Source organism: Carassius auratus, chromosome 5 (assembly GCF_003368295.1).
Source record: "Carassius auratus strain Wakin chromosome 5, ASM336829v1, whole genome shotgun sequence".
NCBI classification, from domain to species: domain Eukaryota; kingdom Metazoa; phylum Chordata; class Actinopteri; order Cypriniformes; family Cyprinidae; genus Carassius; species Carassius auratus.
Window position 1 is genome coordinate 24,840,333 of NC_039247.1, and position 144,179 is coordinate 24,984,511.

The window sequence follows — 144,179 nt, forward strand, 5'->3', positions numbered from 1 at the left end:
GTAGCAAGACATATCCTGTAATGATTTTTTTTTAAAGATAATTATAACCATTTTATTGTTGGATATTGCTAGAAATATACCCGTTCTATGAGATGCTAAGAACTTCACCTGGACAACTTTAAAGGCGATTTCCTCAATATTAAGATTTTTGTTGCACCCTCAGATTCCAGATTTTCAAATATCTCGGTCAAATATTGTCCTGTCCTAACAAACATAAATGGAAAACTTATTTATTTTTAATAAAAAAGGACCCTTATGACTGGCTTTGTGGTTCAGGCAGGGTCACAAATGTTCCTTACTGTGTTCCCTTTAATTATGCTTCTCAGTAAAAGAGGGAAAACTTGCCTCGAAACCTTAACACGTGAACATTAATTACGCAATGCTGACGTTGCTTTGTAACCTCGCAAGAGGTCCTCTCAACCTAATTCATATTCACAGTCCAAGCCTCGGCCATAGTAGGATATGTAAACTCGCCAGTGGGATTCACACACACCTCCCGTCTCCCATGTTTACGTCAAATCCTTCCCAGCAGCGGATGTTATTGGAAAAGTGGGGCTACAAACGTGAACATATGAGCTGGAAAGCACTGAAAAGTTGTCAGGCCTAATCTTTTCATAAACACGGTGGACCCAGAAGGTAACGGTGTGTTGTCTGAGTGACTGTTAGTCTGTGTTTTATTGGCTGGGAGCGTGGCGGCAGCCGCCAGGCCTGTGCTCGCATCATTCACTAGTAACGTTCTGCATCGATGAGTGATTTTAATCGCTAACGATGTTTATCGGTCTGGGAAAGTTGTTACGTTTCGTTTGTATATAATGCTTGGCTTTTTAACCGTTAGTCTTCGTTACTAAATGACAGTGAGACATGTTAGCTAGCCAGGTTGGTTGCTGAGGCTACTGCGATGAATGAGGATCGCATGTATGCAACAAAGAGTCATTTTACACTTGTGTGCTATATTTGGGGATAGTATAACGTCAGATACTGTGGCTTATTTTAGCTAGAATAACGGTAGCCTTTTCTTGTTAATGATGAGAGCCTAGTAACTAATGACACAATCAGCAATTTGCTGTTATTTGTCATGGAGAATCACAGTAATAGTGTATTGATGTGAATTTTAGGGCAGTGTTATGTCATCGGTGCTAGAGGCGATGAAACAGGTTGGATGGATAATCGCTGATCTCTGTTTGAGCGCATCGTCTACTCCAGAAAGCACCAGAACAATCTAGTGAGGCCAAAAAAGGTCTTAAATCAAAGCAGAAAGTATTAAATTCAAGCCATTAAACTATGCATGCATGCATTATAAAATTGTATATCTTACAAGGTATGTTTGGTTTGTTTTCTAAAACAAATCTCTTAACATCCTTAAATCAAGGTTCATTGAGATGCAAATTGAAAAAAGTCAAGTGAGTTTATGCTTAAACCAGTGTTGGGTTGTAGAAAAACCCAACTTGTTTTCTGTTTGAATTAAGCAGATTTTTCTGACACAATTAGCAGATACATTTCTAACAAGACGAGACTTATTTTAGCATATGTCTTATTGCTTCACAAATAGCCTAAATGCATCTTGATTTAACAATCAAGAACATCACTCTTTTTTGCAGTTTGATCAGAGAGTAGAGTAAAAAAAAAGTAAAGTGAACTACAGTTAAATGAAGATCTGTTGAAAGTTTTATTCTCAAAGTGTAAAGTGTTGCTAATACAAAATGCAAATGCATTAAGCAACCATATTGACGAATTGAGTCGCATTTCTTAAAAAGTGATTTACCTTTTAGAAACCCTGCCAAACACACCAACTTTTGTGCTGGTTGGTTGGTCATTTGGACATGTTAAAACTAGCCAAACACCAACCTTAATCATATAGTTGGATTCCCTGCAGCTAACATTGAACAAATTTATACATAAAACCATGCCAAGCATGTTCAACCATCCAGAAGTTGTAAAAAATGTAATTAATGTTGGTTAATTAGAATGGTTTTGTTAAAATATATTATATACCTGCTGTAGAAGAACAGTACCACCACTGACCTATAGCAGGCGCTGTTATTTTATGCTGGTATAAGCTGGTGTACAGTCAGCGTGGATAATATATTCAGATACATTCAATGTTATCAATGTCTTGTATATCAGATTTGTATTATATTTAAATGCCCTAATGACACAGGAGAAATGTGTGAGATTTGTGGTTATGGAGAAGCATTCTGTGTAATCATTTTCCATTATCTCAAATAAAATACAGGATGTGAACTGGGCAACAAACTACTCTCATAAATCAACAGCCGTTTGGTTCACAAAACATTGATATGCTCCACATATAGCCTAGTAGTAGACACATGTTTTTGTTTTCATATTTCCTGCTTCATCCCCATCATTCATTGACTGGTGGTGGTAACCATTCCATAAAATGCAAATTAGATGTGTTTATATCACCTGCCAGATCATGAAAGGGGATACTGCTATGATGATACAATATTGGCATATTGTTATGCCTATACTTCGATTTGGCTTCCAAATGAGGTGCTGTTTACATAAAGATCTTGTTTCTAATTTGCATTTGGTTTTTCTAAAAATGAAATAATTTTCTTTTTCCCCCTACAAAATGACACACATTTCACTTGAAGGACACAGTGTTTGACCTCTAGTTAGTCTTGACCTACATGGTTCCAAGAATACTGTGCTATTGTTTCTACTGTAAATGTTATTACTTTAACTTCTCAAAGGCCCAAACTGTCTACTTAAACCCAGGTGCTGAAGATTACACTTACATAACACTGCATGGTATACTAGTTATTATTTAATTTGTCTGTTTTTATTCTAGCTGTAGATTTATATAATGATTGGTACAATCTTGAACAGTTGTACTGACTAGCTTACTAACTAACCTAACTATCTTTAACCATCAGGTAGGACGATGCACTTCACCATTCAGGCACATATATCATGAGGATTATGCATTATACACTACCATTCAAAACATTGAGGTTGGTAAGATTTTAAAAATATATATATATTTATGAAGGAAATAATTAATATTTGTCTCTTTTGACAGCCTTTATTTGTTAAAACATACAGTATTGTGAATGTTATACAATTAAAAATAGCAGTTTTATATTTAGAAAATATTCCAAAATGTAATTTATTTCCGTGATACAAAGCTAAAACTCCAGACTACAGTGTCTCCTGCTCAAGAAACATTTCTTATCATCATCATTATAGTTCAACAGAACAGCATTTATTTGAAAATAAATCACTTTCACCTTTGATCAGTTTAATGCAGCCTTGCTTAATTAAAATATTAATTGTTTTTTGTTTTCATATAAATATATAAATCTTTTGTAGTTTCTGTTTTAATCAATTTAATGTGTCCTTCCTGAGTAAAAGCTTAAATTACTTAAAAAAATCTTATTAACCCAAAACCTTTAAAAAAAAATCGTAACTTTTGAAGGGTTTATCATGAAGTATATTGATGCAGCGTGTACCTCAGACTCAAAGATGATCACACACAGAACAGTGTTTTATCTCATAACTTGTAGTATTGGGATACAGGTGGCTTGACGGACCGACCCTTATTAATCGGTGTTCATAAGAGCAGATAATTCATGCTTATGGACATATTGTTTTTATTTGTGGGCTCAGGGGGAATGTAGAGGCAATGAGCCGCTGCAAATCGATGATAATTGGATGTGCTTGAAATGCCTCGGCAACAGTAGTCAGGGATGGCACTATCACATTACACTGTGTGGTTACTGAACCGTGTGGCCTGTTTGTGTTCCCCTCAGAAACGCTGCTTGAACGTCAGCGCAGTGTGAGGAGAGCTTCCTTCTCTGGCCTCCTTCCAGGGAACCAACATGTCCAGTGACCCTCCTCCTCCTTACCCAGGGGGCCCCAGTGCCCCGCTTCTCATGGAGAAAAATGGGCAGCCTCCAGTTCCTGGTAAATTCCTAGATATTTTTCTCATCTTTATAGACATTATAGACAGTCTCTTTGATATATATCTCTTTTAAAATAAGTTTTATATACCTTAATTGTTTTACAACCACTAGCAAATCTAGCAGGAGGCATATGAGTTGTCGTTTCTTGTATCTAAGTGTGTGTTTCCTCAGCAGCCAGTGCTCCAGTAACAACAGGACCTCCACAAGGGCAGCCACTGCCTCCAGAATATGGACCTCCGCCTTATGAAGCTACACAATCAGGCTTTATTCCTCCACACGTCCCAGGAGAAGGTCCCATGCCTAAGCCTGTGCACATGCCGATGCCCATGCCTCATCCTCACGGTGAGAGTGCCTTCCTAACTGAAACCGTTAGCAGTTCAGAAAGAAGAATTCGTAGTCAATGGAAATCAAAATCTGCTGTGATGCAACATGTTTCTAGGAACAGGTCATTTTTTCCGTTCACAGTGAAACTAAAAGTGATGTGTCAGGGCTAGGAGCAGTATTGCACAAAATGAATCCTTTTCTCTTTTTTTAATACACATTATGATTGATTGGTGTGTATATTATTTGATAGAAAAAAGCTTGTGTTTTAATCTTGAATTAAAATGTAATAACTCACTCCGACCGAATTTACACTTTTAAAATCTTATAAAGGAAAAGATCATGAAAAAATTAATATTCTCTCATCATTCATGTCATTCTAAACCTGTATGACTTTCTTTCTTGTGTGTAACACAAAAGAAGATATTTTGAAGAACCAAACAGTTTTGGTTCCCATTGACTTCATTTTTTTTTTAAGGGAAAGTTCACCCAAAACTGAAATTTCTGTCATTATTTATTCACTTTCACATCATTCCAAACCCGCAAGACCTTCCTGCATTGTGTTACTCTCGTGAACGCGCGTCAAAGACTGACATAGAAGAGAATAAATTGTTGAATAAAGTCATTTTGTTTTCTTTGTGCGCAAAAATTATTCTGGTAGCTTCATAAAATAAAGGTTGAACAATGTCCTTACTACCTTTCTGGGCCTTGAATGTGGTAGTTCCCTTGCTTAATTTGTGTCTTACAGGTTTGGAACGACACGAGGCTGAGAAATTAATGACAGAATTTTCATTTTTGGGTGAACTGTCCCTTTAAGAAAACATTTAATATGAACTAATACTAGATTTCCCTTACCTTTTCTCATTATAAACTAAATTCAAGCTTCATTGTCTACGAGATTTGTTGTGTGCGGATAACTGTAAAAAATAATGATGTGCTGCAGGTGGTTACTATGCTCCGCCTGGACACTTTCCTCATCCGATAGCCGAGCACTATGGTCCGGGGCCCAGTCACTTTGCTCCAGGTCACACAGCCACAGTCCTCGCCCCTCCTGGTGCCACCACTACCACAGTGACGGTTCTACAGGGGGAGATGTTCCAGACGGATCCAGTGCAGACGGTTTGTCCACACTGCCAACAGCCCATCAGCACCCACATCAGCCACGACATCGGCCTCATGAACACTCTCTTCTGTATGTTCTGCTTCTTTGTCGGGTAAGTGAGCTGTGGAACCGGACAGCTCCGTGTGATCTGATTATATGACCTCTGCAGGGTTATTATAGTCGAGGTAAACTAAAACTAATACCACAACCATAAAAAGACCTTGTTATTTGAAATGGAGTATTAAAAAATCTATAATTTCTGCATTAATTTCAGCATTTACTGTAACTTGATTTACTAAATGACTCAAACTGAAATAAAAATGAATAAAATCGACATAGATATATAAAAAAACGAATATGACAAACACAACAAGATTTCTAAAACTAAACAATGGAAACGGCAATTTATATACATATATTAATAAAAACAATAATAAAAACAATAACAGTCTCACAGTGATACTAGAATAACACTGGACATCTCTGTGAAATCGACTTTCTGTTAAGTTTTTTTCTTGACAGTTCTTTTTCTTAAACACTTCTTATTATTATTATTATTATTATCAATTGAAAACCATTATTATTTTTCTGGAAAACCATGATAAAAAGAAATGTAAAAGAACAGGCGTTATTTGAAGATTTTTTTTTGTGTGTGTGTGTAATATTATAAAAGTCTTTACTTTGACTTTTGATCAATTTAAACCATCTCTAGTGAATAAAAGTGTTCATTTTATTTCAAAACCTTACTGATTCAAACCTTTGAATGGTGTTGTACATGAATTTAAGTACAGAAATTAAAGCCGTTTTCAAAGCAGAAATGGTGTGTTCAGATCATCGTGCGTCTGAATTGTATTTTTAATTTAGTTTTGAATAAATGAATACATAATGAGCCTACAGTAATACCTTTTTGAGATTCCTTCTGACTTTTGTCTTTGTTTTGCAGGTGTGATCTAGGTTGCTGCTTGATCCCCTGTTTTATTGACGAACTCAAGGATGTGACACACACTTGCCCGAACTGCAAGGGCTATATTTACACATACAAGCGCATATGCTAACACTTTATCCCATCAACGATCTTGCTGTGACCTCGTTCTGGTGGGTGTTGATGACTCGCTTTTTCGTGTTCATTTTGCCCAAGCTGACAGCTCATCTTTCCAGCCACTTCTCACTTCATCTAACTATTGATTCTCACTCATTTTGACATAGTTACTGATGCCTGTAAAATTAAGCAGCGGTCATTGAAGGATCGGTAGATTTTATATGCATAATGGTCAGGGTTACATTGTGTCATCCAAGTACTGTTTTATTTTTATTTTAGCAGTAGAGCAAAGTATACATTTAGAAAATATGTGAAAATATTAACCTCGCAAAGCTCATTTGTGAATATTATAGAGTAGCGAAACTAAACGAAGTTCACTTCAGGGTCAGTGTTGTTGGATTGCAGGATTATTATTGTATGCATTATTGTTTTATTTTAACCTATTAAAATGAAAGTCTTTGATGGCTGGGACTTTTGAGGTCCTTGAGTAACATTGTTGCTTTTACATGTGAAAATGTCACAGTATTTGGCATTTTATGCAAATGTCATGGGATTTTTTTTTTCTCTTTCACTTTTGTTTTGGATTTGTCGATAAGGCTCATTTCAAGTCGATTTGATAAATGTGTATCAATGTAACAGGCACTGTGTCGTCGTAGAGGAATTATTTCTATTGGAAAAGGGATCTGTATGTCCATCTCAATCTACTTTTAGTACTTTAGAGATGTCATGCTAGGAACAATTCAACCAAAACACACTTAATTATTTTGAACTGTGAATGAAAATTATAGCCATGGTGCTTTTCAAACCACTTTACTAGCAGTTCTGTGTTGTCAGTAGGCTGTTTGAGACTTCTGTAAACTATCATCTGCTATTCAGGTCAGTTTATTAATCATTATTACGGTAGATAGATCTGTGTTTGCTGATACTAAGGTTGGGGTAGAAACATCTAGAATAACAGACAAGCATCGATGGACAGTTATTCTGCTGCAGAACATATTTAGAAGTGGTTGTTGCATATTTTGTCATTTCTACTTGCCATTGTGAAGTCGTAGTCCTCCACATTTCTGGTTAAAGCTGTTCAAAGCTGCTTTGCTGTTTGAGTTCACCGGCATGATGAAGGACGCTGCATGAAATCACTGTAATATTGCATAGCTCTCTATTGGGCCATATGTTCCCTCACTGTGTCACCCTGTGCTGGTTGCTGCACTGGGCTGCATAATTCAAAGCAGATTAACCCTTTGCTTATTAATACTTTGGGCAACATGGGATGGTTGTCCTGCATTTCCTTTGTTTTTTTTTTTTTTTTTTTTTTTTTTTGTTTGTGGTCAGATTGTGATTTATATATATAAATAATTAGTTGTCTGTCCTGGCTTCGAAACTGTAAATTTTCTGTTCGTCTTGTTCTGTCCATAAATGTGATTTACTGCTGAAATGGTACGAAATTTAAAAGTTACAACATCAGCAGTGCTCAGACTATATATGTATATAACCTCAGTTTTTTTTTTTTTCATCTTTTTCTTAAAACTACACTAAGTAACATTTGGGTCTGTAGCGGTTTAAAAAAAAAAAATTAATAAAAAAAACCCTGCATGTGTCTTGCGGAAGAACATTGTTTTGGTTGTGCTGATGTGCTTCGGCTCCGGTCCTCTAAAGCGGATGAATGTAGTTCGACGGACCGCTGTATCGTTGTGCGTGGTTTCTTTGATTTTACAATCGCGATATACTATTTTGAATGATCTATGGTAAATTTTTATCATTAGTTGTGACAGCAAACTTTAAGCTTCGCTCTTTTCCCACAACAAGAGATTTCTCGGCTTATGGATATATGCTGATAAATAATGTAATGCACGGAAGAATGTCGTAGTAGCCTATGCAATTTCCCGCGAAATCCATCCTAACTGAATATTATAGGATAACTAAATTTGGGCGAATTAAGTAAGTATTTACACAAAAAGTTCCATAGTGTAGTTTTAAATGAGGATTTAGATAATAAATATGTTTCTCTGGTAGACAATCTGCCAACATTATAGCTGATTAACAATCAGACTTTCCATCTTTCCATTGTACTATTTAACACAAAACATAACAGTCGCTCTGTGAATTCACAAAAGCCTTATTGTATGATCTTTTTAATCAGAAACAAACACTGAATTATATGCAGGTATTACAAACTGCCACATTAAATTATGAATATGATTTCAAAGTATTCAGCAGTTAAAATTACAATGTACTATTGTCTGACTGAAAAAAAAAGAATGACCTCATCCCATCCAGCTTAATTCCATCCTATCAACCATGACCTGTAATAACATCAAGACACCTCGCCGTCATCTGCAAAAACGACATGTCTGTTTGATTATTGGAAGATAATCTCCAGTAAATATGTATGCATGACCATGGGGTTTACTTGCACAGCCCAGTCTGGCTCCCTTTAATATGCTCTTGACTATGTAGGTCTACTTGCTTTGTGAAGTGACTTGATGCTGTTGCAGACAATAGATGTGTCAAGCTTGTGTTGCCGGAATGCTGCTGTAGATAGATGCCTTGAGAATAGTATATGGCACTACAGCAGATGCCATGCTCAACTCAAGTCTCAAATGTGTATGTAAAACAAAACTTATGGACTGACTGAACAAATAAAAAGACAAACCGTATCATATATGAAGAGTAATTTTATTACTTGCATGCGCACACACACCCACACAAAAATCAGTCATCAGGCCAACAAAGCTCATGTAGTTACTGTCATAATGATATATTACATACACATTCTGTAAAAGTGAAAATAAAGTAGTTTATGAAGCATAAAGGGGTGTCTGTCGTTTTGAATCCAAATACACAATGACAAAGTTTTGGCTCCAACAAATAAATATAAATCTTCTATATGAAAACTGAATATTCTGTTATGAGCACATATTCTGAGCCACATAATAAAGTTTAAATCTGAGATCTCTGATTTAGTCTCTCCAGCGATGCCCACATTGTATATTGCAGCACTTGTAGAAGGTTGTCATCGGTTCATCAGCAGACCTAGTCTGAATCTGCATAAAGTAGGCCCTTGGGTGCTCACATTTTGGACAAGGTTCTGCAAAGAAATATTATGAAGTGTTATACCTCAAAACGAATCGAGAATGATTGAAAACATTCATTTAAAGCAACCAGAACTTGTAGTTAAATATTTACTGTGCATACAGGTACTGTATAATAATACACTACAAAATACACGGTTTTACCTGGAGTGGAATCCACATTTTCCCAAGCAGCAGAGCCCCCGAGAACATCATCAACCTCCTTCAGTTTGGGGTACTTTCTGTTATTTACCTGTCAAAACAACCAACAGTTATTTCCACACACTCCTCCTACTACAAAGGTATCATTGGCTGATACTATGTAGAAAACATGTCTTTCATATTCAGATGCAGTAAAATCATGTATTTTATTCAAATAAACGTATTACATGCGTTCTAAAAGTAAGGTTCACGTTCTGTTCCAGCATTACATGCATTTGAATGGAACGTTCACATTGTTTATTGCGAATTTAGAATGTTTATCGTTATAATGGAAAAAACATTAATCTTAAGTTTCAGAATCACATGTTTGCACGTCACGTGTTGGAATTGAACAATACTTTTATTTCACGAGTAATCTAATCGAAGGTTAAAAACGAACTACAGATAACCACGTATTTAAACAGAACGTTCCAAACAAGTTTCTGTGTTGTAATGGTGACTCGTTACCTTCCTCGTGATGTTGTGCACATATGGACATGTGTTACACGCGAATCTGAAGCATCTCTGTCCCTCCTCCACGATCAACACATTCCCACAAGTTGGACAAAACAGGAGCATTTTCAACCTGTTATAAATAATATTGTATACTAAATACTGTTATTTTTTTTCTTTTTCTGATGCAACTGAAGTTGGTGTTTACATATTCTCATGCCTGGTCGCTACAGGAAGCACATAATGTGAACGTGCCTCACTATATTATGCTCGACATGAAACGAAATATAAACGCAAATAAACATTAACTATATAATAATGTTATATATACATATAACTGTCAGGAACTATATACATATATATGTTATATTAAATTATTTAAATGTAAAGAATGATATAGTCAATTTCGGAAATATAACATAGAAACGTATGCGGAACTAAACTTTAGTGTATCACAGAAAAATTCCGACAGCGTGTTTGTTTAAAAAAAAAATGGATAAGGAATGTTGGATCGCAACAGAACTGTAACGTTAGATGTTACAGTTTTATCCGAGATAATTTACCAGCGGTGCCATAATTCCGTTTAAATTCACTAATCGGTTTAATAAACATGGAAAGAACTTGACGCCTTAATGTCTCGTATTTCTGGATGCTAGACTTGCATCAAGGAGTTTTCGCTCGTCATCAGTTGAACATGGATGAATTAAAGGAAGAAAGCCTAAAGAATGTGGACGAGGCCGAGATTGAAGAGAAAACTGTTGTAGGTGAAATTAAAGAAGAGCAAGAAGATGATGAAGAAGAAGATGATGAGGAGGCATTGCCACACTCTGAATTTCTTGACATCTTTGAGGAAGGACTGGCTCTGATGGTCCAGGACCCTTTACTGTGCGACCTGCCAATTCAGGTCGACCATCCAACTTGTTTTAATAGAATAAAATTGAAACAAGCTTCATATTTGAATGCAATAATTCATAAGGTCTTGAATTCTAAATCTTTTCTGTTCTTTTAAATGTTCAGGTCACTCTGGAGGAGGTGAACTCTCAGGTGGCTCTGGAATATGGTCAAGCCATGACTGTTCGTGTTTGTAAGGCTGATGAAGAAGTCATGCGTGAGTTTTCTTGGAATTATTTGGAACTGCTATACATTTATTGATTCTAACTGGAACAAATCTCTTCACAGCTATTGTGGTCGTGCAGTCTGCTACGGTTCTGGATCTGAAGAAAGCCATTTGCAGATATATGGAGCTAAAACAACAACGAGAGGGAGGTGTGAAGCACATCAGCTGGTGAGATGTGAAAAAAAGTATAGGATGTACTTTTGTATTTGTTTTTCCCTAATCTACTTTCCCTGTCAAGGAAATACGTGTGGAGGTCATTTCATCTGGTTTTCAATGGAGAAAAGTTAGAAGATGACAAAAGAAAGCTGAAGGAGTGAGTCCAAATAATCAGTTGCTGTTGTAGAAATTTGTTAACTTGTGTTCGTTTTGTTTCTCAGTATTTATGGTGCTTTGAATTATAATATGTTTTGATTGTGTTTCCTCTTTCCTCAGCTACGGGATCAAGAATAGAGATGAAGTGACATTTTTGAAGAACCTGAGAAGGAAATGAACAAATTAAGTTCTCTTTAATGGGTGAAATATATAAATAATGAATAGACATTTAAATGAAATGTTCACCCCAAAATTAAAAAGTCATCCTCATGATGTTCCCTCCCAAATACTGTTCCCTGTTATCCTGTTATTTTTCTGTGAAAAAAAAAAAAATATATATATATATATATATATATATATATATATATATATATATATATATATACATTTTTTTTGTTGTTGTTTAGAAAATGATGTGAATTATGACTTAATTTTTTAAGGTAAACATTTTCCTGTGAAGGCGACACTTGTTAAAGCAATTATTCTAGCAAGTAACTTAAAGGGATAGTTCACCCAAAAATCTAAATTATGTGTGTATGGTATACTGTCCATGTCCAGAAAGGTAATGAAAACATCATCAAAGTAGTCCATAGCCTCTTTCACACTGCACGTCGGACCCGGCAAATTACCGGAACATTGCCAGGTCCATTGCCAGGTCGCCTTCTGTGTGAAAGCAAACATGTCCCAGTATTGATTCCGGCATTGAACCCGGGTCAGGTACCTAGTAACAAAAGCCAGATCTAATGCCGTCTCGTAGTGATGACGCACGTTATCGCGCGACTCTTTTACCGGCTGTTTTGAAGGAAGAAAAAAAAAAATTGTGCAAACTGTAATGAAGCAGAGATCAGTTATTTCCTCACTTTCCGCGCTGACGCCGGGATCGTTTGCTTGCTTCACTGAAAGTATATCGTGCCTAACGTTTTCGACTCGTACATTACATGTCACCCCGTGATGTCATGTGTCGTTACGGGACCTTTACGGGTTGTGTGTGAAAGCATGCACATATCCCGGGTAATCACTAGCAGTGTGAAAGTGCAAAATCGAGTGACCCGGGAACAATTGCCAGAACACTTTACCTGTGTATTTGCTGGAATTGCAGTGTGAACGGGGCTTATGAGACATCAGAGGATCAGTTCGAATTTTTTGAAGCATCGAAAATACATTTTGGTCAAAAAATAGCAAAAACTACGACTTTAATTCATCATTGTCTTCTCTTCCTTGTCTGTTGTGAGAGAGTTCAAAACAAAGCAGTTTGTGATATCCGGTTCGCGAACTAATCATTCGATGTAACCGGATCTTTTTGAACCAGTTCACCAAATAAAACTGATTCGTTTTAAACGGTTCGCATCTCCAATACACATTAATCCACAAATGACTTAAGCTGTTCACTTTTTTAATGTGGCTGACACTCCCTCTGAGTTCAAACAAACCAATATCCCGGAGTAATTCATGCACTCAAACAGAACACCGACTGAACTGCTGTGAAGAGAGAACTGAAGATGAACACTGAGCCGAGCCAGATAACAAACAATATTCTTTCAATAAACCAGTTGAAAAAAAATGGTTCACTGCTTGACGTAATGGCGCTATTGGCGAGCATTGCCCTTGATCCAAGCCTTCGGTTTACCCGCACTCATTACATTAGCACAGAATCAGTTCAGAATCAATCACCAAAAGAATCAGTTCAGACGCTCTGTGTGTCGGTTTGCGTCACACTGAATCAAGAACTCAAGAACGAGTCAGTGTTTTGTTAGTTTTAATTTGTGGATTACTGCGTATTAGAGATGCAAACCATTTCAAACGATTCAGTTCGATTTGGTGAACTGGTTCAAAAAGATCCGATTACATCGAATGATTCGTTTGCCAACCGGATATCACAAACTGCTTTGTGTTGAACTCTCTCACAACAGACATGGAAGAGAAGACAATGATGAATAAAATCATAGTTTTTGCTATTTTTGGACCAAAATTTATTTTCGATGCTTCCAAAAATTTTAACTGACCCTCTGATGTCACATGGACTACTTTGATGATGTTTTTCTTACCTTTCTGGACATGGATAGTAGACCGTACACACAGCTTCAATGGAGGGACTGAGAGCTCTCGGACTAAATCTAAAATCTCCCTCTCACGGGTCTCACGGGTTTGGAATGACATGAGGGTAAGTTATTAATGACATAATTTAGATTTTTGGGTGAACTATCCCTTTAAATAGCTATTCTTAGATTACATTTCATAAAAGCTCTTTATTCTTTTTAGTTAGACCGAAACCAAAACTGTCACATTTGCAAAGATGCAAATGTGTGATAGTCCTCCTTTTCTAAGATGCCTAGTTATTAACATGTTTTCATGGTACATCTTCAAAACCGCTGATTCACTGGTAGTAAATGTCTCACAAAGTGCTTACAAAAATCATATTTTATGTTGCTTTTATATTGATCAAAATAATGAAATCTGAACATGGTGAAAATGAGTCGCTTTCAAAGGTGCAATTTAAGTCCCGCTAATGTTGCTTGCTAAAGTGCCTAATATTAAAGTCCCACCAGATTCACTTCAAAACTGTAGATATTTGTAGTTTAAGTCTGGCTGTGAGTTAGTAGTAAAATACAGGTAAACCACATGCTTTAAATATTACGGACGTGTTCCTCATACTGTTCAGCTACAATATGACCAGCCTCTTATTTCCTTATTACTGCAATGTGAAGAGCGACTGAAGAGACACTGCATCAATGCATGGGTAATTGTTAAAATATATTAATTATTTTTGAATTTGAATTATGTAATTGCACTAGGGTTAAACAATATTTTTCTTATCAGGAATACACTTTCTATTCCTTTTAAACAGACATAGCTTCTGTTATGAAACTATCGTATCTATTTCAGAGTCGATGCTGTATGAAGGTCTGAGGCTTTTGGAGGTTTAAGTGAAGCATCATCTCGACCCTCAACATGTCTGATGCACAGCTGATGAACATTTTTGAGGAGCTGAACCGACTGACCTTTAAGAGACAGCAGCTGACTGACAAACGCAACATCCTGGCTTTGCTCATCCAGTTCAAGAAAAACAATGGCCAGAATGAGCAACGTGAGTCAAATTAACTTGAACTACTTGATGACAAGAAGCCATATAAACAGTGAAAGACATTTACAGATTCTTCTTAAATAAAGAATTTGTTTATATATGCAAATATCGCGAGTTCTCATCATATAGTGTTACAGTATGTAAGGAAAAAGCCAATGTTGCTCACACGAGATCTTGTAACCGACAGAGTATTCCAGTGAGACTGAAGAACTCAAAGAGATTGATGAAGAGCTTAAAGTTCTCACTGAAAAGAAGATTGAACTGGAGAATTTGCAAGAAAGGCTGGGAGGCAGTCATTTAATAAGTAGGACAATATGATATCTTGAACAGATATTTTCTTTTTTACAGGAAATATTCTTAAACATTAGGAATTTGACATCTGTATTTGTATTTGAAGGTGCAGTTCTTTTTTCATATGTCCTTATCTTCTGAATGTTTCAGACACAACTCTTTCAACTACAGACAGTCCGCCATCTTATCCAGGTTAGTAGGTTTTGACACTAGTTTCTGTGATTGTAAGGTGGGATGTTTTACACATTTACAAAATCCAACAGGACCAGAGTTTCCTGAAAGTGGCTCATGTTTGTTTTTCCTCAGCTCCGCGGGTGATTTTGGAAACTGGTGAACTTCCTCGACACTCGGCTCCGACGCAGTGTCCATTCTGTCGCCAGTACGTAACCACAGAGGTCACAACCAAAGCTGGCAGTGCGGCCTATATTGTGTGTTTTATTTCCATTCTTTTTTGGTGAGTTGAACTGTCGTCTGATATTTGACTTATTTATTCTGCTTTACGTCCACTATGCCACTGTGTGATTACCATTCTATCTTTCTGTTAAGGGTTAAACATGACAGTTTTGTGTTCTTGACTGTTTCTTGTGTAGTTGTATAGCTGGATGCTGTCTCCTCCCATTCTGCTTGGACAGATGCAAAGATGTCATTCACAGGTGTCCAAAATGTCGGAGTCACATACAAACATGCAAAAAGCTGTGAGGAGGGAAACGTTTGAATCCCGTAATGTGAACTGAAATGAAATGGTTCCTGGAATTGTTTCAGCTGGTGTCATCCCCATGGAATTACCTCAAGTGGCTTTTTTTAAAGGATGTAATGGCGCTATCTCGCGGTTCGCTCTCTGTGAGGATTAAGGCGACTTTTCGGTTTGGCTTTAAACTTTTATCCAGGACTATCAATACCGAAAGGAACATGTAAGATGTCTGACTTGTCTGTGAGATTTCAGTCTTCTGGTTTGAACTTAAAGAACATCCAATGCCATATTTTAATTTTGGGTTGAATATTTGCTAAATGCACCGAACATTTTTAGGTTGTACAGGACTATAAAAAAAGAAAAGAAAAGAAAAGAAAAAAAGAATGCAGGGTTTCTGTGTTTTAAAAGTTTTAAATCGGCCTTTTACAAATTACATTTAGCTACTTGAAATGCAAATGTCAACTGGAAACTGAATATATTAAGTGAGTTTATGCTTATAGCAATAATAAATATCTGCAACTGCGCTGTCAAACAATAAATCACGATTAATTGCATCCAAAATAAACATTTTTGTTTACATAATATATGTGTGTGTAATGTGTATATTTATAATGTATATGTAAATACATACACGCGCATGTATATATTTAAGAAAATACGTAATATTTTATATATTAAATATATTTATATATAATACGAATATACAAAATAAATATACATAGTAAACTCATATATTGTGTAAACAAAAACTTGTTTTGGATGCAATTAATCGTTTGACAGCACTAATCTGCAACAATGTGGTTTAAGCAGATTTTTCTGAGGGGCTATGGGCAGATATTTAGCGGCCAAACACTGAAGGTCTGTAGATAACTATTGTATCCTTTAATGTTCTTCTTCTTGCTCTTGAATCTATAGCCGCCCATAAAATGTATATGGTAAAAAGTTATTAATTTTGGCACACATATTATTTATTTCTTCAGATTCCTTGGCTGAAGGTAATTCGATTGCACCCTGTGGTGTCATTTTCCATCATACAAATTCTCCCGATATTTTGAGTTTTTAGTAAAATGTACTTTTTCAAATTCTCCTATACCATTAGCCTGATTTACATAAAAAAAAAAAAAAAGTCGAATCAGGTGATGTTCAGACAATGCTGACAAAAAAAATAATAACGTGGAATTCAAGGTGATTAGCCTTGAATAACAAGTAAATTAATAAAACAAAAAGCACATCAAAATGGTCAAGAGGATACATTTTTGTACATTCAGACCACCATGACCTGAGGGTACCTGCACAGTTTCAGCACAGTGCCACCTAGTTCATATTTTTGCTTATAACCTCTGAACAGTTTGGTCAAAAATCAAGACCACAGCTGTCTCTTTAAAGTCGGTGCAGCATACCAACTGGATTGATACCCAATGTTCCCATGTTGACCATTTTGATCTTAGCTTTGCTGTATTTTACAAAAGCATTAGCTTATGGTTACGAAATGTGTCTTTGGCACCTTGCCCTGATGGTACTCAAAACGTTTCAGGGAAACACCACCTTGTGGTCAAAAAATGCTAATAGCATTTTGTTACTTTTTTCATGAGACTGGTCTTGATGGATTTTCTTGGATCATGCCGAGAACATTGATACCATCGATACTAATTACACCACAAATGTCCTGTCTGGCATTTCGATTTTCTTTGAAAACATGCTTCCCCTCCAAAACCACTGGCCCATTTTCACCAAATGTGACAATCTTCAAATGTAAATAATCATCTTCAGATTTACTCGTCAAATAAATGTATCTTGATTTAAGGAAGTTCAGACATCTTAGGCAAAAGAATATCCCTTTTTTTTTTTTTTTTTTTTTTTGTGACCAAAAGGTACAGTAAAGTAATTCCCATATTCTAGTGGATGGGAGCAGAGCTATTCAAACCTTAAACTGTATTCATTTATTTTGTGAAATAAATTGAAAAGTAATAGAAGTCAGTTGAAAGCTGCACTTTTACTAATACAAGCCATTCTTTGATACTTAGACGTTTAGATTTGTAAAACATTGTGTTCTCTTCAATTTATTTCTTAAAAGTTCCTTTACTTGGTCTTAGAAAGTGTAAAATGTACCTTTATAAAATCTGCAGAAACCCTGGCAAGTACTTTTACAAATGCCTGATTCTGTTTGCATGTAGTAGAGCACAAGTTCTTCAGCTGGTTAAAAGCAATTCTAAATTATTTTAGCTTGTTTTGTAGGTTATGCTAGGTTAAAAATATTATCTTTGGTAAATTGTAAAATGTTAAGTATATTCATTGTGTTCTTAGAATTGCTGAATAAGGACCAAAACATGGTTCTGTCCTTAGGAAGGCCAAACAAGTAATTTCAATGAAACAATTAAATGGAACATTTTAATGATAAAAGGCTGTATATACAATAAAGATATGTACAAAGATAACCTCAAAAACATTATTTACAGTTGCACAAATACATTTGTATAAAATGTAAATTGTAAAAATATATACACTGTGCAAAATGAGGCATACAATCTACATCGCACTCAAAAGGTCAGTAAGATTTGATATATTTTTTCCTCTTCATAACAGAGCAACTACTCTTGATGGACATTGAAAAAAGGGTACACAAACCCTTATAGTCTTTACAGGTTCATTTAAAGTCTTACAGGATTTGACTCCACCATGGGCCATTTTTTTACACAGAAAAATACATGTAGAGTCATAAAATATGTTAAAAATATATATGAAAACTGCATAAATGCAGTAAAATGGTGCGTTTACAAAATTAAAAGCTTTGGGTCTCTGATAGAGACAGAACTATGGTATCCCTTTAGAAATCGCGAATTTACATTTCTAAACATAGAAATCCATTCTTTCATTTTGACAACATGCTTGGATAAGGAACTGATTGTCAATGAGTTCAGTCCAAGGTCAAGTAAGTGCACTATTTGGCATGTTTGGCATATTTCCACAGAGTGTCTAAAGAGAAACCTGCGATTACATCTGCCAAACACTGAAGAAAAAACATTTCATAGTGATCCATCTGAAGGGAGCGGTGATGAGAAATCATTCAGCCGTCTGTTTCAAACTGTTCCAGCAGATGACGCTACATTGTCACATTTTATAGAAAAAAAATTACAATCTAAAACCAAAATCTCATTTATTCTTACAAATAACTGAGAAGATGAGGTTTAGGTACATTAACAAATGCTGCCAGCTACCTATATTTCAGTGGTTATGAAGAAAGAAGCAGTGAAATTTCACTGAATTTCAGTTAATCTACATCCAAAAAACACATCTGTGCTGTACTAAAGAGCCCGGCCAATCAAAATGCAGCCGCTCTCTGATGTCATTCTGATCTGAATAGGAAAATTTCACTGGTCATGTTTAGCCTTGTTTCCCTGGTCAAGACACACAGTGTCAGTTCAGACTGTAAGAGCTGAACCCTGTCCACTCTATCTACTCTTTTGATAGGGATAAGTATGGCCCCTGGTCAGGCGTTTGTGTGCCTCTCTCCCTCCCTCTCTTTGGCCCCATGCTGAGTTTGGTAAACAACCTCTGTCTGACCTTTCCCAGTCATATACTGGATGATTTTGAATGTTTAGGAATTGAATGTTATTATTTAGCTGCCACAATTTTGAGTACCCTAATGCAACAGTTAACAGCTCATTGACCATGGCAGTTGAATGAGCCACTAAACATCACATTCGTAACAATTACCATGGCACAATGTTTCCATCACAAAAGTCTGACATTTGCAAACTCTGTAGTTAAAAGGATAGTTCACCCCAAATTTACAAGTCTGTCATTAAGCGGTTCCAAACTCAAATGGCTTTTTTTTTTCTTCAGCAACACACAAAAAGGATATTTCGTAGAACATTTCAGCTGGTTAATGGGGTCCAAAACTTTCGATCTTCAATACGGACATATAAGTAGCATGAAATAAATCCATATAAATAATTTTTTATGATGTGCAGTTTTTAAGCCTTAATTTTGGTTGGGCACATGACATGCAACATTCAGTGAGATGTGACATTTAAAGTTAATTAAATGCAAGTGACATATTTGAGTGAAGCATGTTACTAAAAAAGTTCTTGAAGGCAAATTTAACTTCGTCTCTTGTTTGCACTGATTGATGTTCTGGTGTGGTTTGAGAGTTAAAGACTGAGTAAATAAAGTTTGATCTGTTTATCATAAAATGCAATTGTGCTGCTTCAGAAAGCTTTGAATATACCAGTCAAGTGATGTGGATTCATTTTATGCTACCTTATGGCCTTTTTGGAGTTTGAAAGTTTTGGATCCCAATGGAAAAAAATAACCCAGCTGAACAAAATTTAAAACATTTTCTTTTGAGTTCAGAAAGAAAGAAAGACACGAGCTTGGAATGAGGGCAATACTTTTTGAACTTACTATCCCTTTAACTCTAAAAGAGTTTCTGGACAAGGCACTATGATTGTACTTCTAATCCTTGCTTTCCCCAAAATATATGATACATTTAAAATATGTTCTGTAAGAAATTATACTTATCAGAATCTAACAAAAAACAACATTCTAATATTCTCTATGATATAAGCCAGCAGTTTCAAAGACTGCTTCAAAATATGAAAAGCAGAAGCTCACTGCCTAAATATACAGGTGGAAAAAGTGTCTCTACATTCTTCTGCTTTGAAAGAGGTGTTGGTGACAATAACAGCACACAAACCTGCTCGTATAGGTGCAACTGAGAAAAGCTGATGCTACGCTATCAGTGGTCTGCACACGGATCCTTGGAACCATCCGCAAATCTTTTCAGAACGTCTCCAATCTCCATCCCTTGGAGAGCTCAGTCCCAGTGTAACTGTAAATCAGTGGAGTCCAAGAAATCAGAGGAAAAGACTGCAGTAGAGGAGATACCAGCAGGACCTGGAATAGTAAGGTCCAACCACTCCATGTTGTCGAGGCCTGTGTCTTGCAGAGGGAGGGCAGAAGGCGGCGTGTCAGTGAAGGTCAGATCCGAAGTGTCCATTGGGGAGTGAGACCGCTCCAGCAGCTGGTTTTTAAACTCCTCCATCAGTCTCAGGGTCCGTGGCTCAGCGTCCTCCAGCAGAGCCTCCAACTGGTTATCAGAGGCCAGGGCTACCATGTTGGGTGGAGGCGCTTGGGTTTGGTTGGGCGTGCGGGCAACGTGTATCTGCGGTGGAGGACGAGACAGCACTGTGTTGATTGGCAGGGTGGTGATGTTTGCCGTCACTGGAAGAAATTTGTCCAGAGAAGGATCCTGCCTGGATAGAGGGGATATTTCTGGGAAAGCACAGAAAGTGGTTTAGATTTAGAAACCTATTGTAGCTGAAATCAAAGAGCTGTTTTGACTTTTCTCACCGCCACTCTCGATCAAAACGTCAAACAAATCGTCCATGTGCTGACTGGTAGCAGTAGGAACCTTTATAGAAGAATACAAGGTATTAAGACAACAGAAAGTATTCAAAATCGATTACCAAGTGTGCAATGTTAGTACTGTGCCCTTCAACTGGAGGTGGAAATATTCAAATTCTGAGCACATGAATGACAGACGAAATCATATTTTTTGAGTGGAAATGTCTGTTAACCTAAATCCCAGAGCATTCTTTAGTTTTAATGCATATGCCAGGGTATGCGTACAGTCATCATCAGCATAATTTGTAATTGTGTATTCTTGCACTAATTAATCTGCCTACAAGGTGGCACCACTTTGGTTTCAGATTTGAAAAAGAAACGGAAGAGACAGAACAAACTACTAGAGATGGTAACAACAACAACAACAAAAACGGCTTTAATAAATACCTGCAACTCTTAAGTTATACGAGTTTGAAGATATTTTTATCGGATATAACGTCTGGAAAGAAATGTCGCAGACATTGTACAAAAATTTAACTTTTACTTTTCTGTGTTGCTACACACGATCAAGTGGTGTATACTTTGAAAGGTTATGTGTTTGGCTGTCAAAACTGAAGTATACTTTGGGCCTAACTTTAAATTACCTCCATTGTGGCTTGTAGACCTCTGGTCTGTTTGACAGCCTCCTCGTAGCGGGGTGGGTCTTTGCTCTTTGGACTGCGGTGATTCGATTGATGAAGGATATAGTTGAGCTGACAGGGTGAGGGAGGCTGAACAAAACATATAATTTTCAAACTCTGTAATGGGGTTACTAGGCAGAGTTCTAGACAAATAAAGAGTATACAAGAGCATACAAGGATCTTATATAAAAAAAATAAATAAATATATGCATTAGACTGATACAAATGCTTGTGCAAACTCGCCACAATGTTAAAGTGTTCTGTTCTGATTTTATGATAGTTAGCTAGCAAGTTGAGTTGAAGAAGCTGAAGAAGACTGTTTATTCTCCCACTGTTAAGGGGTCATATGATGCTATTTTTAAAGATCATTATTTCGTGTATTTGGTGTAACAATATGTTGACAAATACTGTACGTTACTGTAGGTCCTCTATGCCCCACCTCTCTCAAATGAGTTTTTTCTACAATGTCCCTCTTTCAGACAAGCGCTGTATGCTCTGATTGGCCGAGTGACCCAGTGCATTGTGATTGGCCAAACACTGCAATGCAAAGTCAGAATTACCTTCTCTCCTAGGTTCACGAAACGGTCCTCCATAAAATGCGCTGCTGTTCTGTTGTAAGTAATCTTAAATATTTCTAAATGCATCTACTTTCTGAAGAACAAATAAAGTGCTTTTGCTTTCTCCTAGATACACACAGCATCTCACTGACATGGCTGCTTCAACACTAACTGTGGTTACTGAAACCACACCTCCTTTCTTTGCGTGAACATTTGAGGGGCATTACGCAAATATTTCCACATCATGACGTAGGCAGGTTTAAACAAGCCTTTTTAGGAGGGCGTGGACGAGTCTTGACTTTGATGAAGAATATCTCTTTGAATTTGAGACTTTAGACTTTGCAACTTTACAGACCTTCTTCATGCACCTAGAGCTTGTAACACTCCAAAGAGAACGGAAAAATTGTAATCGCATCATATGACCCCTTTAATAGCCGATATAGTGCCCTTTATTGCAAAACTGAGAAAGCATTGTGTGTTTGTTTTGCATTATGAGTTCGAAACCATTTTTTAAGAGCATCTTGAACACCTGAAACGTAGCTTGTGCTAGCTAGGAGAATTTTTGTTTGTGTACTTGCGTATGCGGAGTATGTTTCAGGATGTAACAGAATGGTTGCTTTTGTCTTACTTTGTTACTAGGTCCATTTGTGTGTCTGGGGGAGTTGTTGAGGAAGCACTGGGGCATTTCTGATATGGGCTGGCTCTGGTTCTGTCTGTACTCAAACCCAGAAGATGAGCTTCCACACAGGGATAAAGCCTGTACACACATGTAGCAGGAGGCAGTTTTAGGCCCAGTGCACGGTTTAAGAAAATATGCATATATCAGTGTATAAACAGACCCTTTTGTTCTTGAACCAACTCTCCGTCTTAGTGATAAATGCTCTTTCTGATTTTCTCTGTACTCTTCTACTTCTGTCACCTATTTAGTCAGGTCTGCGTTTGATGTAGTTGAGAGGGTAATGCATCACCTGAACTCAACAGCTATTTCCAGGGCAACGTCAGAGATAAGCACTGAACATGTTGCAGGCCTCAGAAATGCTTTCCATTTCAACCTATGTGCCAAATCAGAGAGCAATGCGTCTGGGCCTTGTCATCACAAAGGTGAGCTGAACTGAATTTATGAAGTGCAGGATCATTAAAAGCAAGAGGAAAGATCTACAAGCACCCTAAAGTTTACATGCATAACAAAACAATTCGGATCATATGCTGTATTCCTTTCTAATTGTTGTTTTAATGTTTCTATTTTACTGCAAAGTAAAATATCTTTATTTGTGGTGGCTTTTCAGTTAGAATTGTGTGTAATGTATATCGTAATTACGTTGCAGCTCATATAGTTAATATGTTGCCCTGTGTCCGAGCTGAAAAGATGCGCTTGAACACGCCACAAAGATTATAGCCAATGGTCAACCAGCATATATGTTCTTAGCCAGCTTCAGAGGAAATTGCTCTCCATACCAGTAGATGGCAGCAATCTGTATTAGTCATTCCAAAAGGGAAACCGCAAAAGCTAGGGTTGTGCATATAAAAACCGTTTACAAAGCCTCCCGTTTGCTTGTTTTCATCACTTCTGTTTTCTGTTTTTAAATGAAGTCGGGGCGCTGTTCTTCCCACACTGCACGCTGTTGTGTGCACACTACATGATGGATTAGACAATACTAATTTTCAATTTTAGTGTTTGTTAATGTGCTGCCATTCAGTTGGCAGGGCAGTGTTCTCAAACTCAATTCCCATTTGATAATTTGATGTAATGATGTAAATCATTTTGCTTACTTGAGGTGGAGATGCCGTCTGATTTGAATGCTGTTGTAACATTGTGTTGTTGGACGTCTGTGTTTGCAGAAGTGGTGTTTGTATCATGCTTTGAGCCAAATTGGGCATTGTATGTTGGAGAACGGTCTGTGCCTGCAAAAAGTATAGAGAAAAACTCAAAATAAGAATGTTATTTTTCTTACTGTACATAGAACTGGCATTTCATGAATGTTAAGAGACCTGTGTGCTGATGGGATTGTTGGGCATGCTGATGGGCAGCAGGATTTGTGCGGCAGGCTGAGTGTTGATCAGTGTCTGCTGATGCAGCACTTGAGGGACTTGCTGGGTGTTGATATAGAACTGCTGGACTTGGGTGTGGTGCCGCTGGGCATGTGGCTCTTCCTGTTTCACACCAGTAGTTTGCAGAAGGGGACTCTGCTTGGAGTTGCAGCTCGGGGAGGCTCCGTTCTCTTCTTTGACCTGGACTGATGGATTGAGTTCAGGCTGCTGCCCTCCGCCCTGCTGACTTCTCTTCTCCACCTCCAGCTGCATCTTCAGCTCCTCCACCAGCCGCTGCTCCTGCTCCAGCTTACGCATGAGTTCCTCAATCTGACGCTCCTTCTCATGAAGGCGCTGGTCTTTTTTGGAGGCCTTGATGTCCATGGTCATGTCTTCAGGTGTGGGTTTGTGGGGTGAGGTGCCTGTTGGTGGACGGGCTGGAGACAATGTAAATAAAGCTTTGGTGGGACTGTCTCTGCTGTCCTCCATACTGATGTTGGAGGCCTCAGGAGAAACGGGTGGAGTTGTGCTCATGCTGTCAGGCTGCAGAGAAGCTTTGGAGATGTTCGTATCCATGGTTGTAGAAGATAGAGAGCTCCCCTGGTGGGCCTTAAGCCTTTCTATGAGATCGGTTTTGGTGCCGGATACAGGAAGTCCTCGCAATTTCAACTCCATCTTAAGCTCAGCCACCTAGAGGTTCAAAGAACAGTGGTACTTCTGCATACTTATATATTGTAGGAGCGGGAAATAAATCAGCATGTTACCTACCTTCATCTCATCTAGGTTGGTAGGCAGAGCACCGGTTTTACGACCGGTCATGGTGTTATTGGGACGTGAAGGAGCCGCATTGGGCAGAGATATCACAATGGGAGCGGGAAGACTCGGGCTGGTGCTCAGTGTGATGTTGGGGCAGCTGTTTTGACTCTCAGCTACTGGTCTGTAGAGGATGAAGGATTTTAAATGCAATGGGAACTTCCTGTTCTCTCATCATTCACAATAAACGGTTTCTCTACACAATAGAAGCGGAGGTATATCTTACAGCAACAGAAGCCAAAATGGAAAATAATTTGAGGAACTGCCGTACTACAGCTGGGGTGATGACAGGTCTTTTAGACATGATTAGTAGGTTAAACGATTATTTAAAGGCTATTGCTCATAGCACACAACGCTCACATTCTTTTCTGAGTTACATACTTCTGCAGCAAAGCAATCAGGCTCACAGTAAATCCTTTTAGTGTCAGAGCTGAAACTGATATATCAGAATCATATGGAATTGCGCTGGTCCGTAACCAATTATTCAACTGAACTGACATTATGCAAGTGAACTAGCATTATGTTTTTATCTCATATGCACAAAGTGACAGTGTTCCTCAAGGCATTGAACTCTATGAAGTGAACTGCCAAACTACAGTGCTACTGTAGCAAGTTGATGCACAGCACTTTTTATGGACAATCTGCACAATGTACATATAAAGAGGGCAAATGTAATTATTGTATATACTGGAAAAGTACAGCGTTCCATCCCCTGCTCAATATTCTCCTTCAAAATAATGTGCAAACTGAAGGCTGTACAAAACAAATATAAAAGTATAATTGCAGGCTATGCTATACATTAATCTACACAAAAACTATCCTGATCCTTAATAATAATAACAACAAAAACAAAAATAATTATAATACAAGAGGTATAATGTTTGGAAAATATTACTATACTATGAAAATAATAGACTTTTGTCTCAACATAACAATTGTTTTGTGTGTTAAATGTCTGATTTCAATTAAGAATGTTCTAATTAAAATCAATTTAGAGCCGAATTATTTCCAAAAACTAAATATTTTAGCAAAATTAATATAGTAGTCAAAGTTATATTATCAGTCAATGTGCATGCAAGTCTTTTTGCAAAATGCAAATACTCATATTTTACAACTGCAAGTGTTACAAATTGAGTTATGTACTGGACGAAAACAAACATTAAACAGAACACACATCTAACTTTAAATAAAGCTGTGCTTTGGATAGCTTGAGCGGTCCACTTTTCTTGTAGCAAAGCATCCCCCCCCCCCAAAAAAAAATGTGTTTTTCATTAATGTAAAATTACATCACTGACAGAGTTTACCAAATAATCAGTAATTCAATTTGTTCTTGTTTATCCAGATTCAAACAACATGTTATGACATTGAAAGAATAGTTAGCATAGTATACTCATGTTGTATCATTCTATTATATAATATGTGAATTATTAAACAAACTGGTTGTGAAAAATGCTTTTAAAAGGTGTTTATGCTAAGGGTTGCATGTTATGTTGGAAACGATATTGGAAGTGTGGCATACTTGAGAGGTGCTGGTAATATGGCCTGGTAACTGTAATGCTGTTGCTGCTGATTGAGGATCTGGAGTTGCAGGAACTGCTGTTGTTGCTGAAGCAGCTTGGCATATGTCGAGTCCATCGGGGCTTCACTGGGTTCCTGCTTCTGGTCGGGTGGGATGTACTGGTGATACTTGAGCTTCTTAATTCGTGGTTTAGGTTCTTTACTCCTCTTGCTTCGGCTCTTGTCACTGGACTGTTTGGGCTGGCTTTGCTGCATGGAAACAAGGACAGAAGAACTGAACAAAAGGTGTCACCTGAAATCCCACAGTCAACCCCCTAGCGCTTTGGCATGATATCACAACACAAGTCTATTTGCTTTGTGATTTTTAGGAGATTCCCTTAATGTTTCAACAAGCCCAGTTCTCTTGCTAACAGATATGTCAGCACTCTGAGATCAGCAGAAGCTGAGAGATTTGTGGGCAAAACCGCAAGTATTGCAGCTGCTGTGACTAGGTGGGTCTTGTTTGAACATCTACCTAAAATCACAGGAAGAGGAAACAGGATGCTTGGAGGGGACATGACCCTCATTGTTCCTAAATATTGAGTCACAGGATACACATGAAAATGGTTTGGCTTCTGAGGAAGGGAGTTGGAAGTCATCAGGATGTAATAACACAATTTCAAGCTGGCTTATGTGTGAGCAGGTTCCCGAAGCTCTACTGGGTCAGCAGTGACTCTCTGTCATGGAGTAAATATGCAGAGTATGCTTTGAAGGCATGGATTATGATAAGTGCACAAGTTATTGCCTGACTCCTGTTTCTATGTCCCCAGCTTCAGTTTGTTCTTCTCCGCATTATGAGTGTGAATATTTAATTTAATCTCCAATTGAAGACAGAAGACGGCTGCAAGAACTTCTACTGATTTAAGGTACCTTTGACAAGTTGTTGTAAACAAACATTTTAGAGTGACAAACAACAGCTCTTCTGCTCTCCTGTTTTACACTGTGGTACCCAACGCAGTCTTTTTTTTTTTTTTTTTTTACTAAAGATTTAAACTACTGTTCAAATCTTAAGGGTCAGTATGATTTGTTTTTCAGGATATTAATCCAAATTAATTCATTTTTCAGCAGGGATGCATTACATTTATCAAAAGTAACAGTAAAGATGTTTATAATAAATGCTGTTAATTTCAAAGTTTCCTCAAAAATATTAAGCGGCACAACAGATTTCAATACTGATACTAACAATTACTGTTTCTTGAGCAGCAAAGCATCATATCAAAATGATTTCTGAAGGCTCATGTGACACTGATGACTGGAGTCATGATGCTGAAAACTCAGCTTAGCATCACAGACATAGATTACATTAAAAATACATTTTCAAATGGAAAAACAAGTTATTTAAAACTAATAATATTTCACTATATTACCATTTTTACTTTATTTGGATCAAATACATGCAGTCTTGTTGAGCATAAGAGACATAAGGTTAAGATTAAATCTTTGACTCATTTTTTATTTTAGTTAATGTCTGACTATCATGATTGCATTATCAATTTTTTACCTCTTACTCTTTCAGTTTCACAGTCGACGTGGTCTTTTTCATTATTTAGCTGGAGCTGCTGTTGTGAAATTAGCCAGTAATGCTATGAGTCACTGACCCTTATCTCAAAAATAAACATAGGCAGGAAATGACATCATGGTGTTTAGGACATATGGTTTACCTTCACAAGGGTGGGTCCAGGCTTTGTGGGAGCAGCAGCAGTGACTGTCTGAGTTGAAATCATTACTCGGCCATCTTCTACTGATGTTCTGTTCAGGAAGTCTGGACTCTGGGTTGTAGGTGGACACAGTTGATAAAAAGAGATTAAAAGCCATATGGCCATAAGAAGGGACAGAGACGTATAAATCTAACCAGCACCACAAGGCTGATGTCTGGATAATTTGTAGAGAAAACCGACACGACTTAGCTCTTTGGGAGAGCTTCATACTTCATATGCTTTAATTGAATCACTCTCTATCAGACCTATTCATCATAAGCTAACTGTAAACTTTAAAACTGAATATTTCTGAACTGGTTATCAGCCTGGATGTGAATTTAGGGACTGTTAAGAGACTGACCTGGAGTTTGGAGCCAGTTGGAGGTGAAACAGAGGATGGTTCAGGCAGTCTGGCTTCTATAGGAGAAGATACAGAGCCTTGAGACTCATGACTAGCTGGCTGCTCTGGAGACAGGGCTTCACTGCTGTCCTCATTGAAGTTATAAACATCCAGTCCTCCAACTTCAGTGTCAAACAAAAACGAACATAAAAAAAAACACACAAAACAACAAAGAAAACCAAATCAAATAATAGCAATAAACACAAAAAAAAAACAAAATAAAGAAAACCAAACCAAATAAAAGCAACAAACACAAAAAAACAAAAAGAACACCAAACCAAACAAAAGCAACAAACACAAAAAAACAAAATAAAGAAAACCAAACCAAACAAAAGCAATAAACAAAAAACAAAACAAAGAAAACCAAGCCAAACACAAAACAAAAAAACACAAAACAACATAAACAAAACAATTTAGTAACTGACTTTTACTTTCCTTGGCAATTCTAGTGAATTTTAGTAAGCATGGAAAAATAAATATTTTTCATTTTTACCAACGTCAACAGGCAGAATGTTCTTCTCCACCAGTTCCATTGGTCCAGGCCTCTGTGCAATCTTCTCATTGAGGTCATCTGCTAGACGCGCCCTCTTTAGTTTCATCTGAGTGGCTTGCAAAGAAGCCTCTGCGTGGGTTTCTGCAATACATAACATCAGACCAGACCGTAATAAAGCTGCGAGATAAATTAAGTATCCAGGAAGTTAGGCAAAATGCTAAAAATCACATCCGTTTGATAAGGTGCGTACCTTGTAAAATGTGCATACGAACAAGTTCAGCGCGGTCAGGTCTCCTGTGGATTTTATGCTTCAGGAAGTTCTCGGTCTGTATGATGAAAATGCAGTATGAGTAAATGAATTTAAGATTTTCCATGAAATGGAATTTTGAAATGGAATTTTAATATTGTTCTCACAGCACTAGCTGTCAAATGTTGATTTCTAGAAAACAGGGTGGCTGATGGCCAACAAAGTGTGATATATTATGTAATTAACTCATTATGAAAAAATTATGTAAACAAATCTGTTGAATTTCTTTTACTCAGACACTCAGAATTTACACATGACTTTAGCAAATGAAATGACGATAAACAACACATATAATGGAACTGTTGTGATTTTTCTAGAACATTATTTTACTAAACCTGTGTAAAGTCCAGTTCACTAATAAATAATGCAAAGTGTAGGAATGTTTCTCAATGTTTGAGTCTTACTCTTGCCCTCTCCAGACTTCTGACCTGCCCGTGAAAAGCTGCAGGTGTCTTCAGCGCTGGAAAGAAAAATATATTCAATGCCTTCATTTCAAAACAAGTCACATGACATTATTTAATATCCTGTTATATAATACATAATGTTTTCATGGCACAAAGCTTCATATATATGCATAAAACAAAAGTCAATCTGCCAATGGGTAAAGAAAAATACAATTCATTCAACATATTCTCTGAAAACAAGTTAAATTATTAATGTCATTTCCTTTGCATAAATCATGTTTTAACCATTTTTAGAATATTTTTTACATATTTAAAAAAAATTTTTTTTCAAACAACATTTCAAGAAAAATTTCTGCTACAAGTATTTCAGTGGGCGTTGAACTGTCATCTGCATGCACTGCCAACAGGAAACGAGTGCTATGTCACAGTCACTATAGTTGCTCCTCCTGATTAGTCGTAGATCACTAACCAAGAGTGGCCTCTTAAATGGTCTACTGCGCTTACAACAACACTTTCAGGAAAGGTATATAAGCCTGACGTTAATGTGATTAAAGAATGCAAGAAATGGTCTTTGTGGGAGAATCCGAGCCATTAAGCATTGACTAAAGCCCGGGAGGTGACCACAGATCTTGCTCAGCAAAAGTGCAGGACCAGTCGCTGACTCACTCTTGTTACTCTTGGAGCTTGGACCATGACGTTAGGGGCCCTATACAGACGGCTCCTGCGGTTTCACACATAAATCAGTCACTACTGTTCTATTTCTCCTTCCTTATCAGTTTGTATCCTCAACAGACACTTTCTTTTATTAGAACTGCACTCCTTACTGACATGCATAACTTACTCCATCCCCGTGCCGTCAAAAGGGTAATCTACAAAAAATTGTGTCTGGAGGAAATTGTGTTTCACTTAATGAAGAATAAGTATAGTGTGTGTACAGAGCTTAGGCGATAATATAAGTGGCACTTTGTTATTGATGCTGGTTTAAGAGTTAAAACAACAAGGAAGCAGATAATTTGATTAACATATTTTTTCGGTCGCAACCGATTTTTTTTCCATGAAAGTAAACTGCATGCAGGCTGAATTTGTCTAAACATTAATAGTTGACATTTGAGCGTTAGGTTTCCATGAAGCATGCATACTCACGTGGCATGATGCCCTGGTCTGCGAGCTGCTCGCGTGTGCGCCTCTGCTGTAGTCTTAACTGAAGCACTGTGGAGGAAGCAAAAACAGAAAAATGTAACTTGATGAGTTTCTACTTTTAAAAGGGATAGTTCAGCCTAAAAAAGAAAATTCTATCACTAATTACTCACCCTCATGTCATTCCAAACTCAAAGACCTTCTTCAGAACACAAGTTAAGATATTTTAAAGTAGTTAAGAAATTACCAAAATGAAGGCCCATAAAGGTAGTAAGGACATCATTTAAATAGCCCATGTGACATAACTGGTTCAGCCGTAATTTTTTGAAGATAATTTCTTCTCTTCCATGTCAGTCATTGACGTGCAACGACATGCAATTCTACAACAAAAATTATTGTAGCTTCATAAAATTATGGTTGAATCACTGATGTCACATGGACTATTTTAACGTTGTTGTTACTACCTTGCTGTGTCTTGAATGTGTCAGTTGCATTGCTGTCTATGGAGAGTCAGAAAGCTCTCGGATTTCATCAAAAATATCTTAATTTGTATTCTGAAGATGAACAAAGATCTCATGGGTTTTGAAGGACATGAGGGTGAGTAAATAATGACAGAATTTTCAATTTTGGGTGAACTATCCCTTTAACTAAAATTGAAATAGAATATAAAAACTAAAAATTATTTAATTTCAGCTAGTTGCTAAGATTTCTCATTTTCATTCAGTTTAAATTGATGTATTGTACTGGAATAACTCAAACATTTTAAAATGACAACAATAACAAAAAAAAATTATATAAAAAAATGAATATGACAAAAACAACAAAATAATAAAAAATAAAATAAAATGAAAACAAAAACATACAAATAAAAACTAATTCAAAACAATAATAAATACTATAATACTATGTCAATGATACTAAAATGATTGACAGGTTTATAGCACCATATACAATGGGGTATTACAACAATAATAATAACAACAATAAAAGAATAAATGAATAAAGAAAGAAAGAAAGGCCAAAATCGTGATGTGTGGTATTAAGTTATTTATTCTATGCATAATTTTAATAGCAAAAAGTAAATAGTGGTAGTATTGCTTGGTTTTGGTGCTTCTGGTTATAAATCAAATTAGAACTTAACACATCACAAATAATCCACAACATTTAATCTTTCATCCAAAATGTTTTGGGGATGAAGGTCAACCCAAGATTTGTACTTGAAATGAAATGTATTAAGTAACAAGTATTAAGCCTTAAAAAAAAAACCTCAACAGTTTTGACCTCAAAAGCAAACATACAACAGATTGCTGTTTATTAAAGTGATAAACAACAGGCCAGCGTCCAAAGCACAAAATAATAAACACTGCAATGGTCCTATCAACCTCTCGAGGTGATGTCATATGAACTCTTGGCTTGGATTTGCGGTCCATAAAAAGCAAAATGCAGGGTATTATGCTTTGGAAGAGGAGGCACTGGTGCATTAACGACAAAGAACATCAAAAAGACAAGCGAAAAGGTGAAATGCAGGCCGTTATGCACAGCCTACTACTTACACCGTCAATGTTATTTCACCAGCCTAACAAGACGGCTCGGTTTATACATTTCAAAACACACAAGCGTAGGCATGCTGGTTCAAGAGAATAACACCACTCCTCTGCAAAACATTTTTAAGAGGAGGTTGGCAGTTGATCGTGACAAATGGGACAGTGGAGTGTGGAATATGCCCAGAAGACCTGCGCTTCCACCCGTCATCAGCACTGGGAGCACAGAGCCCATCGGATTGGCTGCAGAATGAGGCCTAGCACACCCAGTTCTGCCGAAGTCCCGGGAGAGCGACCACTCTGTCTGACTCACCCCTGCTAAAATAAACCCAGCCGTTGTGAGAACAAGGCCTGGGAAACAGAAGAGTTTGGAAATGGCATTGGAGGAGGGGGTTGGGGGGGTATGGTGAACACATACATACGGTCTCACAGCTGAATAAAGAGTGGACGGACCGAAGGAGGGGACCGAGTGCCTCTACTAAACCCCCCCAAGAGCTTGGAACACTCTGTCCCAGATCGTGTTTTCCATTATTATCTGTGCCAGAAGGATCTTTGGTGGGTTTCAATATTAAAGTGGTTATCCATTACAAATCAAGATCCATGCCACCACCAAGCATTTTTTTTTTTTTTTTTTCAGAGCAATGGGCCCAATGAAGCTTGATGGAAGAGTAATACCATAATCATCTTCACATCAGTACGCTGGTACATGACATGCCTGCAGTCATCCCAGTGTTTGTTGAGCTGATGTCATTCCTGATGTTCTCTTCTGAACCCTGACTGACCTTTATCTGGCTGCAGGCCTCTCTCTCCAACTGTACAATCAACAAAAGGCAGCAGCTTAGATCCTTGTATGTCTCACTTCTTGAAAATCCTCTCAAGATTTGGTTTAAATCCAAAACCAAGCCTAAAGTTGTCACATTGTTTTTTTGGTGGTGGTTGAAATCAAATAGTTTCAATAGGAATAGGGTTTAAGTAAAATTTTGTCACTTACAGAACGTCGCTTGGTTTAAAAGTGACTTCCGTGTGAGCTTCATTGATGACAATAAACAATGGAACTTTTTTTTACCTCAAAATTTCGCTAATATGACCGTACCTTAACGCAACCAGACGCTATCGTAAATTAAATGAATGGGCTGTGTTATGGCTCCCGAGCCTATTAATGTTGACTTAACTGAAGAGGTTTAAGAAACACTCTGACATTGACCTGGACTGTGTTGACATTTTTGTAGCAAAAATATTTCAGCTGTATCTTCATGGGTGCTCGCAGAGCTCCAGAGGACTGTAGAGACTGTATGATAAACGAATACACCATTTGGTTTATGGTTCACCCATGGGAATCATCCCAATGACCAATAACTCACTTGAAACTATCACAAGTGAAACAGTATATTAGTAACAGTGCAGAAATATTTTCATGCAGTTGAAAGTCGTATTGTTAAGAAACCTGTGAAGAGGTGTTACTCCCTTAAGGCATTAAAAGCAGACAAACTTCCTGAACAGGCATGGTTAGCCAGCTAAATTAACTGAACGTTGAGGTAATGTTTGGGTGTGAGATTGAATGAAAACCTAGATATCAATACAAAACACACACACACACACACACACACACACACACGTATATAAAAAATGAAACCAACATTAGACAGCTGAAATAAATCCCTGTACCCTCACCATAACCAAACCTTTAGTCACTTTCTCATGACTTTTGATCACACATCTTCTCAACATCTGCTGCAGTAATAATTACCAGATGCCTCATTCGGTGTCCTTCACTCATGTTCGGCATCAACTTCCCCATTTTAATTCATGCTGACATGGAATTTTAAAAAGATTTCAAACTATTTGCATTTACCCCTGCAGACACTCAAGGTCTCCACTTCAAGGCAGGCCATGGAGCTGAGAGACGGACCGGAGAGCTGCTGTGTCTGGAGTCCCATGGATTGCTGTGGGAAATGAGGCCCGGGGCAAAACGGCGATATCTGGCAGGAAAATCCTCAGCGTGTTGTTTGATTCCAGACCGTTCTGACTGAAGTCTCTTCACCGGTTCTGTCTCTAGACTGCTTGTGTGAGTGTTTGTGGGTATGTAGCTCTCAGCGAGAGTCAGTGCTCTCTGCAGCACTTGAGCTCTGGCTCCGTCACTGACTGACAGGAGAGGTGGGACTACAGAGCTGCAGCTGTTAACCCTTAACAGCACTGAACACTAGGAAAAAACAGTAGTCCAAAAGCTAACTTAAACTTAGACAATAAAGAGGAAGCCAACACAAAACTATACGCATACAACCACAACTTCCCATAATTCTATTATACACTACTTCAGCTTTAGCAGAGAGTAAATTAATTTTGTACCTTGTTTTCCCTCTTGTAAACATGTTGTCATGGAACAAAAATGACAAAAACAACCAAGCAGCACCCCAGGAATATCTCTGTTTCACTCTGTCACTTAGTGTGGAAATAAACTACTCATATTCAGGGTTTACAGATGAGAGTAAACATTTCACTCTTCTCATTTGTATTTCAGCAATCCGCCTTTCTAATAAAGCACTATGTGTCTCATGGGGATTCGAGCTAAAAATGCCATTACATTTCTTATCTACATCCAGGGATGTTTCTTTCATAGTCGCTGGAGATTAATATTGCAGAGAGGGAAAGAAAATATTTAAACAAAGCCTATCTGAATCAGCTAAAGTGATTAAACACAATGGAACAGGAACGTCCCGGGGGAAGGGGAATAGGGAACGTAGTCCCAGGCCCACTGAGGTCCTGTAAGGTTTAGTCTATTAGGGTCATGCAAAACTACATATTTAGTGAGTGCGCTGTGTGGACAAATAATAGTTCCTAAACCATGTTGGAAGGTTACTTTGGAAATGTAATGGTTACAGATTAAAAGTTACCCTATTCAAAATATAATAAGTGATGTAACTATTTCAATTACTTTATTAAATCAATGCAACTGGTTATAATTTGATTACTTTTCTAAATTTCTAGTGGATGTTTTCAATTAATCATTTTCAAACATCTAAATCAGGCAGGGTTAACCTTGTATAAATTAACCTTGGTACAGTGCACTTATTGTGTACATGCATGCTTTTACTTATTTATTTAAAAATACCTATATTTATTTACACTGTTGACCCATCCCTTACAACTTAGCTCACCCTTTAACCTCCCCATACCCCCAAACCTGTGCCTAACCTTTCCACCAGCAGCAGCAGAAGTGAAGTGTTTTGCAAAATGAGGAAGTCATGGCCTAGTGGTTATAGAGTTTTACTCCTAACCCTAAGGTTGTGGGTTTGAGTCTCGGGTCGGCAATGCCACGACTGAGGTGCCCTTGAGCAAGGCACTGAATCCATTTACGCCGCAGCATAAATGATGATTCACGGTGTGTGTGTGTGTGTGTGTGTGTGTGTGTGCGTGCGTGCACTTTGGATGGGTTAAATGCAGAGCACAAATTTGATGTAAGTACATATTAGTTAAGGCCATCTTATATAAAGTGTGACCTAAATAATTTATCAAGTTTCAGGTCACCAGACTTTCAAAGTGTTTACATACTATGCATTCCTATTTTTAAATACATCTAAACAGAGTGGATCAGAACGCAAGGGTCCTGAGACACTTTTAACCCCATTAAAAATGTTTCTTTACTTTATCACTTATGATATTTGATATGTTTGAAATGCATGATCCTAAAGTGAGTTATATCATTATTAACTTGGCATGCTATCTGAAAAACAGAACCCTTAAGGGGACGCTCAAAAATTTAAACGTTCGATAAATTATATAAAAAAATGCAATGCGAAAGCCAAAAGCATCCATCTAAATGTGTACGGTTGCAGTGTTTGTGTTCTACAGGCAATTAGTTTAAAAGCTCAACTTTTATTCACTTTATCACAGTGTAAATCTAATCATAAAGTGTAAATCTAATAAATCTAATATATATATATATATATATATATATATATATAAAACCCACTAAATTTAGATTTGTTTGTCTTGGCCGATATTGTGACACATTGTGTCCAACCATAACAATATATTTTAGCAATAACCCATCCAATAGAGTCTCATGTGAACTCACTGGACAAACAGATACAACCAAAGATAACATTTACATTTATCAGACACTTTTATCCAGAGCGACTTACAGTGCATTCAAACTAACCATTTTTTTTTTTTTTTTTTACCTAACGTGTTCTTTGGGAATCGAACCCACAACCTTTTTGCGCTGCTAACACAATGCTCTACCACTGAGCCACAGGAACACTTAGTATGAACACAATCCATTTTCACTAAGTTGTAATGAGAGTATGCTAAGACTCATATCTCAATATAATATAGCGTTTATGTCTCCAGATAAGTTGTGGGAACATAGTCATAAATGTTTCAGTAGGGGAATTTGTGAGGATGGTGACGCTGAGTTTCACTAGGCGGGTGGGTTGAAAAGAGGAAGGATGGGTACGGTCTGTCCTTCAGTCGGAGCAGGAACAGATCATGTTGATTCAGACCAGTACAACAAACCCTCTATGAGTTCATAATATCTTTAGGCAGCAGCGAGCAGGAATCAATTACAAGAAAATACAAGAAAAGAGTGTTCCTTTAAAGGTATTTAATAGGGCGGTAATTCTGATAAATGGCATTTACTCAAACTCATAACTTAGTATCTCGAAGCTGATAAAAAGCAGAAATGATGCCTTGTATTAGGATTTACTGCGAGTCTCTTTCAAGTTTATCAGCAAATGCTGAATGTTATAAGGTGGTCTGTTGCACATTATGTTCTCATGAAATATACCTTGTACCAGGGCTGTAACCACATGACACTGAGACATGACACAAATGTTGTAGCATACAGTACAAGCAAGCACTTGATTAAAACAACTCAAGACATTTGCAAAAGTCAGGAAATAAACAGGGTAATTCTGAGGTCGTGTTAAATATTGAAGTGTCTAAATGAGTCACAGTTTCATGTCTATTTCAATGCAACAGCCCTGAGAAACTGCCTATTGACATGAAGAATGAGATGAAGATAGTTATGTAGTGGGGTCAGAAATGCACACATGCCCTGGTGGGGTCTCTGTTTACTTCCCTTCTGCACTAAATTACCCAGCAGCCCGAGGACACACTGACATTTTCAAGGGCAATGATGTCCATAGGGAGTGTGATATGAACATTTCTTGCGGTCGGAGAGATGTAGCTCGGAAAAGTTCAGTGCCACTCCACCCACAGGACCATCCCTTTAGTGCCGTCTCATTAGGGTCCATGTACCACTAAAATATTTCCAGGATTAAACTTTGGACAGGATTGTGAAAGCCAACATCAGAGTGACTCAAAGAATTCAACATCACTTTTTAAAATGGCCAAAAGTAAACAGAACCAACTACGCACCCTCATGTCATTACAAACTATTTGGACTGACTTTCTTCCTTGGAGCGCAAAAAGAGGAATTTTGAACAATGCCTGGTTGCTGTTTTCTATAAAACAATTAATGGGGACTTGATTGAACCAAATCATTTGGTTTTTTGAAATGATAGATGGAGTCACAGAAAAGAACAAAAGGACTCAATAGAACGATTTGTTCATGAATCAAACTATTGCTATTTCTCTCATGAAGGCACTAGGAGAATGTTGCATGGAGCGCTTTTTATTTTACATAATGTGAACCCGAAAGACCCGGTCCTCATTCACATAGATTGCCATCAAACTGGTTAAATAATAGGGACTTTTCTAATTAATAATTGTATGTCATAATTGGAAATTCATAAATTTCGTTTTCATTGTAATTGGGGTAACTGGGTAACCGTTTACCGTAAACGCTGCAAGTATCATGTTTTCAGGCAATAAATTAAACCTGTCATAGTAAAATTCTTTGACAATAAGCGGACTCTTGATATTTTTATATAGTTTGTCCACTTCATGTGCAGGAAATAGACACTGACACATTCAAACGTGTCATCTGAGAACTAATTACTGTAAATATCCATTTTTCAGCCTTACAAAACTGAAGATGAATTATTATTATTTTTCTTTTTTGGATGAATATTTGACTGGTGAAATTATGGTCAAACACTACACAAAATAGTAAAGAATTCAAACATTCACCATTTATCTGTTACCAGCCATAGCATGAAAACAATGATCAGCTTATCGCTATGGTCCATAATGTTATGTTACTGTATTTTTTATTTCTTTGCATTACTTTAAGATATCCTACAAAAAAAAAAAAAAAACACCTTTTGTGTTCCACAAAGAAACAGAAAGTCATAGAGCTCTGGAACATAATGAGGTTGTATAAAGAATAAAATAATGCTTATTTCTGAATGATGAACTGTTCCTTTAAATTACAGCCAAACGAAAACCATAACACGACTGCAAGCCTAAGAATCCTCTATATCTGAGGTTTTAGGCAACCATATTTGACGCAAAATCTATCACATTATCTTAGCAGTCGTGCTCCCCAACATGAGCCAAGAACACTTTGGAAAAGAATTAAAGGGAACACTTAAGACATGATTACATGTTGGCATTCACAAGCAATTCCTGTGTAATTCCCCACGACTTACCGCAAACAAATTTCTCAATCTTCTGGCAGGCCTTATTTTCTCAGTGTCAAACAGGGCGGTAGTTTAACGGATGAGGAGGAAATAGGAGCTCAGGAGCAGAGTTATGGCCTACAGCCCTGACCAAATGGGCTCACTCACCGTTCTTGCGCTCTTTAATGGGTGGAAGACTCTGAGTGGGCTGCAGAGACAATTCCTCCAAGTCATGGGTCACTGCTTCGCTCCGTGGGCTTGGCACCAGCCCGCCCAGTGCGCCCGAGTCACCCTCCACTCCCAAACTCTCCTGGGGCTCCATATTTTCTCAGGGGGAGAGGCAAGGGTCTCTCCGAGGGAACCTACCACAGCGGTACAGATGACTACACTCTGCCAGAAAAACAAAAAGAAAAAACAAAAGGGATTCAAGTGTTTTGCAGCCCTTGTAAACATTAGAAAGCCCTAATGGAGCTTAAAGTTGTTGTTGTTGGGGTGTGGTGGCAAAACTAATTTACTAGTATGTGGTTGATTGCTAATAAACTTTAAATGGGCCAGACATGTGTCTCAGAGGTTAATGTATCCATTTGTATCACATTGCTGAGATCCAAGATACATTGTGTTATAAACTGGTGATGGTAAACTTAAAAATAAGCTCTTGATTGGAATCTGACCAGCCAATCTCCCAACCTTGAACTATCCACTCCCATGCATTTAATCAAGTAAGTTTGATGGTCCCCCCAGTTAACCTATAAAAGAAAGCTCTTAAATCCTTATGGCTGATGTTTAAAAGTGCAAGTTGTATAAGTCTTGTTGTGGCTCCAATCCAAGACAAGTTATATGGGAGTATATCCAGGCAGCACGTTTGGCCCAGCTGTTTAATGTGTTATTCTGATGGATGCTTTACATCTCGGTACACAGAAAGGCCACTTAGGACAGCTTTGTCTGTAATATCTGCTCAATCTAATTTTGCAGTGTACTGCGCTTGGGAATATATGTAACCACATTTCATGGTTCAGACATGGAGATTTATAAAGCAAATATTTAAATGACCACAGGGCTCCATAAAGTTCAAGACATGTACAAGTCAATGTCACACTGTAAATTTATGATCAACATATCAGGAATGCCTGTATGTCTATGCTAAAAGTCATGCAGACTAGTGATGCATAGCATTCACTTACCCTATAGTTAGGCTTAATACCTAAAAACTAAAATGTATTTTGACCTACCTTGTGTTTATAATTTCAAAGTCTATTAAAACTAAGAAAAAGTTCATGAAAGAAAAAGCTGCTTCAAAGAAACTTTATTTGTATCAGAACTAGAGGTGGGCATAGATACATTTTTTTATCTTGATTAATCTCACTGTGATCTTGAAATTAATCTAGATTAATAAAGATTAAAATGGCTCATTCGAATTGTGCCGACGGCATTCAGGATATGAGTGTTACCCAAATAAAATTGACAAACAGTAAGTCTTTGAGAAGGGGGTTATATGGTGCATTAGAAATGTACATCTCCTGCTTCCAAAATGCATCACAAACTGCTTGAAAAAGCTGTAAACTAATTCCACATTGCACAAGCGGGGACCCGGTGAAGGTTGTACCAGTGGGCCCTGTTTGAAAATGTCTAATTTGTATGTTCGTTTATTTTTATTTATTTGTGCTATTTACACAATGTTTAAGGTTTTTTCAAGTTTGTAGGTGTCAAGGTACAGAAACTAAATAATTAAATGTAAAAAAGCACTGGATAGTCTTCAATGTAAAAATGAAATATACAATGAAACCTACATTTATTCAGACACCTTCAACATTTCTCACATTATTACAGTTTTGCTATATATATATATATATATATATATATATATATATATATATATATATATATATATATATATATATATATATATATATATATATATATATATATATATATATATCAAAAAATATATCTGGTGTCTGAATAATTTTTGGTTTGACTGTTAAAACTACAAAGTAGTCAAGAGCAGTGAGTGATTTTCATTTTCATTTTCTTGGATTAACATTACAGCAGCCAGTCGCTAAATTAGGCGCTGTCACTTTAAGAGACGATGAACGCATCCAATATAATACACATCCCATTTTTCCTCAACTGTTTACTTTCACTTAAGAAATAACTGACAGTTTTTTCGAGCATAATTTCCAAGGTGGATATTTTGACATATTTTGTATATATTTGTCGGCACTAGAGCAAAAATAATCAAATTCGATGTTCAAGTGTTTTGATCAAAACACTTGAAAACGCTTATTTTTAGCGTCTCGAGACGCCTTTCTCTGCGTGAGTCCTGAACACCAGAACACCGCGAGTACTGAATCGGGCTTTTTCACATCTTGTTGTTTGTTTCACACTGCGATTTGTATTTGTTCGTTCCGGTGCAGGAGTGACTTTGAGGAGAACTTCGCAGAAGAGAGCTCGGTTCAGTGTCGCTGTCCATTAGGCTGGCCTCAACCAGTCGGTTTTATAAAATATATCAAGGTGAAAGTCATCATAGCTCGCTTAGTATAGACCCAGCTCCCAACCCAACTTTGAGAATAGATTAACGGCGATATTTTTTTTATCGCCCGATAAGAGTCTCGCGTTAACGCAGCACGTTAAAGGCGATAACGGCCCACCGCTAATAAGAACTGATACGTCTTAATTACATTATTTTTAGCATTTCAAAAAATACAAAGTTATAAAAAAATAACTAGCAAACACTTGAATGTAAATTTTCACAATTCAGTGGCTCCAAAAATGATTTGGACTCTGAAACAACACTTAAATACACAAACAGACAAAATAAATGATGTAAGTGTTATATATTTGTACATGATGTATGCGCCATATTACCTGAAAATATGTAACAAAGACAGAATTCTGTCCATATGAAGTTCAATTAATAGATAAGAATGGTTCCAAAAATGTAAAGCTAATTTGTAATGAAGCGCTATCATTATTTGTCTCCATATGCCATTTCTTAGTTAGAAATTTTTAATGCAATGAAAAAAAAAAAAAAAAAAAACTTATTGTAGGGGTTTACAAATATTACAAGTAGAAATACAGAAATTCAAACCTTTTGGCTATTTTATCAAATATATCTTAACAATGAATTTAAAAATCTTACATTTAAATTCATAGGCTCTTCTACTGAAAGGGAGAAGACAAAGATGCTTCTCTTTGGAATGCTATAAAATAAATTCGATATGCATGATGTCTGCTCAGAGTGCACAGTCTGCTCTCTTTCCAGAAGGATGAGAACTAAAGAGGCAGCGTAAGACTGATGGGATGTGGAGCTATAGGTGTGCTTCTGTCTAAGACTAATCCTGCACTTGGCTGTTCTATCCATCCATGTCAAGCTGAAGACAAACTGGAGTTTGGCAAAACCACAGCATCTGCTTATTCTACCCTGACTGAGTCTGTTAGGGTTGCTTCACAGAGTTTTTAGTCTCAGTGGAAGGATGGAGATTTGCCTATGAGCAATGTGATGGACTGAAAAAATAAAATAAATAAAAGTATGACCGAGAGATTGTTTTGTTGTGAGAGAAGACTCTTGCTTCACATATGTTTCTGAAAACACCCACCACCTTCTCATGGTGGTGCTCTTCTCTCTGGAGGCTTCAGTTCAGCAATGCTGAGAACAAGCACAGGCGCATCCCTACGGGTGCGTGCTTTTGTTCTGAAGCCATGAGTCTCACGACAGCCAGTGAGCGATTACGGGTTGGCGTGGCTTTCACACAAGTGTTCAAAACATCCTCCACCCACTGTTCGGTTATCTAGAAAAGTCTAGTTTCTATAACAGTCACCATAAATAAAAAGCTCTTGTGACGCTATTACAATGTGATGTGGAGCACTTGAGTGGTGCGGTGTATAAAACAAAACCAGGGTAAAATAACATTTGGCACAGTTATTATTACTTTTTTGCCTGCCATAAAAACTTGTTATATAGTTTCTATACTACAGTTTTACATATACACATATAAACCAAAAATTATTCTGACACCAGATATAAAATATATAATTTTTTTATATATTTTATTTTATTTTTTACTAGTGAATGCAGGACACTATAATTAACTTTTAAGTGAGGATAGCAAAATAAAAGTAAACTGTGACAGATTATACCCCAAAATTCTTCATACAGTGGATTACCAGTAAAACTGACAAAAATCTGGGACACTTTGACCTGACTATGCTTTGCTTAAGTGTTTTATTTTTTTCTTTAATTGCTAATTTGATCTTTTAACACCACAAAATGAACAAAATTGTGCATTGCTTGGTAATTTGTTGACCTACAGTAAATTGGTATTATCTAATTGTGTACTTTCATTTAACAGCTGACAGCTATTCTGCCTTATTCATTACAGACCTTTCTATCAAAGTTATCTGACATTAAGATTAATTTGTTCTAACACAGTTTAACTTGTCATAGTTTATTACCATTTACTAAACTATAGTGTATAATCTGATAATGTGAGAAATGTTAAAGGTGTCTGAATAAATTTTCGTTTGACTGTATAAACACACGTACTGTATGTGTATTATTTTGCCAATGTAAGCTATATATATATATATATATATATATATATATATATATATATATATATATATATATATATATATATATATATATATACACACACACACACACACACACACACACACACACACACACACACACACACACACTTCTAAAAATATTTGTAAATAAACAATATACACATTCATGAAAATAGTTGAATTTATAAATTTTTAATATAAACAGAAAAATTAAATAAATGAATAAAAAAAAAGTGTTTTTTGTATAATACAAAGCCTCATGCAACAATCATGCAATAATCATAAAAATCGATCCCCATTAAATTTACAACTCTAATTTTAATCCTAACTGCCCATTCAAATGATTAAATACTTTCTGGATGAAATCTACAAAATCATTTGTAGACCAAAGAAAACCGGTTTATGTTATTAAAAAGATCTACAAGTAGCTCATATAAAAAAAAAAACAACTCTGGAACAATACCTTTAATTCTAATCTGTCCTAGCAGACGATTTACCTGTCAAAAGAGAGGATGCTTTGAGCCACAGCGCTCCTTACAAAGATCACTAGGTCATGGTGCCTGTGAAACAGAAAAGCAATATTCTGTCATTAGATGAAACAGAACAACAGCAGGTTGAAGCTACATAAATCTTCCTACCAGCAGTTTTCTACAGGTGAAAGCAAAACACTGTACCTCATCCAGCTGCACAGCAGCATGTGAAGAAGAGGGCAAGGAAAGGGAAGGGTGGTTTGCATCTAATCAATGCAGTTGCTGTGGAAACGCTAGTGTTCCTGTGTGCTGATTAATAGCTAAACAATAGGAGGACAGATATTTATGGATGTGTGCCACTCCACAGAAGAAGAGACCATCAAGAGATATGGAAAACAAGCTTATGAGAGTCCGCACTCAAGCCTCAAACACAGCCTCCGCAAACAAGGACATTAATATTCATTAAAGCACAAGACAAACATTCAGCTGCTGCTGCTTTCCATGGCACATCTGAAATTCTGTGATTACTTTTTATCATTGCTCCAGTCTTCAGTGTCACATGAACCTTCACAAATCATTCTAATATGATGATTTGCTGCTCAGAAAACATTTATTATCATCAATGTGGAAAACCGTTTTACTTCTTAATAGTCTGTGGGAACGGTTATAACATTTTTCCAGTATTCTTTGATGAACAGAAAGTTCAAAGATTGGAAATAGAAATCTTCTATAACAATTGTAATTTTTTAACATATTTACTAAAGGTTTTGATCAATTTAATGCATCTTTGCTATTTTTGATTTCTTTGATGAATCCATTGAAAAAATATCCTAAATATGTGGACTTAAGGACTTCATTCTTGTTGAGTTCACAACCACATTCAATGGAAAGCAGAGAAAGCGGATTAAGTGACTCGGTGAACACTGTGATCCTGCTATCTTGTGCAAATTAAAAACAACAGGTTGATGAATGTCTTAACTCTTCCAGACACACAAGATCCGATGACTTGACTAAGCCTTGGCTGGCTTTCTTGTCTACTCGGATTCCCTGCTCTCAATCTTATTCATCTGAGTTTAAAGACTTTCGGCTGTTTTCTCGCTAAGGATCAGCGGTAAGCCCCTCTCAGTGACACCATGACAATTCATCTTTATCCAGCACAATTTCAAAACCTCAAACAGAATTACATGTATTATTTTGAAGTGGAAATTTGGGCCAAATGGGGACATCACTGTACCGCTGTCTGCCAGTAAACTCAATGGTCGGTTCATTGGATTATTTGAGCTGGGATGGATTTTCACTCCACCTAGAATAGGAAGTGAAGATGTGCATGACAGAACTCAGTGTAAACAACTTCTCTCTCCATACAGGGGGAGATTGTGGCTAAACTTTAACTAATATAAATCACACATCATAATAGACTTAACAAAACATTAATTTTGCAATGAAAGCTGGAAAAAATGGGATTGCCAATGGGAGTGAAGAGTTGTTGGAGATCTACTGAAAATGTGCAAATTATAGGACACAAATGCAACTAATTTCCATAATGACCAATGCAATCTACCAAAAAGAGCACAAATTAAGGCCCTATGAAATCCATTTAATCTTTTTTCCAAATTCCTTTTTTTTTCTAGAATCTCTTTTTAACCTGTTAACTGTCACTCACGTTTTTGAAGATAGACATGAACCAAAATTTTTATAATTCATGACTGAAAAATTTTGTAACATGATTTTGATGTACCATTTACATGGTAATGCAATGTCTGATTTTAAAATTGGTTTTGAAGGATGAATTTTGAGATTTTATGTTTTCAAGTGATATATAGCTTCTGATGATTTCTAAAATGTGATAGAGAAAAAGGCAACGAGGAAGTCTTTTTTTTAAACAAAGGTCATAGCTCCTTTTGTAATGTAGATTTCTGAGGGTGTACTCTTGTCATAAATTAATCTATTACTTTTCCTACATAATTTTTAACAAAAAAATTTGGTAAAATATATATTTGGGAGTCTTAGACCTTTCCAACGATATATAGTTTGTCAAGATTAGATTAGATTTGATTGTAATATAGTATAGTCAACGTAGGCGTCCCGTATACGGGACGGGGTGACAATTAACAGGTTAAAGGTTAAATACATTTTAAACATCAAAAAGCATGTTTAATTAATTGAAATCATGAATCTTACCATATTAAACAGCTGTTTATTCATTTTTGGCCCTATGAAATGTTTTCTTTCCTCTCTCAAATTCAACCTTAGTTTAACCAAATTTAGTTTTCCATGAATTTTCTGGATTTCATTAAATATCAATACCAAAAGCATCTCTAATTAATTGATTGTATATATATATATATATATATATATATATATATATATATAGTGTAATTTATTATTATTATTTATTTTTTTCTGAAAAGATTCAAACTACATTTTTTACATTTTTCTGTGAAATAAATTCTGGTAAATATACATTTCTGGTGAATATTCCTTTAAAAGTAATATTTTACTAAATATAATAATTGTATTATAAGTAGTAGCACTATCATTACATTAAGTAATATTTCTGTCACAGTTTCTTCAAGTTAAACCAATTCTTTTGTTTGACGGGTTGCTGTGAAGACCTTGTATGACTTTGCATGAGATTTGTTGATTGTTTTATTCTAAAGAAAATGGTAAAATGCTCATAAAGAGACAAGTCTATATCGCATTTTGATTTAAGTGCACCGACCTACCATTGATGAATCAACCCAAAATTTGCAAATTCCATGACATTCTGCATTATACGGTAAATAAGGTTTTTATGACTGGATTCCACGATTCCGTCCGTGTTTTCCGCATCGCAGAAATCATAAGGCCCTAAATAATTATGCAAATACCAGAAAATTACGAACCAAGTGCATAATTAGAGTGCACAATTTATTTTAATCAAAATTGCTAATTACACATCGAGAAGCTACGGAGGCAGACACAGGAAAAAGATATTGGATTCTTTACATGGGTAAATTAAGGAATTATACTTATAATATATATATATATTGTTACTTGTTCATTATGGTTTCAGTATTTTATTCGCAAGAACAAAATACTGACGAAATGCGCTCTGTAGAGCAGTATGTCCATTTAGGGCTACTGTAGAAACATGGCGATGGGAAATAGCAACTTCTATGTAAGGGGACCTGCAGTGTATGTAGACAGAAATTGCTCATTCTAAGTCAATAAAACATAATGGTCCATTATGAAAGATCTTCATACACCTCTGAAAATGTGTGTATATTATACTGCATTTCTGTCAATAGATCCTCCTAATTATTACACACTGCACCTTTAAATATTCTTTTACCATAAATTTAGCGTCTGAAAGGGAAACTCCAACAAATGCATATGCAGCCACAAAAATAACTATGTCCGTGCTTTTTTATTGCCAATTGTTCACTTGATGTTTTTCGTAAATCCTGTCACAAGTTTTTAATGCCAAAAGAAGGTTTGCGCTGGTGCAAGTTGTTGATAAATCTAGCCCTAGGCATCATAGACTCAACAACATATGTAAATGTTTTTAGAGAAAAACATAACACACTAAACAGCGGAGTATCACAAACTAGATATTCAAGTTGTTCAGAACATAACAACGCCCCACAGAACCCTGCGCCTTGTTGCAAATGAAAACAATGCATGTCCTCAAACAGGCTCAAAATATTCTCTAATAGATTATCTCTGGATAAAATCAAAGCCTATATATATATATATATATATATATATATATATATATATATATATATATATATATATATATATATATATATATATATATATATATATATATATATATATAAAAGTCCATCATAAACTACATAATTTCTTGTGTAATCCGTCAGTGCCGACCGGCCAAAATCCTTACACTGCTTCTGGCTTTTGGGAACTAGAGTCTACTCAAATCAGGGCAAAAATTGTGTAGTGTATTCCAGCCTGAAGTCTCTTAACAGAGATTGCTATGTTGAATGGAAAAAATCCTAGGTGTGTTTCTCAATTTTGTTTATTAAAAAAAAGTTAACAGTTGGTCTGTAAAGTCCAAACACCAATCAAAGTGGCGTTTGGCGGGACACATTATGGCCGTATTACCGCATTACTACTAAACAATGAGAAGTTCTCTTCACACAAACACTGAATGACTCACCCACAGTAAACTGTAGGGGGTCAGCTGTGCTGCTAAATATAGCTGTGAGACCAGCCAGAATAAGCAACAGAAATAAAAAAGAAACCCCTCCAACGCTTTTCCATGTGTGCAGGGAGAACGCAGGCATCAGGATTCAGCACAAAGAAAACACTGCGAGAGCCACTCAAGTGAGGAAAGGAAAAAGAAGGGGGAAAATTCCTTTACCATTCCCAAAAATTATCCCACATTTTTAACTTTCCCAGAAAGCCAGATAATTCCCAAGGGGTTGTTTCTGAGCACAGCGCACATGGCCTTTCCCCTCCTACTTCCCCTCACGCCATTGGCCCATAAACCAGAAATCAAAATGGCTTGCTGTCAACCACTCTGCATTTGATGGGGTTAATTTGATACAATTTAAAGTCAAATCACCAAAAGATGAAGATTTACTTAACAGCGATGCTTATCAAGGATTTAATGCAATTTAAAAGCTGACTCTCTGGTTCCTACATCCCCATACGGTTACTTTTCAGAATCTACTTGCTATTTTTTATAATATGATTCAACCCAATTAGTAAGACATGCAGTTACTGTATGTTTTTATTAGATTTCCCTGAAACTACATTAGCACAATATGCATCTTTTCCAGAACAGCAGATGTTTGGCAGTCTGATTCATGGTAGCTTAGCATTTTCATCAAGCAACAATGTGGCAAACAATGACATAAACTTGTTGATCATTTCGAACAATGGCCAGAGTGATGAAATAAGTGGTTTCATGGTGTTCTTTTTGGGTAAACAAACATATCAACACCAGACATCAGCACTCAGCACATCAGCACAGTTACTCCAAAAAAAAAAAAAAAAAACCCTGGAACAATAACAGCTGGGTCAACGACAAAATAGAGTTTTCAAGATATATAATGAGAAAAATATTGTGCCTATCTCTATTCATGTGGTTTTGAAAACCTTTTTATATTTAATTTTCATATTGTTCACATAAATACATTTTACATTTTCAACAAATGTTTAACAAGACAGTTACATGACTGTAATGCGGTATAACTATAAAGTAACCAGATATGTATAATATTCTCTTAATGAGTAATGGGCGTAACATTCAGTAAACCAATCAGAGTGTCCTCTCCTATTCCCTTTAAAGGGTTAGTTCACCGAAAAATGAAAATTATGTCATTAATGACTCACCCTCATGTCGTTCCAAACCCATAAGACCTCCATTTATCTTTGGAACACAGTTTAAGATATTTTAGATTTAGTCCGAGAGCTTTCTGTCCCACCACTGAAAGTGTGTGTACGGTATACTGTCCATGTCCAGAAAGGTAAGAAAAACATCATCAAAGTAGTCCATGTGACATCAGAGGGTCAGTTAGAATTTTTTGAAGCATCGAAAATAAATTTTGGTCCAAAAATAGCAAAAACTACAACTTTATTCAGCATTGTCTTCTCTTCAGTGTCTGTTGTGAGAGAGAGTTCAAAACACTGTAGTTTTGTGATTTCTGGTTTGCGAACGAATCCCTCGATGTAATCAGACCTTCTTGAACCAGTTCACCAAATCGAACGGAATCATTTAAAATGGTTCGCAACTCCAATAAGCATTAATCCACAAATGACTTAAGCCATTAACTTTTTTAATGTGGCTGATACTCCCTCTGAGTTCACACAAACCTATATCCCGGAGTAATTCATTTACTCAAACAGTACACTGACTGAACTGCTGTGAAGAGAGACCTCAAGATGAAAACCGAGCCGAGCCAGATAATGAACAAACAATTGACTAGTTTTTGGGTGAATATTCCTTTAAGAGCGAGATGCGCTAGCGCCATGGCGGATCACTATTTACATGGCGGAATTTGTGGACAGAAAAGCTGAATGCTTCTCAAGCTGAGAAACCAATCTGCTCATGTGCAAAGTTAAAGCACGTGAGCAGATCATCTACGGGACAAGCAGGAATCCACCCAAGCTTCCCGAGGTGAAGAAGTCAGTAAATATATATATGTGTGTATTGGCATGATTGTTCAATGAATTAGCCGATTTCATTCATCATTATAAGTAGTAATAGGCTGAATTGCAAATAATTCTAATACACGCAATGACTATCCATCATTACATTTTTTTATTTATGTAGCCTACACAATAATATTCTTTTACACTGTAATCCTTTTGTTTTTAATATTTGGCATGTTTGTGTGATGCACATCCCTGTATCCCTGTGTAATAAGTCAAGCACTGGACCCACCCAGAGGCGCATTTTTTACCAACACGCTCTTTAAATAACTAAAAAATATTGCGCCATTGACTTTAGACCAGGATTGAGTTGGTCTATGGCACAATTTGTTTTCAGCTCCTTAAAATAGCAATGCGCCTGAACACACACGTTTTTAGACCAGCACTCCCATGGGCGCACAAATGGGTGCAAATGCATTTGCTAATTAAACGACGTGGCGCTGGACGGGAAAATGCTAAAGGTGCCGGACTGAAACTAGCAAACACACTTGTGCTGTGCCTTGTGTCGCATTGCACACTGGGTGTATGATAGGGCCCTTTATTTTCAAAAAAATATTTTTTAAAGGAATAGTTCACCCAAAAATTAAAATCTGCCTAAAATTGACTCACCCTCAGACCATCCAAGATGTGGATGAGTTTGTTTCTTCATTAGAACTGATTTGGAGAAATTAACATTACTTCATTAACAGTGGCTTGAAATTAAAAACGCCTCAATGGCAGATTTGTTTCCTACAAACATGCATCTTTTCATTTCACGCCGTATTAATTGATGGACTCTAGTCATGTGGATTACATGTGGATTATTGTGTTTTTCTCAGCTGTTTGGACTCAAGAGGATCCATTGGTGAGCAAGTGACGTAATGCCAAATGTTTCCAAAGTCATCTACATCTTGGATGGCCTGAGGGCAAGCACATTTTCATTTCATTTTCGGATTACCTAGTGCTCTAAATAAGAGAAAATAAAATAATAATCATATATCATTATTTGTTGGGGAGTCACACCACATAACATTTTCTAACCTGAACCTTGTAATGCAATAAAATCATCAGATAATTTAAGAGACTTCTTGTCTTAGACATTGAATCTAGAGGGAACTATTATGATGCCATTTCCTGTTTAACGTCACCCCCACCCCTGCCATGTTTGTGCATTGAGTTGCACCAAATGACTTTGATTTGGCAGACAAAATATGATATTTCTTAACAATACATGCCGACTACTAAATGTTCCCATTCAGTATTATATTAAAGGAGATGGTTCAGAGAGAACAGATATACGAGGAAAACAGGCGCAACCCAACAAGTCATTTTGCGCAATCTTATCAGAACGCATCCCACACAAGTTCGGTGACCATATGAGAAGCTTAAATTTTGGTTGGCAGTGCACACGTACTAATTACGTCGACGGCGTTTGATCTAAGGACACCTGAGCTTGGATATGAATCTGGTTCATCAGCATCAAAGCCTGTGAGGTCGCATCACATGACATCGCAGTGGAATGTTATTGTGTCATGTGATCGGGGGGGCATCCATTTGAAATACGAACTAAAAAAAGCCAGTAACATGTTTAGTTAAACAGAACAGTGATATCTACTTCTGCAATGATCTCATTCTTATTTGTGAACTTTAACTTTCCAAACTACAGTTCTAATGCACAAAATAACATTTACCCGATGATAACCGGTAATGATAACAAGCTTGAGGCCGCAAACTTTAAGTCAAACAGGCGACGCAGCAGACCAAGAAAACAATATCCAGACCACCAGGGACACATCATGCTTACATGCTTTCAAGTCCAGCTGTAGTCTAAAGGTCCTGTCTGAACTGTAGACATGTGGACATTGACCAGATGATGGAAGGTAGTATCAAAACACTGCCTGCTGTTTTACACAAAGTAAAATAATACCTTTAAATTGATTCACAGGCAGAGAACAGTCCTCACCATTCATCTATTCTGCACACGCTGTTTGACGAAGGACACATGTATGTGAAGTATGCGGTGGCGAACTGACACCTGCGGTGGGTAAGATCCAGCCTGTCATCAATAAAGAATGCTTTATTTTTCAAGTCAATGTCCACAGCATGAGCTATATTTAGGCGAGGAAAGACTATGTAGCTCAGAGAATAATATTTGATCACTAGAGATTAAAAACAAGAATGTGAGCCGAGAAGCCGTGAAAATAAGTTTGATGCATTTGATGCTATGCAGGCTAACTGGCATGGATAAACAATTAAAAACACATGGCTGTGCCATTTAAGAGCTGCTTGCAAATATTATTCTTAAAACATAACACACATTCACTATTTCGACAACTCCGTCTGGTTTGCCTGACATATTTCCATTAATATGACAAGCTTAAATAAATATCAATAAAAACAATCTGGTTCGTCCAGTCCTGGGTGGCTGTCATGCCCTTCTTGACTACAATGACGGCAACTAGACAGAAACACAATAACAGTATTACTGTAAGTGTACAATGATACCGTAGCTCAAAATGGCAATCTATTAAACTGAATTTAGTGAATATTAATGTATTCAATATTGCAAGAAAAGGTGGTCTGCTGTCCATACCATATTTAGGCATAAAGCTGTGCTAATTAATGATTTTCAACCAGCAGTCGGGAGTAATTGGTCAGGCCTGTGGCAGTAAACACTGGGAGTGTTTTAGGCACCACACCTGAAGCTAAAGGTCGATGCCTCGCATACGCACCCATAATGCCAATAGTGTGTGCATGGCATACTTAACAACATTTTAATGAACTCTCAAGACTGTTTCACTTGTTTATGTAACAAATACTCGACTCAAAACGCACTCTGTGACCTCACACCTGTTGAATTGGAGTGATGCACACAATTTATTAATTCTGCGAATGCATTTATCTTAAATGAGCTATTTCAATTTACTGTCCTTACAAATTATTTGTGTTTTATTCTTGAATTAAACCAGTGTATGATACATGCATGTAAGCAATCAAAATGTAATTTAAGTACACACAAACATACACACACACACACACACACAGAGAACATATATTTTAGACAAACAAATACTTTTTTGTTTGCGATTAATATATAAAGTTTTTGTTTGTATAAAATATGCATGTTCTGTGTGTATGTATGTATGCATGTATGTATGTGTGTGTTTACACACACACACACACACACACACACACACACACACACATACATACACAGACACACATACAGTATATATTTAGAAAATATTTACATTTACATGTCTATGTTTAGATTCATAAAATGTATATTATAAATGTATACATTTTATATATAAACATAACATATACATGTCTGATATACATGCATGTGTGTGTGTGGATTTATATGTACATAATAATTATGCACAGCACACATACGTAATTAAAAAAAAACATATTTTGGATATATATATATATATATATATATATATATATATATATATATATAAATATATATATATACATACACACACATACATACATACATACATACATATACACACACACACACACACACACAAACAAACAGTAATAAGACGGGATGACGTCATCTGAACTTTCTATAACCGTGAACTGACGCCACTATTATGAATGTAATAGTGCTTTATAAATATTCCCTAAAATGACTATAAAAAGGTCTGAAAGTTAGACACTGTTCTGAGAATATCAGGGAAATAATCCGTCCTTCAGTTAGATAAGAGAGTTCAGTTTGTAACTCATTGTTCTGAATTATCGCGCAGGTATTTTATATCTAAAGTGTCACTTGCAGCGTATCATAATGACTGGAGTGTCATTCACTCCATCATGCGTGCGACATTACATCTTATAGATACACAAATAAAACTTTATAAATACCTTACCGCTTGTTTGGCTCCCAATTTAAACGTGTTTCCTTTGATGACACATGTAGAATACAACAGAATTGCGACAGGGCATTTATTTTCTTTCTTTACTGGAGTAGCAGTTGTTGCTGCTGGTAAAGATGGCCGCTCTTATTGTGCTTAGCCGGTGATGTAATGAAGTTGTGTTAACCCTTCACAACACAACACTTCCGAAGTCATCTGACACCACAGCAACGTTCAACGCACGCAATCACGAAGTTGAAAGGAAACAAAGTAATATAGTTATTAACATAAAATCTTATTCTGAAAGATAAACGTAAACAACAGTCTGCGCAGCAATGCACATAATGCCCAGCGACGTAAATACTAAGTAAATACTTTACTAAGGATATATGTTCTCTCTCTCTCTCTCTCTCTGATGCTCACGCTTATGCAATTTAGTCAAATCATGTTAAATCTATGTGCTGAACATATCTTAATGCTGATTTTTATAGAAGTAGGCTATTATATTAAAATATATTTATAGAAAGATGTTCTGGAGTGAAGTAGTTTTATAATGTCATTGGTGTGCTGCTGAGAGATTCTTAAATATCAGTCACAGACCCTGATGTGAACCCTTGTCCAACTTCTGAATGTCTGTCACCAGTCCAATTGGGCTCTTATAATAAACAGTCAAAATTACATAACGAAAACTAAAATAATGAACTAAGATAAGTATGAATAATAACAATAATACATTTTTGTGTAACACTGCCATCTGGTGTGCTTTCAAAGTCAGTTCATGCCCAACTTGCAGTGATCATAACATGAACATATCTTAATATAATAACAGGAACATCTCTGGAGGAACTGATACAGCTGGAAGCAAAACATTCACAAAACTACATTCAAGCTGTTTGTTGAAACCGAATTCTTAAAAAAAAAAAAAAAAACATAACTCTGTGTGCTTCCACAAGGTTGTTGCAGTTCAGAATCATAATAAAATAACAACATGAAACTGCACAGTATAGAAGAGTGCACACATGAATAGTCAAAATAGGCTTATTTTAGCAAAATGCTATTACTGTAGGCTACATACTGTATTTGGGTAGTCAATGCGTGTTCATGGACTTTTATATTATAAGGTCAACATATTATTCATAAAAATCATTCTGAAGTAATTAGCAAATTGCTGTTAAAAAATAATTTTCGATCATGTCAATGATACAAAAGGTACTGCTGTGGAACCTTTTCAAATCTTAATAACATGAAACATTTATGAACTTTGTACACATTAGGTACAAATACATACTTTTAGGTATATTTCACTTCAGGGGTAAATAAAAGATATACCTTTCAAAAGGGTACTGTCCCAGAGATTGATTTTGTCATTTGATAATTTATCCGTCTGAGAGTTAGGATAGTGCACCCAAAAGTGAAAATTCTGTCGTAATTTACTCACTCTTGTCTTTCCAAACCTGTATGTCCACCTTTCTTCTGTGGAACACAGAAACTAATATTTTGAAGAAGCCTAACAGTGTTCCAACTGACTTCTGTAGTAATTTATTTTCTTTTTCCCTTTTGGCCATTTCATGGAAGTCAATTTGAATTGAAACGGTTTAATTACCAACATTCTTCAAAATATCTTCATACAGGTTTGGAATTAAGAGTGAGAAAATTATAAAAGAATCTTATTTTTTTGGGTGGTCTGTCCTTAAGATCCTTAATAGAAACAGGTAAAGGCAAAGAGGCACACCAAGGTATTTTATCTTAAGAATAATTCACACGATTTATGATTACATCAGGAAGAGAGTAAATGCATGTGATCTGTGATTGCTTATTGTGTTCCGGTGTTTATGGTGTTGAACTGTCTGTGGCCTCAAACATGAGGCAAGTTATGAACCCAGCAGTTCATTTCTTGAAAGTTTACAATATAATACTCAAGTTAAAGTACAGCTCTTGATTTACCCCAAAACTTCAGGATCACACCACCTTATGAAACTTTGGGAGGGTCCTTATGTTTCAACAGCCATTTAGAAAGTAGTAGAGATCATATGCAAACCAAACCAGAGCCAACATGACAACAAACTTGAGTAACATGGTGTGATTCATAAGGTTGCTCTTTTCCCCTCTCTTTCTGTTTCTCCTGCTTCCGTTTCTCATGTCTATGCCCACATAGTAGGTTCAGGATGATCATGTCCCACATTGCCCACACTTCCCCCGTGGATGGAGGTGTGAGGCTTAATCACGGCCCAGAATAGTGTGTGGTTTGGGGAAGGGGGGAGGCAGGCTGGATGCCAGCCGTATCTCTGAAAGTGCTGGCGTGAGATGTGACTCATTGCAGTGCCGTGTGTCTTTTTACGTTGTGCTTCACACGCAGTGAGATGATGGGCAGGATGGAGCCCCAGCTGCCTGAGAGACTTTGGAGCACTGTCCACTGATTATTCATTTAGTTTACAATCTAATAATCTAACGGTCAGTTAGTGTATCAGTGATCATGTGTGATTATAGCCAATTATATTATAGCCCAACTCTATAAAAATGAGCTTTCGAAGTTGTGCATAAAACATGATTAATAGATGATAAAGTAGAAATAGACTGAAGCATGACGCGTGAGTGCTGTTCTTTAAAATGATACTTGCTTACTTAGGCACCATTTGGTGTTGAAGTATGGTGGTGTGAAGACTGAGCCTGTCATTTCAAACACCTGCTCTAAGGCTTTCTTTTCTGGGAGACAGTTTGTGTCCAGTCAGAGACTAAAGAAAGAAAAATCGAGAAACACTTGAGATGGCCTTTCTTCGGATGGTCAGAATGGTTGAATCTGGTTGTATTTGTTTGTTTTTTTAAAGAAAGAATGCTTTTAAATCAATACTTTTGTTCATCAAGTATGTATGAAATTGATTAAAATAAGGTTAAAAAAGATTCTTTTGAACGTTTCATTTATGCCCAAAAAGCATCATGGTTTCAAACAAAAGAGATCGAAGACTGGAGCAATGATGGTGAAAATTTCCAGGAATAGATTACATTCAAATAGACAACTTATAATATTTCACAATATGAAAGCATTTGTTTGAAATTACAGTCCATGTTAAACTGACAGACATGCCTGGATAATAAAGAAATAATAAGCCTACTATTCAACATTGATATCAGTTATAAATTACTCTTACTATTTAGGAAATCATGTTTAATAATAATTTGAACTACCATTGCTTCCAGATATTATAACTTGCAAAAGTCTTTCCCATAAGAATGACCGCGCACTTAATGTAGCTCTTGTGCAGCAGCAGAGGGCAGTATAGTATTTTTGTTTGGTCTCACGAGCTACTTTTTTTTTTTGGACGTTATTCAAATTGTATATTCTGTTTTGATCCCATAAACCAGAGCGAAATGATTTCTCAAGGAAAACTGCGCCTCGCTGTTGAAGAGCCTGGGGGAAATCAAAAGGAGAGCGTCGAGGCCAAATTTCAGCAAATACCGAGAGAATTACAAACTTTAGATTTCACTTGTTGGTCACGTCTTGCTCAAAACAAAGCATAAGTGGCAAATTATTCAAATTAATCTGTCAAATTAATGTTTTTGACTGAATAAAGAGAGTCACAGATTATCTTCATTATAATGCATGTCACCGTGATGACATTCACACATTTATTCTACTTTATACATTAATCTGAGATCAAATGATCCGTTAAGTGAATTTCTAGACAGTGTTCTCCTTAAAATACTGACAATGGCCCTCGTTTCTAATGGTAAAATAAATCTAACTGAGCAGTAAGCACACACACACACACACACACACACACACAAAGACTCAGGTTAATTATGAAATGTTTATTGATGGGAAAGCATATGCTGTCTGACCGCATCAGAAAGTGAGTATGTGGGAGGTTTGGGGAGCTTTATTTGGTGTGTAATGAAACCCTTCTCAATGGATGGATGCTGAAAGCTGAACATCTGCATCTAATTAGCGCCCCTCCAATGATGACGCGGGAACCTCGCCGTTTATAGCTGAAGGTTCACGGTCCTTATACATTGCAGTATAAGAAGTCCTGCCAGGCCTCAGAATTCACGCCACATCCTGCAAACGGCCATAAGGACATCTCATGTTGGAGAGAAAATGTCGCAATGTTAATTGGCATGCAGAATGATACATGTGTATCCATCATGTCAACCAGACCAGAGGGTCTGACCTTGAACATTCGTCAAGCGAGAGCAGAAATATGACCCAACCTCTGGGCTGAAAAGTTGGGTTAATGGTGATTTATTAAAGCTCAGAACATAGAACATGAAGTGACTTCACAAGCGTTAGTTAGGTTAGTCGTCACTACCCAAGAAGAAGAATTCACTTAAAAATTAAACTTATTTTATTTATATTTGTATGTACTATATTCCCATCTATTTCACATTTAGGTACAAATAGTAATGAAAGGGATGGATTCATGGGTGGATTGACAGTAGATTGAAATTTTAGTTAGTTCCATATTAATTCAGAAAACTATAAAGCACATCAGTCATTCAGTAAGTTAAAGTTTCAACTTTTATTTGTTATATACAAGAATGTACAGTGAAATGCTTTTTGTAAGGCTTAGGCAGTCTACAGCAGTAGAAGAATAACAACAGAAATAAATAATAAAGGGGCAAGCAAGAAAGAAGTTTAAGTAACAGAAATGTAGAATCATTTATTTACAACACATTCACCAAACAATACAATACAATACAATATAAAACAATAACAATTAAAAAAAGGGGAAAAAAAGACTGAATATAAAATTTACTACTTTCATAATTTTTCATATACATTTCAGTTATTTTTTTATTTTTTATTTTGTAGACTATTTATATAAGTGTAAATAAAGAGCTTTGTGGGAAAAAAATCATGGAAAAATAACTGCAGGGAATAATGTAGTTAAAGATAGCTAATTAATATGTAATAACTTTTTTAAAAATTTTGAATATACATTTATATAAATTTTAATTCATTAATTATTTCTTTAATTTTTTTTTACAGTATGAAAATTGAGTCAGCCCCACACATTACCATTCAAAAGTTTGGGGTTGGTAAGATTATTTAATGTTTTTGAAAAAAGTCTGTTAAGCTTACCAAGGCAACATTTATTTAATTAAAAAATATATATATATATATTTAAATAAGTACAGTAAAACATTAAAAATGTCAGTACAATTTAAATGAACTGTTTTCTCTTAAAAAAAAAAAGAAAATAAAAATAAAAAACAAATGTAATTTATTCCTGTGGTGGTATAGCTGAATTTTCAGCATCATTATTCCCGTCTTCAGAGTCACATTATCCTTCAGAAAGCATTCTAAATATATGTTTTTTCACTTTTGTTCAGGTGTACACATCCTTGCTGGATATAAGCATTCAATTATTTGTAAAAAAAATATATATATATTGACCCAAACCTTTTCAACAGTGTACTGCAAGTTCATTTTTGGCACCCATCAAGTCACATTTCTGACTCAAAACTCACTAAATGTTTTAAGAGTTACTGGTTAGAGTATCACAGTTTCTTTTAGACAACACAAGTTGATAATATGAAATGCAGGGATCTCTGTGATCTGAGGCTTTGCATGTCATTTACTGCAGTAGCGTACAGCTGTGAAACTGCACACAGAATCAAAAAGTCTCTTCTTTTTTCAAGAATTGGATTTTTAAACTCTACAACTAGTTTTTTACGCACTAACTGAAGCTGTCACACTGATGTCAGTCATAAAATGCATAAACAAAAAAACATGCTGCTTCAAACAATTGTAAATCAGTTTGACCTAGAGATAATATCTAGTTTTCAGAGCGGGAGTGTTTGAAGTCATGCGTTCTTATCATAATATGTTCAAAATGTTTTAATCTGATATGCAGTGTAAATGTCACCAGGGAATGTGTTGACAAAAACACGCTAAACTTTCCTCATGCCTGACAAGCACATTTCCCGATCAACCTTGAAGAGATGAAAAACATAATTTACCTGCAGTCTCCATAACTGAAGCAGGCTATAAAGCCGAGGAAAGTTCTTGGTTTTATATGAAACCAAAGTCACCTCAGTACTTTTTTGAATATTTCTTTCTTTCTTTTTTAAATTTTTGTTAATATAATAATGTGAATATGATAAAATGCTGAACTGAAAGACGTGAAGTAGTTTATAATACCACTTTGACTGGATGTGTTCTCAGTAAACAAAATCATATCACAGATTATTATTATTATTATTTTAGTGATACAGTAAGGGGACTGATGATGGAAAAAATAAATGATTTATCTTGCAAAATTACCGAATTTCCCTGAGAAACTTTGCATTCACTTGCAAAACTTTTGAGATGGAAAACATACAGGATGGGAAGAAAAACTATATTTCTGTGATTTTGAGCAAATGGAAACACAATACATCTGCAAGAGAATGAATAAACTTTATTCCTCCCATCTCATATTACTGTATTTTCTCATCACAATGTCCTCTTAGTAGGCTCAGTATGAAACAGATATCTTTATACCCTAGAGAAAAAAAAAGTATACTACAAATACAATGACATATTTATGTGCTTAATAAAAATACTTTGCAATTGTACTATTGGTATATGAAATGAGTAATGTCTGCTAAAATGGAACAACTCATTTTGTGCTTAATACACTTTGTGTGGAAGTAGTGCTGAAGTCCAACTAAGTTATACTGAAGTATTTCTGATTGTTCTAAAGTGGAACTATTGCAAGTTTACTTCATTCAATATCTTGAATTTAAAGACTGATATTGAACAGAGAACATGCAATTCTTACTTATAGTGATATTAAAGCACATTTCAGTCATAAATGTGCATTGTGCAATAAAGAAAAGTTCCAAATAAAGTTTAATTGAAATTTTATACCAGTAAGTCTTAAAGGGATACTCCACCCCAACATGATTTTTTTTTTGTCATCATAGACTGCCAAGTAACTTACACTGTCAAAGTCCAGAAAAGTATGAAAGACATCATCAGAATACTACATCTGACATCTTTCATACTTTTCCGGACCTAGACATTAGGGCTGGGCGATATGGCCTAAAAATAAAATCTCCGATTTTATTTTGTTTTATTCGATTTCCGATTTTTTTCTGGATTTTCTAATCAAAAGCAAGACAAATGTAACCTCCATTTTCATATTCGGCTGGATGTCTCTGTTTCAGGTGAAAGAATAGATTTGTGGTGCTTCTGCCTTTGACTGCGATGGGCTTTAGGCAAATGTTGCAGCGTGGGGTCTCTTGCTCCACGTCTGTCGCAGCAAACCCATACGTTCCAAACAACAGATAATTTTATTCATTTCTTTGTGAACAAACTTCCAACTCTCACCGGTAGCCATGTTGTCGCTTGCTGTTACGTGTGTGCTATGATGTTGTTGTTGTCGCTTGCCATACTGCCATGTGAAACTAACGCTACGGAAGCTCCGGGGAGCCAAAAATGCGCCATTATACAAAACTCGATTTACTTATTTTTTAAATCGCCTGTTACAAAAAAATTCACATTAATTCATTCAATCGATTTTTCGCCCAGGCCTACTAGACAGTGTAAGTTACTTACTTGGCAGTCTATGGGACAGAAAAATCCTCTTGGTTTTCATCCAAAATATCTTAAATTGTGTTCTGAAGACGAACAAAGGTTTTACGGGTTTGGAATGACATGGAAGTAAACTAATAATGACAAAATTTTAATCTTGGGGTGGAGTATCCCTTTAAGTATTTTAAATAAATACTATTTAATAAGAATCAAATAAGGACAAAACTAACAAAAGTCCTTATATATGTCATCTATAGACAGAGATTTATGGGCCAAACACTACCATTTAAAGTTAGTGGTCAGGAAGATTTTTCTTTTTAAAGAAATCGATACTTTTATTCAGCATCGAATTATTAAACTGATCAAACGTCACAGTAAAGACGTACAGACTTCTCCTATTTCTAATAAATGCTCTTCTTTAGAAGTTTCTATTCCAAGAATCCTGAAAAAAACAAAAATATGTTTAACGGCTTCCACAAAAATATTGATATTGACATTGATATCAGTAAGAAATGTTTCCAGAGTAGTAAATCAGCATATTACAATGCTTTCTGAAGGAAGGCACTGAAGACTGGAGTAATGATGCTGAAAATTCAGATTTACAATCAGTGAAATCTTTTAAACTGTAATAATATTTCACAATATTACAGTATGTTTAATAAAATCAATTCAGCCTTGGTGAGCAGAAGAGACCAATGAAGCCAGAACCACTGTCTATGGGCAATGACCAGCCGGGTGTCCTAGGACCTGTGACTGTGATGGGCTGAATTTTGACTTTTGACTCTTACCTTGTGAATTTGAGCAACAGATCTGCACGGATCCACACGAGAGCCAGCGACTGATCATGTGAAACAGCAGCTATAAAACAGCCCAGGTGAAAAGGGCTTGTTCTGCTTATTGAAGTGAAACAAGTCTAATAGAATTCCTTTAGTTTGAGGTAAGGTGTGTTAACTTTGAATTGATCTTATTTTCTTACCATCAGTAGTTTTTTATCCTTTTTTAGTGTTGTTTTCAGGTACACTAATCACAGTGACAATTGTCGAGGTGTTAAATGGGGTTAAGCACCTTTGCTCAAAGGCCCAGCGGTGATAAAGCAGAGTCATGATTTTAAGACGGTTTCTGGGTCACCTTAAAACTAAAAGTGCAATTTTGTTTTTCAGAGCCCTTGATGATTAACCATTAGGCTGCTGTCGGTGAAGTGTGACAGAAGAACAGCCGTGAAGAATTACTCCAAGGCTTGCTTACGCCTGTTGTCCCCAGATTAGTGTTTTTTTTTCCCTTCTTCCTCCTGAAAATGCATGTTTTAATAATTCATCTTCAGATAAACAAACCTAGCACCTGCAATACTTCATCTAGCTGTCAAAACCAAGAAGAGGAAGAAAAAACACACACACAGCGAGAAACTTCTTTGAGATGATAGTTTATCTCTATGGTAGATACTGTTGATGCTGCAAGTGTAACAAACTTGTCAGGTTTGATTCTGCCGAAAAGACTGGGGCGATAAAACCTGAGAAATATTGTTTGCAGGCAGGATCAGGGAGATATACGACTCGAGAAAGTAAATTTACTCAGAGGAGAAAATGGGAGCAAAACAAATAGACATCCTAACTCAGATGAAATAGGGGAGCAGAGAGTGAAAGGGAAAAAAAAAGGGCTGGAAAAATAAATTGTAAGGTCTGCCAGCATTGAGACAGATGGGGAATGTTCGAGGACGCTGACAAACGGTGACAGTATCAGTGCTTTGAAATGTAGCGCTGGTGTCACTGTCTCATTAAAACAATCCCAAGACATCCAGCATGATGAAATGCATGCATGTTTTATGGGATGTGAAATTCAAAAGAAGAGTGAACTTATGACTGATGAACACTAGGTGCAGATGAAGTTAACTAGCTCTTATTTGATAAAGGGATTTGTTCTGCATGTAAGGCGGTGTGTGCTCAGCTGTTGAGTCCTCTGGCCTTGACTATCATTAATTGTGTTTTACAGAATGTTCTTGTCTTTGTGAATGAAATATGACCAAAGTGTTCGAGGCCAACTTTTATGAAACTTGGCAATGAGTGTCATTTGTTAGAACAAGGAGCAATTTTTAATGCAGTTCCTCTGAGGGGCTGTCCTCATCTAGCCTGGCTTTTTCAAATACTACAACACTACAGGGTTTTAAGAGAATGTCAATAACAACAACAACAACAGCAGCAATAATAATAATATCAAATACAGACAAGAACAATATTAATATATGATAAACACAATATAAGCAGCAGTAGTAGTACAGGTAGTAGACACTGTGAAAGAAGATATAGACATATATATATATATACATATATATATATATATATATATATATATATATATATATATATATATATATATATATATATATATATATATATACATACATACATACATACTTACATAGATACATTTAACTATTTTAAATTTAATTCCATTTAAAAATTGAATAATAAATACAACATTAATTAAAACTGTTATTATTGCAAACATTATTACTCATATTATTGTAGCTATTAGTTGTAGTAGTAATATGAATTCTATGTATTTTATATGTATATTTGCACCATTTAATACTATAATACTGATTATAAATGACAGTATTCTACTAATTCAATACAAAGTAATGGAGTACTATTACAGTAATTATACTTTACATATACAGTTCCATTATTGTTATTTTGTTAATAATCATAACAATAATAATTATTACTACTAGTATTACTATTAGTATTGCACTGTATAAGTATGTTTACAGTACAGTAATATGGTGCATATAAAATCATACAATATAATAATGAATGTGTGTGTTTTTGTTACAACAACTAATAATAATAATAATAATAATAATAATAAATAATAATAATAATATAAAGAATATTAATAAGTAAAGAATCTGTATACTTATATTAATATTATTACTATAATAATACACTAATACATTTTAGGCTGTGTATACTATTTTAAAGAAGAATATTAATATTTGATAATAAATACAATCAACTATTATTATTATTATTTGTTGAATTTCTAGCATAAACACACAATGTGCATCTCATTACTGAACTGTGATTACACTTCTACAATTCAATAATAATAGAAATACAGTAAAATAATAATAATAAACACAATAAAATACAGAATTGGTGTACGTATAGTAATAAAATGTTATTACTATAATAATAGAATGATAAATATTAGGCAACGTGAAATATATATATAAAAAATCTATATTTGATAATAAATTCAGTTATTTAATATATAATTATTATCATTTGTTGTTGTTGTTATATAAGTAGCATCAACTTTTAACTATCAAATAATAATAATAATAATAATGATTATTATGATTATGATTATGATTATGATTATGATTAGGATTATGATTAGGATTATGATTAGGATTATGATTATTATGATTATTATTGTTACTATGATCATTATTATTATTATTATTATTATTATTATTATTATTATTATTGACTTCCTTTCTTAAGACTTTAAGGTAGTCCCTTATTAATGGTGTGTGATGTTGTGCCAGTGATTCAGTGAGTCATGGCTGTCTGGATAAGTGCCATCATCCTGTCTGCGTGTCACCACTATCCCCGATCCTCTCTCTGTTCAGCTCTGCTGTCAAACTACACCTGAGGACACTCTTCTCACCTCTACTCAGCTCTGTCATAGTATTTTGAGAATACGCTGGCATCAGAGAGCTTTTTTTTCCGACTCGGGTTAAAGTTGTGATGGACATTTACTCTTTGATGGAGCAAAACCTCAGAGGTGTCAGTTTCTTTGTTTGCTTGAGACCAAACATGCTGAATTTGTTTGTGAGTGCACTGTCTGAAAGGTTCATTTTGAAGATACGAACAACCTCATTAAAGACTTGACAAATTAGGAAAATAAAAAATCAAAAACTAATGGAACTAAAACTGATAAAACCAAACGCAGCATGACATTTTCAGAGACAGTACAAAGCAGATGAATATTTAATGAAGTAAGCACTGTTTAGTTTATAAACGGTTGCTAAACTGTCTCAACTCCAGCAATGCTTTGCGATTTAGGATAAAAACAAAATAAACATGAAAAAAGATGTTCACCTAGGGTAATTGGTGTATGATGGGCATATAAAGCATAACTTCAAGCCCATGCCTGAATAATTAAACTTATCACACTGCAAAGATGACCTTATTGCAAAGGTTATTTGAGGCTTAATCAATGTCTCATTGGTGACCTTATCTTTTTTCTCATCTGTAATTTCCTTGGTGTTGCCAACAATGAAATACTTAATAAACTCCATGAATTTATCTATTAAATTAACAGTGAGGTGATCAGTGAATTTATTGGTGAGACTGTCAAAATGTGTCACATTGATCAAGCTTATGAGCTCATAAGTTATGTCAAACAAACTGCAGACATTGTTAAACAAGTAATTCTAGTGCCACAGAAATGACACACTTCACTTTTAAAATGAAAGCATTTGATAATACAGAAAGATAGATAAAAGAAAGGTAAAAAAGTAAATACTCCAATAAAAAGCCATCTATCATGCCGAAACAGATGCAACTACTTATGAAAAGAAAGCAATCATCAGAAAGTGACACGTTTCTGAGTTCTTACATCTGAGCAGATCCTTGAACAGCAGAAGCTGTCTATATTCCAGCATGGCTCTGTGTCTGTCAATCAATTGACTGTGTCTCTGTCCCTGGGGTGAGACCGAGTGGAGAGCTCCAGCTGAGACCAGAACTTACAGCACAGCCATCACTACTTGGCTCTGTTAGACAAGTTTCTTTCAAACTCTGGTTTCGCAGGCTCCTCATTAAAACAGTACAGTCCAGCCACCTTTTTAAAAAGCAGTAAAGCACACAACAAGCTACTAACATGTTTACAAAGTACACTGAAGTTAAAAGGTCAGTATCAATACCAAATACTGAAGTGCCCTTGTGCAAGGCACTGAACCCCCCCCCCCCCCCCCAAGTGCTGGATATAGCTGCCCACTGCTCTAGGTGCGTATTCACTACTCACTTTTGTGTGTGCACTTGGATGGGTTAAATGCAGAGCTCCAGTTCCGAGTATGGGTTACCTTATTTGGCAAAAGTCATGACTTTCATAATTATTTTTACATGGTTTAAAGAAGTAATCTTAATTTGAGGTGCCTATATTAGCATACTAAAGTTACTGGGGAAGTCGTGGTCTAGTGGTTAGAGAGTTTGACTCCTAGCCCTAGGGTTGTGGGTTCGAGTCTCGGGCAGGCAGTACCATGACTGAGGTGTCCTTGAGCAAGGCACTGAACCCCCAACTGCTCCCTGGGTACTGCAGCGTAAATGGCTGCCCACTGCTCCGGGTGTGTGTTCATGGTGTGTGTGTGTGTGTTCACTGCTGTGTGTGTGCACTTTGAATGGGTTAAAAGCAGAGCACGAATTCTGAGTATGGGTCACCATACTTGGCTGTATGTCACTCACTTTAACTTTTTAAAAAGTATGTGTTTATTATACTAGGTGCAGTTGTGGCCTAATGGTTAGAGTGTTGGATTTGTAACCCAAAGGTCACGGGTTTGAGTCTCAGGGCCAGCAGGGATTGTTGGTGGGGGAGTGAATAACCAGCGCTCTCAATACCCTCCATGACTGAGGTGAGACCTTGAGCAAGAAACCGAACTTCCAACTGCTCCCTGGGTGCCGCTGCTTACTGCTCCGGGTGTGTGTGTTCTTTTGTTACTCACTGTTGTGTGTGTGCACTTTGATGGGTTAAATGCAGAGCACAAATTTCAAGTATGGGATGCCACACGATTATTCCTTTCCATCCTTCCTATATTATCAGCAGATATTACATTTTAAGTTTCAATATAAATTACATTTAAGTAGATTATAGTTTCATAAAGCTTCATAAAAACTTTTTAGTACATTCTGCAGTATATTTTTATCATATTAATCAAAGTCAGTTTTTAGAAATTGCATATACAAAAGTTTGTATCAAAAGACTTTAAATATCCACTAGGCTTTAGTTATATCAAATTAGTCGCGGTATTGAATACATAATTTGCTGGTAGTTACTCCTAACAATGATCCTTTAGAATGTTTACTTGAAAAATTTTAGTATCAGTATATTCCCACGGCAACTGTAATAGTTTAAGTAAAAAAAAAAATAAGAATAAAATAAAATAAAAATTTCATTCAGCTAATAATTTTTAAGCTATGCTCTGAATTTGGTTTATTTTAAAAAGATGGAATAATTCGAACATTCTGGCATTTTTCCGGTTGCTTTAATGTCTTGATTATTCTTATTTCACCTTCTGCTGTGTGAAAATGAGTGCAAATATAAGCCTGAAGCCCTGAAGTGATGATGTCGTGATAGGTAAAAGCATCAGGGATACAGCATTTGCAAGCCAATTTTGTGTTTCAATCTCACTTCTCATTTCTTGTTCTAAAAACAGACATTTCTAAGTGGATTTCTCATCATTGCATTCAATATAATAATCATAGGTAAACAAATAAGTAAAATATTACACCATAAATACACAGGTGATGTAAATTCAAAGACTTTTTGAACAAGGAATAAGTCATGTTTTGCGTTCTCAAATAAGGATTACCCCTCAGAGTCACACTTGTGGGTCTCTTTTTCAATTCACAAAAGTATTATCAGTCAGAGTTATACTACAGCGTGAGCTTTTAAACCAAAGAACATCTCTGAGACTGTCAGAAAACCCCACCGGGTGCCACATTCCTACCCAACTTTGCAGATTGGAAATCACTTCAAATTCAGTCGTCATTATGAGTGCTGTTAGAATGCATGAATGCAGGCTCTGGCATGAGAAAGCATAATGGTTTACATCTTTATTGTAATGAGATGGGATGAATCATCCATTCCCTAAAGCACAATTAAGCAGCTGTAACTGTGTCAGAATCAACAGTGTTAGATTAGCTCCACAACAACTAAACATCACAAGCCTTTTGGCTCTTGCTGCTTGAAGGCAATACCTTGTTTATTCTTCTAATAGCATCTTTGTGGAGAAGAACTCAAGGGGAATGTGGGTACTTGTGACTGAACAAATCTCTGCCTTGATTTACATTAGTTCGACAAACTGGCTACATATGCTGTCGATCACACACTTTCATGACTTTCTAAACAACCACTTTAAAGCAATTTGTGCACATATATGTTAGAAGATATATTTGCATAGCTGTTTCATAATAATGACAAAAATGACATATAGGTCCAGTCCTAGAATTTGCTTGGCTGAATGGCATTCTAGAAGCTCTAATAAATATATTCCAACTGCCTGGGACTTTGTATCACATTGTTTGCACAAATTTGTCCACAGGTCACACAGTTATGTGCATTGTTACACTGTTATTAGGTAAATTACATTCTTTAGAAATTAGTTATTGATTTATTCATCAGCATGATTTGCTTGAAAATACTAATTCATTTTGGAACTAAACAAGTGATAGTCTTTATGAGTGAGTCACTGAATCATTCATTTAAGTGATTAGTTGAAAAAGGTGATTCATTCAGGAACAAAAATATATGACGGACATTATGTGTCACTGAATCAATCTTTTAACTGATTTGTTGAAAAAAAGATTTATTCAGGAACAAATCATATGGAAGGCTTTATGAGTGAGTCACTGAATCATTCACTCCACTGATTTGTTCAAAATCACATTGATTAACTCAGAAATAAAAGATGACTTTCTTGATGAGCGAGGCATTAAATCCCTCACTCCACCGATTTGTTCAAATTCTGATTCATTCAGGAATGAAACACCCTGCATGTTTCTTTTAGATGCACAACAGTTTTGCTTTAACTTGATTTGGAACTATTTTCATTGTCAGTGCAAATATTTTGACAAAATCGACAGCGATACTGTGAGTAAAATATAAGTAACTCAGTATTAACTTGTTAATTGAGCTGTTGTATAAAAGAAATATAAGGCTCGCCATTTTTCTTTTGCCCTCAACATTCAAAACAACACTTGCTAATTTCAGATTGTTTATATATTTATTATTTGGCTAAATTAGCTGTAGGTACTTGCATGTTTCATTTGGATAAGCTGTCTCATGAAAGTGGCTTTTAGGGGGGGTAATATGATGCAATTACATTTTCTCCTTTCTCTTTAGAGAGTTACAAGCGCTTGGTGCATGAAGAAGATCTGTAACGTTGCAAAGACTAAAGTCTCAAAGTTAAGAATTTCCCACACCCCCCTAAAATGGCTCATTCAAACAAGGCCCCACATGTCTACGTCACTATGTGGAAATATTTGCGTAATGCTTCCCAAATGTTCACGTAAAGAAAGAAGATGTGGTTTCAGTAACCACTGTTAGTGTTGAATCAGCAAAAAGCAAAAAAGCCTAAAGCACTTTATTGGGCCTTTCCTTGAGTAAATTAATTTAGGAATCTTTAAGATTACTTACAACAGAACAGCAACACATTTTATGGACAATTATTTCGTGAACCTAGGAGAGGAGGTCATTCTGATTCTGGCACTTCTGAATCAGAAATGATTACTATATTTTTTTATTAGTTTAAGTATTTGCCAATGACTGCTCAAATGTGGAGTTTTGCATGTTTTGTGTGTGTGTGTGTGTGTGTGTGTGTGAGAGAGAGAGTGTAACACAGTGGAGTCAACTGTCTTAACCATCTGTGGTTTGTGGCTTGTGCCCTTTTTTGGGCTTGAACTGATGGTAAAACTAAGGACATTATTAACTGTCTTTACATTTATTTTGAAAGATGAAGCTCACAATTATGGAAATGGGCGTTACATTTCTGACGAGTGCTAGCAGTATTCAACCAATCACAATGCAATGAGTCAGTTGGCCAATCAGGGCAGACTGCGCTTGTTGGAAGGAGAGACTTTGAAGAAAATGATGCATTTGAGAGAGGCACAGATGACTTACAATTATGTACATTATTTAAAAAAAATTTTTTTTTTACATTAAAGCATGTCAACATATTTTGTTACACCAAATACACCAATTAATGATCTTTAAAAAAGCATAATATGATCCTTTTAAGGATATCGTCATAATACAGCGTGTCATTATGTCAGGTCAAAGGGGGCATCTCACAATGCACTACCTAATAGGGACCTTTTACTAATGGTCATCTCCACTGTTTTTCAGCTGTTGTCATGACAACCACCTTTTTCTGCTCCTGCATTCTGAGTTTGCCAAATAGTGATACAAAAGAAATAAAGTGGCTTGTCGGCCCATCTGCAGACACCCCACATCCAATTCCTCTCATCGCAAGCAACTCCAATTTGGCAATTTTATGGAAAAAGCATTAGAAACCCAAGAACAGCTTGCAGCCCTTCTATTTGGAGGTTTAAGATTTGAATTTCAATAGATTTTTGGAGGCACACTGAAAGAGCGGTGGTGCTCTATAAAGTCAACTATAATTGGTCAAATATTACATGTACAATACAGAAAGTCTAAGTTTGACTTGAAACAACCACAAATTGGTGGATAGATTCTGAGCCCAACACCAAGCAATGGCTTGGAGTATAGCCTGCAACTACACCTATGACATTAACAAACAACAATCTGAGCCTTTGAAAACAATGTGAACATGATGTTGTTCTCAAAGAGCTTGGTACTCAGAATAACAAAAGCCTGTTTCAGAGGCTCTCCACTCATTTTGCCATGTGGGCTGAACACCCACTCCTGTCCAAAATGTGTCATGCGTGCTGAACTCGCATCCCTCACCAGCAAACACAACAGTCATCAACGCAACACATTTGCCAGTGCTCCACACAACACCGTCATGCGCTTAAATATATCGTTTCATACATGTCAAATCCATAAGAGAAAGAAATTAAAGGATAACCTTGCTGAAGTTTAATCAGCTTTTAATGAAAATAAACAATGTGTACTTTTTTCAGTATGACATATTTCCATTTATTTGACAACAAAAGCCTGCTGAATGGTATAAAACTACACATAGTACTTCAGCAGTTTTGTGTTTCCTGCTCATGGACAGTCAGATTGAGCCTAGTGCATTATGGATGTTGAAGTTTCCTCATCTCTTTTTGGCAAAAGGGGACACCACAGCCCCCTGACAAAAAATGTTCCTACTGCAGACAGCCAAGTTTTAAAAGCCTGATTTATTATATAAATTATAACATAGAACACCCTAATGCACATAATATGCAATACAACAAAGATTATATGACACATCAATATTTGAATAAAATATCCTTTTATTGTTTTCACAGTAATTCATAACATGGCTTGCATTTTTTACATAGTACACTTTGTATACTTGGTTTTGCTTTTCTCAGTAATTTACAGAAAAAAAAAAATCTAACAAGAATTATGTTAAATATAATACCCTTTTTCACTGTATAGTTTAAGGAAAAATTACAGTTAACCAACTACAGCATTTTTACACGTATATATTTTTTAGATAAAAAAATGTCATTAAAACTTTTTTTTTACAGTATTAAATGTTTCAAATTTTCGCAGTTTATGGCAATATTAACCCTTTTCAGTGTTTGATTTTAAATACATTTCTGTTTACCTGTGCTTTGAACAATAAAAAATATATACACTTGATATCCTGTCCTCGAGCAAAATATGTGACGAGGATGAATTTCTTAGAACCTGAGGATTACCAAATATTTTTTTTTTTTAATTGAATTGAAAGGGCAGCAGTCCAAGCGTTTTTTATATTAAGACAGTGGCAAATCTAACAAAGCTTTATCAGCTGGCATTATGTCAAAGATGCTGAAGGGTGCTTTAAAACGGGTGCGTGTTAGGAGAACAATGGAGACTTGACACCTTCAATCACCCAAAGGCTCTAGAAAGGTTGAATTAGCATGAAATCTAAAGGAATACTAGTATTCAATCCCCCAGTGCATTAACAGATCTTATGTGATCTTAATGTGGAGGAAGCTGCTCCATAATGCTGTGGATTCACATATGACTCACCGGGCTTATAGGGAGAATCAACCATTGTAATTAAAGTGCAACACACATTCTATATGTTTCACAGTGGGTGCACTAGGCTCAGAGAACGGCGGTTTTAAAAACCTGTTAATTTGCTATGTGATCCAGAGTGCCTCATTGCTTAATAGACTGTAATTAGAGGGCCACTGCAGAACTTGAAGATATACTCCAGCACATCAATCTAGTTGACTCTGTTATCTACACAAGAAAGGAAGTATAAGGTAAAATGAAACATTTTCCTCAAGCAGAATAATTTTAGTGAGAGCTGTACCTATCAGTCATGCAGTACAGTCAGTAACATATGACCACGTTGTGTTATTAATGCTAATGATGAAATGTAAATGACACATAATCAGGCTATCATTGTCGCAGATGCTGGAACTATGTCAAGCCGTATCACTGAACTGAACGTGCCTCTCCAAATAAGCAGCCAAAAAATATTCCTGCGACATTCTTTCTGTATAATTATCATTAAATTCTGAACAATCTTGCTTGATATGTCTTTGTCCATTTATAGCTGTTTTTTTTTTCTTTTCTGTGACTTTAAATATTATTTTGAGCTTGAAATAACCACTCGGTGCACATGAATGGCACTGGCTGTCATTTTTGTCAAGAGCCCTTTGGCTATTAATCTAACCACTACCAGGTCTCTGGGAACAAAAACCTTTCTGCCCACTAACCTTGAAATTACAAAAAGTGCTTTAAAAAATTCTCTAGAGAGAACAAAAAATATTTTAGTTTCTCAAGCATAATGTCTGGAAATACTGTATATAAAAAACTCAAGGAGTTTTGGATTGACCAGGGCAGTATCAAAGTGGAAATAACTGCACCGCCAACACATCACTGACACAATCTGACTTTACTGCAGCCTGGAATTGAACTACTGGTTTCGTCTGGTCAGAGGAGAACTGGCCCACCAACTGAGTCTGGTTTCTCCCAAGGGTTTTCCTCCATTCTGTCACTGATGGGGTTTTGGTTCCTTGCCACCATTGCCGTGGCTTGCTTAGTTGGGGTCACTTCATCTACAGCAATATCATTGACTTGATTGCAAATGAATGCACAGACACTATTTAAACTGGACTGAGCTGCATGTTGACATCACTGAATTCAATGATGAACTGCCTTTAACTGTCATTTTGCATTATTGACACACTGTTTTCCTAATGTTGTTCAGTTATTCTTATTTCGATGTCACATCAGTCACCCGGATCCAGTCCGTGGGGTTTGTGATAACGGAGATGGAATATAAGCACTCAATTTAAGCAATTGAATGAGCATGAAAATCTGACAAAATCTCCAATGACAACTTGCATTGTTACATATCATCGAGGCTGAGAAAAGAACATAGCCCTACAGAAACTGATAATTAAAACGTAAAGTAGCTTGAAATCTTGAAATATTATAACGGATGTTTATATAAAAGTTATCCTTTATAAAAACGAGAAAAAAGTTTACAGCAGAAATACACGTGAACCACAATCTGAAGACCTTTTGCTTGGTAAAAGAGTATAAACTCATCATCAGTCAGGTGATCTAATGCATCTAGATAGTACAGCAGGTTTTTCAAGTTTTGATCATGTTGATAATTTAGGGGACTTTGTGGTATTGGGGTTTTGAGGTTGTAAATAGGATGAATGAGACAGCAGATAAATGTTTTTCATTTTCCTAGGATTCTTCAAACTAGCTGTTTGTTATTACTCCTGTTTATCACTACCTCCTACATTAGGATGGATATGAATGCATAAACTTACTCTCAATGTTTCCTGGTTTAGCTAGGGACAATCTCATTTACAGAATCAGAATCCTCTACAGAAACAATCCTTTAAAAGGCATCCTGAGTAAAATAGCTGTCTGATATATTGTTTTGTAGAGTGGTTTCAGATTCAATGTTTTAAGTGTATTAATTACACTTGGGTACAGAGAAGTAGTTTTGGTCCAGTTTTGCTTGGAGTTAGCGATAAATACAAAAGCCAGGAGGAAAGTCTGAGACAAAGTTATGATAAAATGATAGGGTGACGGAGACAGCTTTGAATGCTCTGTCGTAAAAAAACGGGCCATTAACGTTCTGAAAAGGCAGAGTGTGGCTCCAAAAACAATCACAAATGTAATAAAAAAAAAACTTCTGGATGGTGAAATGCGAGCCAAATGTGCCTCATTTGATATCAAGCCAGAGATAAGAGCATCCAATGAGGCTGATAAAAAAAGAGAGAGATTTTGTGAGAGAGAAATGGATTGTGAATAGGTGACTATGCGTGAGAGCAATTCCAATACCCCATATGATAAGAGACGCCAGCAAATGACCGAAATGGCCACCTTCAGGGCACAAAGCAGGTAGAGGATGCACCTCCTACATCAGGGCTAATAAAAATATCACTTCTGTCAGAGGATCGGATCTCACACTGCAAAATTAAATTGAGGCTTTCATTACAGTGAGAAAATGAGCTCAGTGGGGCTAATTCGAATTTCACATCCCAATATCCCCACTCGACATCAGCAATCTGGTATTCCTAGAGCAGCAATATTTGGAGGAACGTCCAAAAGGAACAGGTTTCTGATTGAAGTGTGTGGTTTGGGTGTGAAAAGGCAGAAACTGTTCCCTGCCAGAAAGCGAATCCATCAATGTCTCCTGCCGTTAATACAATCTGTCACAACGCAAAAGTCCCATGATGGGCTTGGGAAGCTCTGTGCTGAATAGAAGGTGTCCCTTTTCTTTGAGTCGTGCACATTGGCAGACAAGACGAGTCCATTGTCACAGTCTGAGAAGCCTGAAAGGTCAGCTAATGCGAGAGAGGGAGTAATAGAGGCTGAGCGCGACAGAAGAAGAAGTCATTTCTCGAAGCACACAAACCATTTGCCATATGAAAAGACCTATTAAGACGACTAGTTTTGGGTGAACTTCGCTGAGAATGAGGGGAGGTGACAGCATGTGGCACTGCTAAAGTTACACAACAGCTTTGTTATAAAACCTGGTGAGCTGCCTAAAGAGACGTTGTAGTGAATAAAGAGCAACTTTGATTGAATCATAAAATATGGTGATTTTACTATCTGGTGATTCTGAATCTCTAAATGAATTTCTCTGGTCCAAATAGGTATAATGCATGTTTCTAAAAGTGCATGTTGACATAAAAAAAATAAAAACGAATAACTTAGCAACAATAAAAACTGATATTAATTAATCACTGCATTAACATACTAGAATAATTCCTGAAGGACCTTACTGGCTTCTGGAAAATCAGCCCAGCCAAAGCAGGAATAAATTATTAACATTATTAAAATGATTAAATTAATATATTCCATCAGAAGAGATATTTTAAATTGTAATAATATTTCACAATATTACTGCTTTACAGCATTTTAGATCAAATAAATGCAGCTTTCGTTATCACAAAACACTTTTAATAACTTATTTAATAAAACACTTGACTGGTTGTATATACACACACACTCTAAAAATATATTTTAAAGATATTTTTAGATATGATTACTGGAAAACATACCTCAATTTCTTTCCTTTTTTTTTTGGCAAAAAAGCCGTATTGGTCCTTCTTGATAATGATAATGTCAGAATGCACAGAGGCAAGCTCAATAATAAAATCCACGCAGCAGGATACAACTGCAATAGGGATGGAAGAGGGATGCAACGTGATAGCAAAAGTGTGAGTGTCCATCTATAATGTTCAGGGATGTACAAATCCGACATGTGGGAAGCAGCTTGAGTATGCACAGGAGATGAAAAAAGGGCGAGAGGCCAAATCCTTGATTGATGTGCCTATCCGTCCTGGGACTGGGGTGTGTTTTGCTTGGGATAAGGCAGGATTAGCATCCAAGCCTTTCAGCGGGAATGCATGAAGTTCTGGAACTGAAAACTCAGAAACTAAAGGTGTTGACTGACTTCATCGCGGGCGTCATCCAATTCCCTGTGGGTTCGCTGATACTGCTCAATGCAGCCACCAAAACTCAAAATGCAAAGTTAAGGTGAAGAAACACAGGAATTGTAGGTATTATAGATTATTGGCTGCATGTCAACAGCTAGGGATTTATAATGTGGAAGTCAAGCAATATAAAAATGAAAGCTTGGGCATCAGTGAGTTTACTGCATTGGGAATAAAAGTGTAATAATGCAAAAATCTGTTTACTAAAACCGACCTTTTATGTTACTACATTGGTGTCTGCTGAAGTAGGAAAGAGGACAAATAACGTAACACATTGCAAAATATAATTAAAATGCGCCATGGTGGCATAATAATCACTTGACAATGCTCCAGTGCCTCTTAAAGAGCACACAACACGTTTGTGAAACAGCAAAGCTGTTATCAAGGTTTCCAGTCCAGCAATCAAGAAAAGAGCAGAATTCCTGGAACAGCTGTTGATGTTGTGAAAACAGGAACATTTACAGTGACTAATAGGTTGGCTTCATTTCAGTCCCAAGATTAGAGAAAAAAAGCAAAAATGATTCTAGACATTTAAGCCGATCTGATTTGAGACAGGAAGGACATGCTGCCGATTGACTGTGTTTATGAAAGAATAACAGACTACGCTGATTAGTAATTGTGTGCTGGATTTTGAAGACGAGGTCGAACTTGAATGGTGGGATGTGCTCATAGTGTGTGACATTGGTTGATTTAAGTCTGTTGTCTCAGATTGTGACACACACACAGGCTACACTGTCTTCCATGTTTTATGGGGACATTCCATAGATGCAAAATTTTCGTATTGTACAAATTGTATTTCCTATCCCCTCACATTACCTTTCCCCTAAACCACTGTCTCTCTCTCTCTCTCTCTCTTTCACACACACAAACACACACACACACGCACGCACGCACGCACGCACACACACACACACACACACACACACACACACACACACACACACGTTTGTTTTTGTGAAAAGTGGGTTCATCCCATAGGCGTAATGGTTTTTATACTGTACAAACTGTATATTCTTTGGAAACTTTGTGCTTTTTTAGTTTCTCAAAAAAATAAAAAATAAAAATAAATAAATTCTGTATGATTTATAAGCGTTTTGAAAAATGTGGACATGGTTTATGTCCTCATAAGTCACCCTCTTCTTGTAAAATACCTGTCATACCCATGTCATTATACAAAGTTGTATCCTGAAATGTCACAAACACACACACACACACACACACAAACACTCTTTCTGCCATCTTTGTATTCCACATGTCTGAAAAAAAAAGAATACTTGAGAAACCTGTTGTTTGCAAAAACACCTACCAAATTACTGACACATGGGATGGATGGGCAGGAATTACAAAAAAAGTGAATAGAATGATTTGAATAGATATTTGCTCTGTAAACATTTTTGTTATGAACTCTACATTTACTAGAACCTCTCAGATAAATGTTACACATAACATTACACTGCAATTATTCCAAAATGAACCATAAATTTTTGTATTATGGATAACCTCACATGTAACTTTAAAATTTCATGATTGCTTGTAATTATTTGTGAAATTTACTAGCAATTTCTGCATGATGTGCATGCTTGCTCACCATTTTTTTCCCCAGTGTACTGAAACTAGGAAAATTGTAGGAGAGGTAACACTACTATAGGTTCCAATTCTCACTAATAACAAGTTGCTTATTAGCATGCCTGTTATTAACACATTGGCAGTTTATTAGTACTTATAAAGCACATATTCTACATTCCTTATCCTACCCAACACCTGAACTTAACAACTACTGTACTTTACTATTAACTATTAACAAGCAGCAAATTAAGAGTTTATTGAGGAAAAGTTGTAGCAAGAATGATGATGATTTACATATATATATATATAGAGAGAGAGAGCACTACACAAAATCATTCACCTTTACACACAATTCACAATCCAGTGGAATCGTTCTGAATGGACTGGATCTTGTTTGTGAAAATTCACAGAACAAAAGCCAATGTGAGCACAGCTTCAGTCAATATATTTATCTTTCTGTCCAGGAAAAATAATTCTGGAGTTGAGTGGGACAGACAACCCATTTTTCTGTGCAGTGCTGCACCTGTCTAGACAGACAACATGAGATGTTGCCACAGATCAGTGGTCCTTTCTGAATGTTTCCATCTGTCAGTGTCTTGCCAGGTAATAGCATTATTCAGAGTCAAGTGACTGATCTTCATTCAACAGAAAACTATTTATTTTCATTCCGAAAGAGAGTTTTGCAATTTAGAACACAATTCCATGATGGCAGCCCGTGAGAATCCAAATCATCATAAGTTTGAAAATCCTCAATGTCATTAAAGACACGCTCCTTCGTTTAGAATGCCATGGGAAACATCTTCCAAAAGTGGCGGATACACTATCAATCATTCATTTTTACAGCTTATTTTTTTCCAATTAATCTTTTTTTTTTTTTGGTGTGTAAAATGAATATAGAAATGTATTAAGCACGATCACAATTACTTCTCATTTGAATGCTATTTTTAGTTTAATCTTGCTGTATTCGTTGAAAAGCTATTTCTGAGGCCTATATTTGTTCACATTAGATTTGAAAAAGAAACATTACCACAGAAATATGTCAAGATGCTTTTGAGGGTGAACTTGACTTTGACCTTTTGGAAAATTAAATCCACTTGCTCCTTCATGTTGACTTAAAACTTTGGTGACCTGAATCAAAAAGCATGTGCGCATTCTGTGAAGCACTTTAATTGCACTTTAATTTCTGTACTCACTCTGGGACTGGTTCACACTGTGTACATGTTCAAAGGGCTTGTCATCACAAGGGCGAACATGTCATACACTGAGTTTCTGAGATTGAGTTAGACTTGGACTTCGCCCAGATCCTTGAAGCATATGACAGTTCATGTTGAAATAGAAGAAAGACTAAGAGGTTGGATCAGTCTGTAGTGTCTGCTCACAGAAGGCATCTGCTCCCAAGATCACCTCTACAATCAAACATAATTTACATCTGCTGAGGTGCATCTCCGTAGTGACTCTGTGTCATCGATCAAAATTTAATGAACAAAAGTGCTGTCAAGAAATACACAATGCTTCACAGGCCAGTTCTTGACATCCTTATGGAAAACACGCACACATGGATAAGATTTGAGAGCTGTGGAGAAAGTTTTAAGTGAAGTCTTACATTTCAGCCTGTTCACATATACTGTACAGTGGTTATTGAATGGCTTCGAAGGTCTAGAAATCAGAGTTGTGAAATTGAAATAAAATCAATATTGCATTACGGCTTAGTGTGATGATCAAATCGCAAATCCGATTCAGTTAAATAAATAATCTCAGCTGCCCAATGCTGTATTATGAGCTGAACACATGTAAACGAACACAGTGTCATGCTTCACTCTTAAACACACAGTACTTATCTAGTGGAAAAATTAAAGAAATAAAACATTTTAATAAAGACAAATTATGATGAGAAATTATTGTTTAACATTTTTAAATTAACCTTAATATTAATTTGTGCTAAATTTGTGCAGATGCACTCCACAACAAATGCATAATTACATGCAGCTATGTCTAAATCAAACCCTAACCCTAATGTATAATTGTATAATTACACTATAAGAAGGTCTCCATAAACATAGTGTAACATCAGATCTATTCAAGTCTTCGAGGTGAAAATTGTATTTATTTAGTTATTTTTTTTCATGATGTAAAATGTAATTGCAGAAAAACAACATCTATCACAATATCAATAATTGTTAATAATTCCACAATTGACCCTTTGCAGAAACCCACTCTCCTTAGTTACTGTCGCTATGTGCGACAAGCCATGCCACTCTCACACTACACATCATATTCTCATGCAGGAAAAACATACATTACAGAGCAAAGCGGAAACTGACGATATTTTTTTTTTTTTTAAGAAATTTAAGAAAAGTTTTGAGGCTCTTTAATTTGTCGTGACAGATCGCTGTCCTAAACAGGAATAAATATCAGAACGTATTTTATTTCAATCATGGAAAGACATCAATACAAACCATTTTTTTAAGTTTAAGTCCAAGTTAATTAACACCCATGTCTGATTTGTTCTTTGGGCAAGATGCGCATTCGGCATTATGATTGGTCAGATCGCCTGTCAAAACAAGCTCTTTGCAAAAGGTTAATTACAAAAAATTGCAAGTAACACATTGAATTGATCATTAATTTTGAAGTAGTAAACCTAAAATAATATCTTCTTCTAAATGCTCTCCAATAATAATACTTATTTACAATACAGTGCAAATATTGTATATCATATGGCAGCATTGGCTAAAAAAGTGGTTATAAATGAAGGCATATCCATGGTACCATTATTCCACTGACAGACACCATTCTGCTTGAACAGCATGCTAAAGGATCATTAGTAAGCCCTTTATTCTCCATCATTATCCAGAGGCTGACTGCAGAGGTTCAAAACCCTCTTTCATCTCATGATTTAGGACTTGGTCCCAGCTTTGAGGAGCAGGAAGGGGCGAAACCTGGTTCCTCAGGGATCAGATTGCAGTCTCTTACATGTGAATGGGAAGGTGGGATAATACTGGCATAAGAGTATGTTTCTCACAGGAATATACTTCAGAATCATGCCATCCGGATCAAATGGAGTGTGAAATTTGATGCTTGAAAGGGCTTTTTATTCCTTGTTTGCTGATTAAATAATAGACATTATCTATTAGACAAGATATTTGAAGACCTTTGTGTAAACTGTTTCTCAAAGTGAATGAGTCGGTAAAATGAAAATGATTTCCTCATTCCCATATGGATTTTTTTTTCATTGTTGGTTCAATTTTATGGATTGATCTTCCAGACATGGTCAACAAACTAAAGATGATGAAAGAAGACCCACTCTCTGGTGTAAATATGTTCCGGTTTACTTTACCCTAAAGACATGACGATCGTCCAGCTGAGGTTCTACCAACAGAAGAGCTTTAATCCTCACCAGCCACCTCCACTATGAGTAATGTGTGACTGAATCCTGGGATATGAATACCTGCTTATCAGCTCTGGACCATGCCTGTGTCCATAAAGTCATGCTCTGTGGTTCACCACCATGACAAAATCATCATGAACGGATTTTATTCCCAAATTCTTACCTTGGCAGAACGAGATATGCTATTTTGGTTTCTAATCTGGGCCACCTAAACAATCATAAAATGAAGAAGACACTGTAGCAGGAGGACCATGCACCTTATTTCTGAGGAAGCATCTGTGCCACTCTTTGGTCACTTGGTATCCTACACTGAAAAAAATAAATAAAAAAAATAATAATAATAAATAAATCACACACACACACACACACACACACACACACACACACACACACACACAAAGGGAATAAAAACAATTTTCATTCATGAATTGCTATTGAAGTATTGATTTGGAGTAGAGTGAAATTGTATTTTTTTTTTCAGTGTAGGCAAAAATTTGAATTTTTTATGTATATTGTTGTTAATGAAAATTATGTTCTTGTACTAAAACAAACAAACAAACTGAAAATTAATTAAAATAAGTTTTCATGACACTATAATTAAAAAAGCCCACAGACTGATTTTTAATGTAAAAAATAGAGTCTTAAAACTTTCAATATTCTCATGCCTAAACTACACACAAATGCTGTTACTGTAAACATGTTTAATTTATAACATACAATTTAATAATGTAAAATCTAACAGAATAGAATAGAATAAAATAGAATAGAATGGTAACACTTTACAATATGATGTTTAGTTGGTTTTATGGCTTCATATTAACCACCTTACTGATGCTACAGCCTGGAGACTTCTTTGGGTCGCCTCGAGTGGTGCTCCAGCACAGGAACCATGGTAGGTGAGTATGATCTATTCTATATATATATATATATATATATATATATATATATATATATATATATATATATATATATATATATATATATATATATATATATATATGTGGATGTGTCTATTAATTTGCTTAATGGTTATGTGTATAATGCTTCTGTGAGATTTCTTTGCAGTATTTTTCTGGACCTGTGGGTTTTTCTTTAAGTTGATTGGACCTTGGTTCCTTGGGCTCCACTCAGCCGGTGTGTCTTTATTAATACACTTCAAGCATCACTTCCCTCAACATGAAGGGGGTGGTTCTCATAGTAGTTTAGCAGCGGTCCCCTTTACCAAAAAGGGTTGCCTACGAGTTGTTTTGGGATGCACCATTCCATCTATGACTTGAACAGTATTTAAATTCCATGTTATGGTAAGTGTACACGTGAAGTCTTTGCAAACTTTCTGAAATCCACACTGTGGTAAGTTCGCATGATAGTGCTCTGCGTTCTTTCTAAAATCTTATATGGTGAGGGCTTTGTGCGGTTGCTTCGTACCCTTTCTTATGTTGGTAAAAGCCCCGTTCATCTTGGGCACCATTCCACCTATGTATTCTCGGATACCTATCTAAACAGGGTGTTGCTAGAGGGGATCGGTTGAGACAGTTCCTTCTGCAAGCTTATGCAAGAGCAAGCAGTAGACCCTGTGTGACAGGCAAGACTTAGTATAAAATGCTAGGTTCTTTCCCGTATCCCTTTACAGAAATCTTTCTTGATTCCAAGCCTTGAGCTCTACCCCGGGCCGAGGCCTTAACAGGTAAGTTGGGTATGTAGCCTAGGCCTTTGGCCGTAAGGGATAATGTCATGGACAGCCGTCTAAATTACCAGGGGTAACTCCCATGGATATGGTAGAGTTGGTACTTAGTACTCACCATGGTTCTGGCCTGCACTCCCCTCAGCATGGCGGCGTGGATAAAGTGTCCCCCATAGTGACCCCTAGAGGACACAGTTCGAAGTTCCCTTGAAAGGGAACGTCTCAGGTTACTTATGTAACCATGGTTCCCTGAGTAGGGAACAAGACACTGCATCCTCTAGGTTTCTTGCCATGCTTCAGACGCAATCTTCAGACGAAGAAGTGAATGATATGTTCTTCCGGTGCCTATTTATAATATAGTCGCACTTGTAGTGATGTCCTAGGGCCCTATCATACACCCGGCGCAATGTGATGCAAGAGGCAAGTGTGTTTGCTAGTTTCATAACTGCACTGTTCGCTTTTTTCTGTCCAGCACCCCATCGTTTAATTAGCAAATGCATTTGCGCCAATTTGTGCGCCCAAGGGCATGCTGGTCCAAAAAAGAGGTGTGTTCAGGCGTATTGCTGGCGCATTGCCATTTTAAGGAGCTGAAAATAGACTGTGCCATGGACCAACTCAAACCTGTTCTAAAGTCTAAAATCAATGGTGCACATTTTTTTTTGTTATTTAAAGGGTGCAATGGTAGAAAATGCGCCTCTGGGCAGGTCCACAGTGCGTGCTGACTTTGCTGAGCGCATCTCACTCTTAAAGGGAATGGGAGATGACACTCTGATTGGTATATTGAACGTAACGCCCATTACTCATTGAGAGAATAGGGTCAACTCATTCCAAAAATGCGCCCTGACGCACGGACCGTTTTTCCGTCGTTAAAATAGCAAAAGTGGATTTGAACATGCCCTGAGTGCACCTGCGCTGTGCACTTTACACTTTGCATTTAGGTCTTTAAAATAGGTCCCATAGGCTGTCGCCGGCCAACATGTTGTTGGTGTTCTTCAATGTATGCTTCAGACACGGGTCACGGCGAGGCATTCCCCATAGCGACCACTAGAGGATAAAGTGTCTCGTTCCCTATTCAGGGAACCATGGTTACATAAGTAACCTGAGACGTTTTTGTGTAAAAGTGATTTTTAGATTGTTGAAATAGCCTCAGGGTGGAAGAATTATAGCAATTGTGAATCAAGTTACCTGAAGCAAAAGTAAATCCCAAAGAAAATCCACACTCCCTGACTTCCTGACATTGAAAAAATTTGACTTGTGGCTTTTTTACTCATCACTGACACTTTACTTTACTTTACTTTACTTTATACTTTATTGTCAGACTGTGTCTGAAATTTTTCTTGCATAACAGTATTTATGTTTACAACATTTAACATACATTCTACATTGACATTCACTCTAGCACGTACAATTATACATTTCATACAACATTTATACATCCGCAACACCGTCCCAATACTCTTGATCTCTGATTAGGTGTTTTTGTTCAGTGCAAGGATTGCCTGGTGCACAAAAGAATTTTTCAGCTTCACTTTCTTAAATTTGGGAACTCTATACCTCCGTTGTGACGGTAATAATTCAAAGTCTTTATGCAGTATATGCGTAGGATTAGAGACTATATTGTTAGCAAGCCTAAGCATCTTCTTATAATAGGATGAATCGTAAAGCTTCTCAAGCGGCTGACCTACTATCTTTTAACAGATTTTTAATTGATTAAAAACCTTGTTTTTTAGCGCAACAGATAAACTTTTATACCAATTAGACACACAAAACTTAAGCTGATTGACAGTAATTGTGAAATATTCCATCCTCACGACACCTAATGAAACCACCACTGTATCCTATGGCTCCCACCAATCAGCAGTCATAAGGGAAAAAGTGCAGAGTGTAATAAGAAAACACAAGTGAGATATTACACCAATAATATTACTCCAAAGACAAGAGAGGTTATGTGAGAGGAGTGCATCTGACCCCTGGCACAGCTGCTTGCTGATGTAAACAGATGAGTCAGGAGATGATGGTGACCCCAGACAGCATCAAGAAACCACTGGCCATGCTGCCCAAATCTCCACGCACACAACTGACTGCAGTCTGGGAAGATCTTGCAGATTTAAGCAAAAAATATTTATACACCATTGAACTTTGCATTATACATATCAAAATTATTTTCGATAGCAGAGATGGGGTAAAACAGTGACTTACTGCATTGACACACTGGCAAAAGTTGAGCAGCGAGACATATTAATGTGAAATACTTTTTCATAAACCCTCTAGGAAACATATATCTAGCTTTGTGAATTCCCATTAATATTTTTAATAAACCTCTTTTCATTGTTGGTCTCTTAGCCTGTAATTCTAATTATATCCCTTCAACTCTGTATCCTTGCAAAATTCCTGTCAACTTCCTTAATGCCTGAAAACAAAAAAAAAATGTGTTCTAGCTGATCAAAAAAGCTTTTCTTAGGGGGGATTTACACAACACCATTTTAACCAAAAAAGGAAAATGCTGAAAATTCAGCTTTACCATAAGAGAAATAAATTACACCAAAAAGTATTCAAATATAAAAATACTATATTAAATTACAAAAATATTTCACAATATCACTATTTTTATTTATTTTTTTTTGTATTTTTTTAGGAAGTAAATTAAGCCTTGGTGAGAATAAGAGATTAAAAATTCTTACCAACACTAAAATTTTAACAGAAGTGTATAATTTAAAAGACATCAATTTTATTTATTTTTTAAAGATTGTAAAGCAATGTTGTTTATATTTTTTATCAGGTGCTTAATAGAGTTCTCTTAAGCCCTGAACACACTGCATAATTTTTAGCTCTCCCAGATGAAAGATTGGCATTGTGAATCGATCGTGGCAATTTCTGTGATCGTGGTCCTGTGTCGTATACAGTGAGATACAGTAAGCCTACAATACAGCATGATCGTCACACAGTGTTTTTGCTGCTATGATCCACATTTACTAACCAACCAATAACAATGCGACATTATAATCAACGTGACATGGCGCTAAATCATTAAACTGTTTACCTCAAGCTCTCATGCCTTCTTCTTTCGCCGCTTCCACTTTTTTTCAGCACACATAAAAACTACAATGGCTAAAGTGTGATTTATTGTGTTTTTTATTCACAACTAGCGCATGCTGATGATGTTTTATTCTATAGTAATGTGGGTCGTAGCATATAACTTAACAGGCGTCATCATCGTATAGTCTACACAAGCGTCGTAGCCAAGTTTATTGGGTCCCTGTCGCAGGATGCAATGACATGCAATGATCTTATAGGTCTTAGTCAATGGAATAGCTTTGTTGAAAAAGGATATGGGATCTTGTACAAAACTGACATGATTTTGGAATCAGAGTCCAGCTAGAATTTGCAAGAATTTCATACAATTATACCTACATTTATGATGTAAAGTCAACAGTTTTATAATTTAAAGTCATGCTAATTTGAATCATCTGAGCAGGAACTTCAAAGGTTAAGCAGGGCAGAGAATGAAGTACATTTTTATTGTGCTACATATGTCTGCATTATAGGGTCAACATTCATATGTATTTATGAGTCTATGTTTGAGAATATATTGAGATATATTGAGGTCAGGCTTAAGGTCAACACTGGTAGAAATCTTCAGCAATTATTTTGAGTCTCACACACTCTATAGAAATGAATCATGCAGAGTAGGTCAGCTGAACCGCAGAGTCACACCTATATCAGTTTCTGTGTGTAAACAGTAAAATGCGTCAGCTGGATGGATAAAATTACCACCTAAATTACTATGCTGAATCACAAGTGATGTTTCTGAATGATAATTAATGAGTGAAGAGCATCTCACATTTGCAACGAAAGCTATTGAGACTTATCAAGCAGATAAATAATAATCAACAAACACCTCTTCCTGCCCTAATATATTTCCACATTCTCCCTTTACTGAAGTGGTCATATTTGAAGTCCTCTTGTAATTAAAATACAACTAATCAGTTGAGACACCTGAACATCTGTGAGTCCATGATTTATTAAATTTACCTCCTGATTAAAGCAAACATTGTATGCTGTCGTTCTGGTAAAAAAAAGAAAGAAAGAAAAGTTATTCCAATATTTTCAACAGATAATTACTTTAATTAGAATTGAGGTGACAAACCTTCTCTAATAAATCAGAAAATAAATTGTCATAACATTGTAAGATTTACAAGATATAAGATATGATGGATACATGTGATATTTTCTATTTTCTGCAAACATAGCATTTCATATCATGATTTATATAATATACCTCTGTTTTCCACAGTTCTGGCAAGACCATTAAACAACATCATAACCTTCATACTGGAGCCGTTTGAATTAAATATCAATTAAATTTGAATTTCAAAGCTTACCAATTGGACCAAGATGCCTCGCACTAAGTTCTTGAATCCAAAAGGCTTACGTGAAGAATAAGTCGTATGAAGGAGACTGAGTGTTTAACCTGTGAATGGTGATGAGAGAAAAGGAAACAAGTGTGCATGTAGCTATGGAAACAAGTGTGAGGAATGAAGCCTCTGGAGATGGGATTGGGAATTGCTATGCAAGGATGTATCATATAGACACTAAGATATGAGTCCATTTCAAAAATGCATTCTGATGGTTTTCTTCACTGTTAGATTCAAAAACACATTAAATGATGCTGAAATAACTTCAAATGTGTTTTCTCAGATTTTTTTAATCCTATCGTTTTTACAGAAAATAGCTGCAATCAGTAGTGGAAGAGAACTCATTTTCGCTATATGCACATGTGGAAATGGAGCTCATAGTGAGCGGAAGTATTGAACAGAGTTGTTTTTTGCTGATGTATAGGCCTTGAATGGTTAAATACACACACTCATATCTGTCACAATGCCCAAGTATCCTCATAAATGCAGTAATTTAGAAAGAAAACATGTGCAATAGTATATTGGATCTGAGCAGCTCTTAAAGTGACAGTAATCGTAATACTGTCTAATATTCGAATATTCTAGTCTAATATTCCCGCTGTCTCTCATTTATGTTAAACAAACAACAAAAGATAGAAAATCTCCCACTGCTCTTGACTAAATCACTTTTGTAACTTTAATAATATGAAATATGTATATTTAATTTACACATTAAAGAACGGAGTGTTGATTACATTTTGCATTGAACACATGTGATTACATTATACAATGTAGCATTTCTAATTTATTTGCTCTTCTGTAGTAGTTTTTAATTGTTTGCAGTTAGTTTCTTATTCTAGTTATTCTAGCTAGTTTTTGTGATATTGAGACTGGTGACATTTTGATATAATAAAAGACCTTATTTAAAGCAAAATTTACTATATTGTGTTTATATATATCACTACCAGAAAATAAAATTGTACATGAACAGTATTTTACAGTAAAATATTAGTTTTCCTTTTATAGAGGAACTTACTGTTAACCAATTAGCAGATTTTTACTGTAGCATTTTTAGTCTTTAACATATAAAATTAATCCTTTTATTACAGTGTAGAATGCAAAACTAATTAGCAAAATGGCCTTTGCAAAAATGGTCAATCAGCGTTGTCCTGATGTCAGTGTGAAGCACATACTGCTGGTTTAGATGGGTTTAGCTGAAGGTTTATTATTTATGAGTCGGGTTTTAGCTCAGGGTAGCTCATAGATACATGTTTTGAGAGTTGCTGCAATACAGGTAGTAAAGTTGGCCAGTCACCTGGTACAGTATTGGCATTACACTGCTCCATTAAACTGTGGAAGTCAAGCAATGACATGTTTTTTGGAAATCTGTCCATGTGATGAAAAGGAAGCCTTGTGACACAGGCAGGACAGTGATAAAGCACTACAAGGATGGGTGTTCTTTTAATAGCACAAGAAATCGGGTTCAAGGACACATTGTGTCCGATAAATTCAGAGACAAAATAAGAACATAAAGATCGCAGGTGGAGACTCTGTGTGGATTCATCGAGTGACAGATGGATGTCTTCGATTATCTCTCATTGGGCTGGGGTTAGGAAGATGTGGGCTAACTGCAAGATAATAAGGAGAGACTCTCACCTTTGATATTCACAGAGTCTGCTCAGTAAGTAAGTGAAGACAAATCTGCTTTAAGGGCTGAGAGCTCTTTGTTGTAAATGTCATAGTCTCATTTAGTAAAGGCAATTTTTGTGAGAAGAAAACACAAGGGAATCATTTGTCTGGACTATGGTGTCTTTGTGTTCCTAAATAAGTTTCAGTGTCACTCTGTCGCACACCAAACTAGATCATCCAGTTACAACCTCCTGAATGTCGTTAAAAATCAAGCCCTTGCTGCTCGGCTAAATAAAATGAACTCCAGAAATTGCTGAAATTTTTAATGATTTAAGTAGAAATTTTATCTAAATTATATATTTATATATATATATATACACACACTTTACTAACCATTTTAAATGCTTTTGTCAAAAATAACATGATAAAAAACAGTCATAAAAAAACTTTTAGCTATAGTATTTACACTCTTCTTTTGATTAACCTTCTGATATAACCTATTGTCTTTTAATTATTCATAGTTGTTTTTTAAATACTGGATTATATGTATTTATTACACATAGTCAACCATTAAGAGTTTGGGGTCAGTATGTTTTGTTTTGTTTTATTATCATTGAGATATTATAATTTTCATTACAATTTTGAATACGTTTTTTAATAATGAATAATGTTTTCCGTCTTCAATTAATTTTTTTCAAGATTTAAAAGTTTAGTCCATTTATTTTTGTCATGCTTAGTTGCTTTTTATATGCAATGTCTATTCACCTTTTATTTATTTGTATTTATTTTTGGTTTAAATTATTATTATTATTATTATTTTTAAAAATTTTAAAATTTGTTTATTTGTTTTATTTTTAATCAACTATAATAATTCTGCACTGAATTGATCAAAAGTAACAGCAAAGACATTCATAACATTACACGAGTTTTCTCTTTTAAATTAATTATGCTCTTTTGAACTTTCTATTCATTAAAAAATATTTCTTGATGAATACATAATGTTTCTTGAACAGCAACATCAGCATATTAGAATGATTTCTGAAGGGTCTTGTCTTGTGACACTAAAATAAATTAAACCATGACCTGGGCCTACTGTCCTAACCAAGCGTGATGCAATGAAGCTACAAGCGATCATTTGTTTGTTTATTGATTTTTTTTACTTTTTTTTTTTTACTGTATTGTGCAGCATTATGCAGCATATTTCTTTTAAAGTGGATCGGCAAATCAATTGTCACTGGAAACTTACCGTGTCACACCTGACTAAGACACGGAGTGATCTGGCTTTTGTTTATCTGACAGCCAAATCCCCCAATGCATTTCCATCATTCTACGCCTTGTCTCGTTTTCCTTGGAAATAGTGAATCTCACACGAGTGAGGCAGTGGACTCATGCAGAGCAGGTATCACATTTCATTTCCTTTTCAATTACCGGCAGAGAGGCGGTGGGCTGTGGCCTGGCGAGCGAGCGGAGGAAGGCCGACACCGGCTCTGATGGTGAGGTTTGGCTGCTCAATCACAGTCCGGTGGAGCAGAGGAGCAAAGGCTACACGCCAGATGAAACACAATAATGACTTCTCAAATGCTACGACTGTACAGAGTAAATGGAGAAAGAAAATCAGACAACTTGTTCTGTTATTTTTTTTTCCATTTCTGCTGAGAAAGAGAGATGCGAGTGAGAAGGGTGTAATAGTAAGTGAAGGACAGATGAGGAAAGGAGAAAGAGAACCGGTATGGAAATCTGGGACGGAACAAATTGAAGCATTGACACTGACAGTGTATCTCTGACAGTTCACTCATTATACCCGAGATGTGCCCTGTGAGTATTATAGCACTGTCATTCAGAACCCCGCTACTCAGAAGAATAAAACATGTCATTAATAAAACATTTCATTATGTTTTATGTCTGTGCCTTTTTTTTTTTTTTTACATATAATACAAACCTATTATTTCGTTAGAGAATGTGGACAACATGGTTTGAACACATTTTACTTCATAATGTAAAATTGTTACATTTAATGAGAAAATCCCAAGACAATAATTATTTGCATAAAATGTGGGGTTACATGGAGCTAGAAAAAATGTGAGATTGCTAAAACATCACCTAAATATTAAAGTTGTGATGTAACTGAACTATCTTAGATCCTGTCTTTCATATTGTGAATTACATCTGGGTGAAAATTTGAAGTTTATCTGAACTAAATGATTGGGTAATGCAGCAAACCCAGTCAAGCTTTACCTTATATATATATATATATATATATATATATATATATAATTCTGATTAATTCACAATAAAGGAATAATTCATAAGAAACTATTTGCAGATGTGTTATGCTATTTGTAAATGAGTTTGTTACTTCAGCACATTTGGAGAAATTTAATTCTGAATGCTACTTTTTGTTACATGCTGACTTTAATCATGGCGTATGTTACAAAAGAAAACTTTTTTTTTTCTCCCCCTTTTGTAAAACATGCACTGATAAATGGTTGACACTTAAACCAGAAACAAGCAAGTAAATAGTTGATTTTGAAATATGAAGTTGATAATACATGACAAATGTATCTCATAAGCTGGCTGGCTGTCTTGCCTGAGACTGTGCAGTTAATGCCATTCAGATATTCACAGTGTTTTATGTTTGCTCTGAGCAACGTCTCATAGGAGTAAAATAACACATCAAATAAAAACCACTGAGTGGAATATTATCAGACTGAAGGAAGGTTCAGTGGCTCAGGTGCAATATTTCAGATGAGAGATTTTGTCTAAATGAATTCCAAACAATACACGCAAGAGCTACAATAACAGTCCTGAGAATGAAATGAGATTCCATGTATTCCTCTAATCCAAATACAGACAAACTGAGTTATTATAAATTCATCTCTTACAGTTTCACAAAGTTTTTGTGCAACATTGGTTTTATATATTATTATGAGTATTATGTGATGAAATTCGTGCAATTCTAACAGTCCTACTAATTCTATTTTTCATTAAAATCATTAGGCCAATATTGCAAGAAATATATTGCATTGAAAATAAAAATGGAGATATTTTCCGTGGTCTCAAACTTTTGATCCCTGCTGTGTGCTCTATAGATGTGTTGGACAATTCCTAGCTCTGAGCTCTACTCGGGGATCACCGTATTTATAGTATTGAAGTAACTCTTTTATGAGAGCTAAGCGTTTTGGCACGTCAAAAATCTTTGGTTTGTTTACTAGAGGGGCATTACAAGCTTTTTGAAACTTACAAATACTGTTTGTTTTATCTTGAGAAGCCAGCTGCTAAAGCAAGGCTGGATATGGGAATTGAAAACAAATGCAATTTGCAGATTTATTTTCTCCTCTGTCACACAATCCCCTTCAATGTCATTGTCATTTTGTGTGCTGCATGCCTGCTCACTACAGCTACGCTGTTTTTATAAACAACCCCAAAAAATGCATTCTTCTCGTGAGCTCATGCTATTGAAACCGGGTTATGTGCTTTGTCAAGTGCAAACCCTCAGAGAATTGTAATCAATATATATTTGCGAGTAGAAAAAACGAAATCAAAACTGGTCTGAACTATTTTTGTTAAAGGTGAAGTGTGGAATTTGAATGTGTAGAGGCAACAATTCAAAGATCATCTTCCATGAATATTTTGAACACTGTGGTGCTTTTAAAGGCTGTTTGTCAGAGTCAAGGTCAAGGTTTGGCTGGTTAGCCTGAGACTGGTAGCTCCAAACAATAGCAGAAGGGTTTTAAACATTTATTTTGGACCCTACACAAAGACCCACCACCCCCTTTGTTACTGTAGCTGTGTCCGACAAGCCATGCATTTCTCACACCAACATCATGTTCTCACACAGTGAAAAATACATCGCAGAGCAAAGACGACACTGACAACACACCAACAGACAAGACAGAGCAGGTTACTTTAGAACTAATGTCTGAGTTTTCAATTTTTGACATTTTCTAAGAAAGTCAGAAAGTCTGAGAAAGATAAATATCGTTTTGTGGCTCTTTAATGTGCCGTGACAGATAAAAATTGCGTTTTGATTGGTCAGATCGACTGTCAATCAAATTCCCTGCGAAGGGTCAACTGAAAGAAATTTCACAACTTCTCCAATAGATAATCTCAATAGGCAGCACTTGTGACATAATGCTGATTACTGTATTATGAAATAATTTTCAACCTATTCCACCTTTTCTACTTAAAAAAATCTGCTTTACAATTATTAGTTGTAATAGTAGTCAAATGAGCCAATTTGTGAGTTTTAAAGGGGTCATAGGATGCTTTTTTAAAGATCGATACACCTTCCATAGTACACAACATTGCTCAAAAACATTAACATTAAATCATTATTATTTTATCACAAGCTTCAAAAAATAATTATATTTGATTATATTGAAACGCATCTAAATATATTTTAATATATACACTAATTGCCTTTAATCTAATTTAAAATATACATTTTCAATTAATTGCAATTTACATTTAATAGTATATTCTTTTATTATTTCTGTAATACTTACTCCTTTTAAAAGTATGCTGAAGTGCAATTTAGCTTTATTCCTTTAAGGCCCCTAATTGTAGTTTAGACAGTCACATGACATGTGATGACTAAAATGCAAGCACTGGACAGATTTCTCCACCACTCACTACAACATGTATAGCACTAGTGTTAGTGATGTCACAGATGATGTAAAGAGACAGTCTCTACAATCTTTTTACACATCTTTTTTCACTTTAAATACTCCTCTGTGGGATGCTGTTACATATAATGAAATCATATTGTTAAACTGAGTCACTGTCTGGTTCCTCTTCACAAGAGAGAGTCACGCATAACGCGGTGTCCTTTTCTAGCGAGCAGCAAGTGATCAAGGGCTCACGTCACACTCCACATGGCCAAAGACAGAGATCAGCCAGGCCTGACAGAAGGTTGGGGGAGTGACGGCTGCATCGCTCCAGACTAGGAGCTCATGGAGCGGCTCCGGGAAAAGTGGCCCACAAACTAAAAAAAAAGTGTGGGAGGTGTTTTTATGTATAGATAAATAAATAAAAAGTTTCTTTTTGAGGGTATATATTTTATTATATATATATTAAAAAAACACTTAAGTATAGGGATCAATTCTCACTAATAACTAGTTGTTTATAAGCATGCCTATTAATAACATGTTTATTAGTGCTTATAAAGCTCTACATCCCTAATCATAGCCTATACATAAACTTAACACTTTACTAATGATTAATAAGCAGCAAATTATTAGTTTATTGAGGCTAAAAATTATAGTTAATGGTTTGTTAATAGTGATTATTGCACCTTAAAACAAAATGTCCGAATAATAATAATAATATAAAAAACAACATATAACAATAGTTTGAAAAGAAATATTTGAAAAATGTTGTTGTGTTTTTTTTCTGTTTATTTTAAAATAAATAATTGGGGTAAATGAAAAATACACACACACACACACACACACACACACACACATACACAAATTTTTTTCAAAACAAATAGCAAATTTAATCAAATTTTTAGCATTTTCTGTCATTACAGAAAAATCTGTACAAGTGAAAATGTTTTGCGGCAGTTCATCCAACTACGACGTGTGAAAACAGAATATTGGTTTTTATATTTACAAAATTATTTTTTGTTTCCAATTATTGTTTAAATTATATCCCAATTTATTTATTTTTTGCACTACATGCCTGCATTTTTATTATAATGTATAACAATTAGGTTTCTTACAAACTGTTATACATCTACAGCTTTGCACAAACTGTTTTAAGGCAGAAAAGCTACACGAGGTTCGGAAGGTTAAATGTTGTACAGAATGATTAAAGGCTGTTCCAGTTTTGCGACCACACAAGAGAACAGTGATTCAAAACTTGTTTAAGATTTGGTTTTATCTGTCAGGTGACCTTTTCTCTAGACTGCACAGCTCTATTCTACTGCAGCCAGAATCCATAAATCCTACGGTGACTATTCATTCATGATATACAGCCGCCTCTAAAACAGCCTGGCCAAGAAACAAATTATTGACATGTTAAATTGAGCGTGATGTTTCATTGCTCGCCAATTGCTATTCTTCCTATGTCAAAGTGAGAGCTTTTTCAGTGCGATGGTCTGATCAGGAGCTGCCAGCTGTGCTCTCAGAGACGCTCATGCAGAGTTTTGACTCTCTAAACAAACTTTAGTAAAATCCCAGAGGAACGGCTGAACTATTTACAGCAATCTTTAAAGATACAAACAGAAAAGAGCCACGATTCCCTTGACAGCCAATTGTGAATAAATAAGCTTTCTGTTGCTCGGACTAACATCAAACGCAAATGAGTTCGATTTCTCAGGTGGCAGATGGTGCTTTCAAAACACTGTCAAAATTCCAGATTAACACCGCTCTAAAAATAAATGATCTATGACAAACTTTGTATAAGCTTATGCATGATCAAGGCCCCTCGTTGTGATGGTGATAACAGAGGAGTTCAAAAATGAACAATATCTGAGGATGCAAATGACTAAGCCGGTTGTGGAGTTGTGAGAATGACACACAGTGGGGTCCAAAAGTCGGAGATGTCTTTTTAAATTTGTTCCTGTAATACAACATTTGTCATTAGTAATTGTATTGTCAATATGATCCATACAGTAACTTTGGCTTCCATGGAAGAAGAACTATTTTACCAAAGTCGCTAACAGGTTATAGCTAAAAGGAATAGTTCAACCAAAACTGAAAATTTGCATTCTTTGGTTGAACTATTTTGATCACTTGCTCACCAATGGATCCTCTGCAGTGAATGGGTGCCGTCCGAATGAGAGTCCAAACATCTGATAAAAACATCATAATGATCCTCAAGTAATGTACACATGTGGTGTAAATTTTTTTAAACAATTATAAAAATCCTCATTGGGGAATAAGAATTTAAAATGGGAGGAGGGGGGGGGGGGGTTACATCATTATGAATTTTTTTTTTTCTTAAATACACGTCGGACACAATTATTGGTTCCCCTAGATGAAAACAAAATACAGCTGACAAACCTAAAATCTGTTTGACTATCTGAAAGACATTTATGTTCTCCACGAAGAAAGAATCTCCTGAGATGTACAACAGAAAAATTGGTATAATTCACTATGTACTCAGCTTTGAACAATGGGGTGCATGTCTTGCACAAACCGCCATTCAGCTTTAGCTGTCCTTTACACAACTTTAACCATCAGGCTGTTGAAGAAGAAAAAAAGGCTAGAATTTTTTTTTTTTTTAAAGATGGCACTTTTCCATTTTCTGTATGATTTGAAAATCACTCTATAAGTCAATAGGAGCTGGAAAATGAAATTAGGCCATTATGCACCTGGTTACCATGGCAATAACAAGACCAAGTGATCCCTTAGTGTCTCTCAAGTACTTTACGGATGGCCTCATTGACTCGTGCATTCTGATAATCCTCATTCCTGCAACAGTTCTGCTGTTTTCATGACATTTTATGAATTTGCCCAGAACATGAATATTCCAAAAGTCTGTTTTGTTTTTTGTTGCATTACTGCTTCTTTTTCCTTTCATAGGTTACTATCTCTGCACCTTAGGCAGGTCTATTTGTCCTCTCAAAGACAAACAATGCAGATTGCTCGTTCATCTATATCAGTATATAATTAGCTTACTCTGAGCTGAGGTCTTGTTTGCCGTACCAAATGGCCATAAGGACCAATATAATTTTGTAAATACAGACCATACCAAACAAGAGATTAATCCAGGATGAAACACAATAAACTTGATTTATATTATCTCATCTCTCTCAAAATATGTAAGCCTATCTGGGCATTGAATTTTAATTTTGTTATCAACTGTGTAACTGGCAACTAAATTGACTTTTGACTATACATTTGATTTAGTGAGGTAGCAGAGCTTCGGTAAAGCTACCAAACTACATTATACATTTGCTCACAATTCCCAGAATTACTCACTAAATGCCTGACAAAGGTTTATGACAAATGGTCAAACACACTAGCCATTTTTAGGGAAAATAGAACTGGCTCTCTCTAAGCTGCATCACAGTGTACTCGAAAGAACAACTTTAATGAATTTATTTAATCTTATCCACCATTTTGGGATAAAATTAAGCTGAGGCTTTGATCATATCATATCATATCACATCATATCATATTTAATACGCTATCATCTCTAAATACTTGATTATACACACATGTACAATGTGACAAAAGTGTAAACTTTGAGCTGTCTGAATAACATAGCATACTATATTAAGGCGGTGGTGATGCAATTTAAATCCAGTTGAATATATCTCATATATTTTGATCCAGTTCGATTCACAATTTCATCGTCCAAGTATGTAAAATGTTAAATTTTATACATTCATGTTGTTAAAATGGAACCACCATCAAAACTTCAAACTCAGAACTAGCATGCACAGAGATGATTTGTTGAAAATAAATTCTCCAGACACATGCTTTCACCTTACGATTAACACATGCTACACTGATTTTATATCAGTCTCTTGGAAGATTTTAAAATATCAACTACAATATATAAATATTGTGTGCAGGCCTAACGCTGTGCCTGAGTTTACCTTTCCTTAACTGGTTCCTACTCCTACTCGAGTCCAACTTTACACTCCCATTGGAAGTCGATGCATCATGTATCTGCTCATTTGCATAAAGTTGATTCTGCTCATCCTTCATCTCAGTGGTGTCTGTTACTCATGTCGCTGGAAGTCATCAGCTGTTCTTGAAAATAAATACTATCATGTGGCTTTGTCCCTGCCAAACACAGTGTGAACGCTCACTGAACATCACTACGAATTTAAAATATTATTGAGTGAATTCGAATCACTGAACCCTCTCAGAGAAACCCCAAACAACAAGTTACGGTAATCTACGTATATATTTTAAACAAATAGAATCTCTGTAGGTTTCAGACATTACAGCATAAAGTGCGTTATTAATTATAACGTTTTATTTATTTACTTTTTTTGAAAATAAGATTTAACACTTTTAAGGGTAAAATTTAACAACAGCTTTCCATCTCAGTTCACTTGCAAGTGAGCCAACGATTTGCTTCAGCTTTTGAAAGTGAATTTATTTCATTTTTATTACATTTTCTTTTAAAGTCGATTCCGATAAAAGACATTGAACAATTTGCATGATCCGCGGTATATGAGTTGCGCATACATTTTACGTTCAACATGTTCTTTATGTGAGAATTACAGGACTTAATATTGATGGACACACAACCCGCGCTCTCTCTCTCCTTCTCCCAATCATTTTTCTACTTCCATGTGCCCATACTTGGGTCTCTCCCCTCCTCCTCTCTCATCATTACGCATTCGGTCTCTCTCAGAGCTCTGTTCAAGCGCAGCTCACTGCGCTCCAGACGCTCCACGCACCAGAGTGTAATAGGATAGGCAAAAATAATAGAAAAAAACATTGTATTGTTTTTTTGCAATTCCACACTTGGAACGACAGAAATCTACATCTATATTCAAACATTTGCATACTTCAAAGCCTGCATAAACCAACCGTGGCGCTCAAGTATCTTCAAACATGAGCATCATCTCGGATGGCGGTGATGTTCTTGATGGAGATATGCGTGCTGACACTTCATGACAAAAGATACCCAACTCTATTTTTCAGCGTCCGATCAGCAGTGACAAAGAAGAGGAGAGAAGAGCGCAGGATGAAAAGCACTGGCTTACTTCTGGGTTACTTTTTGATGAAAGTTCTTGTGTGCGACGCGGAAGGAGAACCTGGGAAAAACCTGGATGGTTTGGTGACGGCGTCGGGGTCCAACGACTCCAGAGACGGAGAGAACGGTCTCTCTGAGACCCCCCACACGGAGGACAGGTGTCGGGGCTATTATGATGTGATGGGTCAGTGGGATCCTCCGTTCGTGTGCCGCACTGGTAGCTACCTGTACTGTTGCGGGACCTGTGGCTTCAGGTTCTGCTGCGAGTTTAAAAACTCAAGACTAGATCAGACCACCTGTAAAAACTACGACACCCCGCCGTGGTCCATGACGGGCAGACCACCGCCGAAGATGATGGACCAACACGATTCGACTAAGGATAAAACCAATTTGATTGTGTATATCATATGCGGAGTAGTTGCTATCATGGCGCTGGTTGGGATATTCACCAAACTTGGCTTGGAGAAGGCGCATCGACCTCACAGAGAGAACATGTCGAGGTAAGTGACTTGTGTTTACAAGATGAAGTTCAAACGATATTGTAAATGGTCTGCGTTATTGTTGTGGAGCTGATTTTATCCAATGGGAATGAAAGAAAGTAAGATAAAAATAATAATAATAAAAAAATCGAATTTTTCCAAAACCAAATAGGCTGGGCTATCTGTCTGATTTTACACCTCTATATGTATTTGTGTCTGTTTTTACTTATCCTTTCAAAAAGTTGTTGTAAATTGTTGTATGAGATGAGGCAGTTTATTCCAGGGGAATTGAAATATACTAATGAGACCTCTTTAATATCTCAATAATGTGTAGACAACAATGCGATATGACAAAGAGCAAATGGGGATGTTTACTTACTGTCTGTCACTTGCTTGTTTCTACTCCAGAGTTTTTGAAAAGATCTTATAACGTCACAAACAGTTCTGCCATTTGCAAGATATCAAAAGTCTGCAATTAAATGCTTCATTATGACCTCAACTATTTGTCAATACAGCCTTCCTGAGATATTTAGAGATATGCTGTTTACTGATTTTATAGCCCAGCAATCTCAATATAGGTCTACAGTGACCTAATTTGTATCTATTTTATTCTGGCCTAATAAGAGTAGTTTGTTTTGTTTATTTACATTGATATCAATAAGATTATTTTTTTGTTTTGTTTATTTACATTGCTATCAATATGAAATAGAACTGAGAATGCTTATGTCTTCTGAGCTATCAGCAAGATCTAGACTTGACAGTTTTCCTCTGGGATGTCATTCAGCGTAGCTCGAGGATTTCAAGGATTACACTGACACAACTCTATCTATCACCATGACCTTGTGCTAGTTTTTCGGAACTTCGACTGGCTTCATTTTCCTGTTGATCTATTTATCACTCAGGCAGTCGACAACAGTGACATGTACAGAAGTACGGGAAATGCTCCTTTAGTTTCATAGACAGGTATTTATTTGAGGTTCAAGGTTTAGTAGGCCTTCTTAAGTGGTGTAATGTATAAAGTAATCTTCATTCAAATCAAGATGAAAAGGTTTTCTTTCTTTTAATAACTAATAACTAAATACGAGACATGTTTCCCCCTGAAGAATCAAGATAAAGTGCAGATAATCAGAGAGAGCTGAAAGCAGATGCACTACAAAAACTAGCGATTAGCATTCACGTCTAAACCATCTGTTGATCAGCAGTGTTTTAAACATTCATCAACATCTCCGTAAGTCTCTAATTATCTCCATGGTGAGGCACAGATTTTGTCTGTAAAAGCTTCTACTCCAAAGAAGCGAACACTCTCGTACATTCACTCATCTAAACATCAGTAGAGAGGTGTCCGTGACAGTAGTAGGATAATGGACACTGATCTGTGTCTAATGACGCTAATATTTCAAGGACATTCTGTTTGTGCACTGACCTTTCATTCTATTCGGACTAACCCGCACACGTAATCAAAACTCATATGGGCCATGAATCCCACCCAGAACCCGCCATGTACACCCTTTTAATCAAGTGCCTTTTGAATATTGCACCATGCCGACTTGCACCATTTTCATGTTAGTTTAATGTATCTCTAAAAAAAAAGGTGAATTAATTTCTCAGTTTTATGTACATACGGTTGGGTTGTGAATCCCAAATAAAGGTTTTGTAACTTTTAGACAATGTCTCTTAGATCAAACATTTGACAGTACGCTCTTAAATGTGAACAAATACAAATATACACAAGATATACACAATTTAACCCTCAAGTTGTTTTTTTTTAGTCTTTTTGACCAAGAGAGGATTTTTATTTATTTATTTATTTTCTGAAAATGCTAGTTGAATGAATGGCCTACATCATTTGCTTATACTTTTTTCTTTTTAAATTATGCTACTGTATATTATGACCAAAGCTTGGTATTTTTCTTTTTTATCAACTTGTTTTCTTTCAAATAGCACCGTTTTTGAATTACTTTTTAAAAATGGTTGATGATACACCTCATTGATCTGAGCTTACGCTTCTAAGACTTTGAGGGAACATTTCCAAAACTATCCAATAAATGAAGTGAAGCATAATTTGGGGATGATTTAGGCCATTTTCACTCACAAACTAAGGTGCATAAGCTCAGATCAATGTGACCTATTAGTTCTAATAAAACAGACTGAATCTAAGATTTGGTCATATAAAGAATAGTGTTTAGATTTACAACCAATTTGTAAAAAAATCCAGTTTTTTTTTTTTTTTTACCAGGAACTGGAAATTATCCACAGCACAGGGTTTTCAAAATGTACAGATTTTATTTAATAAGAAATCAGACAAATATTCATGACTCATCATTTTGATGAGGAAATGTCAGTATAAACATGCATCGAATTGCTCTACATGAATTGACAGTTTTTGGTAAGATGAGTAAATAAAGCCTTTCTCTACAGAGCACTGGCCCAGGTGATGCGCCAGACAGCTCCAGGAGAAGATGTGGAGAGAGAGGAGAGCTTGGTGGTGCATGGACAACACTACGAGAACATGCAGGCCAGAGCAACAGGAAACAACCTGCGTAAGTAAATCTGTTCCCTACCATCAGAGCTCACGCACAACGGGTCGAATCCATGTCACTCAAAGCTCACTTTAGCTCATTCTGGAAAACACTCTCCGCTGTGACAATCCAGTAGTAGCAGATGCATCTTCTTCACCCCAGAGCAGCAGCTGTGAGTCCTATGGCTATTCATCAGTAAATAAATTTGCCTGCTTGATTTGACTCCTACTGAGAACAGGGGAAGTAGTTACACAGAAGCCCATTTTTGGCGTGTCCGGTGGGCTGCAGTAGCACTTGCGTCTATAGTGATCATTTAACATGCTGAGATAGTAATTACCACAGGCTAAGTGGCTGACTAACACACACAACAAGCACACAAACACACACACACACTCTCTCTCTCACACACAACTCTATCTCTCTCGCTTCTCTCTTTTCACCTCACTCATGCTGTTATTTCATGCAAATAATACAAATGTGCTGGAAAATATGATAACCCAAGAATTAGCTATTTAATAATGTCATTAAAATGGATAGTTCTGATACTGGGTGCAGAAGATTGGTCAGTTCAATATATTATGAAACAAAGCTGTTGTAAAATAATAATTATAATATATATAATTAAATAGATAGTTCCGGTCCTGGATGATGATTGGTTAATAAGATATATCATAAAAAGATAGTTTTGGTTGTACATGCAGTCTATACAGATTATTATACAATACATTGTATTATCAAATGCGTAGTTCTAGACTTGGATGCTGATTGGTCAGTACATTATATTTTAAAACATATATTTGTTCTAAAACGATCACTGAGGAATATAATACAATGGATAGTTCAGGTGCTGGATGCTGATGGGTTAATAGAATATATCATTAAACAGTTTTGGTCCTGGATGCCGATTGATCAATATGAAATATTATAAAACAAATAATTATCGTCCTGGATGCTGACTGGTCAATCCAATGTATTATAAATGCATAGTTCTAGTCCTGGATGATTACTGGTCAATAATAAATATTTGAAAACAGACGTTATGTTTCTGTATTCTGATTGGTTAATATTGAATACCTAAAAAAAGTGGATAGTTATGTTTCTGGATGCTGATTGCTCAGAATGGAATATTATAAAAAAAGGGTAGTTCTGGTTTTGGATGCTGACTGGACATTACATATTATAAAACAGATAGTTGGGGTCCTGTATGCTGATTTGTCAATACAATATATATATATTAAAGTATATATTTCTGGTCCTGGCTTCTGACTGGTCAATACAAATAACAATTCATGATATATTAACAATTATGATGTGTTCAGCTGTTCGCCAAATTACAGTGTTGATCGCACAGCAAGACTGATATGTTTGTTGAATTGCAGCAGTCAATTTTGTCTGAAACTGTATCTACTATAAGGATAGATGACCTAATGCATTTACAGGATAAAATAATCTTTTAATGAAAATGTGTGTTCTTGATATTTTTAATATATAGAAACCATTTTTACCAAAGTCACATGGCACTCGAGGCCTTTCAGTATCTTATTGCTTAAATATAACTTCCTTTAATGTAGCCGAGGCAAAAATGATTAAACATTGCTTTGCAAGTCATTGTGAATGTGCCATTTGCCAAAAGATATCTGGCATGAAACACAATCACAGTAAGGCTCCTTCCATAAATAATGATTAAAATGAAATATTACAAGCTAGGAAGTCTAATTCAATAAAGTTCAGCCCACAGACAGCACTGATTTACTAACATTGTCTTGTGGCATGTCACAGTGTTGCCATGGTGCTGACGGTTTCCCGATCTGTTTCCCAGTTGTTTAGATCAATACGCCTGGTGTCGAGTCAAACAGTTACGCTTCATTTCATGGCCTCCTAATCAAAGTCAGAAAAGCAGTTGCAGCAGATGCTGTATGCTCTTTTTATAGCCGGTGTGTTTCATGCAAACACTCTGAAGTGCATGGTAAGGCATGTTTATGTTACTAAATTGCTGCAAAAAGTCTGCTGGCTTTTATTTGACCATTATAATTCAGTGGCCTGACAGCTGTCACTTTAAAAATGAAAATTGGCTGAAGGTGTATTCACCCTCAGGCCTTCGTTGATGAAGTTTTTACTCTCATTCTGATGGCACCCATTCAATAGAGAATCAATTGCAGAGAAAATCTTTTTTTTTTTTTTTTTAAGAAACAAACTTATTTAAATCTTGGATGGCCTTAGGGTGAGTTGTCATTTTAGGGGGAAGTATTCCTTTAAATGTAGACAGGGAGAGTAACTTCTGAATTTAGCTGGAAGTGAAAAGCTCTTTGTTGATATTCGGCTGTTATCACAATACAAGATGCCAGCTTGACTTTTTCCACTGGTCTATGCTCATTTTCTGAGATGGAAGAAAGGGATTTCATGGAAAGAAAACAAATGTAGCACTTAAAGATAGCTGTCTGCTCTGAGCCAGAGAGTGAAATCTGTGGTGTACATCCGTGTTTTTCCTGCAACAGCACTTGAAGAGGCAATGGGGAATGTATGTTAACAGGCTGTCTGAGTGATTGCGCTTGCTGCTGAAAGTGCAACGGAGCAGAGCGGAACGACGTGCAGGTGTTTCTCCTCTAAAGAGCCGTCTGCGGTACCAACACAGGGGAAAAATAACATTATGAGAGAAGGGCCGTCTGCAGGGAACTCAGACATCTCGCTGTACAAAACTGGGAAAGCAGTCCAATCCTCCGGCCTGCTCTTATCCAAGGCTCTGCGGCCACAAACCCATTAAAAGTGTTTATTCAAGGAGTGCTAACTGGTGACACACTGGGACCAGAGTCTGGCTTGGCCTTGTTGTGTTCAACAAGGTTACACATATGAAACAAAGCAGAGCAAAGTTGAGAGCCATGTCATTCATGAAAGGTGAGAAGAGTGAAGTAGAAATTAGTGGCAGAGCTGTTGCGCCGAAGCATATGATGTGTTGTGGTGCCCATGTGGGTGACAAGTTTAGCCAAGCTCTAATACACCAATATACAAAAGTTTGGGTTCAAAATGATTAAGTTTGTTTGTTTGTTTTCTATGCTCACCAAAGCTGGATTTTTCTGATCAAGTAAAAATCAATCAGTCTATCAAATAAATTGAAAGGCAGTACCTACCTTTCCATGAATGGTCTATCTCCTCATTCTCAGACTGTATCTAAGAAAAACAAATCCTGTAACTTTCAACTGTTTTATATTAAGAGGCAAAAGCTCACTTCTACAACACACAGACTTGAAATTTGTATTCTCAAAACTGAGTCATCTAGTGGCTGGACAAACAGAGAGTTAGCATGAGCAAATCAGTCACTGGAATGAAATTCATAGTCCCTGTCCAGCAATCCTGGTTAACCAAACACAAGAAACTTGGTTTGGCTTGACTGCTTTATGTATTTCCTGCCCAACCACTACAATTTCCATTCCCATACAGATCTAACTTGAACAATAATCCTGTGATGCCCACAGTTCTGCTGTAAAGATCTGGTCCAAACATTTACCAGCACAAGCTGAGAGGCTGTTTTTATTTAAACAGGTGACAGCAATGATATATAATTAATTCACCCCCAGAGCCAGTGTTTGTACAACACAGTTTTACTCATGAGTATCTGCTTAAACTCAGAATCCGCTGGGCAGAGAGACTAGCAGTGACTCATTACTATGCCAGTTAACCTAACCAACGCTCAGTCTTCTGTTTACACATCAGTACAGCTTGGAGCAGTTTTTAGCGAGCTTATAGGACTAAGTAACTGTTAGAGGTGAAAGCGGCACAAAGATGAATTGTAATGCAGTACTGCGTGGAGTTTGCAAGACTGCAGTTAAGTTTAGTCATTGCTTGATGAATCCAGATTATAATAATGCTATGCCTTCTCTGTGCATACAGTAGAGAAACACTACAAAATACATTTTACCAGGAGTGAATATTCCTGTCAAAAGTCCTTGAGTTCGGCTGTGGTTTAGTTCCGTACATAGACAGCTTTACCTGGTTTGCTGCACTGCTTGTTTCCATGGAGATGGTGCAAGATTTTTGCTGACCATTGTTTTTCTTCTTCGTGAAAAATACAGCTGAACTGAAAAAAAAAAAAACAGCTAAATAAACCATCATAATGGGATCAGATGGGTGTTGTGCCAGATGCATAACTGTTGCTAGATTATTGGCCATATAGCAATGGGAATAGGAAATAATGGCCTCCTCGTTAATTCGTCCACACATCAGTCTCAATATGAATGGTACTTGTCAAGTAGTTTCAGCATATCACAAACTTTCCTAAATATTTACCAAAAATGTGTCACTAGGAGGGAAGTGAGGAAATTTGTGGTTTTTGGATACTAAAAGTCTGAGACTAGGGATGGATAATATATCTATACCATATTGCGTATCTGGTATTTTTTTATTTTAATTTATTGATTGATATTGGACACGTAATATGCTAATTTTCCTATTTTTTACATTAAAATTTTACATTTAAAATTATTTAACGCTCACTAAGGCTTTTATTGTTTATTTTGGGTGGTGGAGTGGATAAACAGCATGTTGTTGGATTCTAATAAATGTATTTTTTGAGTGCTGACAAAAATCATTTAAAAGGTGAAATTTTGTGCTAATTTTGTGCTAGTGTCTCTAATGGTCAAAGTTAATATCAAATGTTCATACTGTGCATTATAATGTTGGAATAGCTAAAGCTTTTAAAATAATTGTTTATCATCAGAGCATGAAAATAATTATCAGCTTACTGGTATTGGCCATAATTTTATTATCAGTGCTTCCCTTTCTGAGATTTCTCACATTAAAAATGTATTTATACCTGGGAATAAACAGAAGGTTTTGGGAATTCGCTAAATTCATTCATTCATTCATTCATTCATTCATTCATGCATTCATTCATTCAGTTAATAAAAATATATATATTTCCCAGTTGTTTGGACTGTATATCAAAATCACACCATCACAATAATAATAATTTGTAATGCAGTGAAGTGAACATGGCTGAGAAATAAGTGGCTACTCTTCTACTTAGCAGTTTATTTATTGTCGTCTCTCGTAATGGTGCTAAACGCTGACTAAAATATGTTAGGGCAGGGTGTGAGAGTGCAGCTGAAAGTACTGTTATTGATTTTAATGAATTTAGGCAGGGACAGGTATAGAGCCCGGGGCAGTCAGATCAATTATCGCATCTTAAACAGAGTTCCCTCTTCCCTCTAATGCCCTCCTCCCCCCTCGAATAATTATCAGTTAATTTCCTGCCAATTCGACGTGCTGACAGGTAGGTGGTTATGTAAATCAAATGCATCCGAGCAAGGCTGGGATGACTGGCAAGCAATGGTGTGGACTTCTCAGATCGCATAGGCTCCAAGTTAACACGTTATAATTAGAAAATAAAACTGCACACCATCAAAAACAAGCAAAACATATAAATAATCCCAGATTGGAGCGGTGACATAAATTGCGTGTCTGGCTCGTCAGAGGGTGCATGGAGCTCACACTGCTGAAGCAACTGTAGAAAGGATGAGAGCTGAGAAAGGCTGCTTTTTATCAGGCCCAAATTGCCTCTTTGAGAGCTGTGTCACAATAGGGAGTGGATTGCTTCAGACCTTCATACATCCCACCATCAGTCAAACACTCTTAGATTGAGCTGAAAACGGCCATAGATGATTGCAGAGGAGCAGTTGCCCACTTCATGTTAAAGGGGTCACATTATGAGGAATCCAATTTGATCTTTTAAATGAGCTGTATGCAATTGTTTGACTGTGTTATAGCATAAAATACCATGTTAAGTTTGCAGATATTTCGTAATCATACCAAATTAATAATTTATTCTCCAAAAAACAACATTTTTTTTTTTAAATTTGCATTCTGTGTCGGAACGTCTGCTTTTGTTTTGATCTGTGAGATTCCACCCATTGAAGTTTATCCAATAATATTTCAAATCCTTGGGTTGCCAATGCACAAAAACACAGAATGTTGCTGCCTTGGAAGCCAGCAAATGAACTGGGACAAAAAAAATTAAAAGACAAGAACTCATCAATTTACACTGAGCAGGTTTACATGCACACCAGTTAGCTGATAACTCACAAATATCAGATTTGCAACATGTCAACTTGCAACATGTTGGGAAGCTAACAGCTTGTATATTATCCTCTCATGCAGTTATAAACGCAGCATTGTGACTGAATCACTTCTACTTCTGCTGCGCGAGATGAGAAAACATTTTTATCATTTTCTGAGTCATGAAAAACTACCTGTTGTGACCGATTTATGCTTATGCTGTTTATGACCCTGATAAAAGACAACGGGTTACTACATTTACATGACCAAGTGCATTTTCGGCTTATTAAGCATAATTGTCGGTAACACTTTATTTCGATAGTCCACTTTAGACATTATACTGACTATAAGTTACTTTGCAGCTACATGTCAACTACATATCAACTAAATCTCAGAAATTTGGAACTACATGTCTACTAACTCTCAGAGTAGACTGTTAGGGTAGGTTTAGGGTTAGTGTTAGGGGTAGGTTTAGGCTTAGTATAAGTTGACAGTTAGTTGACAAAGAAAGTGTTAGAAGATATTAAGCAGACAGTCTGCTAAGACTCTACTAACTGCTAGTTGACATGTAGTTGCAAAGTTACTTACTGCTAGTAGAATGTCTAAAGTGGACTATCAAAATAAAGTGTTACCTAATTGTCTTATGAACAAGCAAACATGCATGTAAAACAGACGTTCTAACACAGAATGCAAATTTCAAAGAAAAACTTGTTTTTTGGAGAATAAAGTATGAACATAGCATGATTCCGAAATATCTGCAAACCTATTATGGTATTTTATGATAAAAAAGGGAAACTTTTGGGAAGAAGCTGATATTGAGATAATACAAAAGTTAAAAACTATATTTGACCCATCAACAAAGCTGCACCCCGGGCAGAAAACTGTAACTTATGATTCCACATCATGCAAAGAGGCGTTTCTTAAGAGCAAGTCAGTAAAAAACTGCCTGTTTTTAAAGTTAAAAGGGAGGGTGATCATGAAAAGCTAAATTCTACAAAACAGAATTAGCATTGTGAGTGTACTTCAGAGGAAAATATTTTATGATATAACATTTTTAAGACACACTTATCTCAGCAAAATCTGAATGAAAATTAAATATTTAAATGAGAATAGTTTGTACTTTTTTACAGAGAATTTATAGTATAGTCACATATTGAACAGCTCAGTAGTTGTAAGCGTAATTTCTAGCACTGTTGTTGAAATGTGAATTGTTGGTTTGTACATGTTCTTTAGTTTCCAGGACTTGTCCAAATGTATTCTGGTAGCATAATGGCACCCTACGAGAGCTGCTATTGTTATGCAAGTGCAGAGCCATCATAAACAGCATGGAAATCATTCTTCACTTTGTGTTTGAACAGCACAGTTAGAATGACAGAAGGACATTCGAAGTCTAAATCAATGCAGACTTTGTCTGTAAACAAGACAGCGTCATCAGAAAAAAATAGCATCTTAAGAAATGGCATTTCAAAGAGCCCAATTTCACAATGATTACACTGACTCTAAACAATTAAAGTAACGTGATGTTAAATAAAGCAGTACAAATAAGAGCTCTTTGTCCATTACGGTCTGGCTGTGCTCTTATTCAAGCATTTCTCCAGGTGCAAAGGAGTCAACATGCCTTCCCCCTGGCGTGCAGGACGACTGACAGGTGACTGTGTGGCACATGAGTGCTACTTCCTGTCCCAATCATTTGTCCATGGCACAAGCCTCCCACTGCAACAGGAGCACTTACGGTAGTGTGGCCTCTTTTTACCGCAGGTGGTCAAGCGGGGGAGAAGTATTTCCTCTCAGCTTAAAAACTATGTCATTGAGTGGCTGTCAGACCACTTCCTCTCAGTCAAAATGTAAACCCAGTGGTGATGTACACTCCTGAAGTGGGTCAGTCCAATCTGGATTTTATGGCACCGCTGTAAGAAATGGGTCCACTTCACTTTTTTTATTGGTCTACATTTTTCAGTGGCAGAATTTAGTCTGGAGGGCATTTCATCTTTCAGAGTTTCTGGATCGGGTGTTTAAAGCATTTACTGAGAGAGAGAGAGAGAAAAAAATCAGGTTATTACTATGTTTAGCATTTAGGGAGTGAGGCTTTTCAGATCAGATAAACCGAGGAGTTTATTAATGTTTGCTGATTTTGAACTTTTTTCAATCTATCTTTTTCAGGTTGAATGTGGTAAGTGTTTTTTTTTTTTTTTTTACAACACTGAACCATTTTACTCCTTTATGAAATAAACAGAAAAACACAACCATTAGGAATTGTGTTGATATTAGTTGCATATGCTATCTGCATTCTTTTTTCATTGCTTCCCTAAATGTTTACTGGAGTGAATCTGCATGATCAACTTGAGCGAAATCTGTTTGGGGAAATGTTTCAGCCCATGACAATAACAACAGTGAATGTGATATAGTTCACCCAACCCCCCTCCCAAAATAAGGTATCAATTTGTGTTTGTTTCTCACTGATACTATCCAAGATATAGAGGAGTTAGTTTCTTCAACAGAACAGATTTGGAAGTTTTTAGCATTAGATCACTTGTTCATCAATGCATCCTCTGCAGTAAATGGGTGCCGACAGGTGATCAAACATCTGATAAATTTATTTGTATTATAATCCACAAGTAATCAAGACTACTTCAGTCCATCAATTAACATCTTATTAAGTGAAAATCTGCATGTTTGTAAGAAACAAATTTATTATTAAGACATTTTTAAATTCAAACTTTGACTCTTTCACGTTTGGAAGACTCGTTATGGATTATTTGTTTCAAAAAATGGATATTTTTGCTTCACCGTATGTACTTGCTCCACGTGCTTAAATTTAAAATTAAATTAAAAATTAAATTTATGCATTTAGCAGACACTTTTATCCAAAGCAACTTACAGTGCATTCAGGCTATCAATTTTTACATATCATGTGTTCCCGGGGAATCGAACCCCCAACCTTGCGCTTGCTTGCTTGCTAGCACTCTACCAGTTGAGCTACAGGAACACTGTATTATTGTGGATTATTGCGATGTTTTTATAAGATGTTCAGTCTCTCATTCTGACGGCACCCATTCACTGCAGGGTATTCATTGGTGAGCAATGATGTAATGCTGAATTTATCCAAATCTGTTTCGATAAGGAAACAAACTCATCTGCATCTTGGATGGCCTGGGGTGAGTACATTTTCTGCAAATTTTCATTTTTGGGTCAACTTTTTCTTTAAGCCAGATGGAGATTTATAAACCAGCCTTTAAAGCATAGAGGTTTGCACTGAAATAGCATGCACAAAAATGCCTTTTAATAGCCTTCCCTCCAAACAAAACACTGGATTTAAAAATACATTATGCATTTTGTCCTCATTAATAATGATGATAATAATAATACATGATTTAACTGTGAGTTCAAACAACGTTTTTAGTGAAACATGTCAGTGATTTGGCCCCAAATGCATTTGAACACTCAATTCACACTTGAATATCCAATGCAATTTGATGCAAAATATCAAAACAAGTAGCATCTGTAAACTATCTACAGTACAAGGCAGTTGTTTTAGTATTTTCAGGGTATTTTGATTGCTCTATTAGTTTCATGTAGCATACATTTTTATTCCCATGTTATGGCCTCTGGTCACTGTGGCATGGCTCATTGAAAATCAAATAACATGTTTCTGCTGTTACACATTTTTCCAATTCTGGTCTGTCTGTCTCTCAAGGCTGCAACGGTACAATGTGAAGCCATTTGCTGCGGAGGAGCAAACAGTAGTACTATATATGGGTATATTTTGAAGGTGGGTAATGCTGAGCCGATCTCTTTCCATTAATATTTATTGAATTTAAGGACAGCTATTGAATATTTATGGATAATAACCACGAGGCGGTACCATACTAATGATACAGTACAGGCAGAATCTAACAGAAATTTAATTTGAAAATCACATTTGTTTGTAAAATTATTAAGGAAATACTCATTGTTTACAATAATTGTGCCCTGAGACTTTAACGTGTCAACTCCTCTTCTAAGCCACATTAGAAAGTTACGTTTATTTCCATGACTCCTCTGCAATAGACACACTGTTCTGCTGGAGTTCACCAAAATGTTGAAGAGGGCCATGAAAAAAGGCAAGAGACAGGCTGAAAGTTCAAGGCATGCCAGAAGATGAAACATGTATGTCTATTAGGCCGCCACAAGGCAAGATTACCAAAGAGTTGCAGAAGATATGCTCACAGTCTTATAGAGATTCACCGAATACTCTATTATTTACCCTGTTTACTGGCACATCTTTCTCTGAAGGATGCACAGCTCTGGCGGTGAAAACCAGGGAAATAAACACAACTTGGGGCTTGTAAGGCTAGAGTTCGAGGTCTCGTCATCTTGTCAGGCACAAAGCAGGGAAGCTTTCTTCACTTAGTCAGTGAGAGAGTACACTAAAGCTTTAGGAAACTAAAGTCTGCTGATGTGCACTATTAAAAATAAAAGGGTTGCAACAACACCATAGAAGGAGCATTTTTGGGTCCCAAAGAAGCTTTCAGTGAAGTTTTTTTTTTCACTATAAAGAACCATTTGTATCCTCCTTATACATGAATTTGACGACGTATTTCCTTATAATGTGTTAAACTTCTGTTTCGCTAGCCAGTAGGTCAGGAGATTAGGAGCGATATGGTGGGTGCACACACAGAACACTATTAAACACTGTGATGGTAAATATTTACCACACCCGCGTTTTTCTGTATGATACTGTGGTAGGATGAAATGAAGAAGTGGCCTGCAACAGCTTTTTAAATATTTCGTTTTGTCGCTTGAAGTATAACGGGTCTTCAACGCGAATTATAAAAGCACTGAGGCATTTATCCATAATGTTACCTGCACAGCAGAAAAGTCGTCTGAGTGCTGGTACATAGAAAGCAAATTCATGTTTTTAAAAGCAGATGTGAGTCTCTGTAGTTATGTGATTGCATTGAGGATTTAGGTAAATGGTATATGATTAATGTCTCCTTTTCCTATTACATCTGTGAAATCACTTATTGTTTTAAAGTAGTAATGATTTTTTTTTTGTAACTAAAATAAATGTGTGTACTTTTTATATATTTATTTATTTTTATAACTTTTTATTTTAGATGCAATTATTCGTTTTACAGTACTGTTCAGAATGTCTTCAATTTGTTCCATGAATAAAAAAAAAAAAAGAAAGAAAAAAAAAAAAAGACAAATTGACCATTATTTACCAAGCATTGCTAAACTATTATTTTCAGTGGGGGAAAAATCTAGGCAAACTGCACCTTGACATTTTAATTGTGTGTTTGTGTGTGTGAATATATAAGGAGAAAGAAGTAATATAAGATATTGAAAAAATATTGGTGTAAAAACAGTGTATTTAATGGTAACACATCCAGAAATTACTACACCATTCTAAATTTCATACAAAATGCCATGGAATGTAGACTCATGTTCTCCTCCTCATAGCATTCAGCAATAAGGATCTTCACTGTTGAACTGTATTGCCTTGTGTAACATTATTTTATCTCCTGAGGCATAAGTGTGGTCCGTCAATGCCTGGACTTCAGGCATCACTGTACTGAAGAGTACAAGATTTGCTTGGTTACAAACATTCTTCAGAATATCTTCCTCTGTGTTCGGCAGCAAAAAGAAATGAACACAGGTTTGGAAGAACTCGAGAGCAAGTAAATGACAGAATTTAAATTTTAGCTATCCGTCTATGCGCTGTTTTGTTACAGTTTTCTTCTGTTATCAACAACTTCAGCTTAGCACTAAATATTATTTATGCCCAATAGGAGTGACATTGATTACGAAATAGTTAGTGCACGTAACTTAACAACTTAACAGATGACTTTCCATGGGTCTACCATCAACCAAGTGGAAAGAGCAAATGTACGGAAATTTCGGTGGTTTCTTTAACTTTTAGTCTTTTAGTTTTAACCAAAGCTGACAAGCTTCTTCTCCCTTCGGAGGAGTGTGCAAATCATAGGGTCCCCCCATCCACATTCAGCTCTGGCGCATGGATTATGGTCAGAACAAATGTCTTGCAGGTATTTTTTACGCTTGCACCAGCTATTATGACACTCCTTAACTATACAAAGTACGCCAGTCTTTCTATGGTCCATATTTAAAGTAAACTAGCCTATAAAGTCTACAAACTACTATTAGCAGAAGTGCCTTACAGAAAATCTGACACATTATTGTTCTAAAATGGCAACGCCTGCGCTTCCGTGAAATAATAATGGAAGGGTTCCATGGATGTTAAAAGTTCTTCATAGATCCTTCGATGTCAATAAAGAACTTTATTTTTAGAGTGTGGTGAAATGTCCACACATCCATGCATTGAGTCTTTGAGGCATACTAGGATCCATGTCCATATGTGGGATACTTATCCTAAACCAATGGGCCACTGACAGCAAAACATCCAATTTTCCTGGAGAGAGATGAATATGTAGACATTGGATTCCAAATTTAAGATGGCTGCCCACTTGTGGAGTTGTGTGGAGTGTGTAATGAGTCATGTAATGGCAGATCAGGAAGAAATCAAAATAATTCAGAGCTCGTTCTGTTTTCTGCTGCCATTTTGCTGTTGAATCACACGTTAAGCTGTTAAAGCAATACCAAAAAAGGGTATTCATGCATGACAGAAATGACTACAGGGCATTTAAGAAAGCCCAAATAACAGAGTGTAGGTGCACAAAGCCTTCATTATGATGTAGTGGTGGTGAAGACTGAACTGCATTTTCACTGTTCAGCACCCAGAAAATTACAAACCTGTATGGCTTTCCTTCTAAAGTGAAACATAAAAGAGGATATTTTGGGAAATGTCTCAATGTTTTATTTGCCCATGCAGTGGAAGTCAGTGACCACAGAAACTGTCTGGTTACAAACATTATTCAGAATATCTTCTTCAGTTGTTTCAAAGAATAAAGTAAGTCTAATAGGTTTGGAATGACATGTGGGTGAGTAAATTCATTTTTGGCAGAACTTATATATATATATATATATATATATATATATATATATATATATATACACACACACACATATTTAACAAATTTTGCTGCTTAAAACAAGAAAATCTATTTGGCAGATAGAAAGATATATTTAACCCTGGACCACAAAGCCAGTTTTAAGTCGCTGGGGTATATTTGTAGCAAAAGCCAATAATACACTGTATGGGTCAAAATGATTGATTTTCCTTTTATGCCAAAAATCAGTAGGATATTAAGTGAAGATTATGTTTCATTAAGGTATTTTGTACATTTCCTACTGTAAATATATCAAAACCTAATTTTTGATTAGTAATATGCATTGGTAAAAAACTTAATTTGGACAATTTTAAAGGTGATTTTCTCAATATTTAGATTTTTTTTTCCTCAGATTCCAGATTTTCAAATAGTTGTATCTCTGCCAATTATTATCCTATCCTAACAAACCATACATCAGCAGAAAGCTGTCCATGTTCCGAAGTGAAGTAAACCCCTGCTTAGGGAGTAGGGAGCAATGAACACGGTGTAGGGATCATATCAATTGGAACACAGTTCACGTAGTTCGAGTTGGTCATCTGAATCGGGTGTGTTAACTAAGCGAGACATGCAAAATATGAACCGCTGGGTACATCATGTGTCATTAACCAGCGAGAAAACTTTAAAAGTACTACAATAACAGAAAGGAAGGCCGGGTTGTTGATGTTTGTCTGCCATTCTAGATCAGTCTGCACAGCGTGACATGTCCAGTCTGCGCGAACAGGGTGCGCAGAGGTATGCAGATACATACGTGGACAGGTAGGTAGGAAAATGAATTAAAACGCCTGGAGCCGAGTGTTTTGATTAGATGAACATTTCTTGGTCCTACACCTTCAACAGAATATATAAATACAGATAAATACATTTAGACCACTTACCTTAATGATTGCTATCGGGATGTGGAGAGACTTTCAACCAGCATAACAAAAAATATTTCTGAAGACAATCACCTATTGCACCTTTAATATCTTAGACGTTTTTGCTTTAGTAAACTTTTTTACATATTGTACTGAAAAAAAAAGTTACAAATACTGATTACGCTGATGCTGCCAGTAAGACTTGTTATAGGGTTTCTGTGCAAGAAATGAAACAATGTGGATTTATTTTAAGGCAGACATTTGACAGTTAGCCCGTCATTAGTAACAGGAGAGCCTGAAGGTCATAACACACCTGAAATTAGAGGAACCACAGACAGACACCAGCCAGCCTTTTACATTTCCAGTACATAAACACACACAGGATATCCACATACTTTCCTAAATAAAAGGCTCATGGAATCCAGTGGAATGTTCTGCAGATGATAATAAATCCATTATTTCCGTTCCACTTTTCAGTTCAGTTCCAAAGTTAGCTTTGTGTGACAATGTCTGTGTCCTTCCCATGCCACTATTGTGTTTAGATCCCAAAATACTCTACTGCATTTTTAATGAGGCCTTGAAAACTATCTGTGTCTGTTTTTGACTCACTTTGACTCATTTGAGTAGGTCTCTTTTTTTCTGGAATACTTTTGTGTCCTTCTGCTTTAAAGGGAAAGTTCAATGAAAAATGAAAAATACAATCACTTATTCACCCTCATGTAGTTACAAACCATATGAAGGAGAATTTTGTTTTTTCATGCCATTATGAATACACAAAAAGCCCATTTTCATCAAACTAGCCCATTGATTTCATTTTGTTAATGTATCCATTAAAACGGTTTCAGCTAAGAATCTCAGTTATTTGTGTCATATAGCTACAGTGAGGTCATTTCTGATGTCAAACGTGTTCTCTTCATACCCTCCACCCTTTAGTTAAGACTGTTTTTATCAGACACAACATGTAATTTCATGCCCCTCTCTAAAGTAATTAGCTTGGCACTGATATCTGTTTTTGACCAGTGGGAAATAAGGCTGTAATTAGCCCAATTTCAGTATTCATTATCTCTTTTTATCACTGAGATACAGCATTAAGTGGGCTCCTTCAAACTAAAACTTAATACCACAAATACTGGAGCTGGATGTTTGAAAAAAAAAGTTCTTTTGATGTTGTTTAACTTTTACTTTTGGTCTCCTTGTACACAAACCCTCCTGTGTGTGCTGTGTAATGTACTTCAAGTACATTCCAGATGCAAAATTAAAGAAGGAATTAAAATATGCCATAAATTCACAAAGTATGCGGATTATAAACACAAACAAACTTATGAGTTTAAGAATCTGAAGTTATGTGCGCAGTTCAAATGATGAATAATTCATGATGTCCAGAAACCTGTGATCTAAAGAATTTTTGGCAATTTTAGATGTATTATTTATTAGAAAAGTGCAGGTATATTGATTATTATTTTATTCATGAAAAATTCAGCACTGGTCTGACTTACACATCTCCTAGCGGCAATACATATCTCATTGCTATATGCACTGAAGCATGATTTTCTATTAGGTATTGACGAAAATGTCTCAGGCATTTTTTTCCTTCCAAAGCTGACCCCCGCCATTTATTAGCTGCGTTAGATAAGGTTTCTGAATCACAGTCCAGGGGGGAATCGATATAACGTAACTAAAACAGGCACATTCATTAAGTTGGTCTCTTCAAAAATGGGCTAAATTCCAATCAGACATTCTGGCAGAGCGAAATGATGAGAACCCAAAGCTGGGTGACATCTCACGCATGGCTCACATCTCCTCCCAGATAAACGGCCACTCGTTTTCTCTCTCTCTCTCTGAACTTTTCACAAATTACAGCAATTTCTGTCACTCCAGCACTTATAGTTTTATCACTTGAAATCCAAATACAATCAGCTTTGTTTGCTATGTAGCCCTTGACCATGCAGCCAAGGAGGATTACCTGGTACACGAGGGTGAGACAATAATGACAGCATTTATATTTTTGGGTGAACTATTTCTTTTTGCAGCAGTTGAGGGGAAGTCGTGGCCTAGTGCTTAGAGAGTTTGACTTCTAACCCTAGGGTTGTGGGTTCGAATCTCGGGCCGGCAATACCACGACTGAGGTGCCCTTGAGCAAGGCACCGAACCCCCAACTGCTCCCGGGCACCGCAGCATAAATGGCTGCCCACTGCTCCGGGTGTGTGTTCATTGTGGTGTGTTTGTGTTCACGGTGTGTGTGTGCACTTTGGATGGGTTAAATGCAGAGCACGAATTCTGAGTATGGGTCTCCATACTTGGCTGAATGTCACGTCACTTTCAGTTTTTTTTTTTTTTTTTAAGGAAAATATTAACTCATCCTTAATTTTTTTTTTGAGTTGGGTAGATAAATATCTTTTGCAGTTTGATTTTTCAGGAAACTTCTTTAAAGGGGTCCTATTATGCTTTTTCAACTTTAGTTAGAGAGTTTGACAGGGGTGTTGTAATAATGTCAAATATGTGATAAAAGTATGTGTTTTTCGAACAACCTAGTATGAAAGCCTGTTTTAGTACACCCCCAAAAACAAAATCAAGACGTAGACTTTGTAGAAGAGCAGAATTGGACCCCTTTAAGAATAGTTACATATTATTCCTGAAAAATACTGATTGATGTTTCATCATCTTTGCATGGAATGATTGTGTCTGTCCTGTAAAAGGCATTAGGTCTGATTATAGAAGAGCAATAAATTAGTATTGATATTTATTAGGGAAAAAAAATACACAGTATTGATCATCAGGTACATAATATAATCAGAACTCATAATCAGGTACATTGTGTTTCTAAAAAGTCTGCATGTTCCTCGTGTCTCTACATGAGTGAGTGACACAGTTTCATCTGCACATACTGAAGAAGATCATGTGATGCTTGTCATGTTTTCAGTTTTCTCTATATGAGATCATGAATGCAACTTCATCTCCAGATCTGCTTCATCAGAATTTCACCATTTCATTTCATTTCATTTCATTCATAAAATCGTCAGATAAAATCATCAGATACACACAGCATTTCAAAAGGTCTTCACTGAAAGAAATACAGCATGTTACTGTTATGTTGTACTATACAATTGTATATTTAAATCTTCCTATCAAATTTCATTACATTTTAAAAGTTTGATTCAGTTGTTACATTTTTTTAAAGAATCATTTGTATTAGACACATGATAATCTTTTATTAAATTATCATTTTCATGTTCTGTAGGTTCTCTGTTGATCAATTAATTAATTGTATTCTCCTATTCCTTGTTTCCTTGTTTCCCCTGCATAAAACAGCCCTTGTTTTTCTTTGTACTTTAACTCTTGGTTGTTGTCTCTAGTATAAGGATGGAAGTCTCAGTTATGATCTGGGTTTGCATTCTATTTTTGTTCTGTTTTCTTGTGTGTTTTTGGATTTTCTTTATTCAAAGTTTGTTTCTTCTTCTTTTTTTTTCTGAATTTGGATCCAGTTCCCATTTGTCACAGATGTACTAAAACGCAGAATTCTATAAAACTATAACACATAGTTCACGGGACCCCAAATTAAAAGGCATTTGTGAATTTAACAAAAACTTTTTTTCAAAGTGACATGTTGTATTCAAGCCAAACATTTTTGTCAGTTCTTCAGTTTTGTTTACATTCATTTTTAAGGCCCAACAAACATGCAGAATGCATTTCCTTCCATATTAAATGAATAGTATAAGAAATGTTGATATCAAATGATGCAGAGAAAAATAACACTATATCTAGGCTTATCGCCCTGCCCTAGGCCAAATATAAAGCATGCTTCTCAGGGTTAATGGTAATAACGTGAATCAATTGTAAATCAGTGTTGTGTTTTGTATAATGCCACAAGTGTCTCTTTGCATCAATACTAATAACCAGGAGGTAGTATCATACTCCGTTTGACTAATGACCATGTCAAAAAGAAAATTTGTCACTGTCAGTGGATATGAAAAACCATTACCTGCCACCATGCCTACAGCTGCACTATCAGACCCAATGGATGCCACAATCGAGTTAGGAACTCAGGACAGAGTCCACAGAAACAGCATTTCAGAAGTTAGGTGTGAAGATAAGGTTACGATAGGTTGAGCGCCGCATTTGAAAGATTGATTCTGGAGACATTCAATAATCATTCAGGAACCCCGGGACAGGCATTTCATTTTCTGCGACGAGACATTTTACCCTGCCATTATTACAGTTCCACTGCATAATGACTTATTTTCACCCCCTCTTTTGATTATAGAACTGGAATTAATCTTACTGCCTAAGAGATTATGGATCACAGCATAATTAATTTCCTCACATTTAATTAGATATTCTGCACACCTGGTTTATATGCATATTAACTGATGCATTTATAGGATCTTCATGTTTGGGAGCCTGGAGTCTGAACTGTCAAATTGTCTAATCTAATCGTCTGAAATTATTTCCTTTATGCTTACAGTCATTTCCTTTATGAGCAAAGTTTCCTAATGATGTAGAGGATTGATTATGATTTAAAAAAAATATTTGATATACACCGTTTCTAATTATCACTATGATGTGGAAGTTTGTTTCTGCCATGGAGTTAAAAAAAGAATAATAAATAAATAAATAAACAAATAAATTGTAACATTTTATCTAACAATGTCGTTTTTTTTTTCAATTTGAGTTTATATTTTACAATTTTGACTTTCCCCCACATAATTCTGAGAACAATTATCAGAAAATCACAATTGTGAGATAAAAATTCACAATTAACTTTTTTTTATTATTATTTCATGGCAGAAACAAAGAAATTCATTATGAGATATAAACTCAGAATTCTGCAAAGTCCTAAGAATTAAAAATTTCTATGAAAAAGTCTGAATTGTAAAAAAAAAAAAAAAAAAAAAAAAACATGACAGGGTGGATAGTAGTGAAGAAGGCTTAATTAGCTAATTTAATTTAGATTTCACAATACATTTATTCTGGTTGCCTTCATATGGTCAGCGGTGGTATGTAACAACAATGTTTCCCAATCTTAGTCTTGGACCGCCATACTGCAATTAAATGTGTCTTTTATGTAGCACATCTGAATCAAATTAGACACAGAGTCACACAGAGTCACATCCCATTCCAGAGGCTCAAACAGGGGAGCATTATAGCAATACAAAAGTCAAGTTTTTGATTCCCAGGGAATGCATGGAATTATAAAATGTACACCTTGAATAGAATGTAAGTTCCTTTGGATGAAAACTTACAAAATACACTACACTCTCAGAAAAAAATAATACCTTTAGGGGAACAACAACTTGTACCTTTGTATTTCTTTAGGGTTCATAAACATTATTACCTTAAAATATGTCAATATGCACCCTTTAGGTGAAAAGAAGCTGTGGTGTACCCACTAAAAGTACAATTTTGCTGAGACATTTGGTCTTTGAGAATATACCGTTCAAAAGTTCGGGTTCGTCAAGGACGCAACAAATTGAACTGATTGCCGCTTTTACTGTATTTTAAAGAGCACGTTAGTAATATGCGCCTATATGGCAGGTGCATAACGTGTACACCTTGCTTAATACACACACAGCAGCACACAAACATTTAAAAAAATAAGAAATTACATGTAAATAGCCAACCCGTCATGGCACGAGTGCAGATGGCTTTCAAAGGGGATGGGAGATGAGACTCTAAATGGTTTATAGCATGTTATGCCCAGAAAATGCCCATTACTCTTTAAGAGAATAGAGACAACCCGATAAGACCATGCAACCGTGCGCGCTGACTGTTTTCCCGTCGTTAAACTAGCAAAAGTGGATTTGGACACGCCCTGAGTGCACCTGCGCCATGCGCTTTATACTATGCTTTAGATAGTTAAAAAAGGCTCTTAAAATTTTGAGCGGTAGTATTTGTAAATGTGAATGTAAATGACTGCTTCTCTGTCGACTTTCCTCTAAAACCAAAAAATTAAAGAAAACAATGGATGCCAAGTGTCAACTGTACCATAGTCTAAGAAACAACTGAAATAGAACAAAAACAAATGTTTGTGTTTGGTGTATCCGGCTTTAGCCCACTGGTGTCTGAAGTGTGATCGAAGAGCCTTTCAGTCCTATGATACCGACGGAAGAATTTTGTAGCAAACAGCCATCCAGCAGGAAGAAATAGAAGAGGTTTCCAAGACAACAACAGGTCAAGGAGAGTTCAACAACTAAAACACATCTGAAGAACAGAAAAGGATCAGGCAGCACTATTGCACCACGAAACACGCTTTCCATCGTAACTCATTTTGTGGGTTAATTAACAGTGGAAGAAGTAGTCGGCTGGTGTTTGTTAAAGCTAGTATGCTGGTTTATTGTTTCCCAGTTGCTCTCTGATTCATCAGAGCGGTTAGAAAAAATACCCACAACATCTGGTTGGCCCGTCATGCCAGCCGGCAGAAGGCCAGTCAATTTGCCATGCTCCTGTGCCCCCCTATAGCTGGCCAGATGTCGACTAATGCAATCTCTAAAATAGCATTTATGATTTACACCATCTGCGGCCCTCGATGTTAAAGTCTTTGCCGTAATCAAGTGTGAAAACTTGTGGAGAAAACAATTAATTTTCCATTGTGACCATCGCTTGCCAGTGCTTTTGGCATGAACATGTTTTGACATTAGCGGTTCAAACGGATTCGATTAGCAGCACAGGAGAGCCTGGCTGGAGCTCCAGAAATCCATGACTAATGATCTGCTTCCCGGGGGGATAGAGTGAATCACCAAAGAGAAAACTCACAAGTTGTGTTGATGGGTCGATGAAACAGGCCTCAAGCAGTTTAAGATATTGTTAAATGTTAATTAGCTGACTCTGATGGGAGGTAGCCCAACTGGTATGTGCTTAAACAAAAGAGAACGCACTGAGAAAGACTTGTAGAACAACAGATTCTGATACAATGCTCAGCCTTCCTGAATAAAGCTCGCCCACAAAAGATAAGTAGTACCCTTAAGCGTAATAGTCATTCAGATGCATCTGCCCCCTCAAGTGGATTTTTAACGCAAATTCTGAAAAAAAAATGGCATCTTTGATAATGAAGCTGTATGGTTATTGTAGGTAAAAGAAAAGAAATCACCCACTCAGATGGTTGTTCTAAGTTTGTCTGTACAATTGAGTTTCTCCAAACCTGAAAACTTGCAATTATGCTTAATTTATAAAATGCATTTAATAGACATCCAGAAATTATATACGTGCAGTTTAATTAGGTCTGGATTTGCATTTCAAATATATGAGTAAATAAATATGTCAGTGACTACATGACATCACTGGAAGCATCACTTTTATTTTTGAATGAAAGCATTCATGGAAAAACTTTACATCTCATGTGTGTTTGGATCTATTTCTGTCTCTTTGCTTTAGAGGGTGCCCAAATAAACAGTGTGGGACCTGGCTCATCTATGATGCATGCTATGACACAATATCCTGCCCTTGGACAAGTACCTGTAGCCCAGCCCTACGAAGCATCTCAACCTGGAAAGGAGCTCAACAAGTATGCTTCGCTCAAGGCTGTGGGTAAGACGGCTTCAATGTGCTTGTATGAGGATTTTATTTATATATGTTAATCATGCTCATTAGGAAAATAATATTTGAAACTCTGGAGTGTGCTTAATTTCTGCTAGAGTTCCTAATCATGTGGTCTTGACCTGAGATGGTTTTGTTGGACTGTCAGGCCATGTTCTGGATCTTAGATGGTCTCATGTTGGTCTGGTCTTGACTTACATGTTTAGGAGCATTTGAATAGTTACAACATGTTTTCCTAATGCATGGTCACATTGCAAACACTGAGCATAATTAATTCATAAGAAATTATATATTCAGATTTTGATATCAGGAGAACTGCGAACCACAGCAAGCACAGAATCAGACATTATATATTACAGTAAATTAGGGTTATGAATTGTAATGTTGGTAAACCAAAAATGTTAATTAGCTTTTATGATTGCATTAACTCACAGCATCCCTGCAGTTCCTTAACAAATCCCAGTTTGGAGAAATCCTGATGTTTAATGCATCTGATATTATTGTTAACAAAGGATAAAATATATTTTATTTTTCTCTTTTTTAATATTATTTTTTTATCAACATGGCACAAATATTACTATCCAAATCTATATGATAAACAAGTTAGACCAAAAGTAATCTAAAAGTAAATAAAAATAATTCAGAATACATTACATAAAATGTTTAATCTATTAGTAGTATTTTTTATATATTTATATATATTTTTTTAAAGCAGTAAACACAGCACCGCAAGTTAGTAAGTAAATAAATGAATAAATATGTCTAAATATGATTCTAAAAGGATTATTTATTTTATTTTAATTAATACATTTTACAGTGGTAACATTGGGTAGCAGCATAGTCACTTGTTACGTTTCACATCAATTAGTCTGGCATCTGAGTGAAGCCTATCAAAAGACTTCAGTGAGATGACAGCTAGCAAACAGCAGACAAACAACCGGCCGAAACAGCGACGTGTGATGACAGTCATTCAGCCGCGGATGAAACTGCTCAGTTGTTAATCCACTGAAGTGCTGTCTGTGCAGACTGAGCACTGGGAAAACCAAAAAAAGGACAGTTTGTAAGAGAAAGGGTCGTGGAGCTGAAGCGTCTGAGTTCCTTCCTGTGATGTGCATTAATCTCAACGTATTGATGTCAGTGAAAGAGATCAGCTCTTCTCTCGCCCGGCTGCCTTATTTTGCAGTTGGCCTCCTGGTATGAGGTTTTTGATCTGTGGTTAGCTGCGACTCATTGGGGTGTCAAGGCTATTAAAAAGGTCAACTGAAGGATATTTAATTAAAAGTCTAAAATGTCATGCTCAAATGAGGAGGACTTCAAGCAGAGTGTAGTCAGTCCCAATTAAAGCAAGCCAGGATAAGTTGGAAGGTGATAATCCGTTAGCAACATTGCATGGATGTTATGTTGTACCACAAAAAAGAAATGACTAGTGACGCTGTCTGAAAACACATTAGAATCGTTTATACTCGGTTGTCTGGTCCTAGCAAGTCGTGTTACACGCTGTCAGAGATCGACTAGCACTGGTTGAAAACGTTTGTGGCAAAAAAATATTTACGACTCCTTTGCAAGGAAGCTGTTAGGTGCTGTTTGAATGTCAATGTTGATGCGGCTGGATTTGTTGCCTGTAAACACATTTTGTCAAAAATAACATTTGCAGTAATAACAGTTGCAAAGTGACTGTGAGATGTTTTTTTAAGTGCATGATAACTGGGGCTCCAAAATAGTGGTTTTAGCAGACACATAAAATCCCAAACTATCTTTTGTTAGAGCAAAAAGCTGCATTTTTCCATTTGATGGTTGAAGCAATCCAGACTTATTTGCATTCAAAAACACATTTTCTTGAAACAAATAGAAGCATTAGCATGTTGACAGCGCCAAACAGCCGAACTACTTACATTCACAATGACAACCTAAAATTCATCTTAGAAATACTTGAGGCACTCTTTAGCATATATATTGATTTTTTATTAATAAATATATTGTTTTTGTTCAAATAAAGAAAACAAATAAACAAATGCATACAATTATTATTTTAAAATATTATTTACTCACCTTCGTGTAATTATAAAAGTATCAAACTCATGCTCTAAGTTTTCTGCTGCTGCTCAAAGGCTGCATTTATTTGATCAAGATACAGTACATTTGTGAAATATTTTCTATTTTAATATATTTTAAAATGTAATTTATTCCTGTAATGTGAAAACTGAATTTATATTGGTGTCACATGATTCTTCAGAAATCATTCATTCCTGCAATGTTAAAATGTTGTGCTGATTAATATTTTGGATGAAACCCTGATATATCAATTTCAGGAATATTTGATGAATAGAAAGTTCAGAAGAACAGCATTATAGAAGTATTTTACAGCATTATACATTTCTTGACATTCCCTGTCCCTTTTGATCAATAATAATATTGCTTAAAATAACTGATTTATTAAAACAATTCTTACAGACCTCAAACTTTTGAAAGTAATAGTATTTTGTGAGTGTGAAGATCTTTTAAAAATGAGAAAAATAACTAGTCTAGAACGACACGGTGGTCAAGAAATAATAGCAATATGAACTGTTCTCTACAGAAAAATCCAGTTTTTTTTATTTGTCTGTAGGAAGAAATGGTTGTGTCAAGTATTTTCAGAAAAAAACTCATTGGGAAAAACAAGTGATAAACCCTTGATCTATCAAATGTGTAATTATCCGGCACTTATAAAAAAAAAAAATGCAAATCAGCAATCAGGTTTTTTTTTTTTTCATCGTACTAATGAAGTGTTATTGAATTTTCCTGGCTTATGCTCTTCTATCTCTCTTTTCCAGCTGAAAAAGCGAACGAAAACTTCTACACTAACAGACGGCACCTAGCCGACCTGGCAGCGAAAGGCACTCTTCCCATGCACTCGGTGAGTCTGGAGCAGGAGCCCACCAACCCTTACAGCCCCGAGCTGCCCTGCCAAAAGCAGAACGGACACAAGTCCAAAAGCACCAAGGTCCACATCTCCCACCCGCTAGCTTTTGGCTCGAACACCATCGCCAACCCTGGCATGCTGAAGGGCTGGGAGACCACAGAAACGCTGGGCCGCCGGCACACGTACGCCCCCAAGAAGCACAGTGCCACCGTGGAGCAAGTGAACGAGCTGACATCCGCCCACAGCCAGCACTTCCTGCCGCCACATCCGTACTTTGTCACCAACAGCAAGACTGAGGTGACCGTGTGAACAGGGCCGCGACGCCAGTATATCGAGCACAGGCCTGATTGGATGCGTGGATTGGAGAACAAGGATAATTAAGGAAGCCTGATGGAGGAAGAAGTGTGGATTAGGATCCTGTCCTGCTGGAAGGATTGTCCGAGCGGTCTGGCTCGAGATCTGCATGGCTGTATGTGTGCTGTTGCTTTGGCGACAGGCGTGCACTGGGAACATTTGAACGGGAAAACGTGGAACTCTTTCTTTGTCCATTCCGGCAAAAACGAATAATCTGACCCGTAGTGATGAGTTTGTCTCAAGGCCATCCGTGAAAAAGTGATGAGGACCCATTCAAACCCTAAACAATCAGTGCAATCTAAAGTACTAGTTTAGATGATGTTTCGCAACAACCTGAAAGCTTGGGAGAACGTCGCTTAAGAAACACTATCCTGTTTTTCTCAGAATCTTGTATATAACAGAATGGACGAAAAAAGTCAAAGGCTTCCTTGGATCATTAAAGACCATCGATCTGGAAGATAAAAAAAAATGATGTGAGGACAATCGCGTCTCACGTTCTTCTCATCTCAACCCTCGAGACTTTCCAGAGCGTGTGCACCAAAAACCTCCTGTAGCAACCTATAACATCTATATCCTGACAAACACTGGGCTTGTGCCTTTCCAACAGAAGAACTCATTATATGAGAGCTCTTGTGCTTTTCAGCGAGCACATGGTGTTTCTTCAATAACAAAGATGCATAAAATATAAACAAATCTATTGTTTACGGCTGTCATACTTCAGTAGAAAATGTTGATTGTCAGTGTTCTTAAAATACACATTTCCCTTCTGTTTCGACAGGTTTTCTCTGATGTGTTCACATATTGTATGGCCCTATCTTTTAGTGCAACTGTAGACTGTAGACAAAGGAAGTACTGTAGGGTTAATGATAGACATTCATTACTTTTTATTGTTAGGGATGATAAAAAAAAATGAATGGTTAATTCTGATACAGATCAAGATTGTTACAACACTGCCATTGTTGCATTCCCAGTATTTCGGTATTGAAAACTGATTCAGAAGTTTCTTTTGTCTTTAGCATCATAATGCAAACCGTTTCAATTAGCATAAGGGCAAAAGGCTGCATTCAATTTCAAAACCTGAGCGTTTTGTCATCCACATCCAAATTATCCCAAGTATCTGGCTGTGAATAATATGGGTCACATAAACTGTAATTGCTGTGAAACAAGTGGCTTTATCTCAGTACACTTAAAACGTTTTTGACCTAAATCATTTACTCACTTAAAGTGAGATTTTAGGCAAATTAGCAGGCTAAACTCATAGTGAAAATAAAAATACATTTACATATCTACTAGTACAGCTTTCTGCAGTGTCACGCATTCTTATTTCATATGTAGGATACTCGTTCTCAGTATTTACAATATGTAGTAGATGTAAGGGGTGAGCACACTAGATTTTGTGTTTGTATTCTGCTGTTTTTATTTAAGTTTGGTGAACTCTGGTTTGCAAATCTGTATAGTGGTGTTTGACCATTAGATGATCTAAATATCACAGGCTGACCTGCTGCTAGTGGCACAGAAATGGCACACTTCACCTTTAAGGTAAAGGAATAGTTCAACCCAAAATAAAAATCTGTTATCCATTATATCACTTGCTCATCAATGGATCCTCTTGCAGTGAATGGGTGCCATCAGAATCGGAGGCCAAACAGCTGATAAAAACATCACAATGATCCACATGTAATCCACACCGCTTTAGTCTATCAATTAACATCTTGTGAAATGAAAAGCAACAAATATATGCTCTTATCAAGGACCGTTTTTAAGCGTTAATAAGATTTTGATATGAGAGGACAACAGAGAATGGATATTTTTCACTGAAAGAATCATTATTATGGAATATGTACTGTATTATAGCCAGAATCGCCGGTTTACAGTTGGAACTGTTTAATGGTGGATTTGTTCCTGCTTTTCATGTAATAAAACACCTGGAATCTTGCAGCTTACTTGTGGATTATTGTGATGTTTTTATCAGCTGTTTGGACTCTCATTCTGACGGCACCCATTCACTGCAGAGGATTCATTAGTGATCAAGTGATTTAATGCTAAATTTCTCCAAATCTGTTCTGATGAAGACACAGTCTAATTTACTCAACTCAAACTCATCTTAAATTTATGGACATTAGTTTCTACCCTAAAACACAACACGATGTAATGTGTTATTCAAAATGTATTTTACTGCACATTTAAATATTTTAAAGCACAACAAGAATTAATCATCCTCACCCCCTAGTGAAGCCATTTGTACAAATACTGAAACCGTGAGTCGGCTACACAAATCTCAATTGTAAGTTAAATAATACAATATAAATTGACAATTTAAGACATTGCAAATTCCACAAAGTCTTGGAAAATTCAGATATTATTATTATTATTATTTCACAAACTGAAGCCCTAGAGTGTTCCATCATATAATTTTGCTCATATTGACTGAAGGCTTAAAATAATTCTTAAAATCTTAAGGCTCTTAAACATTTTAAGATCTGCAGATAAGAGAGTTGGAATCAAGTCATGTTGTACGTAAATTTGGGGTTGATTATTTATGATGAGAAATAAAAATCTCTGTGGAGATTTAACAACATAGCAATATCATTACTGTGTCAAATCTGAGACTCTTCTGTTATAAGAATGCACTCTAAAGAGAAAAACACTTCTGCAAAACAATACAAGCCCTGCCTCCAGTTTAACTGCTTGTCTTTTTCCTACCATTGAATACTGTCTTTGTGCGTCACTACCAAACAGCCTGCGACAAACCAGTACTTAAGACTGACATAATGGCCGCTGGTCTGTCAGTCACGGAGTCCACTCAACATCTATTAAACCTGAGTGTCTCACTGCAGGTCACCTCATGACTCAGAGTGCACTACAGGATCACTCACCGGGGGGCACGCTTCTTGGAATAAATCACATAGTGAATACCTTTTCCTCCGAAATCTCTGAACACTGCAGAAATGGATTAGCACAGATAATGTCAAGATTCGTCATGTAGCTAAAAAGACCTGCACAGCTGGATCCCAGGGCTTCAGTCTGCATAATTTAACATGTGAAATCGCCAGTGTGATATAGAAATCAGGCATCTGGGAAATAATCTGGTTAACAATTGGGAGAGAATTCACTAAGAATTAATTGCGCACACTGAATTGTTTATTAGCATTGTTTTTGCACCGAAGGTAAACACAATACCGCAGACTCATATGATGAATTACTGCTCTGGGATTAATGTAAAATGTACACAGTTTTAAATTTGGTAGGCAAAATTGCAGGATTTTGTGAAAATGAAGCAGTCTACTGTACGGTTATTCTTAAGATACAAGTCACACTGTACAGTATTTCATTCACACTAGCATTCACTTTCATTCCTACGTATGTAAATATGAGTGCATAGCAAAAAAAATACAAATCAAAAAAATTAATATGTTTTGTCTTGCATATTAGATTTAGATTTGGAGAAAAATGTTTTACCTATAAATTTGCTTGACAATCTTTTTTTTTTCAATGTTCAGTCAAAAGAAGATGTAGCTTTCACATGATCAAACCTACTGTGAATACGTCTTAAAAGTACGTAGAACACAGGCTAATATATATATAAATTAAGAAAATATTAATTTAAAGCTATTTAAACTAAGTGCAAATAGATGTGTTCACATTTACTGTTGTTGGGTCAAATACTGTGGTTGAAATCAAGTAATTTTTATAGGAATTTGTGAATTTTATGTAAAGGAGAAAGATTTCCCCAGTGCAAATTTTGAATTGAGTTTAGGTTGAATTAAACAAAAAGCTGACATTATTTACAATAGACAATGGACCTTTTTGCCTGCAAAATTTTGCAGAAATTTCGCTAAAGTGAACATACCTTACCTCTTTGCAATGTCTATTTGAACTTTATGTAAAATAAAAGATGATTTACACTTGGTGCAAACAGTATGTATAACTAATGTAACCTAATACACAAACAGCACCATACCAATATAATATAGTACCTGATTAAACTGGATTAAGGTTGGTTAGAGAACAAAGCTTCTTATGCAAAAATACCTCACAAAAATGTGGTGCAACTGCTTAGTGAATTCATCTCTCAGTGTGTTGAAATGTATGAAACCCCATGTTAGTTTGAGTCTACATAGGGGGTAGTCTTATTATTTGATTGCTATTTCCACCTGTCATTGTGCCTTGCTGATAATTAACAGATATTAGGTTTAATTTTTATGTTTTTATTCACTCATTTGTTTGCATTTCTCAGTTTTTTTTAGACTGTTGGGGTTGGCCATGTATGAATGCATAGAAGGAACACATAAAGGCTTCTAACTTTTGACATCGGCACAAGGTCTTATTAGTTAGACACATGATGAACTAGTACATAACAGATGCCGTCTTGAACAGTCAGCTGTACATTACATCACAAAAGGGCTGAATATTAGCAGAACAACTTTAATGCTGTGATCATGAAGGTTGTTGAGCAAATGCATTCTGACTCTCAGTGAAAGCGCATTGACATGTATAGGCAGATGTTACAAAAGCTGTGCTAAAATGATATTGCCCTTTATTTCATGTCTTTAAAAAAACCATAACCCCACTGCAACTGATATTGATGTTAGTTTGTGTATTTTCGTCTATAACTGGTTCATTTGAAACACTCAAATGCAATTTTATAGAATTTCGTTTTGAAAAGTAATACCTCAAATGCTTTTGACAAGTAGAAACCCACTGTTGAATTAACTGAATTGTTTATTCTGGATATAGCTATGCCAATGGTAAAATCTTTGATGATATGATGTTGTCATATTCTTCACATAAAGCCAGAATAGCTACACAATAACTTGATATTTGTAAGTAGTAGCTTAGTAGTTGCTGATGAGACCAAGTTGTCCAGTTCAGTGGTCTATATTGTAAATCACATAGACAAAGCATGGAGGATTACAATGATACCCGCCAAACTAATACTATTGAGCCGCACAAGCGAAATCTGAGTGTCTTTTATTGAAGGGTTATTTTGTGATCCAGGTTTATTTAAAAAATGTGTCAATATTGTATTCAGTTAGTCTTAATACTGTGTGTACTTCAGCGTGCTCTTTAATGACGATGCAAACCGAGGCATCTGGGAAATCACATCACAGTTAATACAGGTACTAAGGTCAATTTTTTAAACAATGTATTCTATGTAACATTTCTATGTGGAAGTTGAAAATTGTACCGTTCACATCACAAAACTTATTTACAATAAATGTCTCTTCTCTATACATACTGTGGATTTCTTTTTCTTTTTTTTAGTTTAACATGTAGGATGTCAAATGATTTTAGGCAGATTTTTTTCCCTGGGAAGATGAGCCATAACGTTCTGATATAGACTATTAGACACGAAATGTGTTGTTTCACAGACTATATATTTAAATATGGGAATATTATATCTTATTCTGGCAAAGGGGAATATATTTAGATGGTTAGCAAAGCTTTGTTAGCTCTGTTATTGATAGAAAATATATATTATTTTCTTTTTGGAAGGCTCATAAAAGTGTGAAATGGACCTTGTGTGTGGCTTTGGGTGCCACAGAGAGCAGGACATTCACTATTGCACTGGCCTGATCGAAATGAATGAGATTGCTAACAAATTGCTTTTTCCAGCTATGATAGACATAGCTGATTCTGGCCAGCATCACCCACTTAGACCCAAAAATGAAGATTCTGTCACCCTCATGCCATTTCAAGCTGAGTGCCTTTGGAACACAACAGAAGATATTTTGAAGAGTAGAACTGGTTGCTTCTTTCCATGCTTTTAGAAGAAATAAGACAATAAAGACAATTAATACTCAGTAATACTATCAATTTAACAGCACTGACAGTCTTGGATGAGAGCAAAATTTGAACAATAATGACAATAAAACTGCAACAAATCAAAAATGTTATTCAACTGAACTTAATCTGCACTGAACTGATTTGAGATGAATAATGACACCTTCTGCAGCACAGATTTATAGGGAAATTCAATTTGCTCATTAAATTACTTTTATAGCTGAAATAAAAATACAAAAATTCAGCAATTGATGAGTGATTAAAGGGTCAACAAAAAAAATGAAAATGAAGGTTGAACCACTGATGTCGCATGGACTATTTTAATTATGTACTTACCACCTTTCTGTGTCTTGAATGTGTCAGTTGCATTTCTGTCTATGAAGAGTCAGAAAGCTCTTGGATTTCATTAAAAAACATCTTAATTTGTATTCTGAAGATGAACGAAGGTCTGAAGAATAGTTTGGAATGACATGAGGGTGAGTAATTAATTACAGAATTTTCTTTTCTGGGTGTACTATCCTTATTCCCTGTTAAGATGCTTTAAAACAATTATTTATTGTATAAGGCACACACCTCTCTCTCTCTTTATAAATGTGACTTGAATTGATAGATGTTTTCAAGCTTCTATACAATAAGTAAAGTCGGTAACATTTCGGAATAAGGTTCCAGTAGTTTATGTTAATGTTTTAATTAACATGAACAAACAATGAACAATACATTTATTACTGTATTTATGAATCTTTGTTAATGTTAGTTAATGAAAATACAGTTATTCATTGTTAGTTCATGCTCATTCACAGTGCATTAGCTAATGTTAACAAGCACAACATTTGATTTGAATAATGCATTAGAAAATGTTGAAATTAACATTAACTAAGATGAATAAATACTGTAGAAGGATTGTTCTTGATCAGTGGGCGAGTAAACAATTGCAGAATTTCAATTCTAAATGTGAACTGTTGCTTTAAGAAAGGACAATTAAAGTGTTCCTCGACAAGTATATCTGGTCAGGATGTGGACATCTAAATTTTGGAGGTATTCAAAAAGCACTACAGGATTGCAGTGGCTAACTGTGATCAAAGTAAGTTTACAAAAGCACAGTTTCAATCATCCGTTCTCCCAGATGAGAGTTAAATCAGCTTTTCTTCAATAATAACCATTAACACAACTGTCAGCTACTTTAATGTAGGAGTATTTGCCCATTTCCCAAAGAAGCAAAAAAAATTATTTAATGTCTAATGTGCTCCTGGCCATTTCTTAAAGAAAGCCCTCAATGACCTTTAATAGGAAATTGTTTTTGTCTCCTTTAACATCTTCCATCGCCATTAAATCAGTCAACAGGTAAAAAAAAAGTAACGACTTTGGTCTGTTGGTCGTATTGTGTGGGCCATGTGAGGGAGGTTTTATTAATGCACTTTTTTTCTCTTCTTCTGAACAGCTGACAACAAAGCCCCTCTTACCCCGTTGAAAAGCTTGGAAGAGCAAGGACAATTTTTTATATAACTTCAATTGAATTATTCTGAAAAAGGAAAGTCAAACACACCTAGGATGCTTCGAGGGTGAGTAGAAAATGGACCAAGTTTTATTCTCGGGTGATCTAACCCTTTAATGTATCGCAAACTTCCTTAATTTCAGAAAACACATGCTCAGAATACAACTGGGATTAATGTTTAATGTAAAAAGTTGCTTAAATTTGAACAAAAGCTATCAGATTTCAGTCGAAGTGTTTCATTGTGTGCTTAACTGAATTAAATGTACAGTATGGGATTTTTGGCCACCAGGGGTCACTCAATCAAAATAATAACATAAGACGTACTTTGATGACGTCGGGAAAGAGCATGGGAGTTGTTGTTCATTGGAACACGCGCTCTGTCGCTCCCCATATTCCTCACTTATTCTTACTTAGTATTTTGACAATCACGTCTTTTCGAACGGAGAGATATATGAATTATGAGACCCCTATCAAATCAATATTCCATCTAGCTAGTAGTAATATATGTTAAAAAACACGGTCGCCTTTCGTTAATAATTCTAATTACGTTTATACTATGATATCGAACAAGATAGTGAACTGCATTTGAAGCTACTTTATCCAGCTAGTTAAAGAACAAATGTAGATTTACATTATACTATACATGAGAGCTAGTCCGTCTGCATTTTACACAAGACATCATCGTTTCACAAAATATACGGATGGATACAGTTAGCTGAATGGATGCATATCTGTTTATCAGAATGCAAGCGAGTTCGGCATCTCTCTGTAGTTTCAGCTTGTCACCAAACTCTATCTTGGAAATGCAACTTCAATTTTTCCCCGTCTCTTGTTGCTTCTCTTGTCCCAAAACCTTCTCGGGTCATTTATTTCACCCATGCGTTTGCGCTTCACAGAACGTGCAGGCAAGGCATTATCATGATCCATAACTAAGTTATTAATTGAGGTATAAAAACGTATATAAACAATATAAATATTAAATATAATAGTCTACTACTTTTTCTTCTTTGTCTCGTCTTTGCTTCTGTTCACCTTTGTATTTGGCGGTTCCGCAGGAAGTTAGATAAACTAGAGGGGTCAAAGTTTATATGACGCCATAGACGGGCGACGAAACGGAAATAAAGAAACGTGCCATGTCTTCTAATTAAACTATAATTTTCTTCGGATTTGAAAGTTCGTGGAAACTGTCTGTATAATGTAAGTAAACAACTAAAAAATATATATAACATATAGTGATTTCTGCTATTTTTAAAGCAGAAAAATTACATATTGCGCCTTTAAATGTGCATTTGTAGTGTAGGTAAAATATGAAATTATGTGTGTTATTCTTTTTTACATTTAGAGTTAATATGTTTCAAATGAACTTAATTCATCATTACAAATGTATAATTACAAATATATTTGTATGATACACAATGTATATTTTAATTTATAAATGCTTTCAATATGTTGAGCAGTAGGCTTTAACACCATTTTAAAGACAATAGAAGAAGTTATAAAATTAAATATAAAGATGTTCAAGTCCTAGTGGGGAAACACTATAAATACTCTAAGTTAAGCTTATTGCATTCAATATTAATTCAAACTATAATACTTTTTCATTAAATTGCAGAAAATATTAAAACCAGGTTTTAAACTGATTCTGGTTTGTTCTATATAATTTCCATAATACCTCTTTAAAAAGTGTGCTGAAGTGCACTAGAGTCTAGATGCATAAGAAATGGATATGAATCTGAATAATTTAATTCATTAATTATTAGGCAACGTTTCCTGGAGGCTGAGCCAAGCAATCATTTCTTACTGGAAGGAGAGAGCAATGTCTTTTTTTTCTTTTCTTTACTTTGTAACAAAAGCAAGAGAGAGAAGCAATGCAGGGATTAAAGTATTGACATGCCGAGTGCAGACAGACTCCCGCCGCTAACACAAACCTTACAGAAACCGTCCCTTTCTGAGGATGGGGTCAATAAAGGCTTATCTCCCGCCCAGAACTTGGAGGCAAAAAAGAAAAAAAAAAGAAAAAACCTTTCAGGAAGGAATTAGCAGCCACCACTAAATTCGCTGCCAACAAATGACATGAGAAATGAAGTGTCTGCACATAAGTATTCTAATTTTTAATGCATAAAAAAGGTTTTGTCCTAAAGCAATGCTATTTTTGCTTCATACGCTGGAGTATTAACCTAGAAACCAAGGTAAAATTGTGTATCGACTGGCTGTTGTAATTTTTAAAGTTCCTTCTGACAGTGACAAGGACATAACAGCGACCTGTTTCTCCCATGACACACGCTGTTTCAGGTGTAAAAGTGTCTCTCACCTGCCTAAAGCATGGCCTCATTATTATGGCTGATTAAACCCTTCAGTAATTAAGGCCAGGGTAGCGCTATTTAGAAATTATGCAAATTTTTCAGCCCTCTAGCAGACAGGGTCTCCCTGTGCAGCAGCGATTTCTATATGGCTGTAGAATTAGGAAGCGTAATAGGGCACATCTGAATGCCTCTGCTTGAACGTCTGACTTTTGGAAGACAAAAATATCCCCGTGCTTTGATAGTCTGTCAAAACGGGCCACTGGAAATTTCATTCACAGTTGATTCCTTCAGAAAAACGAAGCAGAACAAATTGGGTTTTTCAGAATCCCCAGTTCAAAGGTGGACGAGAAGGAGGGGGTCTTACATTTTCAAGCTCCGCCAGCAGAAGGTTTAATTGATCTCGTGGTCCTCAGGTACACCATGCCACAGCTGCATTTTCATGTCAGGGAAGAAAGCGCCTTCTGTTGTTTGGCATCTGTCTCAGCTGTCTAGTGCATTTATAGGAGAAGAAAGAGGCATGGGCTACTGAACCTGGATGAAAGGCGAATGGAGACGCAACTGTGATAAAAATCAAAATGACAAATGTGTCTGTTTGTGGCTTAAAAAAAACTTTTGTTGCTTGCATTTGCAATGTGTTTGCACTTGTGTGATATAAAGCAGTATAGTAGGCCTACTAAGCAGTGTGTGTGTGTATGCATGTGTATATATATATATTTATTAATTTATGGCTTAATTTACATTTTTGGCTGAACTAACACTTTAAAAGATGACTCCTATCCTTTGCACAGTGAATTCCAGCTTCTTGCTTCAGGATGAGGTTTTATATTATTACAGTGCAGAACAAAGTGGTATAAAACAGCTTTGATCCGGCAGTCGAAAAAGTCATAGCAATATTGCAACTGATGATGGGAATTTGGAGCACTTTTATCATATTTAGTATGCCGTCCACTGTCTGTGTTGTTTGTAAAAAGCATGTCAAGAGACTCTGTAAACTGCAAACCAAATCTATGTAACATTCCCAGGAATAACAAACTAGAAATATTGATTACCGTAGGAGATGAACTTTTGAGTGGCTGATTATGGTTGGTTGGTGTTATGCTTGAACCCTTTCCCATTGAATTCATCAGTCTCAGCAATAAAATAATAAACCAAATCTGATCCAGATATCTCAGCCACTTTGACATACAGAAAAAGAAAATGGCCTAAATGACAATGGAAACAGACAGACAGAAATGTACTCTTCTTTTGTGTCAGTAAAAATGGGTCATAAACTATTTTAGACAGAGTAAGGCCAATACTTCTGAATACAGCAAAGTTGAGGGTGCTTTTAAATGGGGCAGTGCCACTGATTTGAACACTTTCCTTTTCCAACAAGTGGGAAAGAGGCATTTATTGTCTCCTACAGTTAACCTACTTTTGCTTGTTTGCAATCAACTTGTGCAAGAGATCTTCCCCTAATGCTGAATCCTGCAGTGCTCTCTCACAGGGAAGGGGAAATGCACATTCAATTAGTTGCTTTTGATCCGTAACTTTGTGCTAGAATGAATAATACTGAAACATACAAGTTCATTTTAATAACAGGCTTTGTAATTGCTTGTTATTGTCTGTTTGTGAATTACAGCCTTGACAAGCAGAATTTATTCAAACAGAACAAACCCTAAAATTAGAAACAACCCATGCTGTTTGATGGTACGATCATATGTTTCTGATCATGGGAGGTGTTACAGAAACAGTTCGACTGACTTAAATAGGACATTTTTCCTTTGAGGCATTTGAGTTATCTTTGTGTTTTTATTATTATTTTTTTTTCTACTTTGTATACTACCCTTAATGGTTATGTGATTTCAACTACATCCAAACTTATCAAATAAAACAGCAAACACCAAAACTTCTGGACTAATAATGCATGTTGTGATTTAGGACAGGCCAGATTTGCTCTCGGTCTTTCTGTGCAGTTCTGATTATTCTTTCGCAGCAGGTTATTCCCAAAGACATGAGAACATCTGCTCTCTGGGCCTCGGATGATGAAAGTGGATGTTCTGGTGTCAGACTTTCAACATGAGGGTGCAATAATGCAAAATGATTTTTATCTCTCCGGATACTCTGTTTTCACATAAAAGGGGAATGTGTTTAAAATATAAGATGCCAGAATCTGTGTTACAAATCAAAGAGGTTGTTCATTCATCGCTGAGGAAATTCTGTTGTATTTTGTTTATATTAACTTACAGAAGTAGTTCACCAATGATAGCAAATTTGTTATTGTTAAATCTGGCATGGTAATATAATAACACTTCCATTCTTTTTTTTTTTTTTATGGATTTGAAAGATGTCTTTTATGCTCACCATATGGCCACAAATGGCAACCATAACTATTATTATTCCTATAACTATTATCAAAATAACTATATATATATATATATATATATATATATATATATATATATATATATATATATATATATATAGTTATTTTACAACTATTATATATATATACTGTAGTAGCTGCATAGTAAAAGTCATAAAAGTTGCCATTTGTTCCCCATTTAATCTCAATGTTGTCAAATAGTCATCATATTACAGAAATCTCGTTTGTAATTTTTCTCCCTATGAGTTCAACTCTTGAAAAGGTAGGTTTTATTGCTCATGTTGAACAGGAGAAGTTTGATTTATTTTTAAATCATTTGTTTCAAATTCTATCCATTTATTCTGATGGGCTTTAAATGACTAGACACCCCGTGAGTAAATGCTGACTATTTCCTGTCTTCTCTCTGTGCTGTAATAGCACATCTGTCATCATGTTATCATAACTCTCACACTGTTCAAACACCCTCCAGTCACCTTCAACAAAACATCTGAAAAGTTTTGAGTTTTCTCACCATTTAACCCTTGTTTAAACACATCAACTCTAAACCATGAACAGAATTGTGGTCAGATAGTGTCCAGTTGTGGAGTGTCAGCTTAATGGTGATGGTGGACCGCACCGGACGCCCTGTGGACGGAGCACAGGTCCAGCTAGCAGATGGGTGGGTGGAAGCACAAGCTGCTAATCCTGTATTATATGAATTATGAATGCATTTGGAGTCCCCTGGTCATGTTTTGCTAGGTTAACATATACTCTGGTGACTTTCTGACAAGGCCTTTTCTCACTCCTCCTGCGGCACTTTCAAGATTTCCTTAAATGTTTCACACATACATGCTATTTATAAAGTGTATCATGAAAAAAAAATCAATTGTGGCAATAGTCCACTTTAAGTTGGCATGACTGACTTTACACTGAAGGAATTTGCCACTTTATGACCAAAAGACTAACAATGAAAATATATACTGTGTCCTGAGGCTTGGCTGACATGGGTGAACGAATCATTACATATACACATTATCATTAACATCAGATAATTGACTTCAGTTTTCCTGTGAGACTGCCGGGAAGTGAACAGGGACTACATCTATAACAGCTTTTGCGAGACACTAATGTATTCTGGACAAAAACAAATCAACATGTAAACAAGCCTGTTTCCTTCCTATTTTTCATTTCCCTCCCTGTCTCATTTAGTAGTAGTTTGTCCCAACTATCACACAGACCTGTGTTTTCTCTCAGGAGCGGTGATAATGGTCATCATCATTTGATTGATTCTCACATGTCAGGCCCAATGACTTTCAATCATGCAGAAATATGGTGCATGCTCTGCATATGGACAAATGAATAGCAAACTACATATAAGACTATGACACTGGGTGACCAAAGGTCATTTAATATCCATTTATAATGTGTCTGCTTTATGTGTCTGTGTGCACGGGTGAATGCGTGTAGCAATTATTCATAATTACACATGACTGCCACAAGGTTGTTTCTGGCATTTAAGGTTATTTCATGCTCTCTGAACATCTGGAGTCATGGATGCTGGTTTGCTCTAGTGTCATTGTAGTAACCTTACACGTTTAAGCTCCTGGGATAGAAACAAGAAAACGGGGGGAAAACCAAAACAGTCAGCAGCGTATAAGGGGAACAAAATAACTCCACATTGTTTATTGAAATTCATATGCCTCAAAATGGAGCAATTGTCTGATCTGCATACTTATTTCAATTATACACTGAAAAAATATGTAGGATTTACATTAAGAAACAAGTTTTTTTGGACCCATTTTAGTACTATGTACTTACTTTTTAAATTAATAATTTGCACTTTTGTCGACATGCATGTTTTTACATATAAAAAAAAAACCCTGCTTGTAATTACATCTGTAATTAATTTCTGTAATTACATATATAATTACATCAAATTAAATGGGAAATATGGAATTTCTTTTCAAAAATTCGTAAAGGATTCCAATAATTGTACAGGAATCTAATAATAATTTTCATATTCTGAAACCATTCAAATCCCCTATAGGACTTTCTGGCACAAAGGATTTTGTTCCTATCCTGTTCCTTTTCTTTTCAGCAGCTTGTTTACTGAGACAATTTAAATAGGATGCCAATGGATCCAAGTGAGAAATTAAATTAAATTAAATACATAAAAAATATCATAGAAAACTCAAATCCTATTATTTTGGAATGGTTCTAAATCATGACAGAAATCGTAATTATAGTTTTTTTTTTTTTTTTTTTTTGACAAGGGCGATTGCTTTTAACAGCATAAAACAATTAGTTCTGTTGCTCTATCTGTTTGGCCATGTAAACTTTTTGTTGTATAAAAACAACATCATATTTGCTATTATGATATTGCTTAGAGTCTGGAATAACACTGTTCATCTGCGACCTATCAGGGTGAAAACACACTATGGTATATTAAAGCAGACCATGTGTAATCAGTTAATGGAGTCATGTAGAGACCCGAGCAGATGGAGAGTTACTTTAGCGTTTCTAAAGGGCCATTTTATTAATTGACACACCACAATTACAGTGACCTGGAATCCACCGGTAATGTGACACACTGCTTCAAACTCAAGAGTGTGAGATCTGACTTAAGTTGAGTTGAGTTCAGATGAGGTCTTTCAATGCATATTCAATTTAATGTTAAAAATGTACTGATACTAATATTTCTGCAGGACCAGTAGTACCAATTCCCAGGTCAGACTGGTCCTTACTGATAGATGGCTGCTTTCAAACTTGTGTGTGCAAACTGTGAATAGTGTTAAAATGTTCCACGTACAACATGTCTTCTGAAAAGTTCATCATTAGCCAATCACAGATGTCAGTTGAGTGCATGATCTATTTTGACACAGAGGTGTTTAAGTCAGTCATAATCCACTTAAAACATTTTTCTCTGCGTGAGCTCATTTCAGTTCTGAAAGCTCACAGATCCCTAGTGTAAATAAATACAGCAGAAGTAGAGATGAATTGCAAAGTGTAGTTGGCTTCATTGATTATTTTGGGAGTTTTTGTGGGAGTGAAGAAAGTGAGTTGATGCTGAATGGAAGTGATTGACAGCTTCAATGACAATGAAGAGAACGTTCTTTACTCACTTTCTGTGTGTAGTCCATTCACAATTTGGATGTAAGTTTTATTTTTTATGCTGTTAATACACAATGCAAGTTTTAGGAATAAACATATATAAACATTTAAACGTGGGAATGAATCAAAAAATTGTGACGATTGACACTGAAGGGGCAAAATAGATCTGTGCAGTAAATCTTGGAGTCTAAATGATGTATTTACTTTGTTATTAGTATAGTATTAAAACAAACTTTTAAAAACGTAATATTTAGTTTAATATTTATTTATTTTCACATTGTCTGAATATCGGAAAAAATTAAGCATTACATTTTTCTTGAAATTTGTAATTTTCTTGGTTATTTGTACTAATTGAATTTTTGCAATTGTGACAAAACTATTGTACATACCCTCATTGTCTTTCATCATGTGCAAATCTGATAAACTACTGAAAAATGTGATTTAGTCATTTACAATTCTAAATGAATTGTGAATAATGTTTGAATTTAACATCACACACTAAATTGTCTTCACGTTGTATAAATATTAAATAAGCATTAATACATAATATTAAACCATTGTGTTACTAGGTATAGTAAAACAAAAAATAATTGTTAATCCCAAACCCATACTATGCACATACTGAAAAGATTTATGGCTTAAATTTCAATTCAATCATTGTCTGTTATAAAAGCAAGGGCTAAAAGGTTCTGTTTTTGGCACTTACGTCAGTAAAGCTAAGTAGCTATCTCAGCAAAGTGCCATTGAAACCCTTCTGTGCCCATCACGATCCTGAATTTGGCAGTATTTGACACTGGGATCTCAGTGGGAACTCACTCCACCCCTCCCACACCCCTTCAGACAACACGGCAAAAATAACTGTCAACAGGTTTTGTGTGTGTGTGTGATATTTTGTTGTGCTCACTTGATTTTCTTCTTGAACATCATGATTAAATCACATGCTGTATGCTGAATACTTCACCCATGCATATTCAGTTGATGTGTATATAAGTCAGCAGATGTACTGTACTGATGCATATTGCCATCTTGCGTTTTATATATATATATATATATATATATATATATATATATATATATATATATATATATATATATATATATATATATATATATATATATATATATATAGTTTTTTTTTTTTTTACATGTTCTGTAGGTACTCTGTGAGATGAATAAACAAATGAATATGTAAGAACATTGTGATACCTAAAATAAATAGCAGAAATGTAATTCCATTAGGTGGCATTCATATAAGAACAAAAACATCTAATCAGACATGTTTAAAAGACTCAAATGAATCAATCAAACCAAAACAGCCAGACAAGGGGTCAGTGTTTCGTTGATTAGTGTTTTGTTTTGTTTGGCTGCAAAAAGAATCTTTCCATTGACAGCCATAGAGAAACTTCATTATTTATTATTTTGAATTTTTACAAAATAATTATTGCAGGCAACATGTAAACATTATTTCAGTAGATGTCTCGCCAGTAAGCAATATTTTAAGGGCTCTTGAAAGCAAGAAATGCACTTCATAACTCAATTTCACAGTTTGAGATTAATGTTGTAAAGCCTGAAATATTAATAGAAGCTGTTTGTGTTTCTTGTTAAGGAACATATTTCATACATCGGGCTTTTATGGCTCATATACCATGATATATTAAGATAATGAGCTCATCTCATACAAAGGAAAAGCAAAATGACACAACTGAGTGCAGTTGTTGATATTTATATGGCCAAACAACTAAATAAAATCTGAATAGATTATGTAAATCAACAAGATCTTTATAACAGTATATCAGACTAAATGCAATAAAATGGAAACATTTGTCACATTATATTTCCTAATAATATGTCTTAGTAAGATGACATTTAAATGCTTAGTTTTATGAAATTTAATACTTACTTTAACATTATTTCTTTTTCTAAAAATGATTCTGATTTTACTGTTTCAGTCCAGTGATAACTAACAATATAAATACATTTACTTTATAAAAACAGTAAAGATTTCACAGCCAAAAAGACCTTTGAACTATGACCCAAGGGGAGAGATTTTTATGTTTTATATATATATATATATATATATATATATATATATATATACACATATATGTATGTATTTCTATATATATATGTATGTATTTATATATATATATATATATATATATATATATATATATATATATATATATATATATATATATATATATATATTTTAGTATAAACTATCAATACGTATAAAGCATGTAACATACAACAACAGTTTTTTTTTTCAGTAGTTTTGAGAATTTAGACGCCTTAGAATAGCATATGAAATAGTAGGCTCATAGGGTTAATTTGTTACACGTACTATTTCAAACGGCAAGTCTGAAAGGCACTGCGGCAGCCAAACAACAGCCATTGAAATGCCTGGGAATGTGATGTGCCTGCTTGTGACATTGACAAATGCATCACTCCCTTTCACAGACATGCACACATACACACCTAATAGATTGGCTCTCTAATCTCACAGCGACGAGTGGCATAAAGTTGACTGAAACACAGCTGGGAGTTCCAGACGAAATGTTGAGATGAACAGATGTCTATATGAGAAGATTCATTAGCAT

The 144,179-nt window shown here is 36.0% G+C and overlaps 5 protein-coding genes across 13 annotated transcripts; 3 read left to right on the forward strand and 2 right to left on the reverse strand.

Annotated features, from left to right (window-relative positions):
* The first annotated feature begins 448 nt into the window (after positions 1–448).
* cdip1 (cell death-inducing p53 target 1) lies at positions 449–9,042 on the forward strand. 4 transcript variants are annotated; one of them, XM_026254370.1, is made up of 6 exons: positions 449–636; positions 2,898–2,975; positions 3,774–3,927; positions 4,098–4,268; positions 5,191–5,461; positions 6,293–9,042. In XM_026254370.1, exons 3-6 carry the CDS (start codon positions 3,843–3,845, stop codon positions 6,402–6,404), a joined length of 639 nt encoding a protein of 212 aa, XP_026110155.1. In that variant the 5' UTR covers positions 449–636; positions 2,898–2,975; positions 3,774–3,842; the 3' UTR covers positions 6,405–9,042. The 4 variants fall into 4 exon arrangements, with proteins under 4 accessions (XP_026110155.1, XP_026110156.1, XP_026110157.1 ...); XM_026254371.1 differs by lacking the exon at positions 2,898–2,975 and having other exon boundaries at positions 449–642; XM_026254372.1 differs by lacking the exon at positions 2,898–2,975 and having other exon boundaries at positions 4,101–4,268.
* polr3k (polymerase (RNA) III (DNA directed) polypeptide K) lies at positions 9,043–10,364 on the reverse strand. The gene is made up of 3 exons (XM_026254403.1): positions 10,126–10,364; positions 9,622–9,709; positions 9,043–9,473 (listed from the first exon to the last, which is right to left on the reverse strand). The coding sequence occupies exons 1-3, from the start codon at positions 10,234–10,236 to the stop codon at positions 9,346–9,348; spliced, it is 327 nt and encodes a 108-aa protein (XP_026110188.1). The 5' UTR covers positions 10,237–10,364; the 3' UTR covers positions 9,043–9,345.
* A 198-nt stretch (positions 10,365–10,562) lies between these two features.
* On the forward strand, positions 10,563–11,826 carry LOC113083118 (U11/U12 small nuclear ribonucleoprotein 25 kDa protein). 2 transcript variants are annotated; one of them, XM_026254392.1, is made up of 6 exons: positions 10,596–10,657; positions 10,706–11,014; positions 11,128–11,218; positions 11,290–11,395; positions 11,466–11,540; positions 11,660–11,826. In XM_026254392.1, the coding sequence occupies exons 2-6, from the start codon at positions 10,760–10,762 to the stop codon at positions 11,715–11,717; spliced, it is 585 nt and encodes a 194-aa protein (XP_026110177.1). In that variant the 5' UTR covers positions 10,596–10,657; positions 10,706–10,759; the 3' UTR covers positions 11,718–11,826. The 2 variants fall into 2 exon arrangements, with proteins under 2 accessions (XP_026110167.1, XP_026110177.1); XM_026254382.1 differs by having other exon boundaries at positions 10,563–11,014.
* Positions 11,827–17,972: 6,146 nt separating this feature from the next.
* Positions 17,973–54,292, reverse strand: mrtfbb (myocardin related transcription factor Bb). Of its 4 annotated transcripts, XM_026254407.1 has the most exons (17): positions 54,152–54,292; positions 44,157–44,219; positions 39,256–39,477; positions 31,029–31,094; positions 29,886–29,941; positions 29,425–29,500; positions 29,175–29,315; positions 28,643–28,803; positions 28,246–28,353; positions 26,547–26,794; positions 24,983–25,151; positions 24,176–24,904; positions 23,957–24,088; positions 22,815–22,943; positions 21,594–21,719; positions 20,956–21,016; positions 17,973–20,877 (listed from the first exon to the last, which is right to left on the reverse strand). In XM_026254407.1, exons 3-17 carry the CDS (start codon positions 39,407–39,409, stop codon positions 20,420–20,422), a joined length of 2,814 nt encoding a protein of 937 aa, XP_026110192.1. In that variant the 5' UTR covers positions 39,410–39,477; positions 44,157–44,219; positions 54,152–54,292; the 3' UTR covers positions 17,973–20,419. The 4 variants fall into 4 exon arrangements, with proteins under 4 accessions (XP_026110192.1, XP_026110193.1, XP_026110195.1 ...); XM_026254408.1 differs by lacking the exon at positions 44,157–44,219; XM_026254410.1 differs by lacking the exon at positions 22,815–22,943.
* A 44,176-nt stretch (positions 54,293–98,468) lies between these two features.
* On the forward strand, positions 98,469–128,140 carry shisa9b (shisa family member 9b). 2 transcript variants are annotated; one of them, XM_026254412.1, is made up of 4 exons: positions 98,730–99,355; positions 101,753–101,874; positions 123,131–123,283; positions 126,103–128,140. In XM_026254412.1, the coding sequence occupies exons 1-4, from the start codon at positions 98,730–98,732 to the stop codon at positions 126,498–126,500; spliced, it is 1,299 nt and encodes a 432-aa protein (XP_026110197.1). In that variant the 3' UTR covers positions 126,501–128,140. The 2 variants fall into 2 exon arrangements, with proteins under 2 accessions (XP_026110198.1, XP_026110197.1); XM_026254413.1 differs by lacking the exon at positions 123,131–123,283 and having other exon boundaries at positions 98,469–99,355.
* The last annotated feature ends 16,039 nt before the right edge of the window (positions 128,141–144,179 follow it).

Bases quoted from the DNA above. Each gene is read 5' to 3' on its own strand.
- mrtfbb (XM_026254408.1), bottom strand. From the start codon at position 39,409: ATGGAGCCCCAGGAGAGTTTGGGAGTGGAGGGTGACTCGGGCGCACTG. The intron at 29,942-31,028 runs GTGAGTATGCAT...TTTTCTTTCCAG, and splicing joins AGACCAGGGCATCATGCCAC to CGCTGAAGACACCTGCAGCT. The intron at 24,089-24,175 runs GTCTCTTAACAT...TACTTTTTGCAG, and splicing joins ACAATCCCATCAGCACACAG to GCACAGACCGTTCTCCAACA.
- polr3k (XM_026254403.1), bottom strand. From the start codon at position 10,236: ATGCTCCTGTTTTGTCCAACTTGTGGGAATGTGTTGATCGTGGAGGAG. The intron at 9,710-10,125 runs GTAACGAGTCAC...TTGTTTTGACAG, and splicing joins TGCACAACATCACGAGGAAG to GTAAATAACAGAAAGTACCC. The intron at 9,474-9,621 runs GTAAAACCGTGT...ATTTCTTTGCAG, and splicing joins AAATGTGGATTCCACTCCAG to AACCTTGTCCAAAATGTGAG.
- cdip1 (XM_026254371.1), top strand. From the start codon at position 3,843: ATGTCCAGTGACCCTCCTCCTCCTTACCCAGGGGGCCCCAGTGCCCCG. The intron at 3,928-4,097 runs GTAAATTCCTAG...GTGTTTCCTCAG, and splicing joins TGGGCAGCCTCCAGTTCCTG to CAGCCAGTGCTCCAGTAACA. The intron at 5,462-6,292 runs GTAAGTGAGCTG...TTTGTTTTGCAG, and splicing joins ATGTTCTGCTTCTTTGTCGG to GTGTGATCTAGGTTGCTGCT.
- shisa9b (XM_026254412.1), top strand. From the start codon at position 98,730: ATGGCGGTGATGTTCTTGATGGAGATATGCGTGCTGACACTTCATGAC. The intron at 99,356-101,752 runs GTAAGTGACTTG...CTTTCTCTACAG, and splicing joins CACAGAGAGAACATGTCGAG to AGCACTGGCCCAGGTGATGC. The intron at 101,875-123,130 runs GTAAGTAAATCT...TCTTTGCTTTAG, and splicing joins AGCAACAGGAAACAACCTGC to AGGGTGCCCAAATAAACAGT.
- LOC113083118 (XM_026254382.1), top strand. From the start codon at position 10,760: ATGCTAGACTTGCATCAAGGAGTTTTCGCTCGTCATCAGTTGAACATG. The intron at 11,015-11,127 runs GTCGACCATCCA...TTAAATGTTCAG, and splicing joins TGTGCGACCTGCCAATTCAG to GTCACTCTGGAGGAGGTGAA. The intron at 11,219-11,289 runs GTGAGTTTTCTT...ATCTCTTCACAG, and splicing joins GGCTGATGAAGAAGTCATGC to CTATTGTGGTCGTGCAGTCT.